Here is a 121896-nt window from a genome sequence, read left to right on the forward strand (position 1 = left end):
ACATAGGCACATACACAAAAAATCTTAAATAGATATGTAGCTATACTAGCAATATGAAAAAATATTTAAATTTTAAAAAACAAATAAGGGGACTGGATTCAGGTAAAGAAAATGAATTAAAATATCATTAAAAATTACAGAGGATGCAACACAGAAACAAACAAAAAATGGAAAGCATGACAAAGAAGCGAGGCATCAGAGAGGATCTGGCTGTGCTAGTGAACCAGCCCCTGGAGGGAGGCAGAGGATCGTGAGTTAAAGGTTAGCCTGGGCTGCAAGTCAAGTCTGAGGCTAGCTTGGGATACATGAGTCTCTACCTTTGAAAACTAAAGAACAATAAAACAAACAAGAAAAGAAGCAATGAAGATCTAATACAATACAGAAAATAACAAGAGCTACAGAATAAGAAACAGAAAAAACAGGAAGAGCTAATATTTGAGGTGATGTTATCAAGTGAGTTTGAAGAATTTATTAGAAAAGACAAATCCTTGGAGTGGAGGATTAAACAGAGTTCTAAACCAAATAAACTAAAGCAAATAACACACCTACACACTTAGCAGCTGAAGCCCAAAATGTCAAAGATAAAGAGATAAATAAATAAATAAATAAATAAGTAAATAGCTGCCTGCGAGGAAGCTGGCGGGCATGGTGCGTGAAATAAACCTGACACAGAAGTAAAGCTACAGCTTGCTGTCCCTCATATGTGGCATCTAAACACTGGACTCATAGCTGCAGGGCACAGAGTGGTGATTGGTGAGGGACATGGGGAAGTGAGAGAAATGTGATGTCCATTAAAGGGGGCAGAAGTCCATGTCAGGGTGAAAACACCTGGAGACCTGTCACACAGCATGGTGACGTCAGTTAGTACCAGCATACTATGGCCCTGTGGACCCGAGACCTGTCAAAACAGTAGACAGTAAAGAAAGATTCACCACACACAACTGATATCTATGTGAGGCTGTATCTACATTTTGGTCGATTATCTTTAAATAAGATTAGAAAATTAAAAAACAAAGTAACATAAAACACTCCTACAAATGAATGCCCCTCAAGCAGCTGACCCTTGTCACAAACACTAGCTTCCAGAAGCAGCACAATCAAGTACTTCCTCTCAGTGCTAAGGATAAGTAACATTCAGCTTTGTGGACACTGTGCATCCTGCGTGGCAGATTTCCGCTGTTGTAACAAAGTCCCTGAGACGGTCAGCTTACAGGAACAAACTTAGTTGAACTGAGTTCAGTCCATTGCTGGCTGGCCTGTGGCTGTCAAGCCTGTAGTAAGGCTGTACGTCAAGGTGGGGGTGGGACATGGTGTGGAGCAGAGCACAGGGAGAGCAAGAGAAGGAAGGAACTGGGTGCCCCATGTTCCCAATGACCTAACTTCTGTCCGCTAAGCCCTACCTCCTAAAGGTCCCCACTTCCAGAGAGCACCAGAATCACTAAGGTCAACCCTTCCACACACGATCTGGGAACACAGATGGAAACCATAGCATATTAAACTGTCGTTCTAGAATAAAAGGCCCTCCTCCTTCTGGAGCAAGGGTCTTGCTGTGACCTGAGGTAGCCTTGAGTTCTCTTTGTAGCCCAGGTTTGCCTTGAATTAACAACCTTTCTACCTCCCTTTCGCAAATGCTAGGATTCCAGGCATCTGTTACTGTGCTGGTAAGTCTTAAACTTCCAAAGAAATTACTTTCTATCCATCTCTGTCCTGTCAAATGTATCAGAACATTTTCTCTGATGCTCAGTCCCACTTCTTTCTTATCCTATAGAGGCCTGAACTACAAAACAAAGCACAATCCCAGCCCCTGGGTTCTGACTTATCATATGCATGCCATGTTCTGGAATGGGGACAGTCATGAAGTTTAGAGGGCAAAGTGAGCTGTAGAAAGGCAATGCTGTGTTCAGGTCAGTGAGCTCTTCCCGCAGACAGAAACTGCATCACACACGGTAGCTGCGACAGATGCTCGCTCTCCAAGAGCTGAATGTTGGTCAAGCAACGCAGTAACCGAGCACATCTCCCAAGATGCTTCTGCCTGTGTAGCTTCTAAACCTCATTTTTCCATAATCCTGGAAGTCCTGTGACCTCTCTGAGACCCTGTGACAAATAGCTTTCAGATTTCAACTTTCAAGAGCATGATGTTATAGCTTTCCCCTTGTTGTGATAAAAAACCTATGAAAGATAATTTAAGGAGAAAATATTTGGGCTTATGCTTGCAGTGTCTCTCCCCGGTCCTCTGCCATGGCCACTTGGTTCTGTTGCTTTGGGGCCTGTAGTGGGGAAGAACCAGGAGCCCATAATAGAGCTGCTCCCCTCTTACCACCTGAAGCTAACAGCACAGGTACAGCCCACACTCTTCAAGGCTGTGTCCTTAGTGGCATTCTTTGTCCAAATGGCCCCACCTCTCCAGTGTCTGCTGCCTTTCTGTGTTACATGCAGCTGTGAACACACTGCAGGCTTAATCCATCATAAGATCTGAGCGCTCATGACCTAGTATTACCTGGAGACATTGCTGCCCAGAGGACCAAACCTCCACCACAAGTCAGTCTTCGGGGCCAGCGCACCGAAGGGGTGTGTGTGTGTGTGTCCCACAGCAAAACCACTGGTAACAACAGATTTGTTTCCCAAGTGGAAGCAGCCTATAAATTTTCAAGAAAATGCATCTGGAGTTGCCTTCTTTCATGGGTTTTGAAGGCATTGAAGAACAGGATGGCATTGCTGGATGAGAAGGCACTGGTACCCATGGCACAAAGGTTTAGCAGCATTCCTTCTGACTGATTGGATTTCTGAGGTCATGGGAGCAGGAGAACTGGGCTCCTCTGTACTCCCTGTGTGCCCATGAGTCTGTTCTGGGATCCGAGCTGCCCAGCATAGCTGAAATACTAAACAACTGATTCCAAGCGTGAGAGCAGTTGGCACCAGGTTGAAGTCCCTGAAGTCCCTGCTCTCTTGAAAACAATGAGCCAATGCCACAGCACATCCTTGAAGAACCACAGAAGCTAGTTAGTGCCAATATCCATTTTTGAGTAGCACAGAGAGAAAGGAAAACAACAATTTTTGCAGTAGGGGCTAATGGAACCCTATACTGGTAGGCAAGACTATGGCCCTCCCCCAAATGCCCACCTTTCAACGTCTAGGTCCTGAGTGCATGTTCAGGATGAGGGGAGTTATATTCATAAATTGATTTAAGATTTGGAGTATCCTGGATTACCCAGGGGGGTGGAATACAAGCACATGACCCTGAAAACTAGTGAGGGAAGATCTCAGAAAGAGTCCAAGGGAAATGTGGTCCCAGAAGCAGCTCAGACGCAATGCTGCTGGCTTCAAAACTGGAGAAAGGAAGTCAAGAGCGATGCATGTGGCCTCTGGAAGCTCTCAAGCCCAGCAGAAGACAGCGTCTCATGCATGGCAGACTTTGCAGCCCTGACGAGCAATTTTGTTGTGTAAGCCACTAAGACTATGGTAATTTGTTATAGCAGTAATTTAAAACTAATTCAAGTGCCTTCAAAATTGCAAGAGAAAATGATTTTAATCCATTACCTAAATTCAGACACACTACTGAATAAGTATGAATTTAAGCCCATTTTCAGACAAATAAGGTCTAAAAAATATGAGCTTCTAAGCACCTTTTTTGGGGAAGATCTAGCCTTTCAAAATAAGGCAACAGACCAAGACAGAGGACCCTAGAAGCTGCTAGGCTTACCCGGTAGCAGGTAGCAAGGCAGCCCTTAAGAGCAGATGAGGGTATAGAGAATAAGCCTGTCAGGGTGGGGACTTGAAGATGCCATGGGAGGTCTGACGGCACAACATAGGCCAGGGAGAGACTTGGCATAACTCTTATGAAGCTCACATCACACAGTGGGATTTTAACATTGTGAAAGATTGGGGGAGAGTTAGCCACAGTGGCACAGAAGTCAGGGGCAGAGGCAAACTTCAACTCCAAGTGAGGAGGCTGCACTGAGAAGAAAAAGATGATTGCCTATCCTTGTCGTCCTGACAGTGAGCTCTCCTTGCCTATGAAAAACAGTTTTACTAATTCTTTGAGAATTTCATATCTCCCTACACCTCCCTCTAACTTTTTCTGTAAACCATCGAATCCAGTTTGTAGTTCCCAGGTACTCCCCGATACGGGGCCATGCCTGGAGCAGGATCCACCAAGGGCTCACTCTCCCTCACCAGCTGTCAGTCCCAACAACTTCTCAGCTAGGGGTGGGACTCCCTGACTCCCTCCCCCTCCTCACGGGGATTCTGTCCGGCCAGGTCCTGCACAGGGCTTGTGCAGAATTTCATCTGAACAGCTGCCCCACTGAGCCTGGGAAAACCCTGTTCCTACGCAGCCCTCTGCCACCTCCGCCTCTCCCAACCTCTCAGGCTTCTCTTCTGAGGAGATCCCTGGGCTTTAGGAGAAAGGGCGAGGTTGATCTAAATATTGTAATGATCCAGATATGGGTGTAACCTGATTGGAAAGAACAGGGTAGAAAAGTGAAGGCCTGGGCTGTTGGGGGAGGAGGCTGCTTGTTGGTTCCCAGCCACACGGCTAGCTTAGACCTGAAATAATCACACAGAAACTATATTAATTAAATCACTGCTTGGCCCATTAGCTCTAGCTTCTTATTGGCTAACTCTTACATTTTAATTTAACCCATTTCTATTAATTGGTGTATTGCCACGTGGCAGTGGCTTACCGGGCAAAGTTTCAGCATGTCTGTCTCCTGCAGCTCCATGGCATCTCCCTGGCTCCGCCCTCTTTCTCCCAGCATACAGCCTAGCTTTCCCTGCCTAGTTCTGTTCGTCCCTGCCTAGTTCTGTTCGTCCCTGCCATAGGCTCAAAGCAGTTCTTTATTCATTAACCAATAAAAGCAACACATAGACAGAAGGACCTCCCACACCACTGGGCCTCTGGCTCTCCATTTTCATCGGCTTGCTGTTTGGGCCTTTTATTGGTGGGTGGGTTTAATGGTGTGCAAGCCGCAGGGTCCTAACTAGATTTATTGCAGTCCTTGGTCTACAGCACACTCTAAGCAGGAGTCCAGTGTGATCTGCTCTTGGCTATCTGGTAAGTGATTTAATTAATTACTTTTAATACTATGATACCCTACTACCCTAAACCAGAGCAAAAACCTGTAGAAGAACCCGTATCTAACACTGTGGTCCATGTCCTGTCCTGACATCAGCTCTTCACCCCAACTGTGATACTCAATGTCATGAGTCTCGTGTCTCTAGTGCCTTTACTGTCTCCTCATATGCAAATGGAGCATCTTAATTCTTGACCAGTCTGACAATGATCCCTGCTGGACTGGAAGCAGGCGTATTGTAGAGGTTGTTGAAACGAACCACTTTGCCCCTTCATAGCTGTCTGTGAGACTGTTTCCAACAACCCAGGAAGAGACTCAGCCCAGGCTTTTCTCATATTAAATACCACTGCTTTGCACCATTTTTCCTCTCTTCCCTAACCACTGCTTGAAATTGTCCCCAGAGGGTACATGGCGATGCTAAAGATGTTAATGACTGGTCTCTGATAGTATGAGTCTGCTATCTTCAGGCTCACTCTGAGACAGGCCTGCATCCTCAGTGAGCCTTCTTCTCAGATTCCTGGGGGCCAGGCAGCCATGGTGGACTCTGCATCAGTTACTTGGTTACTTTGCTTGTTGTTGTTGCCAGATGCTTGAGGAAGGGTTTGTTTGGCTTCATGGTTTCAGGATACAGCCCACCATGCAGAGAAGGCAGGGTGGCATATCACTCCATATGGTGGTGAGAGGGGCTTGCTCATATCTCAGCGGACCGGGAAGCAGAGAAGCGGATGCTGGCCCTCCACTAGCTTCCCCTTTCTTCTCTTTAATTGGTCCAGCCCACCCTCCCCCGCCCACACAATGGATTACACTGCTCACCTCAGAGTGAGTTTTCCTTCCACGGTAAATTCTCTCTGAAAGACCCTCACAGACACACCGAGAGACCCAGGATGGTTATTGACCTTGGCAGCTTGCCGGAGTCTTATGGGTTCCGGCAGCATGGGGACTCTTGCCAGGTCTGTGACCTAGAGGCAGCCATGCCATGCTGCCTGACCCCTGACCCCTGACCCCTGATCCGTGGAGGCTTTAGCCTCACTCAAGTATTTCCCAAACCATGTAAATCAAGCCCTAGTTTTTAGGGATGCTAACATATTTTGCCCCCCCCCCAGATAAAACCTTGCCATTAAAACACTGGGGAATATGAGATCAAAATAAAAACACAGGCTTCTTTGCTATACTTTCACAGAACTTGACCTCCTAGATGGTGATACTTTTCAGTTTAGACTGTTGTCTTCAGAAAGTTATCTACGTTTGCTGGGCCTCCGTTTCTTCTCTGAGACACAGAAATACTGATGCCCAGCCCATAGAATGCAGGGAGCGAGCAACCATGAGCTTAAAGTCCCTGCCAACCGCTGCCTGAGAAAGCATCCACACATCCAAGTTCCTATCTCTTTTGTCTTTGGCTTTTCTTTTCTAGGTCATCAGGTCCCCGTCATTGACCTCTGCCTTTAAAACTGACCGTAACAGTCACATGAGATGGCACCAGGGTGTTTCTCTATAGTGGAACCCCAGGCCTAGTACAGCGTCAGTCACAGCACGCCCAGGGGAGGCAGTCTACTGGTGCTGTCACTGGGAGCAGGCTCCTGCAGCAGCTCTGTGTCCTTCTCAGTTACCAGAGACAAACGTTGCTTGGGGTCCAAGCGTACATCACAGATGTGTCACCCCCAAAGAGGGCAGGGCAGCTCCTGCCAAAGAGTCAGAGTCTCTCTACTCTCTCCGCTGTCTCTGGGCCCAGACTTCCTAAGCTAAAGGTCTGCGCTTTGCATTGAGAATCTCCTTGGACTCTTCATGTAATCCATGCCGATCCCTGTTTTTAAGGCCACCAACTGTTGTGACACGGTCACCCATCCAAGAAACACAGCCAGCACACGGAGGAGAGATTTTACTGAGCCTAGAGAGATTTACAATGAAGCACACTTTACAGCAGATTGGAAAAACTCAGGCTTCACAAAGACAGCGCTCACGATTACCAGGCACATTTGCTCAGAAGCACGCAGGGACCGAGGACAGGGAGCAGATGGGTGCCAACAGGGGACCCAGACCTCAGGGCTGACTCTGCGACGTGGCGCTAGCTCTAACTGCCCGCAGGGAGGTGTGACTAAACACTGTAAGTCACTGCAATCTGTCCTCTCCTGACTCTCTAAAGCTCACAGTTACTAGCTGACATCACAGGGATCAGGACAGACACGGAAGCTGTAGCCCCCTAACCCACTTTAAATTTAGAAGTCTTTTGCTGCCCTCCCCAAGTCATTTAAAAAAAACTGTATATATATATAATCTTGTAAATTTTCTAGCATTCTCATGAATAGACTAGTTTAAAAAATTCCCCTCACTCACTACAGGGAAGCAGCTACAACCAAGTTGTGCTTCAGTTAGCAACTGAGAGATCTAAATGAGTCTTGGATGAGACCCTCCTCCCTCAGACCTCAGTCCCCCACTCAGCGCCACAAAGGTGGAGCTTTCGCTTGTCTCTGAGACCTCTCTGAAATGAGACAAGAATCTGAACTAAGCACAGATGCCACAAAGCTGCCCTGAGCCTGGAGGGGTGGGTAGATTCTGTCCCACCCGACACGTCACTCTCTGGGTGACGCTGAGAGCCACTGAGAACACATGCAAGATGAGAAAACTGGCTCTCTGGAATGAGATTTCTCTGACAAATGGGCCCTTAAGGAATAGAGCCGCTTTAAGAAGCCTGTAGGTTTTGGAAAATGACACACGAATTTTTCAGGTGCTGTTGACAAGGAATCTTGTTTCAGGAATTGGTGTGAAAAAAATCTCATCTTTCAGACAACAAAGAGAAATGTCCTGTCTAGACGGCTCGGGCAGACGAGGTGTCAAAGCACAATTATTCCAGCTCATTGGAAAGCAGGTTCCCTCACTGCCCGTGAAAGCAGAACCCTCTCTCATTTCCGGGGGCTGGGGAAGGGGTCGTACCTCCCAGCTCCTTGTACCGCTCCTTTTGATGACTACCGCCTAGGGGAGGGCCAGGCCCACCCACCATTGGCTGCAAGATGGAGCCAGCCTTTAGCTTGCCCTCCCCACTTCTCTTCGGTTATACTGAGGGACCGCACTCATCATGGGGGATTCAGGAGTACTGTGACGTACCTCCATTTCTTGCTAATTATTACAATCTAAATGGACACATGGAATTCAGAATTTTAAAGCTACAAACATGTACACACACACAGAGGTCAAAGTTACAAATTCACGGCACACTAATAGGCATTTTTACAGATTGATGGGCTAACAGGGTGATCTTAATTCATTTCTGTACTTTTCGAACATTTTTTCCTGAAAATAGTAATGATAAATAATTTCTCTTTATTTTAAGAAGCCAAAATGGGTCCTGTCTGGTCATGGATAGAGTCACAGCCATTGAAGATGTGTGATTACGCTTGGTCCACTGACTTCTGAAAGCTTTTGTGCCGTTCTTTCTGGCTAGTGAAGCTGTTTTCTGGGCACGTGGTCGCCTGTGGGTGTTCAGTAGTGGCAGGGCAAGCTGGCAGGTGCCGGGCGCCTGGGGGTGGACTGAGTCAGCTCCCGTTGGAGCTGAGGGGGCTCTCAAAGATCTGGGCACAACACCTGTGGCACCTTCTAGGTGGTTTGCACATCAGATTGCAGGGGAGTAGGGGGGCACTGGACAGGTTTCTAAGAACCCAAGCATCTCACTGCTTCTGTAGGACTTTCCGACACCGAGTATCAAGTCAGTTGTGAGAGGACAGAGCCCTTCCCCACCTCATCCTCCTTCCCCTAACTCATGGCCACAATGGGCTCCACGGAGGACAGATCTGTCTTCTCAGACTGGATCTGGGTAGAGGGCAGGAGGTGACTGGCTAGCGGAGCCCTCCGACCCTGGCTCTTTTCTGTCCATGCCACCCTGAAGGAAGGAACTGGGGAGGGCAGTCTCTCTTCCTGAGGCTTGGGTGGCCTCTGGCACATGCTCAGCAGGGCCTTGAGCTCCACCCGGAAGTTCTCATTGAGCCAGCAGTAGATGAAGGGGTTGTAGCAAGTGCTGCTCATGGCAAACCAGTGGAAGGCAAAGTAGAGGGCGTTGTTGGTGTGGATGGCCTTGCTGGAGAGCAGGAGGACGTAGCAGTTGAGGGGGAACCAGCAGAGGGCAAAGAGGACCACCACGAGCACCAGCATCTTCACGGTTGTCTTCTTCTTGCGCCGCAGGGCCAGGTACTGCTCTGTGGTCACGTCGCCAATGGTGTTGCACAGCCACAGCTTCTTGGCCACACGGGCATAGGCCACCGAGATGATGAAGAGGGGGAGGAGGTAGAGCAGGATGAAGGTGGCCAGGTCCAGGTACTTCCAGAAGAGGTCAGCCGGCTCTGGGAAGTCTGGCAGGCAGAGGGAGCGCACAATGTCCTCGCTGGACCAAGAGGGAGGGAAAGCGTAAGACTGGGTTGGGGCAGACTGTGAGTGGGGAAGCCAGTATTTCCACTTTGTCCCTACCCCGGGCTGAGCACATCTGCTACAGATGTTTTGACACTGTGGTCTAATCATCCCGTCATGCTTCGGTCTCCCCACAAAGTAGGGCCTTTAATAGAGGTAGGAAGACTCCAGACTCCATGTTTCCTGAACCTAGCATCATGCCTTGCACACAGTGGGCCCCGCAGAATGAATGAATGAATGAATCAATCAATCAATCAATGGATGCAGAAGGCAGGAAGGCAGGAAGGAAGGGAGGGAGGGAGGGAGGGAGGGAGGGAGGGAGGGAGGGAGGGAGGGAGGGAACAGTGTTTCTGCACAGAAAGTCAGCTCTTTCTTGAGGAAATCTTAGAGTCCCCTTTGTACTCAGTTCTCATCCCAAAGGGAAACCCATGAATCTTTAAAACAGATGGAGGTAGGGAGACAATGTGGGAAGCAGGCCTCTAGCGTCTCTGTGACTTCTTAGTTTTTCACATAGGCTAGGAAGAAACTGAAGGAGGGGGCAGCTGATTCCCAGGGAACTAGCTGAGTCCAATCAAAGCCCCACCCCACCCCACCCCACCCCACTCCACCCCACCCCACCCCTGAGCTCACGGTCTGCTCCTATGAACTGCAGGGGTGTGGTGTGGAGGTAGTGAGTTAGGTGTTCAACTCAGATCTCAAATGCTAGCTCCCTTCCACTGAGTCTGCATGGAGGAAGTAGAACGTAGTTTTTAGAAAGTGTGGGAAAGAAGGAGTTTCTGGTGAGGACCAAGCTGGGTCTTGGCAGAGACACTTGTCTCAGAATCCTGCCTATGCCTCCTGGTGGCAGAGGGAGACCATCTCTGCCTGTGTGAGCCCGTGCCTCCTGATGACAGAGTGGAGACCCATCTCTGTCTGTGTGAACCAATGCCTCCTGGTGACAGAGTGGAAACCATCTCTGCCTGTGTGAACCAGTGCCTCCTGGTGGCAGAAGCTGATAACAGCTGCCTTCTCCTCACAAACAGGCTAAAGAGTAAGGCAGAGCTAAAGTTGAAAAGAGCACAGGGAAAACAACAGAGAGACTAGGCATGGGCTGAGAGATGGTAAGAACGATTCAGTGAGGCCATAGGCAGTGAGGAGGTGTACCTACAGCTACCAGGAAGAGTCATATCCAAGGGGGTTCCGGCTGACTCCCCGTGACTGTGGTCTAGGTCCATTCTGGAGAAGGTCAGTAGGTTACAACCTCCCCTGAGCCCCAGGCTGCTCCCACTGACACGTCTCACCTGTACTTGAAGGTAAACAGTTTCTGGCAGATGGCATGTGGCAGGGAGAAGAAGGTGGCCATGACCCAGATGACAGCAATATAGATGACACCCTTGGTGATGGAGATCCGAGGCTTCAGGGGATGCATGATGACCTGGAACACAAGCAAAGGGTGTCTCCACTGAAGTGGGAAGCAGGTAAGAATCCAGGCGGCCCCTGAGCTGCCTCGGCAGCTGAGCATCGAAGGGAGCACACCCTGACCTCAGCTCAGCTCCAGGAGGTCCCGTGGACTCTGTGACTGCTGGCAGTCCCAGGGCCTCTTGTGAGTGAGGAGAGCATGGTAGGGGTGAGAGGAGAGTACAAACCTGGTAGAAGGGACTTCAGGCTCAGCCCCACCTCCTGGAGATCAGTGGTTCCAGACCCTGGATGATATTGCAGGTTCTGACCATGAGGGGTAATCTCTTGTCACCCACTGCAGAAGTGGATTTGACAGCACCTATTAAAGCCATTACTAAATTCCAACACAGACTGGCTTCCATGCATCTTGGAACTGATATTGTGTGGCAGCCAATCAACTCTTCTAAGAGGCTTAAATAAAAATAGACGTTAACAGCGTTTCCATTTGTGATTGGGCCCTGTGGCAGAGGTACCCCAGTGCTCTGATGGAATTAGTAGGGGTTGACTAGAGGTAGCTGTGTGCAGACTTTTCTCAGCTGACTTTGATGCCTTTGTACTGCATGAAGATTTGATTCTAACATGATCATGGCATTTTGGAAATAGACATATCTCAAATTTGGACAGTCCATGTCTCTTCTGATGTGCAAACCTCTTCAAGAACATCCTTATAAAGCTGTCATCCAGAGGCACTTAGATGTGGCTGGTGACATGAGACACTGTGGGCCATTTATTCCTCTGAGACAATCATTTTTCACAGCGTACGATGCTTTTAGTGTGGGTCTTTGAAATCATTTTTCTGTTGGCCCTTATGCTTCTCAGACCATCTCAAAGCAAACCCTGATTATCCTCTGTCCTAAAGATACTTGCCTCGTGAATCTGCTTAAATTATCACAGAGCAGGACAGTCTAGCGGTCAGAGCATGGCTTGGAGCCAGACAGATGTTGATTCTCATTTTAGCTTTGTCATATGATCATGGGAAAGTTGTGTGTGTGCATTTAACATGAAGAAGAAGAAGGAAGAGGGGGAGGAAAAGTAGAAGAGGCAGCAAAAAATAATTTGATGGTTGAGGTCACCACGACAGGAGGAACAGCATTAGGAAGGCTGAGAACCACCGAATAGTCAGCAATATGTGCTCATGAATCGCAGAGTTAACAAGTATCTGGCCCTTCCTAAATGGATGTCCTTAGGTCCTCTTTGAGTGCCTACCACCCGTGGGTATTACCCCACATGCTCACTCCTGTGCTACTACATCCTACCTGCTCCTGCCATCGGGACACCCTGGCTTGTGTTCCTCCTACACAGTCTGGGCCAGAGACTCCATCTCCCACTTGAAAGCTTTCTCCGACCTGTAGTTGCTTGCTTCTTCCTTTCCATCTGTAATTTTCTGGGTTTGATTTTCTACCACCAAAATAATTCATTAAATTTAGAGATGGGAAATGCCAGCAGTGAGTCTTCACTTTGACAACAAAGGGGAAATAACCTTTTGCAACTACCAAAGGGTTTAGTATCCCTTGTGTCCTTGCCGGAATTGATCAACAAGGAGACAAGTGCACAGGCTGACAGCTGGGCTGAATGAGTCACTATCGTGAGAGCCTTCCCTACAGACACCAGGCAGGCACAGTCAGAGGGGGAGGATGGTGCCAGAAGTGGGTGCCCTCACCTGGTGACGGTCCACAGCAATGGCTGTCAGTGTCAGTGCTGAGACATGCAGAGAACAGTACTGGGCAAAGCGGCTGACATGGCACATTCCCTTCCCAAACACCCATGTGCTGTTTACAAAGCGAACCTGTGGATAGAATACAGACATCAGGGGTGGGCAGGGTGGATACAGGCAGCAGGGGTGGATAGGGTGGATACAGGCAGCAGGGGTGGGCAGGACGGTTACAGATGTCAGGGGAGGACAGGGTGGATACAGGCATCAGGGGTGGACAGGGTGGATACAGGCATCAGGGGTGGACAGGGTGGATACAGGCATCAGGGGTGGACAGGGTGGATACAGGCATCAGGGGTGGACAGGGTGGATACAGACATCAGGGGTGGACAGGATGGATACAGACATCAGGGATGGACAGGGTGGATACAGGCATCAGGGGTGGACAGGGTGGATACAGGCATCAGGGGTGGACAGGATGGATACAGACATCAGGGATGGACAGGGTGGATACAGGCATCAGGGGTGGACAGGGTGGATACAGGCAGCAGGGGTGGGCAGGATGGATACAGGCATCAGGGGTGGACAGGGTGGATACAGACATCAGGGGTGGACAGGATTCATACAGACATCAGGGGTGGACAGGATGGATACAGACATCAGGGATGGACAGGATTCATACAGACATAAGGGGCAGACAGGATGAGTACAGATGTCAGGGGTGGACAGGATGGGTACAGTTGTCGGAGTGGACAGGGTGGATACAGACATTGGGGTGAACAGGGTGGATACAGGCATCAGGGATGGACAGGATGGTTACAGATGTCAGGGGTGGACAGGGTGGATAAGACAGGTGTCAGGGATAGACAGAGTGGATAGAATACAGATATTGAGGTGGACAGGATGGGTACAGACGTCAGGGACGGACAGGATTCATACAAACATCAGGGGTGGACAGGATGGATAGGATACAGATGTCAGGGGTGGACAGGTTGGGTAGGATACAGATGTCAGGGATGGACAGGATGGATAGAATGCAGGCATCAAGGATGGACAGATTAGCTGCAGATGCCAGGATGGATAGACCTTAACTGATACCCAGCTCGAATTCTCAGTGGTTTCTGAAGAGCATCTCTTCAGGAGGCCTCTTAGCTCTCCCAGTCAAGGAATCTTCCAGCTACTGTGCCGTAGCACACAGCACATGGCTTTCCCCAGTATAACCCATTCTTGGTCATTGAGTTCACCAAACCCCAATCATGGCCCTGGACCATCAGGATCAGAAGAGCTTGGGGAAAGTGCGGGCTCGGGAGGCTAACCTTTCCACAACTATTCATTGCTGTGCAACCTTAGCCGATAAACTCTGTTAACCTCAGTTTTCCCTTTTGCAAAAAAAATGGTTTCAGAATACGTACCTGAAAGGCTTATTGCAAAATCTGTAAAGATGGGAGAAATTGCCCAGCAAATTGTTAGGAGGTGATTATGAGAAATTGGAAGCTGACATTTTGAAGTGTAATAAAATTCTTGGCTGAATGGAAGCTGGCCTAACAGAGAAACATCTCCAAAAAGTCACAATATAGCATTTTGACTGTGCTTAGAAGGGGTGTGTGCATGCGCACATGTGTGTGTGTATGTGTGTAAAGGATCCAACACAGAGTAACACAGTGTGCAAGCGATCCACCACTAAGCTACATTCAGCCTCATGTGCCTGACGATCTTGCAGCTGACCACCTGAGCGGAGACACTGGAAAGGTGAAGGTTAGGGTGGGGAGAAACGGGACCCTGGGGGGAGACAAAGTCCTTCTTCTGCAGCATGCAAGGCTGTGTGCTCACTCAGGCTTGGAGCAGCTCCTGTGAGGAGGAATGTCTTGTCCAGGAGAGATGGAGCATCAGTTCTGACCAAGGCACACCTGATCTGGGAGGAGACTGAATGTAGAGTGTACCCAATAGAGGGTCAGACACAGCACAAATGGGTCACTCAGTGGGAGTGGAGTGGGCAAGGGAAGAGATCGACATCAGAGACAGGCATTCTCTCACGACTTGGATTGACAGAGTGTACCACTTGCTGCGGTCACCTTAGTGGACTGGTAGGTGTAAGGCAGATCCGAGAATGGGCCAGCCTTGACAGATACACAGGTATGCATCTAATTGGTATCTGAGGAGCATCCTCTCCGGAGGCTTCTTAGCCCTCCCAGCCAAGGAATATTGCAGGCACTGTGCTGAAGTATGGGCCACTGGGCTTTCCCCAGCATAGCTGATTCGTTCCCACTCTGGGGTCTCCGAGTATTCTCTCCTGCACCTGTGAAGCAGGCTCATGCTTTCTCATATGGTTATGAAAATCATGCCTGGTAGCAAGCAGGTGTAGAGTGTGTACAACACGCCATACTTAGCCAGCACCTCAGCCTCTGAACTGCCGTTCTGACTACACAGGACTACATAGGTGAGTGAGGACTCACACACGTGGAGCCTAGGACAGCGGCCAACAACTCTGGATCCGGGTCTGTTGGGAAATGAGGAGTAGAGTCGAGTTTGGCTACCTCTCCTCAGAGAGACAGAAGGCCCAAGGCTTTGCCCTATGCCCTGGAGGAGCCATTGAGGTTACAAAGCAGGCCATCTTCAGCCCCTCTGCCTCCCACCCACAATGAGCAAGTGAGCAAACCTAAACTTCCGGTGGGACACCACCCCTTCCCAGCTCCCAGAAACTCCCCGCTCTTGACCTTGCCCCCATGGATTCAGGCGGAACACGGCTGCTGGCAGGTGGGACTCATCCAGACGAAGACAGATGCTTCAGGAGGCCCCAGGCCTGACACACTTAGCCCAGCCTCTCTTTCTGGCCCACCCCACCTTCCCCGGCCCACTCTGATGTGTCTTTGGTTCCTGCACCTCCACCTTCACTCAGTCACTCGGCGTTCTCGCAGCACAAGGTGCGCTTCGGTGGCTCCTCCTTCCGGCTTTTCCTGCTCCCTCTGCACTGTGTGTGCCGGTCATTCATTTCCACCCAGGAGACCGGGCTCTTGTACAGCTGTTGAATTGTCACAGCCTTTGCAGAGTCTCCTTTGACCTCTGCTGAATCAGGATGAAGGCCCACCTCCTCCAGACCCCACTGCACTGTCTGCATGCCTCTATCTTGGGAATTACAAGCAAATGTTTATTATTGTCTCCGTATCAGAGAACCAGTCTTCATGCTGGCTGCAGTAAAACAGGGGCTGGGAAGAGGGGCCCAGGAGGAGGTTACTGTCACCAAGCAGTCAAAGGCGATGCTTCCCTCCAGTGAGAAGGCAGAGGGATTTGAAGATCCCAGTTCTCACCACCTGTATGCACAGAGCAACACTCTGGACGCTCAACAGGAGCTTGGACTGGGGAGGTTCCGTGGGTCAGGTCCAAAGCCTGGCTGCTCTATTTTGTCATGTAGGAAGGGCAGAGTCCCTTCTCACAGGAGGCCCCTGGGTCATTCAGCTCTCGGCTGTCATTGCTTCTTTGTCCCTTCATGTCTATGTATATCCAACTCTGCAGCCCGCCTCTGAACAACAGCGACGAGTCCCTGGAATCTTGCAGCTCTCATCCGAGACCCACCCCAGCTTGCCCTTTCTCTGATAAGAAGGCAAGGGAGGAACCACAGAGAGCCAAGATGCAGGGTTTCTAAGGATCAGCAAGGCACAGAGCATTATTGGGATGCCTTCATGTCCTTGGTCAGTGCCTAGGGGACCCTGAGTGGCCACCAATCAAGTGACTGGTTAGTATAGGCTGAAGGAAGTTGGTGTCTTGGAGCAGTGGAAGCAGAACATGAGTCAGGAGCCCCCACTCCCACTGGCGACTTAGTGCACACACCAGAGAACGTGAGTGAAAGGAATCAGTTCTCCTGGCTCTGCAGGTGGCCGAGGACAAGACCTGGGTTTCTGTGCCTTAGTTTCCTTATCATATTATGCCAATATGCTCTCAGAGGGGAGAGTGGGAGAGAGAATGGGAATGTTTTGAAGATAGAAAATTTGGAAGGACATCGCATGGACCAGTGGCTGCAAAGATCCATCATTTTCTGTCTTCATTTATATGTGAGGAGATAGATAGATAGATAGATAGATAGATAGATAGATGATAGATAGATAGATAGATAGATATTCTGCTGCTTGGCTAATAACCCTAATCACACATTATTCCATACACTGAAAGGGACGCAGCTCTGCTGTAGAGATGAGCTGTCTGTCACTGGGATTGCTCAGCCACACCCTCACTATTTCAAACCGTCCATAAACTCCCTAGTCACTAAGGGACAGAGCAGCACCTCTGCTGAAGAGCAGAGGCTCAGAGAGGGAGCCATTTGCTTACCCTGTGCAAATGTCCCACACCCCAGGCTCCAGGCCACCTCCATGCTATTCCCTCCCATAACAAGTGTCCAACAGGGCCTCCCCGTCAAGCCACCAACGGAACACAGATGAACCCCCCAGCATCCAGAAAGATGCTTTGGACTCCATCAACAATCAACAGCTGCTGTTCAGACAACCCACCCAGCAGCACTGGGAATGGGTAGGAGGCAGGCTCTGCACAGACTGACTTGAGGGACAAGAAGTGACCTAATAGCCTCTGCTAACATTTCAGGGACCCGATTTACTGTTTGCTCATTTCCAAATGCCTGTGACCAGGGAAGTCACACAGTGAATGGGCAATCCTTTAGAGCCAGCTGCAGACACTCAGCTCATCGAATCAGTGCTAACAGCTGCAGAAACTCTGGCCTGGAAAGGAAGAGGGAAAAGAAAGAAGGGGAGACAGAGGAGAAAGGAATATTGAGGAGTGACAAGAAAGAAAGGACTCTCAAAGATTAGGACATGAAGACAAAACAAAATAGGTGACAGAGGCTAGGAGGTGGAAGGAGGAGGGTGAGGACTTGGAGGTGGTGAGGACCTGGAAGAGACAGAGAGATAGGAGGAGAGAGAGGAGAGAGAATAGACCCATGCGTCAGGAAAAGAGAAGCCCGAGAGGGCCTATCCTTACCAAAGTGAATGGCGTGTTGAGCAACGTGATCATGATGTCTGCCACTGCCAGGTTGACGATGAAGAGGCTGGTGGCAGAATGCATGCGCTGGTTCTTGAAGATGACATGACAGACTAGGACATTGCCGAAGAGCGAGAAGACGATGATGAACGAGTAAGCCACGATGAGAAGGGCTTTCACCGTGGGGTTCTGGGACTCGGCCCCGTAGCGTCTCCTGCCCACGAAGTTCTGCCAGTCGGAGAAAGTGTAGTTGGTCCAGAAGTGCGAAGCATTGGTCCCGGTCAGGGATGCCTCCATACTCGGATGCTCAGTGACGACCGGCGGCTGCTCGGTGCCTAGCACCGAGGACAGGAGAAAGAGCAGCAGGACAGGAGGGAACATCATGCCCAGCCACTGCGGTTCTGGACGCAAGGGTTAGACTCCCCGCCGGCTCGGTGCGTGAAGGCTGGGCGCGGGGCTCTCAGCACACCGGGCTACAGGGGTGCGCAAGGCAGAAGGAACTAGGGCGCGATGGGGCGCGCAGCACAGAAGGAGCCCCGACCTCGGAGAAACCTGGACCACGCCGGGTCCCGACTGGAAAGGCCACCGAGATCCGCAGGGAGTCGGGACCCCAGAGGGAACTCCGGAATGCAGAGGGACTCGGATCCTGCTGACTGCCAGCCGCCTCTGTCACCCCAGCCCTCGGTGGCGCTAGCCCGTTCTCGCAGCACTTTTATACCTCTGCTCCCGCAGCGGCCAGTGCGCCTCCGCCTATAGGGCTGTGCAGCGTCTCTTCGCTCCCGTGACGCGCTCAGCTCCAGCCGCCTCTCTCCAGGCTTGCGGCACCGCAGTCCCCAGCGCAGCCTGCGCCAGCCCCTGAGCACTGCAGCCCGGACTCGGACCGCCCTCCCTCACGCTCGCCAGCTTTCTTTCTGTACAGTAAATCAGAGAACAGGTGTAAGCAGCCTTGGGAACTATTTGGGGTCACACTGCAAGGCCAGGTTTGTACAGTCCAAAGATCCACCACGTTGGTTTCCACCTGATCTGTAATCTTGGCACATTCCCAATACTGAGGTTGTTCCTGAACTAGGTGGATCCTGGGATGCAGCAAATCCTGAAGTAGACCTGGAATATTTCCTCTCTAGCTAAACCTTAGACTCACTGCGGGCCTAGTCAAGGCCTGTTGGGAATGTGACATGCTGATGTCTTTAAAGGAAACTTCAAACACTTCTTGATACACCCAAGAAGCAGAAGGAATAGCGTTTGGCTCTGTGTCCACTCCTCTGGAAAATAGTTGCTTCGCTACTGTAAAGTTCCGGAAGCTGCCCTCTCTCAACCACCCTCCCGCTTCTCCGGTGAGACTTTTTAAATTTTGTTTAAAATAATTATAGTTAGCACACAAAGTAGCAGTTCGCTGTGTGGTTCGTGTGGGTATACATTGTTATACTTCAGTCCTATTCTTTTCCTGGCTTCTCACCTCTTTCCAGTCCCCTTCCTCTGGCAAAATACTTCTTCCCGCTTTTAGGCTACACATGCTTTGATTGGCTCTCTTGTTCCTCACTGTCCCTCCACAAGCTACCCAAACTTGATAGACAACCCTCAGTTCCTCTTTCTGTCAGTGAACCCCTGGAGATTTTATAGTGTTGTCTAACTCTGGTGAGCAACCTTCAGGTTGAGACTGGAATACAGCTGTCTCCAACACAGGCGCCCTCGGGGTTTTCACTTGGACCTGAAAAGCAGGCCCCTCCCACCAAGACTTCAGCCTCTTTTGGGTGGATCTTTTCCAGGGGCAGTGAGGGTTACCCTGTGCACTCACTGTGGCTGCAGGGACACAGACCAAACTCTCTTGCTGAAAAGCAATTTGAAATGGGTCTATTAAATGTCACCATCGTAAAATACAAGACGCACTTCCCTGGGTTGGAAAGAGTCACTTAGGAGCCAGTGGCAGCAGAGGCAGAAGTGGCAGAATGGAGTTCTCCATGGGAACCATGCGCTCCCAGACATGGAGGAGATCAGCACTGTGATACAGGTGACTGCAGCGACGATGAGAGGGCAGGCACCCAGACTTAAGAGTGTGCTAGGACAGGGACAATTTCCTTGAGAGTGATCGCAACAAGTATAGAACGTGACATGATCTGATCGCATTTTGTAAAGGGCACTTCAGCAAGTGGGGCATGCGTGTGAAAGGCTGTGGCTTGAAGCAAGTCTGGAAGTTGTCCAAGTGAACTGGGAGTGGAGTCGTCATTTGGCCCCCAAGGTGCTGGCAGGGGGACGAAAAAGGATGACAGATTGAGGGAGGAATCAGGATGACTGTCAGATTTTCGATTTGGTTGAAGCCCAACACAAAACCCATCAAGGAGGGGTAGAAAGATGGCTTAGTGGTTAAGAGCACTGGCTGCTTTTCCAGAGGATTTGAGTTCAATTCCCAGCAACCACATGGTAGCGCACATCACCTATAGTGGGACTCAATGCCCTCTTCCGGCACAAAGTTGAACATGCAGATAGAGTACCCATATACATAAATTGATAAATAAATCTTTAAAGAAAAAATAGTAAAGATGTTTAAAAAAATAAAGACGCCTCCTTTGATCTCAGGCTTCCTTGGAATTTTAGCCCACATTTCTCCATTATTTTATCAGAAAGTTCCAGAAAATGTCCTCATTTTCACACTGCATTCACCTTTTAAGCCACGGCATATGGGAGTAGCATGGTGAGAAGAGGGGTCTCCCAGCTCTGCTGATGAAGCTTGTAGGTCCTACAGGGTTAGCAGGTTAGAACAGAGGGATTGTGTATTTGATCACAAGGGAAAGCATCAGACAGAGTAAGTAACAAATGCTTGGTCAAGGGCGTTTGAGAAGCAGAAGGCCCTGGGTAAGTCAGTTTTGGTGCTGGGAGACAGAAGCTGCACTCTTGTGCTCCAGAGAGATAGGACATATTGAGGATGCCAAGAGCAGGCGTGCAGTCCAAGCCATTTCCTCTTCCTTAAGTAGAGAGTCTGCACACAGCTAGGCGGGGCCTCGGAGCACTCCAGGGTCCCTAGCACAGCAGCACACTTTACCCTGGCCTTTACCAAAGTGAGAGCTTCCCTCGCCTAACTCCACACCAAGGCTGAGTTATTCCGTCTTTCTTCAAAGGCTTATTTGCTAATCTGTAAATTACCATAACATTGAGATTAGGGGGAGACAGGAACTGTTCTTACGGAAGGAGCCAACTCTGTGCATTCTGAAAAAAGAAAGTCGAGGGTGTGTGTGTGTGTGTGTGTGTGTGTGTGTGTGTGTGTGTGTGCAGTCAGAATGTGAAAAGGGCCCTTAGACTGCTTTGTCTCTAGTCATAATTACGCAATCAAACATGCCCAAGTGCAGAGTCTAGGGTTTATTTCAAGCTGTCTTGAAGAGTCATAGCCATCACTTTGCACGCATGTTTCAACAAAAACTTATATGACACCATACAATGGTTCAAAGAGGTGTTTCTAAATTATAACAATAAAAACGTTAGAAAGTGAAAATGATAAAAAAAATTTTTAAAAAAATGGTTTCTGGAGAATCACATTGTGGTGGTTTGAATAAGAATGGCCCCCAATTCAAAATATATTTGAATAGCTGGTCATCAGGGAGTGGTACTACTTGAGAGGGATTAGGAGGTGTGTCCTTGTTGGAATAGGTATGGCACTGTTGAAGGAAGAATGTTGCTAAGGGTGGGCTTTGAGGTTTCAAAAGCCCAAGCCAACCCCAGTGTCTCTCTCTTCCTGCTGTTTGCAGGCCCAGATGTAGAACTCTCAGCTCCTGTTCCAGAACCACATCCCCACCACGATGGCAATGAACTAAATGTCTGAAACTGTAAACATGCACCAAGTAAATGCTCCCCTTTGTATGAATTACTGTGCTCATAGTGTCTCTTCCCAGCAATATAACCTGAAGACTAAAGCTGGTATTAGGAGTGGGGCTGGCCGGCTTGCTGTGACAAGCTTGGCCATGCTGCTTGTTGGTAGAATGTGGACTTTAGGAAAGCTATTGGAAGCTTTAAGCAGAGCTAAAAGGGCCATACTAGTAGGAGTGTGGAAGATAGTGGTGCTGAGAGAAATGTGGACTATGATGATCCACATAACTCAAGGGGTTCCAGAGAATACTAGGAAGTGGTTTACAGACTATTCTTATAATATTTTGTCAAAGAAAATGGCTGTTTCTCTCTCTTGTCCTAAAAATCTTCCTGAGTCTAAACTGAGACGTTTGGGGTTATTGATATTGGCAGAGGAGATTTCAAGACAGCCTAGCATTGGCTCTGTCATGTGGTTATTAGTGATCTCTTATGCAGATGTATAATGATAAGGAGCAAGCCGAGCAAGGAAAAATACAAAATACGCAGTTTGGGGAGAAAAGGAGTACCAAGAAATGTAATAGCGCTAAGTCTAGAGCTCAAAGAGGTAAAGTTTAAAGAAAAGCCTGATACCAAATGGAATAAAGAGAGCGGTAACCTCAGGGCAAGACTCCACCCAGTTGGTTTCCCACTTCCAAAAGGAATTTTAAAAAGCTTAAACACTGAGGGAAATGATTAACAACAGAAAACTTATGCTGATGAAATTCACAGAGTGGGGGGCCACATTCCAGCCCCAGCAAGCACCAGAACTTGTCAGCTTCGGACTTGTAGTTCTGGCTTTAGAATCAAGAATACAAGGAAGGAGCCGGGGTGGTGGTGGCGCACGCCTTTAATCCCAGCACTCGGGAGGCAGAGGCAGGCGGATCTCTGTGAGGTCGAGACCAGCCTGGTCTACAAGAGCTAGTTCCAGGACAGGCTCCAAAACCACAGAGAAACCCTGTCTCGAAAAACCAAAAAAAAAAAAAATACAAGGAAGGGACTGTGGAATCTCCCTTTGAGGCTAAGGAAAGCTACTGAGGCCAGGCATCTGTCAGGGGTGCCCCTGCACAAAGGCCTAGAGAGGCTGTTGCCTGAAGCTGGGAAAGTGAAGCCTGGATTGTGTTGGAGACTCCAGGATGTTGGAGATGCCAGAGCTGTGAAGGCCTGCCAAGGAGAGCTGCTAGCAGGGAGCAGAACCAGCCCAGGAGAGAGAAGCGTGCTGTATCCAGCACAGTTGAAAGGAGTTAGAGACTTAAAGATCTCTTTGGCATCAGATATGAGATGCAGACGTTGGAGTTTGCATGACTGGTTTTCAGTCTTGTTTTTGTTCATTATTCCCTCACTATGCTCCCTTTTGGAATGGTAATATATATTCTATACCATTGTATGTCAAAGTATGTGATTTTTTTATTTTGACTTTATTGGGAGTTACAGTTAAGAGATTGCCATGAGCCTCACAGGAGACTTTGAACTTCAAACTTTTAAACAGTGTTGAGACAGTTATAGACTAAGGGGACTTCTGAAGTTGGACTGAATATATTTTTGCATAACGATATGGTTATAAGCCTATGGGGAACAGGGGGCAGAATGTGGTAGTTTGAATAAGAATGGCTATCATAGGCTCATATGTTTGAATGCTTCGTCATCAGAAGTGATACTACTTGAGAGGGATTAGGAGGTGGGGCTTGTTGGAGTAGATGTGGAGTAGGTGTGGCCTTGTTGGAGGAAGTATGTCACTGAGGGAGGCTTGAGGGTTTTAAAAGCCCATGTCAGATCCAGTGACTCTTTCCTCCTGATGTAGAACTCTCAGCTATTTTCCAACACCATGCCTGCCTTCACACCACCATGCTCCCTGTCATAATAACAATAGACTAAATCTCTGAAATTGTAAGCAAGCCCCAATTGAATGCTTTCCTTTATAAGAATTGCATAGTGTCTTTTCACTGACTAAGACACACATCAATACCCCCAAGGATATCATGATGCCTCTTCAACATCAAGGCCTTACTAAAAAACTCAGGTTTAAACTAATAACACTATTTCCAGATCCATCCCATATCAATTGGTGGCAGAGGAAAGAACAAACAATCAGCATGGTTCCAGGTGTGTGACAGTGACTTGGTTTGTCTATGTTGATGGATTAGAATCCACTAGAGGGACAAAATCATCATGGTGTCTGTGTCTGTGTACATATGTGTGGATATGAAAGGATATGTCTTAGGTACTTGTCTATTGCTGTGATAAAACATTATGGCCAAGGCAATTTATGTAAGAAACTTTTAATTTGGCTTCATTTCAGAGGGTTAGAGTCCATGATGGTGGAGCAATAGCTGGAGCTGACATCTTGATACACAGCCACAAGGCAGAGAAACACATTTCAAAGCCTGCCCCCAGTGATACACCCATTTCTTCCCAAACAGTTCCACCAACTGGAGACTAATTATTCAAATATATGAGTCTATAGGAATCATTCACACCCAAACCACCACAGGAGACTTACTGTATTGGCTCCCATGACTAGAGGTGAAGCAAGAACCCGAATAGCTGATTAGTCCAAGAAGCTAGAAGCCTCAAAATACAGGAACCAATAGTATAGCTCAGTATAAAGCTGAAGACCTAGGACGGTCTGAAGACGTACTGTCTGGAGTCTGCAGTGAAAGGCTGAAGGAGTCTGATGGCTGTGAACCAGACACACCCACCCAGGAAGAGTCGAGTTACACCTGCTGCCTGAGATCTTATTATGGTTCTATCCATCTGGGTGGTCCAGCCTAATGAATGGCCCAACTCACATGCAGGCCTTTCCACATCAGGTCAGTGGCCATCTCAGTCTTCCCTGGAAACGCCACCACAGACACACTCACCAGTGTGCATCTTCCGATCCAATCAAGCTGACAATCATGATTACCCACCACAGGTGATAACATTCTTGAAAAGGAACCAAATAAGCCTGAAATACCAAGTTCTGCTGATTAAATGCTCAAATATATGCAAAAAAGTTAAATAACCCCCTGACAAGCAAGACACCGGGGCAAGATTATAAGAGTATACCTAGCATATGGAAAAGGAGCTAGACCTAAGGCCTGCCTATAGTTTGTGAATCCAAATTGAACTGGTTGTGGTTAGAACATTTCACTTGGGGTGAGTCTTAGTTGGCATGGAGATTGCTCCACAGACCAAACTGGTCTCACACGTGTGGGGGATGCTTCTACCTCTGCCTCCTGAGTGTTATAATTACATATGTGTGCCATCACACTCAGCATTAATCTGTGATATAGTAATATATAAAACGTTGTAGGTGTATGAATGGTGCATGTGGGAGGGGGTTCAGGGTGCCGTGGCATATGTGTACAGGGCAAAGGACAACCCTGAAGAGTTGGTTCCATCCTTCCACCTTTTCTTGGGTCCTAGGGATAGAACTCAAATCACCAGGGTTGCATGACAGGCATCTTTACACACTCAGCCACCTCACAAGCCCACTCTCCACTTCTATGTGTAAGTTTTATAAATGGTGGCATGACTCTGGGCCAACTTCCATCAAACTACCTACTCGGTAAAGGAGCATAAGCTGTATACATCCGCAGCATGGGCTGGTAGTTTCCAGGGTACCATCATCCATGATCTGTAGTAGGAGCCTGCTTGTTCATTCCCAGCTGTTCAGCCCCAAAATAATCATACAGAAACCATATTATTTGCAATACTGTTTGGCCAATAGCTTAAGCATATTTCTGGCTAACTCATAAATTAATCCATCTCTATTAATCTGTGTATCACCACGAGACTGTGGCTTACTGTGTAAAATTCTGGTGTCTGTCTCTGGCGGGGCTACATGGTGTCTCACTAACTCTGTCTTCTTTCTCCCAGCATTTAGCTTAGTTTTCCCCACCTAGCGAAGTTTTGCCTTGCTATAGGTCCAAAGCATTTCTTATTAATCAATGGTAATCACAGAATACAGAGGAGAATCCCACATGATTGACTTCTCTTGATTCAAACTTTTCTTTGGGTAACCCCAGGCACCTCTATTGATTTAGCATTCCACCACTCACCAAGACTCAAAACCTGTATCTCATTGGCCATCTCTGCAAAGCCCAGACCTGTATTTCACACTGATGGCTGACTGGCCATTTTCCCCTGAAATACTTGTTCTCTTAGCAAGAAGCTGCAAACTAGACTCATCCACTCCATCCTTCCCTTACTTTCTAATAACTCTCTCTTCTCCAATCTAACAGAGTGAGAATTTAGGGTGAACGGCGTCTCATCTGTTTCCTCATGTACTTGAAAATGCTGTTTCTACCCCATGACCATTGCCTCTGACACTCAAGAGACAGAAACAACCTTGTTCATTTTGCATGTGTGCAAGCGTGTGTGCATATTTGTATACATATGAGCACATGTATGGGGGCCAGAAGACAACCTTAGGTGTCAATTCTTCTGGCTCTGTTCACCTTGGCTTTTGAGACAGGACCATCTTTCTCTGGGACCCGGAACTCACCAAATGGGCTACTTGGACAAGTCTCCAGGTCTCCTGTGGTGAGAATCAAACCAACCTTTCTATGTGAGTTCTGGGGCGCTCACGTCCCCACACTTCCATGAGCACTTTACCAACTGAGTCATCTCTGTGACCCAATCCCTCTCTTCTTCAAGACCAGTTCTAATGTGGCCTCTTCACTGAAGCCCCTTTCCCACCAGATCCGAAGGATAGTAGGGGAGGGCCCCCAATCACCCTGTATGATAATGCTAACACAAGATCTCGTCTCTTAGTTCCTTTCCTTGTTGTTATCTTGCTGTTGCTACACATCTGTCTTCCCACTACACAGTTAGTTTCCTCAGGACAAGAACTGCCTTATTCCTAATACCACCTTCAGTGCAGAACTCGGGTGGAGCATATCCTGAGGCAGGGTGGGTACCAGGATGCAAACTATCATTTCTGATACTTCATCTGTCATGAAGGATCCTGTACATTAAGGACTCAGCGGTTAAGAGAACTTGCTGCCTATGTAAGAGGAGCAGAATTCAAATCAAGCACCTATAAAAGCTATGGATGTCTGGCACCCCAGAATGGGGGGATGGAGACAGGAGGATGGCTGGGAAGCTGGGAATTACTGGCTGCCAGCTTAGCCAAAACAAACAAACTATCAAACAAGAAGTTAACCATGGGGGGCTGAAGAGATGGCTCAGTGGTTAAGATCATTGCCTGCCCTTCCAAAGGTCCTAAGTTCAATTCCCAGCAACCACATGGTGGCTTACAACCATCTGTAATGGAGTCTGGTGCCCTCTTCTGGCCTTCAGGCATACACACAGACAGAATATTTTATACATAATAAATAAATAAATAAGTATTTTTTTAAAGAAAGAAGTTAACCATGAGTTCCAGGTTCAGTGAAAGACACTGCTTCAAAGGAGTAAGGTAGAATGGCAGAGGACGTCTGGCTTCCTGTTGAAGCCTCCATGATTATGTATGAATGTGCGCATATGCCATATACACGTACACTCCATACGTGCATACACCACATGCACATACCTCACAATACATCATAAACACACACACACACTTGTACATAAAAAAGTTAAGAGCTCATAAACTTCCACTTTCGATAAATGACAATTTTCAGATTCTGTTGCTAGCTAATGCTGGGCATGTCTTCACTAGATCTTGGATGGAGCAAAGACACAGTCCCTCTAAGGCCATGGAACTGGGGTTGCAGGGAATTAGAAATTTCAAGCTGACTGAATATTTTTTCAGCATACGCTTTAATTTTATGCTAATTGCCATTGAGCTATTTTTCTGCTTCAGTTATTCCTGCTGTGTGCTTTGTTTCAAATAAAACCTTCTGAGTGTGAAAGAGGATAATTAACCAGGATTTTTAAGCTACTTGAGTAATATTGCGTTTTTCAGAGGAAGAATAGCGATTAAAGTGTTTTTAAAAATGCCAAATCAAAATTTTGTTAAAGCTCTTTCTAGGTGGGGCTAGGATGAGTCAGTGGGTAAAGTCACTTGCTATCAATTCCAAGACCTATGTTCAGCCAGGGGTTCTATTCCTACAAGTTGTTATCTGACCTTCCTGTGGCGCTCTCTCTCTTTCTCTCTCTCTCCCTCTCCCTCTCCCTCTCCCTCTCTCTCTCTCTCTCTCTCTCTCACACACACACACACACACACACGGAACAAATGTAATTTTAAAAATAAAACGTTTTAAGAAGATGTTCTAGAAATCACCGTGGATTGGGAGATGAGCAGACATCCCCTGAAGATGAAGCTATAACTGTCATTCGAACGTTGCTTTTGAAAAAATGCTTTAATAAGACTTTTAAAAACTACCATTTGGGGGCATTAATTCTGAGTTCCAGGAAGCAAAACTTGTCTTTTTTTCACATTCATTTTTATAAGACTCATGCTATGACAAAGACTAATTCCAACAATTAGAACCCTGCTCGCAGGCAGTGGACTGGCAGTGGCCACTATGGGCTTGGAGTCTAATGACCGTGGTTCAGAGTTAGGAAAGGCTCACCACGCAGCAAACGTGCAGATCAGAATGTGAGTCAGATTTTGGCCCACCAGACAGACTGTTCCAAAAATTCACTTGACATTTTGAAATACTATGATTAAGGGTAGAGTAATGAAATATAATTTAAATTATGTGAGAAAAACAACAATACCATTTATATGACACCTAGTAGCTTAATTGCTAAATAAAAATTCTGAACATCAAGTGAGTTCCACAAAGCTCCTGGACCTCGGGCTGGGCTCACCCCACCCTCTGGGACCCGGCTGGACTTACCCTGCCCTCTCCTCCTGGACCCGGCTGGGCTCACCCTGCCCTCTCCTACTGGACCGCGGGTTGGGCTCACCCTGCCCTCTCCTCCTGGATCCAGCTGGGCTCACCCTGCCCTCTCCTCCGGGACCCGGCTGGGCTCACCCTGCCCTCTCCTCCTGGATCCAGCTGGGCTCACCCTGCCCTCTCCTCCTGGACCGCGGGCTGGGCTCACCCTGCCCTCTCCTCCTGGACCGCGGGCTGGGCTCACCCTGCCCTCTCCTCCTGGACCGCGGGCTGGGCTCACCCTGCCCTCTCCTCCACACCAGCCTTGTAACATAGTGTAGCAGCTGGCTCTATGTGGCTTCTCTCACAGCTTTCTTAAGGGCAGGCACCCGCTCCTGCCTTTTATACCATAACTTGGCTTGATGCCCGGCACGGAGTCAGCTCTCACTAAACACTTAATGTAAGAATACAAGAAAACACAGATGCCGTTAAAAGAAAAGCAAGCAAAGTGTCCAGAGAAACCCAGCAGAGCCGCTAACTTCACTCTCCCTCCTTGAGAGCAGACGGTGTTCGGCAGGAAGTACTGGAATAGACTAGAATCTTCTCTGCAAGCCTCTGTTGTCTGTATACTAAAAGCCTCTTTTTCCTACATATAAATGGAATTTATGAAGAAAATAAAACCCAAGAAATACCACCAAAGTTCATAAAACAATCCCAGGGCTGGAGAGATGGCCCAGTGTCTGAGAGCATGGCTGCACTGGGGAAGTCAAATCCACTCTCCAGCATCCATTCCTCTGTAACTCAGCTCCAGGGGACAGTGATGCCCCCTTGTGTCCTCCCCAGGCACCTGCACTCGGGCGCATACTTTATTTCTTTAAGTCACCACAGTCTTATCACTAATATCTGGTGCTCTTTTCATGTTCTTTTTTTTACATATACTAGAAATGTAATTTTATCAGTTTTCTACCAGAGTTAAATTATTCTTAAGCATTCTCCCCATTATCAAGTTTTTCTCAAAGGTTTTAATTACAAAATTAAAAGAAATTAAAATTTTCTTTTAAATGGCTGGATAAGCAGGCAGTGCACACCTCTAATCCCAGCACTTGGGAGGTAGAGGCAGGTGTATCTTTGTGAGTTCAAGGCCAGTCTGGTCTACAGGGCTAGCTCCAGGACAGCCAAGGCTACTCAGGGAAACCCTGTGTCAAAAAAAAAAAATGGCTAGACAGTATTTTTATCTTATGAAATACTGCAGCATAATGTAGTTGTCACTATAATGAATAATCACTGGTAATGTTTCTATATATCTCTCTAGACTGGTTATATGAAGACATACATTTTTCTTCCAGTTTCATTGATTCTAGATTAGAGGATGAGATAAAGTCCAAAACACAGAATTCTAGGTAAGGGAGATGAAATGTTCTACGGCTATGATAACTTGTTCAGTTGTCTGGTAGGAGGATATATATTTCCTTTCATACTCCCAGCAGTAGCAGTGTAGGAAGGGGGAGGCTGCCCACCCATAAAATAACCACACAGAAACTGTATTAATTAAATCACTGCTTGACCCGTTAGCTCTAGCATCTTATTGATTAACTCTTACATATTTAACCCATCTCCATTATTTTATTATGAGACTCATGGCCTACTGGCAAGGTTTCAGCATGTCTGTCTCTGGTAGCGGCTCCATGGCTTCTCCTTTGACTCTGCCTTCTTTCTCCCAGCATTCAATTTAGTTTTCCCTGCCTACCTAAGTTTTGCCCTATCACAGGCTCAAGACAGTTTCTTTATTAACCAATGGTATTCACAGCATAGAGAGGGGAATCCCACGTCATAGCAGGAGAGAATGCCTCATTCACTTACCCTACCCAATACTTCATCATTGCCTGATTCAGCAAAATGCATTGTAACAGGATGCTTTTATTGATTCCAGGCTCTAAAATCCTTCCTCACCCATAAGCTGATGGTGAGATAGCTAGTCAGTGAGACCTGGGTGTTCGCCTTCCGGTAATTAGAGTTGTGTGATTCATCCAAGTCAGTTTTGGAGTGCTACTTCCCCTTAGTCAATAAAAATAACTACCTTAGTGAGCTTTGTGGTGATCTAGGGCAGGCCTGGCTCAGAGGAAAAACACAGAAAGGGTTTTAGTTGTTTAGACTAAAAGCTGAGGCTCACTGATGGGTATTTTCCTAGTGCTTGGGGGCACAGCTGGTATTCAATACTGAAGAACAAAACTGTACATTCATTTTTCTTAGTCACAGTTTCTATTGCTGTGAAGAGACACCATTGACCATGGCAACTCTTATAAAAGAAAACATTTTATTAGGGCTGGCTTATACTTCAGAGGTGTAATTCATAATCATCATAGTGGAATACGATGGCATTTAGGCAGACTTGGTGCTACAGAAGGAGCTCAGAGCTCTGCATGATTCTCAGGCAACAGGAAGTAAACTATTACATTGGGCATAGCTTGAACATAGAAGACCTCAAAGCCCAGCCTACAGTGACTGACATACTTCCTCCAATGAGGCTATACCTACTCCAACGAAGCACACCTCCAAATACTGCCACTCACTTCGGGGGTCATTTTCTTTCAAACTACCACATTCATGCTATGGTTTGCATCTGAAATGCCTCCCAGAAGAAGCTCCTGTGTGGAAGGCACACAGTAATGCAACATGTGACCCAAGGTGAGTTTCTAGGAATTGGGAGAGATCCATCTTCATCAATGGAATAACCACTGGTGACTTCAGATCTTCATGGGAGATGGTAGAAATTCTAAGAGGTGGGGCCTGGTTACAGGAGGCAGGACCCTGAGGGACAGGCCCCTGGAGGATATATTTTGTCCCTAGCCTTTTCAGTCACCATGAAATGAGAATTTCCCTATCACACAAATGTCCATGTTTTGCCTCTAAAGAGGCCTAAAACTATGGAGCCAATGGGCCATGGGCTCTGAAACTATGAGGGAAAATAAACTTTTCTTCCTTCATATTTTGTCAGTGGTGGGATGCTCACAGACAAGCAAAGCTGATGTGCTAAAGTTGAATTTCACTGCTGACAAAGTCCTAGGCTGGTTAGCTATTTGCATTTCTAGCTATTTGCATTTCCAGTCTTGTTTCACCTTCATACCCTTTTGTTATTCAGCCAAGCAATGTGACAAGTTGTTACTAAGTCTTTGAATACAACCTCAAACCAAGACTAATACTTCATATCCAAGAGTTTGATCTAAAGGAATGAGGTAGCCCTCTACAAACACACACATTTACTGTTAATCCCAAAGATAGGAGGGAAAGGAGCACTGACCCAAACCATCATGACCAAACTAATTTGAGCAAGCGATTAATTAAAGCAAGCCTTTAATTCATGTGCACAGGTTTCCTCGCCCTAAGGTGGGGTTCAAGAGGTCAGCACTGGATATGAGGAAGACAAGGTTTTTATAGCTCAGGGATAAAGGGGTTTCCAATGGAAGATTTGGTGGGCAAAACAAGTGAGGTTACAGGAGCAGAATCACAATAATTAGTTAGTCCTAATGATCTCCTGAAACAAAGACATAGGTGCAAGATGGGCATAACAAGGTAGTCATAACAACAGGTAGTCATAGCAACCTTTTGAAACAAAGGTATGATTGCAAAATGGTTATAAACAACTTTTTGAAACAAAGACATGTTTGCCATTTCTGGAACAGGCAGTTCAGAACCATTTGTGGTTAAGGTTACAGGTGGGAGATAGGCCAATTCTTGAGAAACAGAGGTTTAACATATACAGGAACGAACCTAGTTTGTCTTTACTTGAAGATGGCTTTTAAGCCTAAGATGGAGACAGGCTGGTTCTTCAGAATCCTACATGCTTCTAGCTCTTTTTAGGTCATGTAGAATATCACACATTTTTAATATTTAGGGGAAAACCAATAAATGTAATTTCAGGAGAACAAATCACAGAAACATCCTGTGGAAAAATTGCCATTAAATACATTTTTAGTGGACAGGCACATGAAGTAATCTCAAGAATTTCTCAGACCTTACCAATTACATACTCTAAACCAGCTGGACACTGCTTACATCTTCAACACTTGTGAGAACTCGAAGAGATAACCAGTGGTTCCAGTTCAGTGTTTAATATGAAGCCCATATCATCTGAAACACCTCTCTCCAAGTCACAGCCCTCTCCTTATTCACCTTAAATGGGCCAGGCTCTGCCTTTAGACAGGACTCAAAGGAGCTTTGATTTTCTTTTCTGTTCAAATCTACTTTTGGATTTGAGGCTAATGTTTTCTGTTATAAGTCATGATAGGTTATGGTACAAACCTCAGTGGACTGGAGGAAGTGCAGCCATATGGGAAGAATGGAACTGGTGTGGTAGCTTACATCTGTAGCGAAGTTTTTGGTCTAAGGCTGGCCTGGGCTGCACCATGAGACTTTGTTCCAAAAGTGGGATGGGGATATGGAAAAAGCTAGCTGAGGAGCAGCATGCATCTGAGTCCTGACTACGCAAACAATGTGACCATCAGCCTCAAGTTCTTGCCCTTATGCTTCTTCTGCCATGATGGACTGTAGATACTCTCAAAAATGGGTCACACTAAACCCTTCCATCTTCAAGATGCCTTGAGTCAGGTATTTGATCAGAGATAAAAGTAACTGATATATCAAAGTCTCAAAAGAACAGGGGAGGATGCAATGTTCACACAGCTGGAGGGAGGGAAGGACAGCAATGCTTCACACAGCTGGAAGGGAGGGAGGATGCAACGCTTCACACAGCTGGAGGAGAGGACAGCAATGCTTCACACAGCTGGAGGGAGGGAAGGACAGCAATGCTTCACACAGCTGGAGAGAGGGAGGATGCAATGCTTCACACAGCTGGAGGGAGGGAAGAACAGCAATGCTTCACACAGCTGGAGGGAGGGAAGAACAGCAACGCTTCGCACAGCTGGAGGGAGGGAAGAACAGCAATGCTTCACACAGCTGGAGGGAGGGAAGAACAGCAATGCTTCACACAGCTGGAGGGAGGGAAGAACAGCAATGCTTCGCACAGCTGGAGGGAGGGAAGAACAGCAATGCTTCACACAGCTGGAGGGAAGGACAGCAATGCTTCACACAGCTGGAAGGGAAGGAAGATGCAGTGCTTCACACAGCTGGAGGGAGGGAAGAACAGCAATGCTTCACACAGCTGGAGGGAGGGAAGAACAGCAATGCTTCACACAGCTGGAGGGGAGGACAGCAATGCTTCACACAGCTGGAGGGAGGGAAGATGCAACGCTTCACACAGCTGGAGGGGGGAGAATGCAATGTTTCACACAGCTGGAGGGAGGGAAGCCCGACAAGATGTGGCTATGAGAAACTACAGAATTCTCTCACCTGGGCTGTGTTGCTAACAAGCAAATGAACATTCGCTGGTCATGGGCCAGGCATGACCAGGCAGCGTTTCAGAGGGAAATGGATAGAGCCCAGTCGGGAAGGAACACTGCTAAGCCCACATTGTCAGTTTTAGCCCTGGAAACACACTATCTTCTCTGTCAAAAAAGATGTCTCGTAAACCCTGGGAACAAAACCAAGGCTTAAATTAAGCCAACTGCAATTGTCAATAGCTATGAACCATAATAAAACTGAAATACATGAGATTTTGTTAAAACCTTGTATTAGGTCACAGTAGTACAGTAATTATTAAATGTATTTGAAAATGTAGTGTCTAGAAGTCCCAAAGTAGCTTTTAAGAATAAAAACAAAAGTAGCAAAGAGTAGTCTTTCAGTTAAGCACTCATTATAAAACCACATCAGTTAAATGTAATTAATTTCCAACAGCCTGTGAAGAAGGAATAGCATTTCCAAGCATCAGTGTATATAGGCACTCAATAATAACTGAGACAGGACAGCAGCACACAGGAAAGTGTGGCCCTCTCAACACACGGTGCCGGTGAGCCATCTCTATGTGGAATAGAATGAATGAAACAAGATCCCTACTTCACACCATACATAAAAACCAATTCCCAGTTAAACAACAGAATGTAAAAAGCAAACTTTAGATAGACTCCTAGAAGGCAAATAAAAGAATCATGGCTTTATGGTAGGGAGTGTCTCCTAAAATAGAATGTAAGAACATTAATCATTAATAAACTAAAATGCAACTATGAAGTTAAATTGTAAAGAAGTAGGAACAAGAGATAAATCTGATTATATTAAACATGAATTATTAGGGGCTGCTGAGATGGGTCGCCAGGTAACAAGCCTGGGTTCAATGTCCAGGACTCTCACTTAGGAGAACCAATTCCTGAAAGTTGTGCTCGGCCTTCTGTGCACATAGGGATAGGCCAGGGCTTTCTGAAAAGGCTCTCAGAGCATAGCCCGAGATATTCCCATGAACTCATAAATGTGATTATAAGAAAATGTAATACTTTAAAACATGTTTGGCATCTTTAGCCATCAAGGAAATACAAACTTAAAGGGCTTTCTGATTCCATCTCAACCAGTCACAACGGCCACTACCAAGACAAGAAGCGTGGACGAGCCTGTGGGAAAGGGAGCCCTCACTCAGGGCTGGCGGAGTGCGGACTGCGGCACTGTAGCGCTCAGCCGACGACTCTCAAGAACTGAAATCCAATTATTACATGGCCAGCTGTGGTCCAGAGCCTCCTGAACATTCGTGTCCATTGATCCACAGTCTCAGTAACCAGGGAAGAAATCAGCCCGGGGTCTATCAGCAGATGAACAGATAACAAAATATTTTATCAGCTGTAATTTTTTCAGCCGTAAAGAAAAATGATTATGACATTTATAGAAAAATGATGTAACTGGGAACTACTGTTGAGTGAAATAGGTCAGAAAGACAGCTGCATTTTCTCTCATGTTGAAGCTATATTGAAAGGTGTGGGGCACGGGCATATTTCGTGTCTGTTTATACATGTGTGTATGCATGTGTGTAGACCATGCATAGACAAGATATTAGAAGGGAGGAAGAAATCTTTAGGGAAGAGAAATCGGGCAATGGAATACACATGTTAAGAAGGTGTTAGGGACTAAACAGGGAAGGAGGGGAACAGTGGGGAAGAACAAATGAGAACGCAGGCTAACAACATATATGAAATGCCATGGTGAAATTCCTTACCCTGCAATCTAGAAAAAACAATAAACTATAGAGTAAGCAGAGTGTGGAGCTCAGGGACAGAGCAGCTGCATGGCGCGCACGGCCTAGGGTCCGCGCTGAAGAGAAGCGGCCGACACTGATGACACCTTCACTCCTTTAGAGTCAAGTGAGGTGGGGGCTGACATACAGACTCACTGAAACATACACCCTTGCAATTGGCAACTCTGTGAGGGGAATTCAAGAGACATCAAAAGCTCTTGGACTACTGCCATTTCAAAAAATAAATATGAAAAATCAGGAAAACATAAGATTATCAACAATATTAATACACTTTTATATCAAATGGAAACTAAAATCTCCCCTAAATGGACAAAAATATGACTGAGCAAACTCCTGAGAAAAGCAGAAATGGGCCAGACACTTAGCATGCTCACTCGTGAGAATCAAGACACGGCTGTACCGAGAGCTGTTCGCCACTGTTGGATAGGTTAGGAACTAAGAACATTGTTAAAGACTGGGAGGCGAAGGGCACACACAGCCGCACACAGCTGCTGTAGCCTCTGTAATGGGAATTCGGCAATATGGGGCAAAACAGTACCTGCATTTATTCTTCGATTAAGGGACCGAACTTCTAAGAACTTTCGCTAAAGAAGTAACTTCAAAACCTGTGGATACGCTAACACAACACTAACATTTATAATGATAAGAATCAGAGCTATCAAAAAGCACAAACCGAGGACAATAAAATAAACTAGTGGTATTTAAAACTAAGTGTATAGCCAAAGCTATAAAAGTAAGGAAGATCTGTATAAGATAAGAAGCAATTTCCAGGGCATAATACTCAGACCAAAAAAAGGTTTCAGTTATAGCAAAAATCTTCTGTGTACCAAAGGAAAAAAGATAAAATGACTCTAATTATTTTGGAAAAAATACAGAAAAGGCAAACTATAATGGAGCTAGTTAATGACAGGTCACAGGTCGGCAGAAAGGGGTGAGGAAGACCTGAGTATATATTCAGTGGTTCGGAAGTTGAGAAGTATGCTAATGTTTTATAAAGCCAAAAAAATAAAATGAAACCCTAGAGAGAAGTACACTGTGAGGGAGCCACTGGGGGCAGCCGCTGTGAGCGGTGTGCACACTGTAGAGCCCATGCCACTGTCACACAGAGGAGAAAGCCTTGCTTCCTGAGAGAACCCCAATGGAGGGGACCGGAAAGTAAGTGGAGAGCTACAACCGACTCCGCAAAGATCAAAGTCCACACACATGGATCTACCTGTAGATAAATCATACACGCACCTGTGTAAGAATATATCTGTAACACTCACATAGATAAATAAGAAATTTAAATTAAACTTCAATGAGGGATTAAGTCCATTATTCTCACCAACTTTTTATAAAATAAATATTTCAAAAAATTTTAGGGGGCTAAAGTATAACTCAGTGGTAGTCTGTAGCAGACCCTGAGTTCCAACCTGAACAAAACCACAGTATTAATGTTTTAAAACTATTGTGTGGCGAGGCTGGAGAGATGGCTCAGAGGTTAAGAGCATTGCCTGCTCTTCCAAAGGTCCTGAGTTCAATTCCCAGCAACCACATGGTGGCTCACAACCATCTGTAATGGGGTCTGGTGCCCTCTTCTGGCATATACACAGACAGAATATTGTATACATAATAAATAAATAAATAATAAATAAATATTTTTTAAAAAATTAAAAAAAAACTATCGTGTGGGATTAAGCACAGTGCAAAGCTTAGGGATCAACATGAGAAGCCACTGGAGTTTCCAGGGGTGAGGGGCACACTAATTTGTTTCAGGTAAGCACTTAGTGTAGAAGACACGCTTGAATCATATTCAAGAGAGGAGCAGCTGTGAGTCTCATCCTACTAGCTACGCCCGTCCTTGTTTGTATTTCCTGACTCTAGGAAACGTGCTGAGTCAGGTATCTGCCGCCTGCACTTCTAACGAATTCGCAAGGAGGGGACACTAAAGACTGTGCCATGGGAAATACTCCCTTTCAAATAGGCTGGAGCAAGTGTGAAAGCAAACAGGCCCTGTGACAGTTAAGTTGTATTATTGCTGCACAGGAGCTGACAGAACAAAGCGTGGTCTGGGCCACCCCATGGGAGAAGTGACGCCCCACTGTGGCTACCTGACTGCAGTGCCCAGGGCCCTTCAGAAACTGCCTTCACCTCTGACCCTCAGGTGCCACACGTCACACCCTTTCATTTGACACACACTGGACAGCAGCCCTGAAATCACCTGCTGGAAATAGTGTGGCTCGTCCTTAAAGCATGTGGAAAAACCAGGACTCCAGGGTGAGCCGTAGCTTGGCAGGAAGTCTCTAGAACATCTGACTGAAAGATGGGTGCATGTGACAAGGAGTCAGAACCAAGTGCCTAACGCCGACAGGTGGTAGCTGAAGTGAAACATACATTTTGTTGTGATTTCAATGTCTGCACAACAGAGAGTGTAATGAGATCTAGTAAGCCGCAAGGACACTCCTAACAGCAACAGCCAGTTATGCGCCCGACTTCACAAAGAGCAAACTAAAATTGTGGAAGTATCAGGTCCAACACACATTAAGTTCAATATGACTGAAAGGAAGACAAGCAAGGGTGAAATGTGGGTACTTTTCATTCAATAAAAATAAATCTTTATTGTATAATTCTTTTTGTAATTTTTGTTTGTTTTTCCAGACAGGATTTCTTGGTATAACAACCCTGACTGTCCGAGAACTCTCTCTGTAGACCAGGCTGGCCTTGTACTCACAGAGATCCACCTGCCTTGTCCCTTCCCAAGTGCTGGGATTAAAGGCATGCACCATCACCACCCAGCTTCTTTTGTAATATTTTAATGTTACTCTTAAAGGCCTCAAAACACAACCTGTACTTAAATGTCTGACAGATACAAAAAAAGGCTCAATTTAGAGGAAATGTTCTTTCTAAATAGTCTACCTTAGAAACTTCTTTATCATGCCAGGAAACCATTTTTACTCAATTTTTCCAGTGAAGGATTTTTTTTCCCTTTATGAAGGCATCCATTCTTCTTAAACCTTTACATATAATTATCAAATGAGCCATTCTATGTAATGGGTGGAAACAGGTAAAATCCAGCCTGCACACACAATCAAGGATAATCACAGCTTTACTGCATAGACTCCCAATCACTGCAAAACTCGGAGATTCGCTGTGGAAACACCTAAGTGCACTGACAGCAGAAGCACCCCCTGCAGCTGAAGTGCTCTGCCCTGCAGCCCCGCTTCCCACCGGCTCGGGCAGCAGTTCCTCCAAGGTCTCACTTCATAGTTTAAGGCACAATTTTTCTATAATTTTCTCATCAGCAATTTTAAAAGTTCATGAAAATAAGTTTTCTATGTTTCTGAACTGAACCTTACCTGCCTAGAGGTTTGACTTGTCAGTAGCTAGAGGCACTGTGCACTCTCCACAGGTACCCACAGGAAACACTGCGAGGGAGAGATGGACTCTTTGGTTAGCATGAAGGACACAGGTCTTCCTTCATCGAGTGCCTATCGCATCCTACAAGAGCAAATGGAGTACTCAAAAATCATCTGGAAGTCTGTTGGGAGCCAGGCGGTTCTAAGATGGCCTCAAAGGGCGTAGCAAGCCTTGCTGCATGTCCTTGCCCAGGGGCAGACTTGGCAAGGTCAAGGCTGGGGCTGGGACTAGGTCCCTGAAGGAATCAAGGTTTCAGTTCCTGGGAACTTATCTTTTCCCTCTGAAGAGGGAGGAGTATCCACTCCAAGGCTGCTGCTCCACAGTCTGAGGCACCTGAGCTAGCCTGTGCTCCCCTCGTGCAACTTGGCTTCATTAGCTTCTTGCTGATTCAGCTCATCGTATGATAGGCTTTGAGCAAACTGGACAGAAGATGCACTTCTTAATAAACTTGCTTGCCATAAAGACACAGCTTTGCAAGACTTCCTGAGTCCAACTGTCCTATCACCTTTATTTTCTGAACCCCTTTGTACTTAATATACTGCTAGGGTGTGATACATGCTGCTATATGAACAGTGTCCAGGATTCTACCTACCGGGGCCTCACTTCCCCTAGCAGCTTTCAACATCATTTCACACCCTAACCAATTTTGTCAATAGCAGAAAGCCTCACTAAACTTGTCTGCAGGAAGTTTCATGAGCAAATCCTCATGGTCACTCACCTAGAAACATCTCACTGGCACAGGAGACAAGCCAGCAGCTGCCCACTCAGTGTGAGGCAGTACCACCTCCCCATTAGTGGCCCCCACACAGCCCCACACTCCTCTCCACTCAAATCCCGGAATACCTTGCATTTAAAGCGATGGAGATGTAGGATCTCACAGGCCAGGCCTTTGGCTGTGAAGGCTCTGCTGGCAATCCCAGCAGGACCCACATGTTCTCAGGGAGTGCTTGAACACACTAGCCTTATGAAACTAAAAGGACCAGCAGCGGTCTTTAGCGTGTGGATGAGGGAATGAGACTATTTAACTCAACTCTGAAGGGGAAATGTTTTTATTTCCTTCCTAAAACAAATATGAATATATAAACTTGACATAAGCTGTTTCAGTTTTTGAATTGTCTATTAGGAGATGTTTTGTAGCAACCAAAGCCACAATAAGGCATTGCCAGTGAGACAGCCTGGCACTGGCACTGGGCGGCTGTATTTCAGTATGTCAGCCTGACCCAACCACAAAGGTCAGCTGGATGTCCTGCCTTAAAAAAAGCTTTTCAGTATTTTTAAGACAGAACATTCTCTAACCCTCTTCTACCTGATGGGTACATGAGAGAGGAGGAAAACAGCACAGATCAACACTGCTCAATGGGAACAGAACCTGAATCTGCGCTACAGTGTGAATTAGAAATAAATGTACTTAACAAAGACCTTATACCAACCATTGAAACACAAAGCCCTCTAGCCCGATTCTTAGTGGCTGATCCTCTAGTGCAGAATTCCACACGCGGTGACAAACACGGACTTAGGCTGCTCCATAAAAGGCCTTGCTTCAGAGATCCAAGAAATAGTTAGGACACGAAGGGGCCAGGTCTGTGAGCTCTCTCATCAACTCTGCTAGCTGTGGCACAGTCTTTGATCATGAGGCAGCACAGAAGAATGGAAGGTTTGTCTCCAATCTGCACTCCAGAAGAACATCTTAGCAAAACTCTTACAAGCAGTAAACAGTTCTGTCAGCAAGTTAAGTTTCTGGTCACGGCAACACATCCCCAGATAGCGCTAGCAGCCAGATTAAAGACGACAGAGAGCAACATCTCCTTACCACTGAGCTAGGAAATGCCTTAATGGACTCCCATTGAGGAAGCAATTTAAAGTATAAACCCGATACACTAGCTTCCCGGTCAGCAGACTTTTCAGACTCCTTGTGGTTAAAGCATCTTCAGCTGTAGTGACGGCATGCAGGGCTTTGATTTCTTCCTGGATCATGATGTTCATGTTCCACTGAAAACATTATCTGCGGTTTCTTCTCAGAAAACTACTGCTCATGAAAGGGTCATCATCATCGTCCTGAAATGACACAAATGTTATGCTATGCCAGCGACCATTCATTCTCTGTTGAGCCAAGAGAGAAATTCTTATAATGCAAAATAGCATCAGGGAATCACATTTATTTCACCTATTTCCTCTGACACTGTAAAATGTAAATGCTCAAGCCAATTCTCTGTGCATTATAATAAAAATCTACCGGCTCTTGTGTGAGAAGGCATGTATCTATAAAACACAGTACATACAGTTCTCCCAGTCACAAACCTTAATAAAGGCAAACAAGGTATAGGAACCAGGGCAGACACTATTCAAGTCATTTCTATTCCATCCGTAAAGTTTTCTCATGCACATGATTTTGTTCTTACTGTTATGTGTATGCATATGCAAACACATGCATGGTTGCGTCCTGTCAGGACAACTTCATGGAACTGGGTTTCTCCACCCACCCTTTGTGGGCTCCAGGGCTCACTCTCAGCTGCCAGGCTTGAGCAGCAGCAGCTCCGTCCACTGAATATCTTGCTGGCCTCAATTACACTCATCACCATGTTTGCCTTCTTGGATATTCAACCAAGAAACAAGGAAGTCCCAGGGAAAAGCCCCAAGTCTGAAGGACCATGATTCCTGTTTCCTGTCACCTACTTCGTGACAGAGTACACTGCTTTCAGCCCAATGGAGAAAAGAGCTGAGCAAAACGGTCTTTCTACTTTTGCAGGAAAAAGTATGTGATATATTTCCGGTGTTCCCAGGCCAATAGGACATAGGCTACAAGCATGGTAAGAATAAATATAAATATCAAACATTAACTAAGAATTTAATGAGAATGAAAACACCTGGAAAGATGGAGTTGGAAAGATGGCTCAGAGGTTGAGAGCACTGGCTGTTCTTTCAGAGGTACTAAGTTCATTTCTCAACAACCACATGGTGGCTCAGAACCATCTAGAAAGAGACTTAGTGCCCTCTTCTGTCATGCAGACATACATGCATGCAGAATAGTGCATACATAATAAATAAATCAATCTTAAAAACAAGGAAAGAACTAGCTGGATCTGGCGGCACAGATGTGCCATCCCAGCTGCTAAGGAGGCTGAGGTGGGAGGGTCACATGTTCAAGGCCTGTCTAAGCTACAGAGAGAGTTCAAAGCCTTGGTAACTGTGTGAGGCTCTGTCTCAAGGGAAAGAGAAAAAAATGCTAGAGTTATAGCTCAGTGGTTGAGAGCTTGCCTAGCATATGCCAGACCCAGGGTTCAAATCCAGTCATAAGGCAAAAACAACTAGCAAGCCTTATATAAAGCCTGATTATATAATCTGATGAAAGATATCAGTAGATGGATTGTACTCTATAGCTATGTATTCGAAAGATAAGTGTTTATAAATTTGTTTCCATTAGAATGTTAGTAAAAGCAAATGGTTATTTAGTATTAGACTTATGACCTTAACAAATCCATGTCTTATGAAGTTCTCTAGTGAGAAACGGATGCCTTGAGAATCACAAATTTAACTGTTTTGCTGATTCACTTTCTCTACTATCAAAGGCAGGCCTTGTTAAAGACACAGAAATGAAAGCTGGCAACGTGCCTCCAGTTCTTCTCCGTAGTTAGATGCAAAAGAATACACATACATTTTCTTTTCTTCTGTGTGTATTCTTGTGCTCAAAAGCATCTGCTCATAAGCCCTGGAGTTCACACATCCCCACAGCCCAGGACTGGGATTACAGGCACGTAAGTGTCGGAATCAGGTCTCAGGTCCTTGTGCCTGGGCAGCAGGCCAGGGGGCCGTCCTCTCACCCTTGGCATACTCACTTCCAACTGCTACCCACGGACAGCAGATGTGTGTCTGCTTCATAGGAAGTCTGAACTCACAGCTGAGACACAAGGAACACGACAGCAGCAGCAGAGCGGATGCTTGGAACACAAAGTCAAGGCACACACATACATCATGGACGAACACTAAGAGCGGTTTGCAAGTGGGATATAGCAACCACACAAAATTCACTGGGAAGTCCATGACACAGGGATGTACAGCAGACACAGTCATAGAAGAGAGAGCACAGTAGTGAATGCCAGGGGCTGGGGACAGAAGTAAGGACACTGGGACGTGTTTAAGGGAACACACGGTTTTGCAAAAAAAAAGTTCTTAAGGTCTGTTTTACAACACAAATCTATTTAATACTATCAAGCTTCATTTAAAATGGCTAAGATGTGATTTTTATGTGTTCTCACTAAATTATATTTTAAATTATATTTAAAAAAAAACTAAATGAAAGTGAAGAGGCTCAACAAAAACATCTTCTACAAAGCCTGCAGAGGTTCAGTGGCAGCTGTGTGGGAACGGGAAAGGCCAGGGTCTGTGTTTCACAGCTATGCCCCTCTGCATTAAATATCAGACGAACACAGGAGAGGCACGTGCACTTCCTCCCACTCCTTGTGGGTTAAAGCCGTGAGAGCTGGGTAGAGACCAACACTGTCCTTGCTGAGTACCTGTGCAGAGGTAGCATCTGTCCAGGGTATGAAGCACGGTGGGCGCAGGGCATTTCACCAGCGTAACCTGAAAAGCCCTACACCAGCATCACCCCACTCTCCAAACACGAACAGCAGAAGCTAAAAGAAAAAACCACCCAGCTCTGATCCATTAATGGGACAAATGAGAGCAGAGAGAACTTTGTGCTTTATAGGTAATTACACCGACGGCCACTTATGATTTCCAGCATGACAGGTCCCGGCTACCATAGCTATCACGGAGTCTAAAAATAGAACCTGCAATGTTTAGTGAGTGCCCGCCATTTACGTCTCTACACGGTTAAGGTAAGAAAATGCCAATGACATGACTATTACCTCATCTGATTCAAAGTCAACCCCCTTGGCAGTCTGGCTCTGGGACATCCGTTTGCTGGATGTTGTGCCTGGCCACCTGAGGAAGAGAGAAATACCAAGTGTGAATGAGAACATTAGAAAACTGCACTCCTAGTTACATGTTCAAGCCCACAGCAACCGCCGAGTACAAACACGACACGCTCCCTTCCCTCTGATGTCTATAGTAATTGTATCTGTGAGCGCTAAGGGAGGATACACTACATTTAAGAACTGTGTGTGTTTGCATCCTACAAGCTCTGTTTCTCTGAGAACAGCACTGTTTCTCTACAGTAAACATTGTTTAATAAAGAAACAAAACCTTAATGGTAAGAAAACCAATTCCTAGGTATGTTACCCCCTTTGCACCTAAATTTCCTCATCTGTCAAATCGGGAAATGTTTATTTTCTTAAAGAGCTATACGCTTACCACCAGCCCACGGTCTGACATGTTACACCACCCAGGCGCTGACGCACGTCACTGCTGTGGGACCAGCTCCCCTCCACAGCTGCAGTGCGACATGTTCCCTCCACAGCCACATAGAGGATCTCGGGACAAGCCCACCACTCCACAGAGTGTCTCCACCTCAGCCCACGACACTTGCTCTTTTCCAGAAGCACTCACAATCAAGGGGCTGAATCACAACTGTCACACAAAATTATGAACTAATTCAATCATCCTTAATGCAGCTGTAGGTGTTTAATCCCTTTCAGGACAATTTAAGTCACCTAAGTCTGCAGCCTTATCAAAATCTGCAATGTACCATCAGACCTAACAGAATGTGAAAACAGTAAGTGTTAAAATACAAAAGAAGAAGGGGCTACAGATTATTTTCTTTAAAAAAAAAAATACATGATGTATGTGCACCAAGTACACACAGTGCCCAGAAGCCACAGGGATCCTCTTGGAAGTAAAGTTACGAATGACTCAAGAGCGAGCCAGCATGTGGATACGAGGCTGTCGGCAAGGGCGCCAAGGACACTCAACTGTTGAGCTATCTTTCTAGCCCCTTAATCATCTTAAGTAGAAATTTTTATTTATTAATTAAGTTTTAACTAAACAGTATTTGCCCAAAATGTTAATACATGAAAAAACAGCAATGTTTCAAAATAGTTTAATAAATATTCCAAGTGAGTCAATCAGGGACTCCAGAACTGAGTAAGTCTGTATCAGCCACTTAAGTATGCTAGAGTAAGTTCATGCCAAGTAGGTCTATGTCAGCACATAGGTATTCAGAATAGGTCCAGACACATCAATAATACAGAGGAAGTCCTGCCAGACACATAACACTCCAGAGTGAGTCCAGTCAAACACACAAGTATTCCAGAGTAATTCCGCAACACCAGCATGAGCACTAGAAGTCCAGCCAGACACAAAAGTACTCCAGAGGAAGTCCAGACATAGAAGAACTTTAGAGCAGTGGTTCTCAACCTTCCTTCTTTAATATAGTTCCTCATGTGTGGTGACCTCCAACCAATAAATCTCTCATTGTTATGTCATAACTATAATTATGCTACTGTTATTAATCATAATATAAATATTTGATACGAACCCAAAGATGTTGTGATTCACAGGTTGAGAACCACTACTCTATGGCAGTGTAGCCAGGCATACAAGTACTCTAGAGGAAGTCCAGTCAGACACATAGTACTCTAGAGGAAGTCCAGTCAGACACATAGTACTCTAGAGGAAGTCCAGTCAGACACATAGTACTCTAGAGGAAGTCCAGTCAGACACATAGTACTCTAGAGTAAGTCCAGTCAGACACAAAGTACTCTAGAGGAAGTCCAGTCAGACACATAGTACTCTAGAGGAAGTCCAGTCAGACACAGAAGTACTCTAGAGGAAGTCCAGTCAGACACATAGTACTCTAGAGGAAGTCCAGTCAGACACATAGTACTCTAGAGTAAGTCCAGTCAGACACAAAGTACTCTAGAGGAAGTCCAGTCAGACACATAGTACTCTAGAGGAAGTCCAGTCAGACACATAGTACTCTAGAGGAAGTCCAGTCAGACACATAGTACTCTAGAGGAAGTCCAGTCAGACACATAGTACTCTAGAGGAAGTCCAGTCAGACACAGAAGTACTCTAGAGGAAGTCCAGTCAGACACAAAGTACTCTAGAGGAAGTCCAGTCAAACACATAGTACTCTAGAGGAAGTCCAGTCAGACACATAGTACTCTAGAGGAAGTCCAGTCAGACACATAGTACTCTAGAGGAAGTCCAGTCAGACACATAGTACTCTAGAGGAAGTCCAGTCGGACACATAGTACTCTAGAGGAAGTCCAGTCGGACACAGAAGTACTCTAGAGGAAGTCCAGTCAGACACATAGTACTCTAGAGGAAGTCCAGTCAGACACATAGTACTCTAGAGGAAGTCCAGTCAGACACATAGTACTCTAGAGGAAGTCCAGTCGGACACATAGTACTCTAGAGGAAGTCTAGTCAGACACATAGTACTCTAGAGGAAGTCCAGTCAGACACATAGTACTCTAGAGGAAGTCCAGTCGGACACATAGTACTCTAGAGGAAGTCCAGTCGGACACATAGTACTCTAGAGGAAGTCCAGTCAGACACAGAAGTACTCTAGAGGAAGTCCAGTCAGACAAATAGTACTCTAGAGGAAGTCCAGTCAGACACATAGTACTCTAGAGGAAGTCCAGTCAGACACATAGTACTCTAGAGGAAGTCCAGTCAGACACATAGTACTCTAGAGGAAGTCCAGTCAGACACAGAAGTACTCTAGAGGAAGTCCAGTCAGACACAGAAGTACTCTAGAGGAAGTCCAGTCAGACACATAGTACTCTAGAGGAAGTCCAGTCAGACACATAGTACTCTAGAGGAAGTCCAGTCAGACACAGAAGTACTCTAGAGGAAGTCCAGTCAGACACAGAAGTACTCTAGAGGAAGTCCAGTCAGACACATAGTACTCTAGAGGAAGTCCAGTCAGACACATAGTACTCTAGAGGAAGTCCAGTCAGACACATAGTACTCTAGAGTTAGTCCAGTCAGACACATAGTACTCTAGAGGAAGTCCAGTCGGACACATAGTACTCTAGAGGAAGTCCAGTCAGACACATAGTACTCTAGAGGAAGTCCAGTCGGACACATAGTACTCTAGAGGAAGTCCAGTCGGACACATAGTACTCTAGAGGAAGTCCAGTCGGACACATAGTACTCTAGAGGAAGTCCAGTCGGACACATAGTACTCTAGAGGAAGTCCAGTCGGACACATAGTACTCTAGAGGAAGTCTAGTCAGACACAGAAGTACTCTAGAGGAAGTCCAGTCAGACACAAAGTACTCCAAAGTTCCTACTACAGTCTTCACATGTTTGGCACAGCCCTGTGTACAGAAAAATTTATATAGTGAAAAACAAAGCCAAAATCTAGAATTAACAAAAGCATTCTCTATTACCGAGGAGACAATCTTTCAAGAAGAAAAGAGCTGGGTAATACAGACAAGGGGACATGAATCACAGGCTGTTTTTCAGAAGAAATATAGCAATGCTGAATCATTCTATTTTTCATTTCTACATACTTTGCTAGATGAAAAGAATAATATTCATCCTCTCTGGCATAGAAATATGTATTGCCATAGAACTCTGGATCGTTGTTGCTTTTTTTTTTTGAAGGAGGTAGGTCCCAGGCTTACCTTTGATCAGCCTTGGAACTGGTAGGAAAAATGTCATCTTCATCAGACTCATCCACCTCAATAGTCTACAGAAGGGAGCAAACAAAGCAACAGGTTCATCCCAACATCTGAATTAAGTAATGGAATATGAAGACACATATGTAGATATGTGTACAGGCATACTACATAAACACTCACAATTACTACAAACTCAGCCATGTGTGCAGCTCAGCGGTAGAGCAACTGTCTAGCCATGGAGTCTGATCTCCAGGTCTGGGAGAAAAAGGTAAGCCCAGGCTGACTTCCACCAAGATCCCTCTCCCTTCACGAAAGGTATTCACTGCTCCAAGCCTAATCTCTTCTGGCAGTTACCGAGCCAGGGCCCCTAAAGGACACAGGATGCTGAATTACATGCACCCCTGCCCAGCAGCCTTCTTCCTAGGTTCTGAAAACTGATGGACCTTCAGTGTTTCAGCTCTAAGCTTTTCCTAAGTAGCCCAGGCTAATTTCAAACGTGCAAACTTCTGGTTTCTGTCTGTTGAGTGCCAAGATTACTGATTTGTGCGACCAAGTCCTCCTTTCAGCTCCAACCTTAAGTAAGGCATCAGATCAGGAAGTAGCACATAGGTAGGTATTGAGTGTTAAGAGCCAACAAAGCTGCACGTCATCCTATCATGTTCTATGTTTTGTGTTATTGTGACACTTGACAGGCATGTGCTGTGCTTTCCTCTAACTAAAGTCAGATGAGGAAGGAGCCCAGGACCACACTCCAGAAGAGCAGCATGCAGTGTCGAGAGCTCTGCTACACCCCGTGCAGTGCACAGGAAGTGCCTTCATCAAGCACAACTGCCTGGCATAGGAAGAAGAGTCCTTGCCTGGGTCATAGGATACATGGACAGTGAGACAGCCATCAGACCCATTCTGAATTCTCTTCCAGAATCCCAGGGGGCAGCAAGGCCATGTTAAATGTGTAACAGGACACAAGGATCCCAACAGTTTGGTCTTTAGCCCACACTGCTATGAAAAGAGCATCTCCATGCCAGGAACACACCTCTGTGTCAGGGTTTAAAAGTCGGGCCTTTTGGTCAGCACTGCTGCCCTTGAAAATGCTACCATACCACAGAACTAATGGACTTCTAATAATGTGAACCACTGGACATTGTTGTTGGCTCTAAAAGAGCCTAAATAATAATCATGCTCTCCCCAGAGTTGACTTCACACTTTGTTCCCATTAGGAAGTCCATAACTCAGAAACAGATTATTAAAATCAAATCTCTAGCAGTTTTCTTACCTCTGAGTAATTCTTAGTGGCAATGTTTCTGGAAGGCTGCTGTCGAGTAGATTTGAAAGCTAGCATAAAAAAGATGAAATGCCTGTTACATAGTTCTTAAATAACTCAAAAGCTCTACTCACTTTTCAACTGGAGGACTTTAAAGCCCTATCTAATAAAACCTGGAATAATCGATGAGAAAACCATTTCTACATTCTGGAATCTGAAAAGCTGTGAGACTGTATACACTTGAAGCACCCAGAGCCCACCTATTCATCTCCCATCTTCCCAGCATGTTCTAATATAGTAACAAGCAGAATGCGCCCACACGCTTGCATTAGGAATGCTGTATAAGCACACCTGGACACTGAAGTCTTGTCCCTCAGTCAAGTGGCCTACACCAGCCCTCCCACCCTGCCAGCCTCACAGCTGTGCAGGCTCCAGAGGCTCTCACTCCTCCCCTGTGGCTACACTGGGCACAAGAGAACACACCAGAGGGGAATTCTACAAATCATGTAAAATCACTGATAAAAACTTTCCTTATACCCTTACATTTTGCTTTATAGAAACCGGAGGTCTGGCTAATCTGTCTCCTTGTCACGTGACATAGAAACACTAGTCCAGCACCTGGCTGAGGTTTGTTGTCTCCTCAGCACCATCACATGCTAACACCAACCACAGTTTCAAGACAACCTCCACTCTAAGAGGGCAAAGGCAGACATTAAAAAGCCAAGGATTCCTTTGAGCAGGGTCTTTCTACACAGCCCAACGTCATTACTGCTCAAGCTTCCCACCTCACATTCCTGTCGGATCCTGTGCTGTCTGAGAGGAAGGTGAAAGGCAGACACCCAGGTTCCATCTGCTCTCTCATTCACACACCCCCATCCTACTTTCTAAAATGGAAAAATAGGGCAATGAACAGAAAGCCGGCGAGCACAGTGATTTCAGAGAATGCTCTGTCAGTACTTACTAACAGTCCCTAAATCCTGAGGTCCTGAAATCAAGAAATCTTTCTTTGGATTCCTAGTGGACAGCAAAATGACGACGGAATGCTTATGAAGCCAGGTAGCGTTTATCAGAAGACACACTGCTTTGTAATGAAGGCCATGGGCTTTGGTAATTCAGGGGTCTGGTTTGGGAGCTGGGCCCATTCTGACTATCTAGCTAGCAACCACTGCCAAGTTACTTGGCTTATCCAAGTCTTAATTTCCTCACCTGGAAAACAGTGCCAATATTTCATGCAGAAAACCGCTTAAAGGATAAAAAGTGCTTATGCAAATTGCTTTGGCAAGTGCCTGCAGGAAGCAGCACCCATCCACAGAGCTTTTAGCATGAAAATGAGTGGCTCAGGGCAGTAAATCACACAGAAAGGCAGTGGCCATCCTCTGCTGACTAACTTCAGTGGAGAAACATCTTGCTGTCAATTCTTATTTATAGCATGTAATCTTTTCCCAACAGTAAACAATCGTGTGTTCTATAGAGCTCACCTAATTTCACCTGCCCATTGCGCTGTCTACCGTGGACATCTAGAAGTACGATTTCAATGATGGATCTCCCTGGGTGCTGACAGTCAGCACCTCCAGGTAAAAACACCATATGCATGTATGTATGTAACAATCCATGGAAAAAGGATTTGAAAGAACATGAAGAGGTATAGGGGAGGGTTTGGAGAGAGGAAAGGAAATGATACAATTATAACAAAAAATAAAAGAAATAACTGAAAAGACCATGAAAGATAGAAATATGAAGGGAAAAACCCCTCACCAACTTAATGCAATAAAAACGTCCTGTGTATCTATGCTAAAATATCAGTCATGTCTAGAGAACAAAGGAGACTGATGGGAACGAGGACGTGACAAGGGGGTGGAGGGTGGGGATATGCTGATCACCCAGACAGGAGTTCCAGAGCACAGCAGAGTAGCTGAGGAGATGACAGCTAAAGCTTTTCTAGACACAATGAAACACCTCTATGAGCTCAGAGAATACTAAACAGGATAGAGAAGAACACCATATTTAGATTTCATCTGGCAAAACTGCACAAGACCAGAGACCTGAGGGAAGAGGACACTTTAGCTTAACTAACAGCCAACACCCTAACAACAGCGGAAACGGCAAGAGTCTGTAATTAATTAAGCTAGCACACACACTCAAGCACTCTTTGTATGTCCCTGTTTCCTTTTTTATAACAGTAACAAATTTTGTAAGAGCCTACTGATGCAGCCGGCATTGGGATCTAATTGTTTTATCAGACAGATTTATTACCACAGCTTAGTCCCTCATGCAGACTGAGGAAGGTCCCAGCCATTCCATCAGGTAGCTAATTTCTGCCACACGCTTCTCTCATCCTGGCCCACCCTCGCTGCCCTCATTTCTCTGTATCTGGGAATCTCTCTGTCAGAAGATAAGTGAAGTTATACTGCAGAAGTTAGCAATTCCTTTAAAAAGTTAGGAAGCGCCAGTAACTCTGATGTATGGAAAGATTTCTCAGTTTTTCGTTTTGCTTTCTCAGTAGTTTGGAGATCTATAGGGTTTGGCACATGCAAGGCCACAGCTCTTCTGCAAAGCTGCGTCTGCAGCCCTAAGAAACATCTCTGCGGAGTGATTTACTGACTGCAGGGAATGCAATACATGTGAGAGTTACTAGTGAGGCACCTCTTGCCTTTCCAGGCTGGGACTCCAATGTGTCCCTACTGCCTGTACTCACCGTCTAGAATGGACATATTCCTGGTCGTTGAGCATCTGCCTCGCGTAGCCGTCTCCAGCCCAGTGTCTGCAAGCAGAATCACAAGGTCAGTAACAGTCCCTTGGCAGCTACGTGAGCACATGCAGGAAGAAAAGTTCAGTAACCTAAACAGAAAGCCAGCAGTGTAGGGGAAAGAGACCTAGAGTCTAAGGATCAGATTTCAGACTATGCTCGGTCACACTGGTCCTCCATTACGGCTTGAGGACACACTCTAAACGTAAAAATGATGATGATGATGATGATGATGATAATAATAATAATAACAATAGAAGACAGATTCTTCAGAGCTCTTTCTGCTTGCTTGTTTGTTTTTGAGATGGGTCTCTCTGTGTAGCCCTAGCTGTCTTGGAACTCACTCTGTAGACCAGGCTGACCTCAAACTCACAGAGATCCACCTGCCTCCGCCTGTCAAACACTAGGATTAAAGGTGTGCACCACCACACCCAGCTCTTCAGAGCTTTTATATGATGCCACAATTTATGTTACCAGCTCATGTTCTCACAGATAAAATATTTTTTTAAAAAATTTCTTTTATATTTATGTATTTATATATATATAAATGTGCTTATGTAAGTTTGTGTACGCAGGATCCTGTAGAGCAGAAAAGGGATAGGATCCCCTGGAACTGTAGTTACAGATAGTTGTGAACTGCCATGCAGGTGTTGGGAACTGAACCCAGGTCATCTAGAAAAGCAGCCAGTGCTCTGAGTCCCTGAGCCATCTCTCCAGTACTGTCCTTATTCCATAAGGACAACTAAGAACTGCTTCTAGTGGCAGCTTTATGGGCCACACCAGAAGTGCCTGGGTAGCTATGTTCTGTCACCTGGCCCATCCCAGAGCAACAGTGCCAGCGACGGCAGCTCTGCTGTGACTGCCCTTACACATAAGGGGTTGAGAGCAGCCTTCACTTTCAAACAAGCTCATGGAGACTATGAGCATGTAGGCATTGTGTCTTCTGATGCCGCGATATTTTTATATATCTTCATGATCTGGAGCTGTGATTTTCCTTCCTTCGTTCACATCTGTGAGCGAATACACACAGGGAAGTGCAAGGTAAGTTTGAGTCACAGCTTACAAACAACTGAAACCCTGCGTCCATGTGGCAGTCACCGTTCACCTAAGTCAAGGGTGCATGTCACAGCTACCTATGACACATCATAAAAAGAAGTCAGCAAAGAATTGTTTTAGAAACAAAAGCTCCTAATTCAATTCAGACCAAAGGACACAAATTGCAACTTTTCTTCTAGCTTTGCAAATCTCAGGTGTTGAGAGGCAAAGATGAGTGCTGACCTCGGCCCCTCTGAGACCTTCCTCTTGGCGCAGTGCTCTGCCCTCTGCCTCCTCTGCGCCCGCGGCCTCGGCCCCGGCCTCTGCTGGGCACTGCTGACAGGCTGTCATCCGAGTCATTTGCTGTCGTCTGTTCCATTATATCGAAACTCTGGTCATCGGCGCTGAAGGCTGAGGCAGAGTTCTCTGACTGCGATCTGAGGGCCCGGGCCCTGCTCATGGCCTGTGCAGCGGGGACAGCACATCAGTGCACATCTGTAGACGCAGCATCCTACCCCCCACTTGTGCAGTCACATGGACAATCACCAACCCACTCATACTGTATGCCAGACAAGTGTAAAAGGGCTGGTCTACCAGTCAAGTTCCTGAACTACAACCTGCAGGAGACCTCGTATAAGGGTCACCAAGAAACTCAGTTTTGTGGTCAGCACTTTCAGAACCAGCAGTGCTGAAGATTGCTCCTTACCCTACACAAGGTTTATAAAAGAGACAGACACGAGCTTCTTTTTTACAACGAGCTCAGAAGAAGAGAGGGAGGAGGAGGAGGAGAAGGAAGAGCAGGAGGAGGAGGAGGAAGAGGAGGAGGAAGAGGAGGAGGAGGAGGAGGAGGAAGAAGAAGAAGAAGAAGAAGAAGAAGAAGAAGAAGAAGAAGAAGAAGAAGAAGAAGAAGAAGAAGAAGAAGAAGAAGCTTTTAAAATATCTCTTATCTCTGAGCAATGACATTTTAGGATTCATTTATTTTCTTTCTTATTTTTGAGTAACATTTTCCCTAAAATAATACCTTTATACTCAGAAAAACATGAATAAGTAACCTTGAGAAAATTATTTGAAAACACCATCCAGAAGCTAGAAAGATGGCTCAGAGGTTAAGTGTGCTAGCTGCTGTTGAGGACCTGGGTTAGATTCTCAGCACCCACAAGGTAATTCACAACTGTCATTAGCTCCATTTTCAGGTAGCAAAACTCCCTCTTGTGGCTTACCTGGATACCAGACAAGATTGTGAGTCACAGACATACATGCAGGCCAAACTCCCATACACAAAGTTAAAAAGACAAACAAAATACCACCATCCAGACACCAAGAAAGTTTAACAGGTGAGCCAGTCAAATTTCCAAACAACACTATAGTGATGTTTTATTTATGCTTCAACAAATAAACTTGCCTAAAGATTAGAAGGGCAAAGCTAACCCACTAGAGGTCAGACAGTAGTGGCACACACCTTTAATTTGGGAGACAGAGGCAGGTGGCACTCTGTGAGTTCAAGGCCACCCTGGGCTATACAGGATCAACGCTAAAATAAATCCAGGTGGTGGTGGCTGACAGACACCTTTAATCCTAGTACTAGGGAGTCACACCTTTAATCCCAGCACTAGATGAAATATAAAATGGGAGGAGAGAGAGGTTCAGGCTGCTTAGTCTGCTAAGTCTGTGGTTGTAGAGGCAAGACTTCTCTTGGCTGCTTTGCTTTTCTGGTTTTTGGGTTGAACCCCAATATCTGACTCTGGGCTTTTATTATTTATGCTACAGAACAGAACTCATTGGTATTTCAGCAGTGCTGAAGCACAGAACAAGTGCCCAGTTCTCCCAAAGCCAGCCCAACAGGATGCAGACACAGCACTGAACATATAAAGAGAAAACAACAGAACCGTGCTTATGAAAACAGCAGAGTCCAGGAATACCTGCAAGATTGGCCATATAACTAGCAGGATTTACAGAATCAGTAGGACTGCCAACATAGGGCATACATTAATACAACTCACATGAACAGAGGGCAAAGAGGAGGCCTCTTATTCTCCTCCCTAGATGCCAAAGGGCTTTAACTTTCCACTAGTGCTGATTTAAGCCAACAGTCTTCAGAACAGGTGAATATTTATTCTACATGTCAAAAAGTACTAACTACAAAAGGGGAAGAAGAAGAAGAGAGAGAGAGAAAAGAGGAGAGGAGAGGGAGTTACCCTCCACCCCACTATAAGCAGGTTCTCCATATGAATACTCTAAAAACATTAAAAAACTGCTCACTGGGGATTTAGGTCAGTGGTATAGCACTTGCCTAGCATGTGTGAGGACCCAGGTTCAATACTCAGCTCCAGGAAAGGGGGTGGGGAATGCTCACTGTTAAGAAAGGAAGCATGAATCAAACACAGTATCAAGAAAGAAGGCCTTGCTCCTGAGATGCGCAAATACCAAATCTATAGTAAGACAACATGAGAGGGCCCCAGGGAACATACACTCAAGGATATCAGTGATTAGAAGGCAAGCTAGTACCACACCTCTAAAGTAGCAGCGATTGCCAACAGCATCTAAAAGCCTGAAGTCTGACTGTGATGCTTATTTTTGAGTGACGACCTATCTTTTCCAAATTTTCTTTCTTTTTCTAAATACCATCTTTATTTTCATTTTCTTAAATATTACAGTCAGTGTTCTAGTTTACCATTTTTGTGCAACAGCTTGGAATTTACTGACTCTAGGATTTATTTTTCAGCTCAAACTCGACCCATTTTGTACCCTCAAGTCCCTGGGGTCCCCTGTTCTGCTCCATTCCTGACTAAATAGCACAGTACGGCACACAGATGAAATACTACATTGTCCATTTGAATTGGCTCTTTCCCACTCAGTGTGCATTCAGACTTCATGCATATTGAACATGTGTTAGACTGTAATGATATGCTAATGTTCCCTTGCAGGAGGATATATATCCATGGGCTATTGATAGACACCTGGCTGTGTCTAACTTGGCTACTGTCAATCATACTCTAAAAGCACTGGCATATGAGCATCCACTTGATATTCTACTTCCGATCCCTTGGCTGTATACTTAAGCTGGACTGTACGAGGACCAGACAGTAATCCTGAGTCTCCTCTCTCTCAGGAGAGGTCACATTGCTCTCTTCCCCAGGGGCATCAGGTCCTCCTACCAGGAAGTACAGGGTTCCAAGCTTTTCACATAGGTGCCAACCCACACACCTGTTCTTTCCTGTATGTACCCCATTCTCTGTCCCTGGGCTTTATTCTTGCTTCTCTAATGTGTGTGCCATGGTTCTGCATCATGAATACTTGGAATCCTAAGTGCTGATGGAGCACTTGAAAACCTTTAAAAAGATGTATCCAAGGCTTTTATCCATTTTCAAGTTGCTGTTATTGTTGAATTTTTAGAAGCCTTTTTAACGCAATGTAGACACCAACTCCTTGAATGTAAATTCATAAGTATTTCCTCCCACCCCATGAATCCTCCGATCACTCTGGATGGGGCTCAGCATCACCTTTTGAAAGGGTGTACCCATCACGTCTAAATTCAGACAGGACCTAAGATTTTATAAGCCAGAGAATCAAGGACTGTGTGCAGACTAAGAATAGCCTTATATTTTTAAAGGATTGCAGTGTGTAGGATGGAGATCATGGCAGCCTTAAACCTGATCTTTACTGGTCCTGGTCATGTATTTCCAAGTCAGCTTGTACCTACAGAAATACCTGAGTTTTTCCCTCTTGAACAAGAAGCTCTACAGGATGTATTTTTTTCCCTCTAAATGAAAGAACTTCCATTTGTCTGTTAAAATAACTGAAGCATGGTACCACAATTCATATTTTGAGCTCAGAGATTCTGACAAAGCTGTGAATTACATCTTGAGAAAGTGTCAACTCTATTACTCAAGTCCTAAGTAGGATGCTGAGGCTGAAAACCCTGTGAGAACCCTACAGAATTCTGGAAGTGCTTACTGCTGTGGTTTAATATGCTTTTCAGATTTCATCCACAAAGTCACACATCGACAGTGTGGTCATTGTATCATGAGGTCAGGCCCTCGTGAACCGATTCTACTCCTGGGATTGATGGGTTCATAAACTACACAGGAAGTGGCTGCTAGGAAAGAGCCAGCACACTGACTGCCTGTGCCGTACCATCTGACACAGAGCACTACAGGAAGACTCTCATTACATGCTGGTTCCAGCCTGCCCAGCTTCCGGTACAATGAGCTCAAAATTTCTATCCTTTCTAAACTATCTGGTCTCAGGCATTTTGATACAGTAACTGGAAACAGACTAAAAAGCCCAGGAAATCTTGTTACCTGTAAATGTTGTAAAAATATAGCTAAGTTTTAAGTTTATTCCTCTGAAGGACTCCCATTTGACATGTTACATTCCCATATAAAGATTCACAATCCCTTTTATTTACTGATTTTTGGTGGCGAAAGGGATGAATCCCACACCCTAACACGTGTTAGGCAGGTACTCAACTACCGACCTACGCCCTCAGCCTCAGCTCTTATAAGAAACTAAGGTTAGTGGCTTCAATCCCAAAGGACTCAATGTAAAAAGTATTTTTATTATATGTTCAGTTAAAAGGGCTAACCAAAATTAGTCAGATGATCTACGAACTTTTCTAAGAATCTTTCTAGCACGTTCTTTTCTATTTTAAAAGCACCTTGTAAGATGAATGTTGGAAGCTGTGAACCCCAGATCCTGAATTTCTGGTAAACAACTTGTAATGCTTGCAGCTGCTCTGAGCATGAGACCCTCAGGAGTTCCTGATGGCAGGGAAGTGGTTTCTGGTGGGTTTGGTTGGGGTGTGGCTATCAGTTAAGGATCCCTATATAAGCTGCTGCTGGACACAATAAAGGGGCATTCCTGTTTCAAGGATGGCCCGTGTCTCTGTCTGTGTGTCCTTGTGTGTTTAAATCTCCAGCCCCTTGCCTGAGGCTCGCGAATGGTCCTGTAGTGCAGGCTTCGCAATACAGGCGTAGTACCGTAGTACACATAGTCCAGGCGGGCGCTACAGATGAATACAAATGAGATAAATCTAAGTGAACCAACCCTAATCAGTCGTTTTTTCCCTTAAATTTCAGAACACAGCCCACAAAAGCACAGCAGGTGCATGTAGGCACATGACTCACGCTGGTTTTGATGGGCTCAGAAGTTTTCTGGTTTCAGCTATTCAGTGGCTATGAATAATCTTATGGAACCCTGAAAAGACACTGGCTGGCACCAAGTCAAGACTTCGAGGCAAAAACATGTTCAAATTCCAGTACCACCATATGACCCCGAGTCCAGTCTCAGTGTCCTCAATTTGTAAAATAGGACCTGATAGTGCAAGCACAGAAGCTATCAAAATAATTTAATAAATACCTTCTCCACACACCTCACCTACTGCTCAGGAAACTCTTGGGGTCACACACCAGACCTCTTTCATACGTGTACTCCTAGTAAAACGCATGATGTTCGCCACAACAGCTTCAGAAACTGCCAACTGAAAGTAATCTAGATAAAACCTCAGGAGTCACACGTGAGACAATCACAAAACGACAGTAACACACACACCCAGAAAACAAGAATGTGCATTTTAATCACGACTTCAGCAAGCAAGCAGAGGACCGGAGCTTCAATATGCAGTTTCAAATCTTCCCTTCCTCACATCTAGGAGACTAAGGATTTCAGCATTCTAACTCAGAAATAATTCTAGATGTTATTTTCATTACTGAGGACTCTCTGTGAGTCTGCCCCACCACATTTACAACTATATTTCAACAAGACGGGAGGCAGAACAGCAATAACAGCCATACGCTTACAGTCACTCACAAGAGCTGGGCTCAAATTAACCACTGTCCATATACACCCACTGGCTCTTCTGGTTCACAAACCAAACTACGGACACAGCACACTATAGCCGAAAAATTACCTCTCGAACTTCATCGTCTTCTTCATTGGTATTTCTCTGTCTGCTCTCTCTGAAACGCCGGACCTAGACCACAATAAAGAAAGTCAGACACCATGTACGTTCTCACGGTAGAGCCACCCAGAGTACTGGTGGCAGAAGAACAGAGTCATAGTAATGTGATGGTTTTGTGGTCTGTGCCACCAAAAGACTGAAGCATTCATTAGAACTCTACTGGGAGAGCAGCACAGGGAATGGGTGCTTTGCCTGGGAGATCTGTTCACCATACACAGGGAAAAGACAGCAAGGAGAGGAAAAGGCTTGGGAGAGATTTGTAAAACGTCACCACCAAAGCCAAGAAGCTGGATGAAATTAGAAGGTGGGTAGGTAGATGTAGGGGCCCAAGGACTGAGCCCTGGAGAGTCCAGCTTAAGAGGATGGAGAGATGAAAGTTACCAGGAAAGAAAATTCTCCATTAAGGACGGAAGAAAGCAGGCCTCAGGTATGGAATCATGTAAGACCTGTAAGTTTAAAATGTCTCAGGAGCAGACAAAACATCACAGGAGACCTTGACGAGGGCAGCTTTACTTCACTAGAACCTTGGTTCAAAACCAGCATGGGAGCCAGGCATGGTGGCACACATCTTTAATCTCAGCACTTAGGAGGAGGCAGAAGCAAGTGGATACCTATGAATTCTAGGCCAGTCTGGTCTACATAGTGAGTTCTAGGACAGCCAAGGCCACATAGAGAGACCCTGTCTTTAGGGAAAAAAAAGAGAGAGAGAGAATAAGGCATAGTGCTCTGGGTACCAAAACACTGTTATTCACAGATAACACAGAAGGAGAAGGCAAACTAGGGGGCAATGAGGCAAATGCCAGATGCGTTTTAATCCTCACAACCGTGGAGATTCTGTTATTCATCCATTTTACAGTTAAGGCACAAAGAGCCTAGAGAATGCAAGGGCCAGCACACGAATGATAAGGCTTTTGACTCTGAGCACAGACAATGTGGTCCAGAGGCCATGCTCTTGGCTACCATGACACAGAGACACACACGGTGCAGCTAAGGAGCCAGTGTCACTGAAGACAAAACGACAACTCCAGCACATTCCAATGTGCGGCTCTGCATCCTTACAGTCCTGTAACATTATACTGAAAATACTTTTCCACATCTTTCAAACACACTTTTTGTTTGTTTGAGACAGGGTCTATGCAGCCTAGGCTGGACTGAAAATCATCATGTACTGAGGATGACCTCCAACTCCTGATCTTCTTACATCCACCTTCTAAACACTGGGGTTATGAGCATGCGTAGACCTCACCAAAATCCTAATAATTATTAGCTATAAAAACGTCTAGGTTGTCTACATGACAGTGCTCAATGAAACTGAGTTTCCCAACTATTGCGCACTGAGGACAGCACTAGCAGGACCTACTCTGTGCACTAGTTTTTATCTGACTGCTGTCTTAGGACACACCCTGGGGCTGCACTAAGGAAAGGACCTCTTCAGACCCCGCAGTGCCCACAGCCGTGCTGCTTGCATGAAGCTCCTCCAGCTTTCTTAAGTCAAATTTGACAAATAAAATTCATGTAATATTAATGGCCTTGGTTAACTGTGATTAAATACTGTGGTCTCAAGCTTGCTACACATTTATACTTCCTTGTGAATTCCCTTTTCATGTCTTTTGTTCATGGCTCTACTGAAATGTTTAATATTTTCTAAAGCTCACATTTTATTTGAGTCTTTTAATATTATATTGAAAGTGTTAGTCTTTTCTTTTGTACATTCATAAATATTTTCTCCACATTCATACCCTTTAATTTTGCTTTTTGACACGCCAACATTTAAATTTCAATGTAGTCCAATGGAAGCTTTTTCTCTGTCGCTCCTTGATATGCAGAGGGAAAACATGCTCCAGGTAAGACTCAAAACTCAATCAAAACGAATGAAAAACACGAGACAGCAGCAATTCTTATGCTGCAAGCGTCACTCTGCAGTGCTCTCAGGAGCTCAGAAAGACGCTTTCTCAGGACAGAACAACCTTTACTCAGCACCCGCCACATGTAAACTCCTCCGGGTGCTGCTAGACACTGTCTAACTTACTCCTCATTTTATCTCCTCAATTTTATAGATGAGGAAACCAAACTAATCAGACTTAAACAGTCAATCAAAACCAAACAAAACACATCGGCAGCTCACCTCTTCGTCAATCTTGTCTTCCAGAGCATCGATGTGGCGTTCCTTCAGAAAGCGCTGTGTTTTCTCCAGCTGGTACTTCACTAATTCTTCAATCGCATCCTTCTCTTCCTTATCCACAAACTCCTGAACTGCTTCCCCCATCCCTCTTTCTGTCAGCAGTGAGAGCTGAACATTCTGCAGGAGGAAACACACGCTGTTAGGTGCACAAGTGCTGTGTTCCTCAGCCAGGAACTCCCCAAGAAGGAAAACACAGTCTCTTATGGAAAAGGAAGTGCTGGGGTCAGCAGGCAGCACTTAGCCAAGGGCCAGAAAAATGGGGAGGAGTCAAAGAGAGTTGTAACTTCAGGGGTCTGAAAGGCTGTGACAGTCCCCAGAAAAAGCCATGAAGGATGACTAGAAATGAGGTGAGGCTTTGGGGGAGGGGAGATAACGGTTGTAAAAATTTTGCCATCTCACTCTAGGCCTTGTGACTGTTTTATGGTGAAGAAGTCTGAGGCTACAGAAGGTATTGAGGCTCCTCATCACCCGCTATAAACTATGGAGATTGCTGGGGGTGCTCCAGGCAGAAGAAGGAGGCCCAGCTGGAAAATGGACCGAGATGCAACACTGCTGGCTATGTGCATGGACAAAGGAGACCCAGCCAGGATATTTGAGAACTGCAAGAAACTGAGGAAGGTTAAGAAACAGACTCTCTCTACATGGCCCTCCGACACCTGGTTTTCAGGCCAGAGAGACCAGTGACATTTCTGACCTACACAGTTGCCAGGTAGCAGATTTGTGTGTGGAGTTTTTTGTTTTGTTTTGTTTGTTTTGTTTTTTGAGACAGGGTTTCTCTGTAGCTTTGGAGCCTGTCCTGGAACTAGCTCTTGTAGACCAGGCTGGCCTAGAACTCACAGAGATCCGCCTGCCTCTGCCTCCCAAGTGCTGGGATTAAAGGCTTACAACCACCGCTGCCCGGCTCAGATTTGTGTTTTTTAAAATAAATGCAACTAAAAAAGTCCAAGTAGTTTTACTAGCATATGGTTGTTTAGGTTTTTAAAAAAAGTAACTAAATTAAAAATTACATTCAAACATAAGCTAAAATCTCAGATCAAGACTTAAAACAAAGACAAGGAAGCCACACACCAGTGAGTCCTTGCAATGACAGCAGCAGTGTCCAGAGAACACTCTGGTGTACTGGCTACTGCAGAGCCACCGGGGAGTCACTTCACATACGAACTACGCACACACTAAAGTCTGCTGTTGGCTGTTCTTAAAGCCTAAGCGGTAAGGAACTACCTTCTCTGCGGTCTGGAAATACTGCTTCACCAAGTCTTCTACGCGGAGTGTCGTTCCTTCTGAAGCAGGTTTTGTGATGAGCTTCCCAAAGTTGATCTCCTCACCTACAGAAAGGGGCCAGGAAGAAACAGTGCTCTTCATAACACACTAAAACAGCTAGGCTCTCACCAACACTTCGGGGGCGCCACATAAATTTTGAAGCAAAAAAAGGGCCTCAAATTTGCTAATAGCCTTACTGTCATTTGGAGTTCATTTCTTTTTCCACATGGTCCATATGCATTTTTCCCATCTTTAAGGACCACTGCCACTTTAAGGCTACTGCCACTGTTCTAAGACTGTCCTCAGACCCCACATAACCCTTTCAGGAAGTACGAGTCAAAACACACCCCAAGAACAGAGATATTACTCGCTTCTTCCACCAATGACAGAAAAGTGGTAGGCAGAGCTTCCCGGGCCCACAATAAAGCACAGCAGTACCCAAAAGAGCCACTGGTGTCACCACCACCCACCCACCCGTTTCAGCGACAGTGCCTCTTACAGACTGGTAAGATACTCTCAGCCCTGAGCACCTGTCAGCACTCTGTGAGAACAGTAACAGGGAGTATGATTAATGCACTTCTGCTGACTTCCTGCCAGGGCAGTCAACAGAACGCAGCAGAAATACAGCATGCCACTGATGGTAGAGACACCGCCAGTTCACGGCATCTCCTGCCGCGGGACAAACACCCCTGTAAGCTCCAAGGACACTAACGCTACCTCCTTTAATTGCCATGACTGCTCTGCACTGGCCAGACCCTGTGTGAAGGCCATTACAGAACAATTCCAGCTTTGGAAAGGAGCAGTCTCAACAGTGGAGAATTATTAATTTATACAGTGTCACATACGTAATAAGTGGCCAAAATAGGAGACTTTCCGTTAAGACATATCCAGGTGGCATCATAGCTACCAAACAACTCAAATTTAAATTAAAAGTATACCCAGGCCATTCTACTGGGGATAAAACTCAAACAGGGTGAGGTTCTTGTCAAGGAATCAATAAGAAGTGACAAATGAAAATTCACATCCAGAACCCAGCTCTTGCCCGTTCCTTTCCGAGCCCTACAGCAGCATGATAAGGCCTACACGTCAATATCTGAAAGATGGCTTCAGGCTGAAGTCACAGCATTTATAAATTACTTTTTAAAAAATTTTGCTGATTTTTTTTTCTCAATGTGTATGAACGTTTGTGTGAATTTATACTATGTACCATGCATTAGCAGTGCTTGGAGGCCAGATGAGGACACTGGATCTCCTGGAACTGAAGTTATAGACAATTGTGAGTCACCGTGTGGGTGCTGGGAATTGAACCTGTGTCCTCTAGAAGAACAGCCAGTGCTCTTAACCACCGTGTCGTCTCTCCCAATCCGTCATTCTTATTTTCTTTCGCTGCTGGAAATCTTACTAGTTATAAAGGTGGGGCCTCTATAAAGAGCACGGCTGATATTTCTTATGAAATAGCATTATTTAGTTGATGATTTTGTTTTATAGTTAACAGGACACTAAGTGTCTATAAAATTTAACTGGAAATGAACTACTCAATCATCAAAAATACCAAACTACAGGACACTTTTGACTTCAAGTCTGGTCTTCCTGAAGCACTGCATACACTAAGTCAAAAGTTGAATGCATGTTCTGTTCTGTCAACCCATGGCAGGAAAGATGTGCTGGGATCGGCAGATGCCTGGCACCTGTGAGTGCCGTGACTAGCACCACAGCTGAAAGGCTGTGTTTGCAAACAAAGCCTTCCTCCCAGCCTTCATTCATCCCCACTGCTTTACAGACTGAACACAGCTGGGTGGGCAGTGCAAGTCTGCAGACCCAGCAGCACTCAGGACGCTGGGGCAGGATCTAGAGTGTGAAGCCACACTGGGCTACAGAGCAAGACCTTGTCTCCAGAAGGAAATAAAACAAATAATCAGAAAATACCCCAAATGCTTATTTTGAGAAGATAAAATATTTCCTTACCATTTTTTGTCTAACACTACAAATACTAAAATGTCTACTACTATCTTCATTTATTTTACCAAAGACTGATTTACACAAATCCTGCTAAAGCATTCTTTAAGTAAGCAGCTTACCTGTCTTTCCCTTTTGTTCCTTGTGCCTGAAAAAGTGGATGACATCTTTGGGGTTAGCAACCCGATCTACAAACTTCTGGCTAAAGCGAAGAACATTGAAAGGTTCAAAGCCTCCACTGTAGTCCACCTGGAAAGACAGGAAACAGTGCCAATTTTTGAGAAATACAGGGTTTTTTGACATCTAAAGTATTTATATCAATCTAAAAGCTCAATGCTTTGACATTTGCAAACTCATGTTCTATGTTTAATGATCATGATGATGTTAAACCATTTGTCCTATTGACAGACTAACACCAGAAGGTGAGGTTTACACAAACACACTTCCTGTTCAAGAGAATAGAGCAATGCCATCCCGACGCTGAAATGTTCTCTATCTCCTGTGACAGCCTAGGTGCACAGCATGGGTACTATTTGAAAACAAAGGTGGGACTTCCAATGTTCTCTGCTTTAGCCAGAAGTTTGTGGATGGGGTGCCCAGAGTGGAGCAAAGGAGCCAAGCAAGAACAGATCAGAAAGATCATTTAGGAAATGACAGCAACTAGGAATAAAGTAGCAAACCTACCAAACTCACCTGAGATGGGATCGAGCCTCAGGCTTTCCCACTTCTGCCTCTGCTGGTGCCGACTCTACGCTAAGCATTTAACTTACTACTTTTCAGAGAAGTATGTGAAGTCTGTGTTTCTATGAAAACTGGTATGGTTTAATTAGCACAAGGACCTACCCGTAGTCGGATGAGAGGCTTCTCTGGCTGTAGAGAATTCCCCAGCCGCTCCCGCTCAGCATTTTCAAGCATTTCTTCAATCTCAAAATAAAAACGGCAAGTGTTCAATTTTGTGTAAATTGGCTAATATAGTTTATATTACTGCTGCTGACTGACCAGCCTAACTCCATCTTACAGATGAAAGCCATTCTGTTATAAGGTCAGAACAAGTTCATTATTATTTGCTGCAAAATTCAAGTTGTCCATGCTTTAACCTGTTTCTGGAATTTGCCACGCTTCCCACCCTATGGAGTTGACTCATACCTTGAATGTACCCTGATTAAGATCAGATGTTCTGCCAAATAATTTTAAAATATTCCACCAAGTTCCTACATAACCAAACCTCTGGAAATCCTCTATCCCTTGAAAAACCCCTCCTATTTGGGGGACTATATAAACCCTACCCTTCTGTGTTCAATTCTGATTTTCAAACCCCACTTTAGGGAGATAGCCCTATCTGGCAGAAAGTAAATCTTGCTTAATTTGGCCAAGGAATCTGGGTAACGGTCTTTATTCCCGTGGGTGGGATAGCAGCACAGAATTCTGCACAGCAGTTCCACAGCCGCCTTGACTTCCCATCTCACCGACATCTTTTAAACACACCTTGTGGTGCCAACACCATCCCTTAATATTTTTCTTTAAAAACATTCTCAGCAATTTTTCCATCTCTAATGTAACTCCTTCACAAGAAAATCTATAACACTGATTCTGTTCCAATTTCTAATCATGTTTCAACACGGGTTCCCTTGCCTTAACTTTAAACCAAATAAATCAAGGTTTCCAGTGGTATCATATAGGCTCTGCAGAAAGCTTGGAATGTTTACTTGGAAAAGTTCAAGTAAACAAGATGAGTGTTTCCAATATCTGAAGTTGCCTCATGCTATACCAGGTCAAGCTTATAAAATCTCAGAGATCCAAAAGCAAAAACACTTGTCCTACATTGCTCCAGAGAGCACGAAGGTGCAAGAGGGTAATTTTAATTCCAACACATCTTCCTAACGGCTGCAGCTGGTTGTCAGCCTTAGCTCTTCTCCGAGTCTGAGATTTTCTAATGCTGCCCTGCTCTCCCTGCCTTCACCTGCCACACCCTGGGATTACAGGCTTGCAGCACCTTGCTCGGCTCCTCAGCAAGAATATCTGGTGCTGCTGCCATAGCACACACAGACACAGGGACTTGAAAAGTGGTAGCACAACCAAGAACGTGGCATTGAATGTCTTACAATCTACAGTCAGCTGTGCTGGTGACTACGCTACTGGACACAGAGACCTTCAAGAAGATCTGCTCGGCCGAGTCTCAGTTCAGCGAGCATGCACGGAGCACCCACCAGACAGACAGCAGCACAGAAAAGCTGGGAAGATGGGCATGGTGGCACAAGTGGGTCCCCACATTCCAGAGGCTCAAAGACTAAGAGTTTGAGTTATCGGAGTGAGCTCCAGGCTAGCTTAAAAACAGAACAAGGCTGTCTCAAAAGACAACAAAACTTAACAAGTGGCTCTGTCCTCACAGTGTGACGATAACAATGTAACTATGGTCCATATCAGAATGCCCAGGATGCGCACGGCTTGATTTCCTGCTGCTAGCAACCACTCTCCTCTCTGGATTCTTATAACTCTCCTTAAGGGTGGGGCATGCTGGAAACCTGGCACCTGAGAGGGACAGGCAGGAAGTTCACAGCAGAACCACGTTCCAGAATACCCAGGCCTCATGCCAAGAACCTGTCTCAAAGAAAAGCAAAGAAAAACGACAGGAAAAACTTGGAATTTAGGAGGAGGGGTTGCAGTGCAGCTCAACCAGAGGTGAGTTAAACCCTCAGAGAACATTTCACAACCTTTTATCACAACTGTAGAGAAAGGGATTGTGATTTTATATCAACTTGACATGGTTAGAATAATCTGAAAAGAGGGAACCTCAAACAGAAAAGCCTACACTCCTACTCAGCCGAGTCTGAGAAGCCAGTCACCGTGGAACCTGCACACACTAAAGCTTTTCAGGCCACACTCAAGCCACACACGCTGCTCCTCCAGCTGTGACACTGGCCAGTTGCCTAATCGGAGGTACCAGGCTAGCCTACTCAATGGTAGAAACAACTGCATAAAGAATACCATCTGCATAGCCCTGAAGTCAATTCCTGAAAATAACAAGGAAGAGGGGAAAACAAAGGAAGAAAGAGCAAATGGGAGACAGAGCCTAACCACACACAGCACTGTGAATAGATTAATAACAACCTTCGACACAGCACACAGCAGCAGTCGGTACGGATCATGACCATCATTATCTCCATTTCCGACCTTACACAAGACTACAAAGTAAAGCCAAAGCTGACAGAATATGGACTGAGCATGTCAGCATGTGAGGCTAGCAAGCTGCCCGTTTACATGTGATAAAATGTGCAGCCCAACTACAGCAGGGCACCCAGAACCTCCACAGAGGCTGAGAAAGGGAGGCTGAGTTTTATTTGAAGTAGTTTTCAGGGTGGAAGGTGTGCAATGGAGATGAGAGGCGTGGGACCGTAGCATCCTCCAGCTCCAAAGTCAGGGTCTTCACAAGGACGAAAGTGAGGAAACTGGATGTGTATGCTCAAAAGAAGTTCTGGGAGGGGTAATTAGCTTCTCTATAACTAACACCCTTCTATGTTAAAAAAAAAAAAAAAAGTCTTTGCAACTAAATATTCAGCCCCAAAAATCCATTTGTACTTCCCTCTCTAAGGCCCGGGAACACTGATAAAGAGGTGCAGAGACCTGTGAGGGCCAGAAGATAAGAATGGCTGCAAGACCTCACCTGTGGGCACAACACTGCAATCAAGAACTCACTGCAGTCACATCTGGCTGCACAAGACCAACTACTGGATACCGAAGGGTTCTGGAGAAGGGGCAGTCATCTTCAATCATGTACTCACTGATGCCGGGCCCACCGGGCACCAAGGTAAGGAAGCCGGCCCCGTTTAAACTCAGTGACTCACAAAACAGACACAAAAATGGAAAAGATGTCTTCGTGGGGGAGAGGGGGACTTCAACGGTGCAAGGGAGAGAAGGGGACGTTATATACATATATGAACTTGTCAAAGAACAAATTTAATCTAAATAATTACACTTAAGAAACAAGAAGACTTTGGCCTCATTTCCCAAGCGCCAGTGGTGTTACAGCTTCATAGGTCCCTCTGCTCTGCCCAGCGATTTCTCAGACAACACAGACCTCACAGCTGTGCTCAGAAAGTTACCTTCTCCAAGCAGAAGCTCTGGATGGCTTGGGTCACTTTAGGGTTGTCAGGGTTGAACAGGCTTGGGTGGTTGGCCAGAACCACATCCTCCATGAAGAACTGCCGAACTGTGCGGAGAGGCAGCTTCTGCATGTTCATCTTCCTCCCTTTAACGCGCAGCAAGCCCACGTGTCTATACAGAGGAACCAAGAGCTCAGACATAGACATCCTCAGGAAGATGGATGCACCAAAGCTAGCAACCAGGTTTGGGGCACATGCCTGTGATCCCAGAACCCAGGGGACTGAGACAGGAAGATAACAGGTTAGAGGCTAGCTGTGATCCCTTCACAGAAGAAAGGCTCCATTTTTCACTTAGTAATTATAAAAAAATACTCTTAAAAATACATGTTTCTGTTAATTTAATTTTTTATAGTAGAAAACGGCAAACATTCTTATTTATAAGAATAAAATATACTCTTCCATCATCTCCTGTCTGAGCAGATACAACTTCATAATGAAACAAACCTGACAAAAGTATAATAAAATGCTAACCAGATCATGACAGAGCCACAGGGAAAACCACAAGTACACACTCCACTGCCATGCTCCTTATACCACATTACCATAACCATCAGAATCTCAGCGGAACCACTGGGTGAGACCTTCTACAGAAGCTCAGTTTAAGTTGTTGGCATTTTGTGAACTTACAGAAAAAACCATTTCCCCATTTTATTGTGGGTAAAGAAACGCATGCACAGCAAATTTAGAACTCTGGTAGGGAGCCCATTTTACCCAATTCTTGGATTCTACTGTGAGGCATTTTATTAAATTAATTAAAGTATCTACCGAGCTACCTATTTTTTAGATGTCAAGGTGAACTACAGATATCTGTACTACTTCTCTTAAAGCAGCAAGAGCTTGTTTGTTTGATTTTTTTCACTTTTTTATTTACCTAGGAATAAATGAGACGAGGTGGGGGGGACCTTCAAAACCAAGAAAACAGTGCAACTACAATACCCAACCTTCACACACAAAGTGCCCTTCAGGGGAAGAGAGACGGCTCAGTGAGTTAAGCACTTGTCTGCAAGCCTGAGATCTGAGTTTGATCCTCGAACCCAAGCCAAATGGAAGAGAACTGGTTCCATGACATATGTGCATCCTCACACCTCCCTCCATCTCTCACACACAGAGTAATGAATGAAATCTAAAAATTAAGCAAGCTATTCTCTGCTGTCAAACCATGGGTGTGGGGTAACCAACCTACAGCACGGATTTCTTAAGGACTGACTTGGAATATGAAAGTACTCACTTCTTCGCAGCTTCTCCAGGGGAAAGGGAAGTCACCACTGAGCTTCCAGGCTGAGACACATAGAAGAGCTGCTGCTCATTTTTGGTTGGGCCAATTTTACACTCGTGTTCATGGCCCCAGATAACGAGGTCAATGAAGTCATCCAAAAACTGCTCTGGGATGAAGTTGGTACTCCCGTGTTTACTCCTACACCAAGATTTAAGAGCAGAACATAAGTTCACAGCAGTAAGGGAGCATTTCATCTTAGGTCTACACAGATCTACATATATCTTGTCAGAAACTGCCCAAGGGATGGGTATTCTATTGAATTTCAGAGCACAGGTTTATAAATTTGTAGGATATGATCAAACCAGAGGCCTGACTGGAAGCACGAGGAAGCCAGGTCTGCACTGGAAAAAGACGGCGGAGTTTACAGAGAGAATATTCTACTTTGGGCAAGTCAGGAAAACCAGCTCTGTTTACCGCAAACCCACAAGTGGTCCTGACTGCACACCCCATGAAGCAGACAAATTTTAAAAACTGAGTTAAATCTAAACTTGTGATAAAGAACACACTCCTAAGTGTGTTCAGTGATGCTTAACTTCTACTGGCTATAGAAAGAAGGAATAGGGACCAGAGAGATAGCTTAGTGGTTAAGAGCACTGGCTGCTCTTCCAGAGGACCCAGGTCCAATTCCCAGCACACACATGGCAGCTCACGACTGTCTGTAAATCCAGTTCCAGGGGATCTGATGCCAATGTACATAAAATAAAGTTAAATAAATTTTTTAAAAAGGAAGGAATGCGGTGGTTATTTTAGCAGAAGACACTGAAGTGCAATGACCTTATCTGAAAGCTGTGCTTTTAGAATGAGCAGGCCTCTGTGAGGAAGGGTCCACCTGAGAGAACAGAGCGCCCTGCAGGGAAGAGCAGACAGTGAAGGTGCTACAAAGAGAACAGCAAGGGAAACTGCAGCTACACTCAGGGAAGATGGAAAGCAAAGCTAAGAAAGCCGTGGGCCTTTGTGTTTCGTATGTCTTTGTGTGAGTCAAGTATGCAGCGTGTGAGGAAAAGCAGGACACACGCAAACATAGCACAATGCCATGGTGCCTTCATAGAGCACACAACCCAGCCTGTGAGAGACTGCAAAGTCTCCTGCTAGCTTCAGTATCCCTCCTTCTGCAGCAAGAACCGAGCTGGTCACTACAAAGTGGAAATAAGTCAAATACAAAGGGTGCCTAGCACACGCCCAGCTGAGCAATCCTGTTTCCCAGATGTAGCAGCAGCAAATGTGTCTAAGAATGAAAAGGGGAGAAACGAATCACACCCAGTGGTGAGAAAGAAGGCAGGAAGGAAGCAGGGCAACTCTGGGAACCTGGCATCCCGACTAGCTGTGGCAGGCCACGGACTGAAGTCCACGGACACTGTACTCTAGAGGGAAATGTGCTCCTCAGAGACACAGGTGTGCACTTTAGCTAAGCAACAGAAACAAAATGTGTTCAGAGGTGGAGCACTTGCTGAGCAATGTGAGGCTGGGTTGGATCCTCAGACAGACACATGCATGCACTTATAATCTGGGCTTCTTTCAGGAAAAAAGTCACGAATATGCAAAAGACAAGACACAAATGGACTACGCGGCTCTGGATTAGATTGGAATCAGCATGAATTTGTGGTTGTGTTTCTGTGCGCACACATACAGTTGTTTACATGTGTTACTATTATTAACTCTGTTCAACTGAGATGGCCGAGAGGTTCAGCATCAACAAGCACACCTAGAGCTCACACAAATCCTAGCTCTAAACACTGCCAACAAAAGCAGTCAGAATTCCTTGGTGAAGTGGTTGAGGGAGGGCAGGAAAATACAACATTGAATTACAGCATCTTGTGACGTCAAGAACCTAAAGCTATGCTCAACAAATAAACTAATAAACAAAAACAGATAGCTGCCCTCTCTCTTGCTCTTCCTCTCCCTCCTTTCCCCCTGCTCCAAGTCCTTGATATAAAAACATAAATAGGAAAATAAATGAGGGAGGGTCTGGTCTTTCCTACAAGGAATCCCAATGATCAAATATGGCAAGAATAGAGGTCAACAAACAGCACAAGTCTTACACCACAGTGCTAACTACTAGATACAATCACCCTGCGGGCGAGTCAGTCCATAACAGTACCATGGGAAACAAGGTATTCATATGGTCAGAAAGCATCTTCCCCCAACACTAACTTCAAAAGAGAAAGTGGGAACTGCATTGAGGAGCAAGCTGTTGTCTTCTTGATCACACGTGAGTATCACCATCTTCTGCAGTGAGCTGTCACACAACCCTCAGCAGGGCTTTCCCCCTTTTTAAGGCTTAATCTTTTGGAATAATGGCTTTTCCTCCACCTTTCCCTGTGCAGTGCAGGGTGAGGCAGAAAAGGGAATGCTCGGCAGTGGTGTAAAGGTTCAAGGAACCCTCACATACCAAAACACACTTGAGACCGTTTCAGACTCCTAAATCTACCTCCTGAAGCCTTGCACTGACCCAGCACTCAACCTAAATGCGCTCAAATACACTGGAGTCTTCTTCAGAGACTTCCCAGCTCTGTCTCTCTCCCCTTCCAGCTTCCTGCACTCACTCCTACCACCTCACCTTACTTTTACACTGTAGCGATCACAGGACAAACCACGCTTCCTCTGGTTTCTCTTCCTCCCGATCCATCGTGGACTCTACCAACAGAATAAACTACCTACAACCATTAGCAAAAGACAACTGATCTAGGCTAGGTGTGGTGGTGCACGCCTTTAATCACAACACTCAGGAGGCAGAGGCAAGAGGATCTATCTCAGAGAGTTGGAGGCCAGCCTGGTCTACAGAGCGAGCGCCAGGACAGCCAGAGCTGTTATACAGAGACACCCTGCCTTGTAAAAACAAAAAACAAACAAAGCAAACAGCCGCTCTAGCTATGTTTCTGGAAAGGCATTCACACACACTGAGATGTCTAGAGAAAGTACTCACTGCATCAAACTTTATAAAGCAAAAAATGTGAAATAAAATGTTCACTGACAGAAGAAAACTACAACTACAGATTAGTAACAGAAAGGGTGAAATTCAGTAATGTAATATTAAACACTTACTCACTGTCCGTGACACACAGCGATTCCTAATATACTAAGTATCTTCTATGGAATGATTAATTCACAACCCAAACAATGTTTCCTAAGGGATATGAGGAAGCAGATGGGATGCTACAGGAATGACACTGGTCCACACTTCGCTGCACCAGTGTCTGTTATGGTCACTCTTGTGTCTCCCCTATTCGGGGCACACACTCTTTCCTGGTTATTAATCCTCATGAACTGGCTTCAGCCTGAAGTCGCACAAAGCAGTGTGACTCCTCCTGAACCCACGCTGGTGATGGTGAAGCAGTCAGGCCTGTACTAAAGTCCTGCACAAACAGATTCTGAGAACCTCAGTGCTTTATTTCAGAGTACCTTTACCTGTTCTGATGAATCACAAATAAGTTAAACCACGAGTTCTCGTCTTCCTTCGGTCTCAGCATGGTCACTTTTTTATTGACAAACATCCGATAGAGCCTTTCGTCTGGAATGGACCCTGGGGAGGACACAACACTATTTCAAACGTGTTTTCCTACTGTGGACTTCAATGATGAACAGGCTTTTCTTCTAAATTATGCATTTCTCACAGGACTACATTTCTCTGTTCAGATGTGTATCTGAATTCTGGAATCGCATGTATAAATGGCATTACTAACAAGTGCCCCAAGTTCACGGACAACAGCACTCATTCGCAGTCAAAGAACACTTTCTACTTTGGAATTAGGGTAATATGTACAGAAAGATGAATGAATTTCCTATGCTTACATTCCCACCAGGACGTCTAGCGACACCATGTGCCTTCCCTTCACTATGAATGTAAAGTAAACATGATTTTCAGCTATGATATACCACACAGCATGCACAGAAATGAACACTAAAAGGGATGAGATTTTCTAAAACATGTTTTAAAGTGTAATACTATTATATATACTGAGTTTGTGCTTTTTAATAATTTAATAATTTTAAGTAATCCTTCCCATACGCAGAAATTTGTCTTGGTCTGGGTAGAAGACACCAAGAAAACAGGTAAGAAAACAGTACTAAGTTGTCATCATTATGTTAAGAGGAAAGGCCAAGACATGAACACAGAGAATAACTGTGGAGCTGGAGAGAGTTAACCAAGGCTGCTAGTTCACATTAACCAGAGAAACAGAGCCAGTGACTGGACGCACAGAGACATCTGATGTACAGAGGAGACGGAGTGGACACAGGTCAGGCAAGCCCAGCAACAAGGCTGTGCTGGCAGTAACAGCTGCACGTAAAAGCACTACATGTTGGTAAAACCTGAAGACACAGGCTGAGGGAAGGGTGACTGCTGAGTATGTTGTCAGTGCGAGGGAATGGGGACCCCACTTCTGCTCCAACACCCACAGGTGCATCACTAAAGGGAGAAGGTGGAGGTAGGACTCTGAGAACTTGAGCACAAAGCTCTTCTTTAGGTTTAGGATGGAGCAGACACCAGTTAAGGAGGACAGAATAGGATGGCTAACTCGGGGGAAAATGGATCACTGAAGGGGCTGCCCCAGATAACAGTGAAGACACAGTTCAATGTAAGAGCAAGCCACTTTTCTGGAGATACAATGCCCAATACTGCAGACATGAAAACTGCTAATGGTTTTTTCAAATTGTCTATCCTCTCCGTGTTCTATCTCAGATTCAGACATAAAGCACAAGAAATGGAATTTACACATTATTTCTAGCTTCAAAAATACTTGAGATACAGGGGCTGGTGAAACGGATCAGCAGTTAAGAGCACTGACTGCTCTTCCAGAAGACCCGGGGCTCAATTCCCAGCAGCCAACATGGCAGCTCACAACTGTTTGTAACTCCAGTTCCAGAGACTCTAGCACCATTATGCCAATGCATATAAAATGAAATAAATTTTAAAAAATAAAAACGTATTTAAAATATAAAATATACAGAAACTTTTAAATGTGTTCCTTGAAAACAGAGTTTAGTTTTTCATTCATGTATAATAAAGTCTAGCAAAAAAGGCGTTCCTATAGAACACTAAAGAAAAGGAAAACAGAAGCCAGGAGTAGTCGTGCACATTTTCAATCCCAGCACTCAGGAGGCACAGGCAGGTAGATCTCTGAGTCTGAGACCAGCCTGGTCTACAGAGTGATTCCAGGACAGCTAGCGCTACATAGTGAGACCCTGCCTTGAAGAAACCAAAACAAACAAAAAGACAAATTAAAAAGAAAAAAAAAAGAAATGGAAAACAATGAAATTAACAAAGCAAAGTGTGTGTGTGTGTCTGAGAGAGAGAGAGAGAGAGAGAGAGAGAGAGAGAGAGAGAGAGAGAGAAAGAGTATTGAGCATGCCCATGAGATGTGCAGGCTGAGACAGAGGTCAACCTTGAGTGTCATTCTTCAGGTGCCATCCACCTTACTTTGAGGACAGAGCCTCCAACTGGTCTATAGTTTCCTGATCTGGAACTTTCGGCTGCCCAGTGAGCCGAAAGGATTTTCCCTTCTTCACTTTCCCAGTGCTTGGATTACAAGCACATAATAGCACACCCAGGGTAAAGCAGATTTCTGAATCTGCTTTAATAATAAGATGTCAGTTGTAGAATAGAAGCATATGTGAGCCACTAATGCATGAGATATATAAATAATTTTCTACCAGTCATATTGAAACAAAATAGCAAAATTAATTTTAATGTATATAATCTGTTACTACTGGGTCTTCCTATCTCTTATGTCTAGTGTATTACAACTCAGAGTAGCCAGATTTCAGTCTCACAAACCAAAAAGGCCAGTGCCACTGTACTAGACAGGATGCTCTGACCTCTCGTAGACTTTGATGATACCAAAATGCAGTTCTGCTAAAGAGCATGCCCTTCTATCATCCAGCTTTATAAAAAAAGAGTCCAAAACAATAAATAGGACGGAAGCAGAGATTTTGTTTGTTTGTTGTTGTTTTCTGCCAAAACTGCCATTAAGTATAAATAGCTACTGGTCCTTAGAAATACCAAAACTATTTTCACCAGAGCATTCCACTATCTTTTAGAGGTACCAATAAAGAATAATCACAATTGTCTGACTTCTCCCCCTCTGGAAGTCCCTTGGGTCCACACCAGCTCTGAAACTGTATTTGCCGACTGTTCACAATTATCGACTGAAGGGGACAATGGAATCCCATCTGACCTAAGGCCATCACCTACCTAGGCCGTACAGAGCGAGTTTCGTGCTTCCTTTCTGCAGCAGAACTGGACTAATGTCAATCTTCTCCACAGACATTGACCGTCCAAAGTGATTCACAAACCCAGCACAGCTTAAAATATCGAGGGCACAGAGGGCATCTGCCTATACAAAAGTTTCAAAGAGCATTGAGTTTGACCACAGAAAAGGATGGTCTGGGTGAGAACCATCCTACCAGTCTACGGTCTGAGGAGCACCACACTCCCACATCAAAAGCACACTCTGTAGACTACAGGATAAGTGTGTCTTACTGATCAAAGTGCTTTCAGATTTAGGGTTTTCTTGACTTTAGAATGTTTGTGCAGATCTTACACCAGGTGAAAATTCCAAGGTGAAAATCCAAAATCTAAAATGATCTAAAACCAAAAACCTCTGCATCTCAACTTTGAGGTTTTCTTTTTGTGGCACTTTTAGCTTAATACTTTTTGAATTAAGGACACTCAACCCTTAATTACAAAAACAAATTGCAGCAATGTCCTCTGAAAACAAAGTCCCAATGTTAAGCAGCTGCTATTCTTCCAGCCACAGACCACCAACAGCAGCTGAAAGCGTACAGCAGAGGCAACGCTAGTGTCTCATCGGTATCATGATCCCAAATCAGCTGTGAATCAAATCAGCCTTGGAATCAAATGAAGTTTTGTTTTTTGGGAAGTACATATATGACCATAGACTAATGACTTCTAGTGACAGGAGAAAACACAAAGGTATTTTGGATTGGGATGGCCAGTCTTTCATATCAAGCAGGGAATAAAATAATTGAATCTAGATTTAAAATACTAAAGAAAAAGATCATTTTTTACAGTGAGAATCCAGGAGATCAAGGATGCTGAGGAGCTCTAGGTAGGTAGCCACCCCTACTCCCATCTAGGCACTGTTAGCAAAATCCGAAGAAACAAAAGCAAGGCCCCAGCAGGCCCTGGATCAGTGGCTACGATTCCAGCTACTTATAGGCTGAGACGGGATCACAAAGTCAAGGCCAGCTTGGGTAACTTATGAGATCTTGTCTCGAAAAACAGTAAAAAGAGGGCTGGGGATGGTAGAGTTGCCACCTGGCATGTGTCAGGCCCTGGTTTCCACCCTCAGTACTGCAAAGAGAAAAACAGTACGGCTCTCTCCTACAGCAATTCTTACTCCAATTCAAAATCAAACAAAGAAGTCTAAAAACATACACAATAATAAACTGACTTCATTGCTCAATCTGACTGCAAATTATTAGGGAAAAAAGGGATGATGCTTTGCACTAATCCAATGTCATTCTGAAGATTCCAACAAAGTGTATAGTTACCCCTGTAGGATCATCATGGTTGCCATGGATACTAAACACCGGAATGGAAATGTTGAGATTGCCATCTTGATAGTTCACCCATGGAAACCTCAAAAGAAAACAAAGTGAAAGTCTCTGTAAGGGATAAAGCAGTTTCCCTAAAACATTCCTTCCAAGCAGTTACGCACTAGGCAACTACAAACACTTATCTGCAGACAATCCTAGTCGGTGTGCTAGATTAAAAAGTTTGAAAGTATAAAGTGTACGAATATCTAAGAACAGACAGCTGATAACTGGGAAGCTAACAGGCCTCTAAAATGTCTAACCGTTTGTATAAGGCTTCTCCTGATAGGTTGGAGGAGGGGAGAAAACAATCCGGGCTCATATAGCTGCTCAGGGTTTTGGAATCCAAAACAACAAGAACATAGCCTATCACCAGCTCCACTGTCTCCCCAGTTGCAATTTAGTCCCTGCCCATCCCTTCCCCCAGCCATCAGGCTCCTCTTCTCTGTGACAATAGGGTGAACCACTTCTATTATGGCTCTCAAAAATTTTATCTACGTATAAAAAAGTACATTTTTCCTTCTTACATGGTAGGACAATATGGCTTTCTGTCCCTGCTTAACCTACTTTGAACTCTTTCTACAGAAATCTTGTATGCAAAGAACTCCCTTCAGTTTTTGCCAGCTGCATGGCTTACTGCCCATAGCTGAAGCAGGTCCTCACACTTAGACTCTGTCTGGTCTTATTTTTGAAGTGATACACAGGGAATGTGCACCAGGGATTGTTCCTCAACCTCAGCCACATGGTTATCATCAACCCTTTCAGTCTACACCAGCGGGTCTGAGCTCTGCCATAGTTCTAATTAGCCAAGGATCTTTTAAGAAAGATCATCACCCATACCACACTCCAAGAGACTCAGCAGTTGGCATGGACACTGGAATGAGTACCTGGGAGTCCTAGGTAACTGCAATGTGCACTGAGGACCGAGAACTGTCTGCCTATCCAGTGTCCATGAGAAAACTCTTCAGCCAGTTCATCTGATGCCTTAGAAATGAGACAGCCACTCTCGGACAGGCATTAGCGCTGTTCCCATTTCTGTGCAGTATGTATACTCTCTGTCTACATTTTATAAACTAATGGACTTTCTTAATCAACAGAAGGAAATATTCGTTTAAAAATCGGCCTTAATTTCTGTTGAGTTGCAAGTATTCTTCCTTCGTGAACTATGACATTTAAGTTTGCTCTGAAATTCTTTTGGTGTAAATATATTTATTTTTAAGAAGACAAATGTATCAATCTCTTTTTTTCTATCTCCTGTGATTTTTACATGACATCTCAAATAAATTCAAACCACAAACGGTATGAATTGTATGAAAGAGTGGGTAGGTAGTTGATTAGTGGGAAGTTAACAGGTCTCTAAGGTTTAAAATCTTTGTAGAAGTCAATCTTTACAGCAAGGAAAGAGATGCTTTTACAAAGTCCTCTACCTAAAGACTTTCTTACATACTTAATAATTCCTCATTAAACTTTCACTGAATAACAGGTATGTCCCCAAGTGTGAGCTCTCACCTCCATCGAAAACTGCCTGTCTTTTACACGAGGCTCTTTCTGGAGTTCCTAGTCTGTGCCACCTCTCTGCCAGTTCATGAGTCACATGTTTAATTACTTATAACCTGATCAGGCTACTCGATCTTTGCTTATTTCAGAATTTCCCTTCTGTGTCTGTCCATTTTTCCCATATGACATAAGAAAACTGGAACAGGAAAGTAACCAGAATGCAATGGAAAGAGATGAAGTAAAGTTAGTGTTCATATCAAAATAGAGAGTAAAAGATGAAAGCATTGAGGAAAAGAAAATGGGAAACTATTGTTTGAAAAAGTAACAGAGTCTGGCAGGGGTGGCGTAGGCCTTTAATCCCAGCACTCAGGAGGAGAGGCAGGCAGATCTCTGAGTTCAAGACCAACCAGCTTGTTTACAGAGTGAGTTCCAGGACAGGCTCCAGACAGGCTCCTGTCTCGGAAAAAAAAAAAAAAAGAAAAAAAAAAAGAAAAGTAACAGAATTTCTGAAAATAAGACAGGTGGGGGGGGCACACACTTTGAATCCCCAGCACTTGGGAAGCAGAGGAAGTCAGATCTCTGTGAGTTCAAATCCAGCCTGGTCTACATAGTGAGATCCAGGCCAGCCAAAAGTATATAGTGAGACCCTGTCTCAAACGGGGGGGGGGGGGGATGAATTTCCTGAAATTACTAAAAAAAAACAATTCTTAGATTAAAACAGAGGAGGAAGGACTGGGGACACGGCTCAGCAGCAAAGTGAGCCTGGCATGGGAGGTCGTGGACCAACCCCAGCACCACTGCAGGAACAAGTGGACAGTAAAGCATATGATGAAACCCAAGCAGATAAAGAATTCAACCCGCAGCTAATGGCTGAGGTAACAAATGCCTCAGTCCCCCGAGTGCTTTCCTCAGGCTGAAGACTACTCTAGGCAGTTTTCTCGCTAGCTCAATCTCCATAACTTATGTACCTAGCACGAGTAAGGAAACGACATAGTCGTGTGACCATTAAATGGCAAAGCCATGCTCTAAACTGACACCATCCAGAATTTATGCTCTTTGGGAACTGGGAAGACAGGCCAGACAGTGCCTGGGTTGATGCATGCCCACACAATCCTCCTGCCTGTCTCCAAGGTGATGAAATTATGTGCGATCATAACCACATCCAAGGAACCCATGTTCTTAACCACATGCTTCACTGGCTTCCCAACAATTAAACTAACAACAGATTCAACAGCAGTATAAATCAATTAATTCATAAGTAGGAACTCATCACTCACCTATGTCTAAAGAGAAACGACTTCAGGCTGGGCAATGGTGGCACACGCCTTTAATCCCAGCAATCGGGAGGCAGAGGCAGGTGGATCTGTGAGTTCGAGGCCAGCCTGGTCTATAAGACCTAGTTCCATGACAGGCCTCAAAGCTACAGAAACACTGTCTCGAAAAGCCAAAAAAAAAAAAAAAAAAGGAGGTAGAGAGAGAGAGAGAGAGAGAGAGAGAGAGAGAGAGAGAGAGAGAGAAATGACTTCAGACTTCAGAGAGCAGGTGGTCATGCATGGTAGTGCACACCTGTAATCATAGCTAGCAGAGACAATGAGGCAAGAAATCATAAGTCTGAGGCCAACAGGGATATGTAGAAAGAAGCTATGGAAAATAAAGGGGCTACGGAAGGAGCTCAGTGACAAATACCCGTGAATACTTGGACATTCCTCTCTCTAGAGGTAGATTTTAACCCTCTCCCATCAAGTATGGGCTGGCTTAGGGACCCACTCCTAATCAAGGGCAATGGAAAGAAAAACAGCTTTGCATCGGAGAAACCTGAAGACATCTTAGCCTAATGACCAAGGTCAACAACATCAGTGAAGTCTTGGAGAGGTCACGTACATCTAACACAAGGCTATCAGAAAAGCCCTTCACTTCAGTGATAGTCTTCCCTAGCCCACAATCCCTGTCCAAAAGAAACAAGAGAGACAAGCAAATGAGAGGTGGTCTACAAACACTAGCCAGTCGGTACCAGGGCCATCAAAGACAAGGAAAGAAGACAATCTAGCACCATGGTGACAAAGAACACATTTCACTAAAATATACTGTGGTGTCCGAAAAGAAGACAATGGCTTGGGCTGGGGACATAGCTCAGAGGTAGAGTATTTGCTTAATACACACAAGGCCTGGCGTTCCAGCCCCAACGTAGGCAGGTTAAAAAAAAAAAAGATATCTTTACTATATAATGTTGTAGATTAATATAAGGCCTACATCAAAACTGTATCTGGCCACAACAACAAACCATAAGCACAGCCAAAAGAAAATGACTGAGGAAAAGCCTAAGCCTTTTATTAAGCCAAAAAAATGGCTTAGTAGCTAGCATATATAAGTAACTTTCACAAATCATGTCAAAAAAGATTAAAAAAAAAAAACCACTACCGGGCAGTGGTGGCACACACCTTAAAATAAATTTCAGCACCTGGAACTCTTCAAGTTCAAGGCCAGCCTGATCTACAAAACAAGTTTAGGACAGCCTGTGCTATTCCAGAGAAACTTGTCTGGGAGGGAGGAAGGGAGGAGGGAAGGAGAAAAAAAGGGAGGAGGGAGGGAGGAAGGGAGGGAGGGAGGGAGGGAGGGAGGGAGGGAGGGAGGGAGGGAGGGAGGGAAGGAGGGAGGGAGGGAAAGAAGGAGGGAGGGAGAGAACCAAGTTTTAAAGTAGACAAAAACAAAAGCAAACAAACTCCAGAAGAAAACAAAGAGGATGAGAGATCTAAGATAAAATGAGGTCCAACATTAGTTCCAAAATACAAATCGCCAGGCGGTGGTGGCACACGCCTTTAATCCCAGCACTCCGGAGGCAGAGGCAGGCAGATCTCTGTGAGTTTGAGGCCAGCCTGGTCTACAAGAGTTAGTTCCAGGACAGGCTCCAAAGCTACACAGAGAAACCCTGCCTCAAAAAAAAAAAGAAAGAAAGAAAGAAAGAAAGAAAGACAAATTAATGATATACAGAAAATTCAAAGAACTGCATTTGCTATGAAAACTTGCTAGAATAATGGCAAAAGAGCTAATTAATAGATAATGTGTTGGTTTCCTCAACATGACACAATCTAGAGTCACCCGGGAAGTCTCAGTGAAGGACTGTCTACTGGCCTACGAGCATGAACAAGGAAACGTTCTTGTTCATGGTAACTGATAAGGGAAGCCAGACCACTCTGACTAGCTGAGCAGTAAGCACGCATGTATTCATTCTCTCTCTGCTCTTGATTGTGGAAGTTCCTGCCTTGGTGTTCCCAGAACGGTTGGCTGTAACCTGGAATTGTAAGTCAAATAAACCCTTTTCTAGTTTCTTTGTGGGGTATTCTGTCACAGCAATAAGAAAGAGAACACAGACTTATCTATTACACAGAAACCATGCCCAAGGAAACCTTTCCTCAAACGTAAGTGTACTTACCTACTGAAACCAAAGTTGACTGATTGGTCACTGATGATCTCAAACTGCACGGGCCGATCACCCATACAATACTTCCTAAGCAACTCCAAGCAGCTGTGCAGGGTTTTCCTCGAGGGCTTGTTTTCATGGAAAAGATCACCACCTAACAAAATAAAATCCACCTAATCAACAGAAAACGATGTTATAATTGGTAAGTTTAAGGTAAAAATTGTTTAAAGCACAGAAGAGATAGAAAAACAGATTTCATAGCCTGATGTGGTCACTTAAGGCCTCTCCTTTCAGAGAACAGCCTTGGCAACATAACTGCTCGATTTTTAAAAACGGGAGAGAACAGCCTAGTGGTGTAGTCTGGCCTGCCATAGATGACACCCATGGTTCAATCACAGCACAAAGACATGGAGATAAACAGAAAGGAACAAAGATTGCTAGCTTTTAATAATTCAAAAGAATTATTAAAGAAACAGATCTCTATGGCTGCACTAGTCAAAGGAACTTTATTAAATCAGATTCAGGTTCAGGTTTAATGAGAGACTCTCAAAAAATAGGGTGGAAAGAACTGAGAAAGACATCCAACATCAACTGCTGGCCTCTGCATGCAAACATGAACACATATACCAACATGCAATGTGCCTTGGCACGTGTGAGCACACACACCTCCCAAGCCTTTCTCCTACCCTCCACCCCCCCCCCACACACACAGAGCTTTAAAATATCAAAGAATGTCAGGCAGTGGTGGCTCGTGCCTCTAATCCCAGCACTCACGAGGCAGATCTGAGTTCAAGGCCAGCCTCTGGTCTACGGAATAAATTCCAGGACAGCCAGGCCTAAGTAGAGAAACCCTGTCTTGAGGGGTGGGAGAGGTGGGGAATCAAGGAACAAAGAAACAAAATAAAAATAGCTGGATGACAAGGGTCCATGTACAATAAAACTTAAAAGTCAAGAATTTAGATTTTAAAATAAATAGTAAATACAAAAAAAAAATCTGAAAGACAAATATAATACACACTTGGACAGGCCTCCAGAAGTTTCTCTCACCTCAGGGAAAGAATCAGCTAAAACCAGCACATTCATCCAATTTCTAAGAGTCCCACAGCTGCCTATATCCTTTCAAGGTGCAAATTACAGAGTTTGAATCCACTGGGGAAGACCAAAGACTTAATCTAAACTTAGATTAAAATTCAATGAATTTCTTACTGCTAGCAGGACGACTGACGACCTTAGAACCAAACTGAGAGCATGTCACAGCATAAAAGGTTAGAGGAAGGGCACCTAATGGTGAGCATTACATCACCTCTCTTCAGTGGACCTAAAGGTGAGCATTACATCACCACCTCCCTTCAGTGGACTTACAGGTGAGCATTACATCACCTCTCTTCAGTGGACTTAAAGGTGAGCATTACATCACCACCTCTCTTCAGTGGACTTAAAGGTGGGCATTACATCACCTCTCTTCAGTGGACTTAAAGGCAGGCATTACATCTCCTCTCTGCACCAGGCTCCAAAGCTGCTTGGAACAACTGCTTTCCTCCCCTTCACTGTCTCTCACTCCCATCACACAGGACAGAGGACACTGCTTTGCCCCCTTTTCCAGCAGTGAGTGGCTTACAAAAGCCGGAGCAAGTACGCGATTTCTCGGCAGGAACACTGCTCTTTCACTCTTATGTCCCAACTGGAGCATCATTCTGGGGAGGACACAGGCACTAGGAGCCCCTGGGAATTTTAGGGCAAAGATCAACAGCCAGGGGTGACTGGTACAGAGTTCAGCTTTCTTAGGTATTACTAAGCAACAGAAAGACTTCACTGTCACAGAATCTCTCCCATAGGGGAACACAAGTAAGCAATGGGTAAACAACTTAATCATTCTACATGAGATCATTACAAAAAAGCAGCATAATGTCACGGAGTGCTCGGAGGTATAAAGGAAAGCCTCTTCAAAAAGGTAAAATATGGTGACAAGTGTCTATAAGTCAGCATTTAGGAGGGGGAGGACCAGAATTTCAAGGTTGCCCTTAGCTACATTATGAATTCAAAGGCAATATCAGCTATGAGATCACCTCAATAAACCCCCATCCTACTCCTCCCCAAAAAATTAAAATGTGAAGTGAGAAGTCAACCCTAATCCAGGTGGTAAATCACAAAAGTTGACCTATAAGGTCCCAGAGAAGAACACACTGGTGTGGACCAGGCAGGGCAACCAAAGATCCTGAACCCTGGGAGGACCAGTGTCAAGTAACAAAGATCCAGACACTTAGGAGGAACCTGCAGCATTCGTTGTAAGGATCCAGAGCCCTGGAGGGGCCAAGGTCAAGGTACAGCCTTATATGTGAGTGTGAATCTAGATTCAGAGAAAGACTGTTAAGATTTTGAGGACAGTGACAGGATCTACTTATGGTATCAAGTTTGCTTTGGCTATGATGCTGACAACACAGGAGGCAAAGTGTGAAGTAGAAAGACCCCTAGGAACTACTGCACTGCAGGACAACTGAAACAAAAGCTACACGGGTACTGTTATGGGCCTACCAGGACAGCAGAGGGTGGTAGACAGTCAGGGGCTGAAGGGAAACTGCTTGGCAGGCAGGGCACCCTCCTGGACTCTGGGAACACTCCCCCCTCCAATATCCACCTCTATCCTGGTGTTATGTCGGAGTTCAACACCCTCCCACATGACAGACTCCCCTTCAGTAAGGTGGTTTAAGAAATGCCACCATCATCCACCCAGGTTCAACAGATTTGATTCATTTCCAAACCCTGCAAATTAACATATGTACACCTTCTCTTGGTAACTTCTCGCATATTGACTTTGTCTTTTCCAGTTTTTAAAAGCATTAAATGCTCTCCAGTGTCAGCTGCCAGAAGACATTCCACTGCACAGAACAAGAGTCCGACATTTGCAGCTCCCCTCATCAATACAGTTCAAATGCTCAGTTCTAGCCTTTCGGCAATTTTTTTTAAAAATAAAGTTCTCATTCATGTAGTTTAAGCTGGTCTCAAAGTCACTGTAGTAACTGAGAATGACCTTGAACTTCCTGCTCAAGCCTCTCAGTGTTGGGATTAAGATGTGCCACCACATTCAAGCTTTCTATGCTGCTGGGCATCAAACCCAGAGCCTTGTGCATGGTACACAGCACTCTACCAACTGAGTTACAGGCTCAGCTCTCTTCAGTGCACACATGGCCCACAAGCGAGCCAAACCAGTCACCTAACATACTCCATGCTATCTTATACCTGTGCCTTCATTTCTGCTTCACACTGAAAGGCCATTCTGTGAACCTAGAATTAAAGGCTGCTTCTCCTTCAACACACATTAAATGTCACCTTCTTGACTAAGTTCATGTGACTAGTCTCATCTAAACTCCAATCTCCTCTACCTCTGAAGTCTTAGGAAATGGCGCTTCTACGGGCATCTTTCCACAAATAATGTTGTACTTGAATGTTTGGGATATTTGCCTCAAATTCCGGTTGGTTATATGTTCTTTGAACACTAACAGCCATCTTTTTATTAAAGGTAGGAATCACGACAGGTTGGTGCATCGTTAAATACCCCTTGTTTCTAAATTTGAAGGTTATTTGTCAAGGCAATTTCTGCTCAAATTATGAACACAAAGTACTCAAATTTTTAAGTATATTGACATTTAGCCAGAAAATTTGAGTGTATGAAGTTTTGCAATCAACTCTAACTTAACAGAAAAGAGGCTGTTACTCAAGGAAGTACAGAAGAGCACACACAAATGTAACCCAAGCTCACTTCATTTTCCAGGGCAAGTCTTAAAATTTCATCAAACGTCACAAACGTGTCATTTCCTCTAACTGCATCCTTCTCCATAAACCCAAGGTGGATATCAGTGGCAACCAGGATTTTAAATGTGTCTTCATCGTCACTGTATGAAAAAACAAAATCCAATGCTATGCATTAAAAGAATAGTCAAGCAAATGGAGACCTAAACATAAAATAATAACTAATAGCAACTATAAAGCAAATCATTTTCTAGCATCAGACTTGGCATGAAAGTTTGCAGTACTCAACAGATCTTTAACGTCATGGCTCTCCGTTTCAATTAAACACAGAGCAAAGGTGAGTGACATTTGTAGGTGTCTCTGAAAATTCATAGCCTTGATACAAACAGTTTTATACATTCTCAGATCTGTTCCCCACTTTGCTAAACAAAATCCCAAAAGGCTTTGCTCCCTTGCTATTATATGACTGTACACTTTTCTGAAAAAAATCATTTAAAAGTCTTCCTCTACATTTAGGAGCAGATTTTATACGCATATAGTAAGTAGTTGCTTACATTCCAAACCCTGAAAATATCTGCCTGACTCTGCTCTTTACAGAGTTTTCCAATAATAAATTTGACCAAGTCACAAAACAGAGCTGTTCAAATCCAAATGAAATTTGATAAAGGTGTTTCCATGTGAACCAGTAGCTTAACTGTTATTAACACTCACTAAACTTAGCATTAAGTTTAGTTCTTTACGATACTTTCATAGTTAAGATGTAATCTCAGTCCCCACAGGGGAAAAGGCAGGCAAAGTCACTATCTCTGGAAAACAAGAAGGCCAGACACAGAGATAACCCACTCACCACACTAGCAGGAGAATCAAAACTAGAGGGCATAAAAAAGTCAGGCTCTCTTCGCTGGACCACTAGGAATTCAAAATGTATTCTGTACACAATTGCACAACCCAGAAGCTCCATCAGCTGCACGCATGGGGTCCTGGATGCCCCACAAACTTCTCAGCTCACAGCTACACCCTTCCAGAGTGTGTGTATTTTCACATAAATTCTCTCAGATCTCAAAGGAGCATTATCATTCTAGCTAAGCAAACAAAAAAACCAAACAAGGCGAGTCCAAGAAATTGCTGACCTTCCCAACACCACACAGCTAGTTCTGATGGAGAACTTGAAACCAGAATGGAAGATTCCACCCATGTTCAAGCACCCTCACACACACATACCTAACTTCTAGAGTTCTTTTATTGATTTCCATTTCATTCAGATTCATTCTAATTTACTCAATATTAAAGCAACTTCCTCTAAAAGATTATTTATAGACTTAACAGTTTAAAACAAATCAGAAGTGAGTTTTCTTGCATGGCCATACAATTGCTCAACACACTCCTCTTCAGCTCCCGACCACCTCTCTGCTAAGAAGCATAGATGACCAGCTTTTAAGCACGTCAGGCATGTTTTTAGTGGCATTCTATTCACTATCAAGTTTTGTTGCTGTTTTTGTTAAAGTGTCCAGTTTTCTCTTAAGATCATCACCGTCAATGAGTCAGTCTTACAGTGGATCTGTGGGGCTCATTTTTACGGTAGAGCTCTTCTGGGGCCAGGTTCCTCTCCAAGTACACTGGGGGTCTGTGTTCAGGTATGTCAGAGAAGTCACCCGATCCAAATTCTAAAGATAAATATCAAAACACACACTTTATAAAGGTTGCACATATTTCACCAACGGGAGTTCAGTTGCAGGATAGGCTTCTTAACAAGCACTGGCAATTTTGAGAAAGACTAGTTTTCATCTTACCGTAAATGTTTCACGACCTAAGGGTAAGTCACATCCTCGAATGAGGCCCTAACTGCACTATTATGACTACTTCTCTCCTGCCTTCCTCATGAGATTGGTGGGTAGTAAATCCCTGGACAGAGAGGATCAGACGTAATTCTTTCCGTGCGTACATTTAAGCTACACTACCTAGGGTTTTGGAGAAGAGGCCACCACATACACTCAACATTAACAGGGCTTTAATGGGGTAGCCCACATTTAAAGCCAGAATAAATAACCAAGCACGTGGTCTGCGTGGAACGACTCTCAGAACCAAGGTGACAGAGTGGTGACTGCGAAGGCGGCGCTGCCACCGCGGACAACCCTCCACCCGAGGCACTCCGGGTCGGAACGCAGAGCCCGCACCCCTCCCGGTCCACCCGGCCCACCCGGCCCTTCTTCCTCAACGGGCCCAGGCGCTAGGGGCTTCCGCCGTGACCCCCCAAGCAAAAAAAGTGAGGCCTAGGTTACCCCAACCTGGACTCGTCAGAGCCCACCGGCGAGACCACAGATCATCTCCAGCTCGGGGGCGGGAAACAGAGCGGGAGTGTCCAGAACAAGAACACCGCGAGCAGAATCCTGAATTAGGCGCGGGACAGCAGCTGCCGTACTTCTCGCGAGATTCACTGGTGACGCCGGCGTCACGTGTCCTCCTTGCTCTCTCATTGACTACAGAATGGCTCCGCCCCTGCACGGAGCCAATCATCGTCAGCGGAGGGGCGAACCCGGAAGCGATGCTCTCGGCGAGGTTCTCGGTGGAAGGTGAGCGTCCGGAGCGGCGGGGCGGGCGACCGTGGGTGGCGGGTCACGTCGTTGGTAACGCCGAGGCAGCCTCTCCGGTATGGGCATCGGAAGCCCTCCCGCTAGACCGGAGAGAGGCCTTTCTTCCCCTGACGATCGCCCCAGGATCCCCGGTCACCACTTGTGCCTTACTTTGTGTGTTGAGAGAACCGTGAAGAGAGTGGAGTAAAAATAATGTGGAGCGTTGAACTAAATCAGACCCCAGAAGGTCCTGATGCTGATGCAGGGCAACTTGTCTTAAACTGTCAGAGTCTCACCGCAGTCCTCTGAAATGGGACGTGAGGCTCCATCTCACTGAGATGAGAATTGGAACAGTTCGTATCTCTCTAAAATGGAGTGTTGCCTTTAAGTTAGGGAACGCCCTATTTCTCCATAATGGTGTGCATAAAGTTTTATGCCTTAAATCAGGAGATACATCTGGGTTTTATTTTTAAATATACCAAGACAGTTATATGTAGCTTACATCTGGAACGGTAAAGTCAGAGTTAATATGAGTTTTCATAACGAAAGGTGTGGGAAGGGGGCTGAGATCTGTGCTGTGTTTTGGTATTGACATGTTAAGCGTTTAATGAATTGACGTGACATAGTAATTTTAGAAAATAGTTTTAAGATGAAAGGAAACCTTGAAAACTGCAAGAAAATAGTTCTGATCGCTGTCTTAAAAAATGACAGACCGATCAGACCTTAGAAACGTCAGTGGGATTTTTATATTTTACAATACAGGTGCTATAGGCCCTAGGACGTTGCTGGTCATGATTTTGTTGCTCTTGTCACTAGTAATGAAGCTTACTAGGGCAACAGAATGGTGAACACATGAAATTAAGTAGAAAAACACCATAAGGAGTATGTTTAACTGATAAGTTCTTAGAAGCCATTCAAAGCAAAGTTAAATGATAAGTCTTAAATTTAATGATACAAATAGTTCTTAACACAGGTTACATACAAACGGCACAAAAACCTGAGCCGAAGATGGCCTATTCTTCAAAGGTTGATGGCAGAACAATGTAAGACATAGCACCTAAAAGAATAGACAAGAGAAATATAATCGGCTCAACAGAGAATGAAAGTTGTAACATTTGAAAATAGCAATGAAAAATGGCAAAATTCAAAAAATATTGTTAAGAAACTGATAAATGGTTTTCAACGTAACTTCTCGTTTTCTTAATTGAGTCTTACATTCTGGTTAACTCTTCAAGCTGATGTCAGTTTATAAAGTAATATGGCAGGCTACCGGAGTAAACATCTCTGCCCACAGAAAAACTTTAATCTTTTAGTACTGGGTGAATCACAACCCTTCTGTGTACTGAATGTACCTATACTCCATCTGTCTTAACATACCTAAATTAATAGATTAAAATTAAGATAGTTATTACCATTTACATAATAAAGGAAAACATTTTTTATAAAAGATAAAAACTATAAATGATCATAGAGAACAGAAACCTCTGAAGTCCAGTAGTTAATAAATCTAATGGGTTTTAGGAAAGAACACCAAAGGCACTATGGCAATTTATTTGTTTTGTTTGCAAAGTTGGTATCCTGTTGATGATGCCTAGTTACCAATGTCTGACATTGTTGTGTTTGTATTTTCAGATTGGAACGACCAAACAATGCAGATGTAATCTGTCTCTAGAAAGACTGTCCCCTAGTGCTTGAAATGCTTTTTTAGAATAGTAGCAAAAATGGAAAAAGAAAAAGTAAGGGATGATGAAACACCAGACCCAGAAAACTCTTTGGACTTTTCTGAACAGTTTAATCAGCTCGAACTGTTGGAAACCCATGGACACCTGATTCCCACTGGTACTCAGAGTCTCTGGGTAGGCGATTCTGATGAAGAGGAGGAGCAAGAAGAAAAACACGAAGAATGGTATCAATTGCAAGAGAAAAAAATGGAAAAAGATCCAAGCAAATTGCTTCTTTGGGCTGCTGAAAAAAATCGGGTAAAAAAAAGAAACCATTATATAGTTGGAAAAGCATTTGGTTTGGAGCCCAGATACCTGGTCCTGACCTCTGTATCTCTGGGCATATTCCATCATTTCTGGTCCTTTTAATTTCTTGTCTTTAAAAATGGGAGCTTAATACTTGTCTCATTTATGTAGGACTGTCAAATAAAATAGTATATATGAAAATGTACGCCACATTATAAACCGACTAGATGTCGGGAGGTTTGGGGGTAATTATAAACAACCCTCTAATTAAATCATTAGGATCACTCCACAGGTGTGGTAAGATGGAAATTAACTTAGATGACCGGTCCATCAAGTGTCTAACTGCTCTATTTACTCCTCACAAAGTCCTACGAGGAAAGCCAGGCAGATTTGTCATCCAAATGTAGTACCCAAAAATCAATTCTTCCCGCTTGACCCATTTGTGCTTAGTTTACTAAGTCCTCCCATGTGTGTCGGTAAACTGAAAACTGAGAGGGTTTTACACTTTATGATTCTTTTCAATCCCAAAGCACAATGTATTCTGTCAGAGGTCCTTGATGCCTAGCAACATGACATGTCTCTGAGCTTGTCTGGAGGAATTGAGCTCTTTAGTCTCTAGGTTGCTTTAGCATCACTTTATTCTACTGTTAAAAGGGGTTTTTTTGTTTGTTTTTTGGTTCCTATGCCATGTAGATTGATACAGGTGAAATAGAAAATACAGTTAAACCCTTTGTTCACCTAGGGTCAAAGCACTGGACAATAAGCATTTATTAGAGTGGGTTAAATGTGTGGTGTGATATTCAGAAAATCAGATTCTTGAGATGCACCAGAGTGTGATGGGCTGTAACTTGTTCAACGTTAATCAGTTACTGTCTCCTCCTTTAGGGAGAATCTTGAAGTCTAAAGCCACTGGATGATGTAATTGCCTTTGTCGATTGTTTTGCTTTGAGTTGGACTTTTTAAAAGTTCTCTTCCTTTTTTCCTTAGCTTGCTACGGTGCAGAGGCTACTTTCTGAGAAGGCCACTGAAGTGAACACTAGGGATGAAGATGAGTACACCCCTCTTCACCGAGCAGCCTACAGTGGACACTTAGATATTGTTCGTGAGCTGGTGGCTCAGGGGGCAGATGTTCATGCAGTGACTGTGGATGGCTGGACACCACTACACAGTGCTTGTAAGTGGAATAACACCAGGGTGGCCTCCTTCTTACTTCAGCACGATGCAGACATCAATGCCCAAACAAAAGGCCTCTTGACCCCTTTACACCTTGCTGCTGGGAATAGAGACAGCAGGGACACCCTGGAACTCCTCCTGATGAATCGCTACATCAAACCAGGGCTGAAAAACAACTCACAAGAAACCGCTTCCGACATTGCCAGGAGGACAAGCGTCTATCACTACCTCTTTAAAATCGTGGAAGACTGTACCAACTCTTCACCTCCGTCTTAATGGCTCTAGTCATTTTCTTAAGCTTCAAAGTACCAGTGCCTCCTATGTATGAGATGTAAAATATCCCCATATACAGAGAGCAGATGTCTCACTACAGAAATTTTGTTGGATTTCACAGTTTTCTTTCAAGTGACCTGCCTGACCTTGGTGTCAAAGTGTATTTGAGAGGTGTTTGGATGCAGCTGTGGTGAATGACACAGACATTGTGATTTTTATCAGAGGTAATTTTAACTGGACATGGGTAATAGAGAAGCTAAGGATATTTTTTGGTGCTGATCCAAGAGAAAAGTATTTTTAAATATCCCATCCCCTGGGTCTTTGTTCAGTGTTCAGCATATTGACTTGTATTTTTATAAGCTAAGATAACTCAAAATTTTCATCTTCAACATACTGGTGCAGTTCCGCTGTCTTCTCTGCATCTCCAGTTGCTTTCATTCTTAACAAGAAACACTAACAAATTCGTGACTTACATCTTTGTAAGTTCAAAAAATAGTGAAACATTTAGGTGTATTGTAAGATGTAGCCATTCTGAGGAAAGCAGTTAGGGAGATGTTTAATCCTTGAATGTTTTACACTGCCTCCCCCACCACATTCCTCATAATCCTGTGGACAGTCCTACCTCACCCTGGTCAACCCATGTGACCCTTATTGTTATGGCCAGTCAGTGTCACTTTGACATGCACAAAACTGTACCTTGGTCCAAGAGATTAAAACTGCCCTCCAAAGGGTTCACCCGCCTCTCTCCCTGCTGGTTTGGGCACTACTTACCTAGACTCAGTGAGTTCCAGGAAATGTCCACCACTACCCCTCAGCCCTCATTTTCTACAAGCCATGACAAAGGCAAAGGCACACAGAATCGTAACAGTGAGGAGTGATTATCATATGGGACCAGAACAACAAGTGGCTCAGGCTTTCTTACAAAAACCAAACAATAAGAGACAAAATATGGGTAGTGACACAGCATAACTAGAAACAGTAGAAACTGACAGTGCAGAAGGTGTGAATTCTTCTTTAACTGGCACAGAACTTCACTGGATCTGTGGCACCTTTGTTCAAGTTCAAGCTGCATTAACTTTTCTCTTCCTGGTGCCTGCAACAGTTTGTGATGGACACCCTAGCCCCTCTGTATTCCCAAAGGGTCTTCTCACCACGAGAACTCAAGTCCAAGGGAAAGACCACGAGGGGCTCATTGTCAGTGTCAGCTTAGACTCACCCAGGAGTTGGCCTCTAGCGTGTCTGGAAGGGAATTAATAGAAAAGTTTAGCTGAAGAGAGACTGCGTGTCCAGATGTGTGTGGCACCGTCACATGGGCTCAAGTCCCAGATTAAATAAAAAGGAGAAAGCAAGCTAAGAACCAGTGTTTGTGTCTGCTTTCTCACTGGGTACAGTGACAGCTACTTCACACACACTGCCTTGCCTTCCCTACCACAGTGACTGCCTCTTACACTGTAACACTCAAGTATTTGGTCACAGCGAGAAGAAAAACAGCTGTCCTTTCCAATGTCATTTTTAAATGTCGACCTAATTTCATCTTTTGGGCCAACCCATATAAGTCAGTCGACTGAGATTCAATAGTGGTTTAATCGGGTGTGTGGAGCTGAAGGGAGGAGTCGTGTGAAGAGCATGGCTGCTCTTCCAGAAAATCCAGATTCAGTGTCCAGCACCCACACAGAGACTCAACAACCATCTGTAACTCCAGTTTAGGGATTCAAAACCCTGTGCTGGTTTCCGTGGGTATTGCATGTACCATGTGGTGCACAGACATGCAGACAAAACACTCATATATATAATTATCTTTTAAGTATGTGTATATATAACAATTTATTAGAACAATATTAGCTTATCTCTTGAAAACTAATAAATGAATTATATGACAGTCTCAGAAATTAGGATAACTTCAAAAGATCTGGGGCTTAAATGTGCCCTTTTTCTTAAGTGTTCTGATGCAAGGGCTTTGGAAGGAAGTGGAAGGCAGCTTTCTTTTAAGTCTGTCTGAGAAAGTGATAGAAAGTGACAGAATGAACACATCTCAGTAGACTGTTGAGCAAGGTTGCATAGTTACCTGACAGTCAAGGAGCCTTCGACACTAGGATTATTTAGAAATGGGCTATGTATCTGCCTTTGTGTTGCCTTACTGTGTAAATATGGGGCCAAAGAAGCCTCTGTATTTAAAATGTTTAACGTTGGCTTTTTTTAATATATGTATTAATTATGTATACAATATTCTGTCTGTGTGTGTGCCTGCAGGCCAGACGAGGACACCAGACCTCATTACAGATGGTTGTGAGCCACCATGTGGTTGCTGGGAATTGAACTCAAGATCTTTGGAAGAGCAGACAGTGCTCTTAACCTCTGAGCCATCTCTCCAGCCCTAACGACGGCTTTTTAAGCTAGAGTTCTGTGTGACCCAACTGGCTGTCGAGCCAGGGATGACAAACTGGGCCTGCCTCCACACTTTCCTTATACCTAATAGGGGCTGGCCTGACTGCTCTTGACAGAGAGCAGTGGCATACAGACGTCCATTCTGCTTGTTATATGCTTAAAAGAGAAGTCACATTGTTATTATTCAGTGGAAAGAATTCATAGGCCCACAGCAAAACTAGCTGAGGTTGCCTGACCAAGGCTGACAGTTCCAGAGAGCCTTCCAGCCCACAGCCTAGTAGAGTGATGTGATTTGTGGAGTTCTTTACCTAGAGGTCTGAGGGCATTACTTGTAGGTGATGGTATCCCACTACCATGGTAAAGAGGACCAGAAGCAGCCTACAGGCTGCCTGAGACAGCTCTCTTATCAAAATCAAAGATTGGCAATCACTCATGCACATGAGGAGAGATGATTGATAGTCTGACAGGTAGGTTACAGACTATGGGCACCCTACCTGAAGTGGCTCTAGGAAATGTGGAGCTGGCAATTCTGTAATATGATCCCCCCAACTCATCCGCGGTGCCTTTAGGGGATCTGCAGGATTCCTAGATGAATGTGTATGACAGAATACCTCCTCTAAATCAACTTGAGATCTGGTAAAGCTCAGCAGACACAAAAGATTCAGTATGGACAATTGGCGATTTTAATTCCTGAAAACTTTTTTAAAACCTCAAAATTTTACCTCTGAGAACCTAAGTAGGGCATCGAAGTCAATGCTATTTGCATAGAAACATAAGCCTCATAAGTAGTTTTAAGATTTCTTTCCCTAAAAGTCATAATAAACTAAAGAAAATGGCATTAATTTTTAAGAAAATATATATGCAAACCAACACATCTAAAATCTCATTTCAACATGAGGTGCATATTTAAAACCTGATAACTCAGTTGATTAGGGCTTTGCCACCTAAGTCTGGTTCCTGGGACAGATCGGTGACAGGAGAAAACTGACCCCCACGGGCCGTTCTTTGTCCCCCACTTATGCACATGCCAGCACACACATGAATGAATGGATGAAGAGATACAAATGCTATTTTTAAATTGAGATACTTTGCTTTTCATCGTACATTTTCAAAGTATGGTGTGTTTTATAGCACATCTTGATTCACACTAGCCACACGTGAGTGCTGGCTGCTGCGTGGAACAGACAGGTCTAGGTGCCCGCCAATCCCGAGAGCAATGGCGGCTTGTCACCCCACAGGGGTCACATGTCAGATACTTATGATTCATAACAGTAGCAAAATTACTGTTCTAAAGTAGCAATAAAATAATTTTCTGATTGGGGTCATCACAACGTGAGGGTCACTCATACACACAAAGGGTCACAGCACTGGGGAGGTGGCGAACCACTGCCCTGGTAGCTTTGCAGGTTGTAAATGGACAAACCTGAGATTCAGCCCTGGTGCCACTTATATGTGACTTCAGGTCTCCCTTTACCTGTTGAGATGTCACAAGGAATGCATGCTTATTCATGACATTGTAGTTCCTGCTGCCACTATTTCAGGAAAACATGTCCTTCCCATCCTGGGCATTTGTACCCTTGGAGACTGACAGTAGTTGTTCTTTCTTGCTATAGTTTTCTCTCATACATTTCCAGTATGAATTATATTAGCAACATAGAGCTTTTCTCAATAATTCAAGCAACTGGACATTTAAAAAATTCTACCCCAGTTTCAAAGGTTCCAGCTATGTATCAAAGGTTTCTTCAACAGAAAAATTGGAATAAGCAAAATAAGAAAAAATTAAAGGAAATAATTACAGGGACTGGAGAGAAATGAGATTCTGAGAGAAAATGCACCTATGGGAAAATGTCAGGTCTTAAATGGGTTATATGGCTCATTCTGCTTACATCTTCCTGAAGCACCCCAAATTAGTTGCCTCATTTCCCCCCCTTTTTTAGGATGGGTTCCTGTTAATACTGAGCAAATGAGGAAAAAAATCCATAAAAGCATTCATTTCTGGTTCATCATCTTACCCATTGAAGATTCGGGTTCTTTTAGCGTCCTCATTGTGGACCTAATGACGCGGCCGCTTCCTCCAGTCCATCTCATCACTGCAGCAAGTTTTGTAGGTTCGAACCCGGCTTACTGAAAGGACTAGCTCTCACCGTCCAAAAGCAAGCTGCTTTCTCATTTGTTTTTCTTTCCTTCCTTTGTAAGAACAACGGGCTGCCTCAGCATTTCATCTGAGAGGCACTGTAGCTGAAACTGGAAACAATGGAGAATTATATTGAGCTCAGGAAGGACCCGGACCCTTTGAGATGCTATGAGCTCCAATTTCACACACAGCTACCCTAACGGGAGTGTTTTATAACAAAAACAGAGGGTCTGGGGAGGTGCTTCAGAGGGCACCCACATCCCGTGCAAGCAAAAGGAGCCGAATTTGGAGCCCCAGAATCCGCATAAAAGTAGCACAATGGCACACACCTGTCACCCCACACTAGTAAGGCAGGGTCAGCAGGGGCCCGGAGCCCTCCGTGGCCAGTCTAGCAGGGGCCCAGAGCTCACCGTGGCCAGTCTAGCAGGGGCCCTGGCTCACCGTGGCCAGACTAGCAGAAAAGCTGTCTATAGGTTAAGTGAGACACTGCCTCAAAAAATAAGGTAGAGCATGATACAAGAATATATCCAAACTTGACTAATTGGACAAGGTCACATGCACGCACACATAAAATAAAAAAAGAGACCTTTCTTTCCTCAGTTGCTTTTTGTCAGGATATTTTGTCATGGCAACAGAAATAAACTTAGGACAACCATTATATACTTTAAAAATTAGTAATCATTTCTTATATTTCATTGCTGAACTCATTTAAATACATTCAAACACAAAGCTAAAATATATAGGAAAAGAGACCTGCCCAGTATGAGGTGTTATTTGGGAGAAAATATTCCCTACTCCTAATTTTGGTATCTGGAAAATTTAAGTCAAATGAGTTTAGTTTTAGAAAATTCTAATTTCTGTGGTTCAGTGGAGATCATATGATTTTTAATAGTTTGCACGATGGAAATGCAAATTTTACTATATAGCTGAATAAAGTTGCAATGAATTCCAAAAAAAGAAAGCTAGAGTATTAACTGGCTGTAAGTATATGTTACTAGTTAGTCTGCTAGTACACAGAATGGAATCTATACCCTTTAACATCATCTTACAGTCGGTTGAAGACATAGAAAATCAGGAAAAGTGCATTTACTTCTAAAGGTTTAGTAGGTATATTTTAAGATTTAATTTTATTTCACAATTGCATATGTGTGTGTGTGAAGGTAAGTGCCCAAAGAGCCAGAAGAAGCCAGAAGAATGTGTCAGATCCCCTGGAGATTTGGCAGTTGTGTCCTGCTGACTGAGGTGAGTGCTGGGGACAGAGCAGCATACATTCTAAACACCCGAGCCCTCTCTCCCGGAACCTAGACTTTAAATATGTATGCCTTGGAACCACATGTGAAATATGCATTTTATGTAGGTCACAAATGTGTTAATTTTATCTCTTCTCTACTTCCGTGTAAAATTCCATGCTATTTATCTTCTATGTAAAAAAATCCCCTTTTGTCGTAGTTGTTATGAGAAGAACATTTATCATAAGGCTTGTAACTGTTTGCTCAATTTGGAAAATAACCAGGCCAGCTTAAAGACAAACAATTATATTTTTAATTGTTAGAAGGGGAAACTCATGCCACAAGAATGGGAAGTCTGAGTTCCGCTGTGTCCCGCGGGAATCACCCAGAGAGAGCGCACCTGGTCCACCCTAGTTTTCTTCCTGGGCTCCAGGTAGCCACGCCTTAACTAGGTTCCACTTCTTAAAGGTGATTGGTTAACAGAGCTTCCCCCCATCAAAGGCTAGCCCTCTTAAAATATCAAGTGCATGAACAGAACAGCATCTCTACCCACAGGCACAGTACTGCCCTGTAGACATCCTGAATGCAGACATTTTCATAACCCAGTGAACATCTCTCCTCCCCATTCCTCTCTATGTCCCACCCTGGAAACTGCAATCCTACCCCGCACCAATGTAATGAGCTTACTTGTTTTAACCACCTCACATAAGTACAAGTACACAATAAGAAGCAATTTTCACTTTGTGGCATAGAAACACAAAGAAGTAAAAATCATTACAGTGAAAAACAGCTGGTGACTTACCGACCTGGTTTCAAGATTAGTAACAGAATGGCAGTGGGGTATTAGTGGGAGGCAGCCACCGATGGAATAAAGTCGGAATACATCCAGATGAGTTAACAAGTTGACTTTTTTCCTTCAAATGACTATTTCTCGGGGTTGGGGGCAGTAGAAGAACTCACTTGTAGACAGCAGGACAAATCCTGATTTGCCTAGCGACATGGTCAACAGTTGGGTTGCAGAATGGCTGGACAGGAATCTCAAGTCTGGTTGGAACTTTCTACCTGTTGATGATGGTGGTATTTAGGCAGGCTTGACTTTTGCTTCCACAGTCCTTTGAGCAGGATATAAGTCTTGCACAGAAAGCATATTGTAATTACATTTGTTTCTTTAAATGGTTTTGTGAGACAGACCCTCCTATAGGCCAGGTTGGTTTGACCGCATGGTCGTCTGCTTCTGCCCACAGAGAGGGCTGGAATTACAGGTATGGGCCACCAACCCCATTTTCAGTGAGGATGATTTCTGCAGGTAGACATCCAAGAATGACTAATTTTGTCCTTTTATTTTTTTTTTTATAGCAAGTAGGATACATGATGACCTCTTTCAAGTTCTAAAATGTGTATTTTCTTGGAGGCTTTTTGGGATCTTGTAAGTTACCAAATAACTGCATTTTACCAATTCACTGGAGTTTTAAAATACCAGACAAAAAAAAAAAGCACTTCTAAGGAGAAGTGTCCCCATTAACAGACAGATGAGGACATTAAGACAATTGTCCTCCAAATTTAATCCACTTGGAAACATTCAATAAATTTGATATGATGGCTGCTTACTTTAGAAGGAGTATTGGCGGAGTCTGAAACTAACTTAAGACTGTAGGAACTGAGCTGAGACACTGAAGCAAGTATAGGATATACTTCTCTGAAGAAACGCAAAAGCAGGAAGTCCCCCCATTACTTCGTTAGTGTTCAGAACCTAAGCAAACAGGTAAGAGCTCTTGAGATTTGTTGTAAAACTAAAGAATTAAACATACAATGTTAAATATATCCACCTAGATTTATACTTAATACTACTGTCATGTGATTTAATATATTAACTTTGATAATACAATAGCTTTTTTTTTTTGGCTGTGCTATTAGATTAGGTCTTTGGTTTTGTCTCCACCTAGTGGACATTTTGGTCTTTTTCATTAAACTACAAAGAGGATAAACCAAGTACCCCATTTTTACAGCTAAAATAACATATTGTATACTTTTTTAACCAATAATCTATACACAAAAAAATTTGAAGTGGCATACACATTTTGTGATTGGAAATTTTAAGAGATAAAGCCATAGAAGAGAAAAGAAATAAGCTACCTAAATTAATGCAGCTACTGCAACCAAAATTTACCTCCAGGTTTTTGATGTTGGGGAAAAGAGGAAACAAGAATTGTGTGATTCCTTATTATTTAATCAAATAAATGACATTGTTTTTTATGAGTAAAATTTCAAACAAGCTTTTGTTTTATAATTAAAATATAAAATTATATATAAAATATAAAAGGCTTAATTGTTAGCTTGTGGAGATATACCATACACACAACAAAGTTTAGAAACCTTGACAAAATGTACAAACCTTGTAGCTACCCTCAGATCAAGGTGCAGAATACAGCTGGGGTCCCTAAAACCTGCTTTACACCCCTCAGTGTTTCCTTAAAGCTAGCCACTATTTTTACCTCATTGTCTTTATTTTTACTACACCATTGAATAATTTACAATGTCCAACATCATATCTGTGGAATTCTCCCACGTTTCTACATAAAGGAGTTTGTGCTTTTTCCTTGTGAACACATGATTAACAAACAGGTCACCTTGTTTCTGATTCCTTTACGAGTCTTTGGGGCTCTGGTGAATGGTGTCGCTGGGAGCACTCTACTGTGTGGCTTTGGTGCCCTGCTCCACAGTTTAGTACATGTCTGATGTCTGTGATATTAGAACATTCCTCTTTAGTAAAAGCAGGAAAAATAGCTCTTCAAATTAGTCACATAAATTTACACTTTCATTTTTGACAGACTCTCACTGTGCTGCCCCAGCTGGTCACAAACACTCCTGCCTAAACCTCCCTGGCCAGCTGAGGCGGCACTCAACTTTAAAGGATGAGAGCCCAGCTGCCATGTGCCCTCCAACCGTTGCCACTGCTCCGGAAACTGTTTCCTGTTTGTTGGTTTAGCAACCAGGCTAGCGTGGGGGAGGTAACAGATCCTTGCCGCTTCCATTGCTTGGCCTGGTGACAAATGTGGGGAGACAGTGTCTCAGTGTCCGTCAGCTGTTGGGATCTCTTCTGTTGTGTGTTCATTTGTCTGTCTTCCCCCCATGCTCTACTGAGTTCCATACCCTACTCACACTGATCTGTGAGACTTCTTTATAGGTCCTGATTATTTAATAGCTAATGTGTTTTGAAAATGTTCTCCCAGTCTGTGACTTAACCCCTACATTCTTTTTTTAATTAATTAATTAATTTATTTATTATTAAAGATTTCTGCCTCCTCCTCTCCACCGCCTCCCATATCTCTCCCCCTCCCCCAATCAAGTCCCACTCCCTCATCAGCCTGAAGAGCAGTCTGGGTTGCCTGCCTTGTGGGAAGTCCAGGGGGACCTCCCACCTCCTTCCAGGTCTAGTAAGGTGAGCACCCAAACTGCCTAGGCTCCCACAAAGCCAGTACGTGTAGTAGGATCAAAACACAGTGTCATTGTTCTTGACTTCTCAGCAGTCCTCATTGTCTGCTATGTTCAGCGAGTCCGGTTTTATCCCAGGCTTTTTCAGACCCAGTCCAGTGACTTTAATCAAGAGATTATCTTAATTTTTATGTTCTCTAACTTAATGTTTTCTTTTGATTTATGCCTTTTATTGCTTACATAGGAAATTGTTCCCAACACCCAGGTCGTGACCATGTTCAATGGATACCACCTAGAAGCCTTGGCCTTCCTTTTATGACTACGACCATCTAATCTGCTGCCTGTGTTTACTATACGCCAGAAGTCAAGGTTCAGGGTTTTCTTCCAGAGGCACATCCAATTTATATAACACCCGTGCCCAGAAGGTTCTTCTCTCTCAGTAGCACCCCACACCCACACCCACTTTTGTTTATATCTGGTGCTAGTACATGATTAAGTCAGTTTCGAGACTATTCTAAATCCCACCAATGTGGTTTAATGGTTACAAACACGAAATTAACAACCAAGAATAAAAGCGGGGGCTGGGCATTGGTGGCACACAAACTCAGGAGGCAGAGGCAAGTGAATGTCTGGGCGCAAGAAATGGCTGGTGTGAGGGGCTGGAGAGATGGCTCAGCGCTTAAGAGCATTGCCTGCTCTTCCAGAGGTCCTGAGTTCAATTCCCAGCAACCACATGGTGGCTCACAACCATCTGTAATGAGGTCTGGTGCCCTCTTCTGGCCTTCAGGCATACACACATTGTATACATAATAAATAAATAAATATTTTAAAAAAAAGGAAATTTAAAGATCGAAGACGGGGCGTGGTGGCACACGGCCTTAACCACAGCGCTTGGGAAGGTGGACCTCTTTTGAGTTCAAGGTCAACCTAGTCTACAAAGAGAGTTCCAAGATGGCTAGGGCTACACAGCGAATCCCTGTCACAAACAAACAAAGAAGAAAACAACAACAAAAACCGGAAGAATAAAAGTGGTTGCAACTGAGATTCAGTGAAGACAGACATATTGGGGTGGGGGGTGGAGGCGGAGCCGGGGGCCGGTGGAGTGTATCCTGAATTTGTTAAAAGCCTTATCGAATTGTTTAACTTTCTAAAAAAGTAATGCAACTTTTTAATGACTTCAAAAAAAAAAAAACAAAAACAAAAAACGGAGATAACCGCTGCTTCAAACAAACTCTGTTTTCTGACTCATTTTCCCAATTCTGTAGGTTCGTCACCTGTAAAATCGGTGACTTTGTGCGCTGACATAGACAGTGGGTGTTGTTAATTATTAAATCTCTGGGGTCCCCCCGCCCGCAGCAAACTCCAGCGGGTCACAGCAGTGCCGGGCGCCAGCTCCAGGGTCCGGCACCCGAGCAAGCGGCCACAGCTTCTCACCAGCGGGAGGGCACACACGCGGCGTCCCCGCCGGCGGGTCCCGGTGGCTGCAGCGGTGGCGGTGGCGGTGGCGGCGGGTCAGACATATAAACACAGGAAATAGCTATATAAGAATTTATTAACAAGGAGAGAAAGAAATAAAGGGAAAGAGAGAGAGAGAGGGAGAGAGAGAGAGAGAGAGAGAGAGAGAGAGAGAGAGAGAGAGAGAGAGAGAGAGAGAGAGAGAGAGAGAGAGGAGAGAGAGAGAGACAAAAGCCCCGTGTGAGAGGAAAAGCAGAAAGAGAGCGATGTCAGGGCGGGGTCAGGAGTTAAAAGGAGTGGGCGTGACTAGGGCAGGGACCAAATGAACAACAGTGGGTATCGAAGTCGTAAACTACAGTCAGTTGTTTAGTACTTACAGCTCCTAAATTGTGAATTTATAGCAGGGAATCACCGGTCCCGGGCCTGTGGTCCATCCCAGCACACAGACCTTCCCTGTCCCAGCTGGTGACCAATTCTTGGGGCTTTGGAGCAGACTTTGCTGAGTCATACCCCAGTTTTGTGGCCTTGGACACTTTCCCAAAACTTTGTGACTCTCGGTTTCCCAGTCACACAACGGAAGCACCTCTCTTGAGAAGCTGGGTCCTTTGAGTGGGTCTGTATCTAAGGAGTCGCAGCGCCTGACTGCACGCGGTGTGTCACCGTCACTCGGGTCCTAGGAGAAGTTAGCAGAGCCCTGGAGGCCCGGAGCATCCGCGGTCACTATGGCAACCTCAGACGCCTCGCGTTCCAGAGCAGCCGGTGGCGGAGTTGAGAGGCCTGGTGGGCCTGGGCCCGAGAGACCCCAGTGGCATGAGGAGGCAGGAGGCGCTGGTGGGGACGGCAGGGACGGCAGCGGAGGCGGGCCGCGAAGGGGAGCAGCCTAGGCCCCCAGGGCTGGGTCGTACTGGCGGCCCCCAAGAGCCTCGCCAACCATGTAAGTTCAGCTCCAGTTTCAGGCTGTGGCCGTGGGGCCCTGGGGCTGTGGGGCTGTGGGGATCAGTGACAAGGCTGAGGACCCCAGGGAGGAACTGGATGGAGACCTGAAGATTTCTAGGGAAGGGGTGGAGAGCCGCTGTTTGGCAAAGACAGAGATAAAGACACTGGCAGAAAGCACCCCTGATCTCTTCAGGCCAAGGGTGTAGAAGGAAGTCTTTTCCCCTTCATCGCCGACTCCTGAACCCAAGCACTGGATATCACCTTCACCTGAGATGGTTCATGAAGGCATTGATTTTTAAAGGGACCGTGAGCGCCCTAACACAGCTGTCAGGAATGATGGGTGAAAACAGGGCCAAGGAGGAATGCGAGCAGCTTCCCAAGTGCTGCTCAGAGCCTCTTTGATTGCCTCTCTGGTGAGGGAGCCTCCTCCAGATGCTCTATCTAATCCCTAGAGGCAATCAAGGAGGGGGGTGTCATTCCCCAGGTTCCATCCAAGTTTTATTGCTGATCTGGAAGTTTTTCTGCAGGACAGGCTAGACTGGCTGAGCGACTGGCTGACTGGCTGGCCAGTGAGCTCCAGGGATCAATATGCATACCGCACACCAGGCTTTTCTTAACATAAAACATAAACAGTTATTCTCACCCGCAGGTAACTATGAGAAAAAGAAACACAAGTAAGATGCTTAGGTTAAAAAAAAAATCAGTATCAACTGTAGTTAGAAGTCAACAAGCCTGCCAAACCTTACTCCAAAACAAAGCCCAGAGCTACAGAGGTCTCTGCAGCCCTTCCCCCCTGCCCTGCTGTCCTGCACATGACAGCTTGTTAACCAAATCAGTGGAGCAGCTCAGGCACAGTGTGTGGACTTCTCTGCCTTTTTCTTCTTTTCTCTGTCTCCTGTCCCTCTCCCTCCCACCTGCCCTTTCTCCTTCCACAGTTTGCTCTGTGGATTCCCTGACTGCCACACCGCAGTCTGCCAAGGGGCAGGCAGTTCTCTCTGTGCTACGGTATCGACTTAGCCTCCTTCCCTGTCAAGCCATTTCCTGTGAAGGTCATGATTATTCAGAGAAAGTCTAAAACAGGATAAAGTAAGGCTGCTTTCTACTTCCCTTTAGGAAACAAGAATAAGAACCCAGACGTGTCTGGTTGTACCTTTTCTGAGTCTTCACCATCAGAAGTGGGGCAGGGTTACTACCCAAAGAGCTTGTCACCTTTGGGCCAGTCTGCACTCAGGACAAGTACACTTCTGCTCTCTGTTGGTAAACTGGGAACAAGAGGAGATGCCTGCCATATCTTTGTGAGATTAACATCAAATCTTAAATATCTAAAGACTTGGCTTGAGTTCTCCATGGCTCCTTGAGTTGTGTCAGGAAGCCCTTGTTCTCTGGTGGTTGAAAGGCTGTGTGGACAGACAGGTATGCAGCAGCTGTTCTACCTCAGCACACCTCTGCTGCCCATCCCTTACCCCAAACTCGGCTCTAATATTCCAACGGGTATAAGAGAAGGATTTCTGCCTTTATGTATTGATGGCTGGCTTTAAGAGACAGATATTAAGGCACCATTAAACAATAATTGTATGCAAATATGCAAATGAAACAATAAATGAAACAAATGAGGAGAGAAAGGCTACTAGGCAAAAAAGAAAGAAAGAAAGAAAGAAAGAAAGAAAGAAAGAAAGAAAGAAAGAGACAGTCCTAGGCTGCAGAGCAGAGACTGCTTCTCCAGGAACTGAATGCAGTAAAGCAAAAGGGGCAGTTACTTCAGCAAAAACTCAGGAGAGAGACTGGTCAGGGAGAGGGGACATGCAAAGGTGGGGTCAGGTGGCAATGGGGCGCTGAGCACAGAGAAGCCAACAGTGAAGTCAGTCTGAAGACACATCCCAGGTGCTTTTAGGATTCTCTGGAGAGAGCAGAAAGAATGCCACAAGGCACCGGGGACAAAGGCCAGTCCTGGGCTAGGGCAGCAGTGAGAGATGGTGCTGGCTTTAGAGGCCACAGAAAATCCTGGACCTTAATCTGTGGTTAATGTCTATGGATCTAATCTCTTGTTTATTTTCAGATTAATTTTATTATTTGTTAGTGTGTGTGTGTGTGTGTGTGTGTGTATGTGTGTGTGTGAGAGAGAGAGAGAGAGAGAGAAAGAGAGAGAGAGAGAGAGAGAGAGAGAGAGAGAGAGACCGCAGTGTCCAGAAAAGGGCATTGGGTCCTCGGGAGCTGGAGTTCCAGGCTGCTGTAAGCCTCCCTGTTGGTGTCAGAAACAGAATTCCAGCTCTCTGCAGGAGCAGCAAGCACTTGGTTGATGAGTCATCAGTTGTAATCTTAGGGAAGGAAAGCTAGGGATGCCACGGAGGTGAGACTGGGGAGGGTGGCCTAAACACTTGCTGTGCAAGCGTGGGAAGACTGAAATCTGAGTGTGCTCTCACCTCCACATACATGCTGGAGCATATTGATGTTATACACACACATGCGTGCACACACACACATGTATGCATGTGCATGCGCATGCACACAAACACACACACACACACACACATACATCTATACTGTTCTTGTTTTTTAGGGTTTTTTTTTTTTTTTTTGGTTTTTCGAGACAGGGTTTCTCTGTGGTTTTGGTTCCTGTCCTGGAACTAGCTCTTGTAGACCAGGCTGGTCTCGAACTCACAGAGATCCGCCTGCCTCTGCCTCCCAAGTGCTGGGATTAAAGGCGTGTGCCACCACTGCCCAGCTCACACATCTGTACTGTAAGATCCAGACACAGATCTGTCTTACCCTTTGCTCTGTCCTCATCTGATGGAGGAGGGTCATCTGTCTATGTGTTACTTTCATTGGTTAATAAAGAAACTGCCTTGGCTTTTTGATAGGGCAGGATTTAGATAGGTGGAGTAGACAGAATAGAATGCTGGGAGGAAGAAGGCAATGAGGCAGTCGCCACGATTCTCCAACCCGAGATGGACGTAGGCTAGAATCTTTTCCGGTAAGCCACCACCTCATGGTGCTACACCGATTATGAGAAATGGGTTAAGCAAGATATGAGAATTTGCCATTAAGAGGCTGGAACTAATGTGCCAGGCAGTGTTTAAATGAATACAATTTGTGTGTTGTTATTTCGGGTGTAAAGCTAGCCGTGTGAGAGCCAGGACGAAAAGCAGGCCTGCTCGCCTCATCACTACACTCATCCCCAAAGGAAATGTCAGGAACAGAGTAGTCTTTAACCTGCAGTCACATGGTGGTGCATGCCTGTAATTGCAACACCAGGAGGCTGAGGCAAGATGGTCTCAGGTTCTACAGCAGGCTGGGAAACACAGGAGGACTTTGTCCCAAAACAAAGCCAACATCCAGCCCCAGACCCTTTCCTTATTGATAATTGAAAGTTCACGGAGGTCATGAGGATGTTTCATATATTTCCTCATCATACCTAAGAGAGAGCCCTGAAGCTTACTCTACACCTTCAAGAATTACATGGAAGTATGAAGTCCTCCAAAGCAGAAGTTGTGACAAAAGAGATCATCTCAAGAAAGAGTCTGCAGGGCAAGCTGTCTGCTGTCTCTAAGGGATGGCAGGCCAGTTTTCAGAAAGTTACTCATATAGGAATAAGTGCTGGAAGGCTGGGCAGGGTTGGTGATAAGTCAATTGTGAATACCTTTCCAGGGAAGACATTTTTATACTGCGAGCCCCATAAGAGAATCAAGGAGGTTTTGGAAGAAGAACTTTCCATCAAGAGGGATGAGTGCCACGTGAAAAGCCCACCTGCAGGTAATCTTAGCTACAAAAAAGTATGTCTGATAAATGACTATGAGTTTGTTTATTTGATGGCAGGGTGGTTAATTTATTTGTGATGAAATGATAACTTACATCAAGAGAAGAATGTTCCTGGGAATCATAAAACTTTTTTTGGAACAGAGTAGTCTTTAACCTGCAGTCACATGGTGGTGCATGCCTGTAATTGCAACACCAGGAGGCTGAGGCAATATTTGCCTTTGTCCAAATATAGCACTATGTAGTGGAAAGTGAATTAGATCTTCAATACATGTTTTGCTGTCCATACTTGTGAATGGCGTTCTTTCTAATTAATAGTAAGTAAGTAGAACGTTTGCACAAGCCTGGGACACACAGTAACACTTCAGATCATCAACACTGATCTGCAGGGGGAACAGGGGTTCCCAAATGTTACATTGTTTCACTTACCCAGGAGCGTGTTAAAGCAGCTTCCTGGCGGGAAAGCCTTGAGTTCCCAGGTGATTGGCATTACTCCTCAGAGACCCTCCCTGCCAACACTGTTCGGGCAGTGTGAGCCACTGAACTAGGTCAGATCTCTCAGGGATCTCATTTTAGAAAAACATAGTTCATGAATGACGCAACTGGTCACTGATAGCTCTCGGGATAGTTCATGTGATGCCCACACTTCCTCACAGGCATCATTCTCAGATGACTGGCACCTCGTGTCTATGATTCCCTTTCAGCCAGGATCACTGAGAGACTGTTTCCAGCCTTTCAAATAATCAGGCTTTCATTACATTGTTAATGGGGCCCTGAATTTGCTAGAGAAAATACCTAGGTCAGCAAGGTGGGGTAAAGCACCTGCTGTGAAAGAAAGCCTATTGACCTTGGAAGTTCAGTCCCTGGAACCCACAATCCCTAAAGTTCCTGCATGGTCCTGGTGTACAAAACCCTGACAAAAGTGACGTCAGCGGAGGAGGCTTACATAACTCTCAGTTCTGAGTCAGTTCACAGTGAGGACATCAAGGCAGGAACTTGAAGCAGCTAGACACATCCACAGTCAAGAGCAGAGAGAAAGCGCATGCATGCATGCCCACTCTCAGCTTGCCCTCTGTGGTTTAGTTTAGGACCCTAAGCCCAGGGGATGATGTTTCCCAGTGTGTGGCTGGGGCTTAGCATAATCAAGTCTATCTTCCACCAACATAAAATCAGGTTAACCTGATTTTAACAATCCCTCATTGAGACTCTTCTAGGCGATTCTAGGTTGTGTAGAGTTGACAATTAGAGCTAATCATTACACTATATAAAGGTGGAGAGAGAACCAACTCCTCAAAGCTGTCCTGTGCTCCGCATGCTGCAGACATACACCCACCATACACACACACCATACCAATAAAAAGTAAAATAAATGAAAGAATCATGAACCTCGGACTCCAGGGTTCGGAGACCTGGTTGTCTTCTGGGTGGACTGTTTTGGGAGATGGGGCCCAGTCCCTTTAGGAGTTTCTAAGAAGAGATGCTGGCAACCTCAAGGCGTATCATCCAGACTCCAGCCCATTTACGTTTCTAAGTAGCCATAGTGTTTACTTTGGGACTGACTGTATCACCAATGACACAGCGCATCTTCAAGAAAAGCTTGGCGTCTACTCTCCACGCTGTGAATAGATGTAGAACGACCTGCCCAGCCTATGTGCACTATGTTCTTGGTGATTAAGCAACTTTTTCCCGAGTTATAATAGTTTGGATTCAGCTTCATTGTTTTTAAGGACCACATAGAAGCTAAATAACATATTTGCCATTCTCTGATGAGGAACAAGTGTTGTATCTTTCTTACTGAGTGCATTTGACTGTGAGACAGCCTAAGAGAAAAGAAAATAAATATTCATTTTTCTCAGTATTTTCAAATATTCACTTAGCATTCTGCTGTCTGGGTTGCATTTTTATAGCACCCAACAGAGGGCACCCAAAGGGATTACTTTAACTAGAAAACTTTCTGAATGTTTTAAAGGGCGCCTCCAGGATAGGGAACTAGCACCCAGAGAGGGTGACAAACTCTTCCTGCCTGGCAGCAGTGTGGGCAGCCCCTAACTAGCCACTGGGCCTTCTAGCAGGGAGTGCAGGGTCACTGGTCTTTAAATTTCCGACAACGGCTGTAGCTACTGCTTCCCAAAGACACACATCGTCACAGCAGCCCAGATTCTGCATCCAGCTTCTATATGCAGTAGGAGCTCTCTGTGGATGCTAAGAGTGAGTGCACGGGGCAGGTTGCCTTGAGCTGGTACTCATCCTTTGGTCCTCCTCCTCCATGTTGTCAGTACACTGTGGTCCCAGAGAGTTTGGAAACATTTCCAGATAGCAGATAACTTCTGACGGCCAAGGCCTGTGGCTCCTCACGATGTAGCTGCTTAGTGGTATGTGGCACATGCGTCTCCTTTTTTCCTCTGAAAGCTTCAAGATGGCCTCGAGGACAACAAACCCCACTCCCCTGGCTCTGCTTCTTTCTCTTTGGCCACCTTTTCTCCCTAACTTACTGCCTCCAAAATATGAACAACTCACCCACCCACATTCCTTTTTTTCAAGGTAGGTTCTCTTTATGTAATTCTGGCTGTTCTGGAACTCTCTGTGTAGCCCAGGCCTGGCCTCAAGCTCACTGAGATCCTCCTGCCGCTGCCTCTTGTGTGAGCCACTTCTCTCATCATTCCGGTCTTTTTCTCCGTCTATTACATATGACCCTACAATGATAACCACCCCAAAATGTACCATTTCTAGCTTTTCTCTTTCCCTTCTCATACCTTGGCACCTGAATGACTTTGCAAATGGATGTCTGGTTGCGCTGGTGGGATAGTGGTGAGCGTGACTGTCTTCCAGGTCTGATTGACCTCCCTGAGTTAACACACCCCAAAGAGAGCTCTCATTTTGTACGCAGACATCTTTTTAACCCACGCTTCAGGGGCTTCCCACATCAAGAAATATCTCACAGTCCACCTACCTGATTAGGGCAGCATTTAGAAGCCAGGTCCTCAAGCTCCATTCCAGACAGCCGGCTGAGTCTGCTCACTCTAGTGTGAAAGAACCCCAAGTTTCCCCATCTGTGCCCTTCACGCCTCCATCTTCCTCCTCCCCGTCTCAAGCTCAGCAACAGCATTTGTAGCTACTTCCACTGTGGTCTCCTCAGTCTGTTTTCCAAGAAGAAGCATGTCACGTACACACTCAAACCTCTACAGTGTCTTTTTACTGTTTAAAATTAAATTCTAGGGCTGGAGAGATGGCTCAAAGGGTAAGAGCATTGCCTGCTCTTCCAAAGGTCCTGAGTTCAATTTCCAGCAACCACATGGTGGCTCACAACCATCTGTAATGGGGTCTGGTGCCCTTTTCTGGCCTTCAGGCATATACACAGACAGAATATTGTATACATAATAAATAAATAAATAAATAAATAAATAAATTAAATTCTATCAATTGGGAGGTAGAGGCAGGAGGATCAGCAGGTGAAGGGCATCTTTGGCTATATCACAAGTTCAAGGCCAACCTGGACTACAGAATACCCATCTCAAAAAGCTGAAACAAGCAAACACTGGAGTAAATCACATTCTCCTGCTCACGGGGCCCTGAGAGATTTTTAGAAGGTCTAGATTTATGCAGTGAGTGGCAGACTCAGACTCCAAATTCAAGTCTGACTCCAAACCCATTGTCTTTCTACTCAGGATGGTGTCTCTGGTGACACACAGTCAAGCCCAGCAGGGATTGGGCCATTCTCACTGACTGAGAGTTCCATGTTTAATGTGCCTGATGGTTCTTCTCCAGACTCCATGATGCTAAGCTATTCTGGCTTTCTCCCTGGAACACCTTGCTGTTGTTCCTTAAGAACTCTTGCTCCCCACTTTGCCCAACCTTTGAGTTATCCACGATGATGCCCACCATCTTCGAATCTTGTCCCATTAGCATTAACTCTCTCTGAGTTCCTCCACCGCGATCTTACTAGAACACACCTGACCTTCGTGTCTCTAGGACACACCTGACCTTCATGTCTCTAGGCTCACTGTATCCTGAGTGTCTCTTAAACACTTAACCCCACCCCACCTGACCATTTTACCCCTCCCCCTGCATCAGTATTCACCAAATGACAGGGCCGCTCCAAAATCCCCTCTCTCTGCAGGCAGCCATAACTTATATCTAACAAGGCTTAGTTTGGATTAAGATCTCAAATCATTGAACATATGCCAAGTTTACCCTTCAAATATTCTATTTTTCTCTGTAGCATATACTTTATCAGTACCAGTTGTCAACATTAAAAAAGTCAGGCCCATGCATGTAATCCAAATACTTTATTTTATTGATATTTATTGAGCTCTACATTTTTTTCTCTGCTCCCCTCCCTGCCTCTCCTCTCCCCCTTTCAATCCTCCCCCAAGGTCCCCATGCTCCCAATTTACTCAGGAGATCTTGTCTTTTCTACTTTCTATTTCCCATGTAGATTAGATCTATGTGAGTCTCTCTCAGTGTCCACATTGTTGTCTAAGTTCTCTGGGATTGTGGTTTGTAGGCTGGCTTTTTTTTTTTGCTTCATGTTTAGAAACCACCTATGAGTGAGTACATGTGATAATTGTCTTTCTGTGTCTGGGTTACCTAACTCAAAATAATGTTTTCTAGCTCCATTCATTTTCCTGCAAAATTCAAGCTGTCATTATTTTTTTCTGCTGTGTAATACTCCATTGTGTAAATGTATCACATTTTTCTTATCCATTCTTCGATCGAGGGGCATTTAGGTTGTTTCCAGATTCTGGCTATGACAAACAAAAACTGCCATGAACATAGTTAAGCACATGTTCTTGTGGCACGATTGAGCATCCTTTGGATATATATACCCAAAAGTGGTTTTACTGGGTCTTGAGGAGGGTTGTTTCCTAATTTTCTGAGAAATCGCCACACTGACATCCAAAGGGGTTGTATCAGCTTGCATTCCCACCAGCAATGCAGAAGTGTTCCCTTTTCCCCACAACCTCTCCAGCATAAGTTGTCATCAGTGTTTTTGATCTTGGCCATTCTTACAGGTGTAAGATGGAATCTCAGAGTTGTTTTGATTTGCATTTCTCTGATGACTAAGGATGTTGAACATTTCCTTAAGTGTCTTTTAGCCATTTTAGATTCCTCTGTTGAGAGTTCTCTGTTTAGGTCTGTACTCCATTTTTTTTATTGGATTATGTGATCTTTTGGTGTCCAATTTCTTGAGTTCTTTGTATATTTTGGAGATCAGACCTCTGTCTGATGTGGGGTTAGTAAAGATCTTTTCCCATTCTGTGGGCTGTTGTTTTGTCTTGTTGACCGTGTCCTTTGCTTTACAGAAGCTTTTCAGTTTCAAGAGGTCCCATTTATTTGTTTCTCTCAGTGTCTGTGCTACTGGGGTTATATTTAGGAAGTGGTTCCCTGTGCCAATGCGTTCAAGTGTATTTCCCACTTTCTCTTCTATGAGGTTCAGTGTGGCTGGCTTTATGTTGAGGTCTTTGATCCATTTGGACTTGAGTTTTGTGCATGGTGATAGGTATGGGTCTATTTTCATTTTTCTACATGTTGATATCCAGTTACGCCAGCACCACTTGTTAAATATGCTTTCTTTTTTCCATTTGATATTTTTTGCTTCTTTATCAAATATCAGGTGTTCGAAGATGTGTGGATTGATATCCGGGTCTTCTATTCAGTTCCATTGGTCCTCCGGTCCATTCTTATGCCAATACCAGGCTGTTTTCAGTACTGTAGCTCTGTAGTAGTTTGAAGTCAGGGATTGTGATGCCTCCAGAAGTTCTTTTATTGCACAGGATTTTTTTGGGCTATTCTGGGTTTTTTGCTTTTCCAAATAAAGTTGAGTACCATTCTTTCGAGGTCTTTGAAGAATTTTGCTGGGATTTTGATGGGCATTGCGTTGAATCTGTAGATTGCTTTTGGTAAGATTGCCATTTTTACTATGTTAATTCTGCCTACCCAAGAGCATGGAAGGTCTTTCCACTTTCTGGTGTCTTTTTCAATTTCTTTCTTCAAAGATTTAAAGTTCTTGTCATACAAGCCTTCCACTTGTTTGGTTAGAGTTATTCCGAGACATTTATGCTATTTGTGGCTATTGTGAAGGGTGTTGATTCTCTGATTTCTTCCCCAGCCCTTTTATCATCTGTGTACAGGAGGGCTACTGATTTTTTTTTTTTTGAGTTAATCTTGTATCCTGCTACATTGCTGAAAGTGTTTATGAGTTGTAGAAGTTCCTTGGTAGAATTTTTCGGATCACTTATGTAAAATATCATATCATCAGCAAACAGTGAGAGTTTGACTTCTTCTTTTCCAATTTGTATCCCCTTGATCTCCCTTTGGTGTCTTATTGCTCTAGCTAGGACTTCAAGAACTATATTGAATAGATATGGAGAGAGTGGACAACCTTGTCTTGTTACTGATTTTAGTGGAATCGCTGGGGGTTTCTCTCTATTTAGTTTGATGTTGTCTATTGGCTTGCTGTATATTGCCTTAATTATGTTTAGGTATGTTCCTTGTATCCCTGCTCTCTCCAAGACCTTTATCATAAAGGGATGTTGTCAACTGCTTTTTCAGCATCTAATGAGATGATCATGTGGTTTTTATTTTTCAGCTTGTTTATATGGTGGATTATGTTGACAGATTTTCATATGTTGAACCATCCCTGCATCTCTGGGATGAAGCTGACTTGGTGGATGATGGTTCTGGTGTGTTCTTGGATTTGATTTGCTAGTATTTTTGCATCAATGTTCATGAGTGAGATTGGTCTGTAATTCTCTTTCTTAGTATTGTCTTTCTGTGGTTTGGATATCAGGGTAATTGTAGCCTCATAAAAAAGAGTTTGACAATGTTCCCTCTGTTTCTATTGTGTGGAATAATTTGAGGAATATTGGTATTAGTTCTTCTTTGAAAGTCTTGTAGAATCCTGAGCTGAAACCATCTGGTCCTGGACTGTTTTTGGTTGGGAGACTTTTGATGACTGTTTCTATTTCTTCATCAATTATAGGTATGTTTAATTTGCTTATCTTGTCTTGATTTAATTTTGGTAAGTGATATTTATCTATAGAGCTGTCTATTTCCTTTAAGTTTTCCAATTTTGTGGAGTACAGGTTTTCAAAATATGACCTGATGATTCTCTGTATTTCCTCTGTGTCTGTTGTTATGTCCCCCTTTTCATTTCTGATTTTGTTAATTTGGATATTCAGCGCTTGAGATTCTCTCTTCTATTTCTTGTATTCTGTTGTTCATGCTTGCATTTGTGGTTCCTGATCTTTTTCTCATGATTTCTGTTTCTAAATTCCTTCAGCTTGTGTTTTCTTTATTTTTTCCTATCTCAGTTTTCAAGTCCTGAATAGTTTCTTTTATATGTTTGAGTTCTTTTTCTTGGTTTTCTTTAAGTGATTTGCTGATATCTTCCAATTTTTTGTTTGATTTTTCCTCCATTTCCTTAAGGGAATTTCTCATTTCATCTTTAAGAATTTCAAACATTCTCTTGAGATTATTTTTTAGATCATTTTCTTCTGGTTCATCCATATTTGGTTCAGGTCTTGCTTTTGTAGGGTCTTTAGGTTTTACCAATATTGTGTTGCTCTTTGTGGTGTAGCATGTGTGTGTAGCACCTTTACTACTCATCTTTTCCTCTAATAGGTGTGGTTGGGGCTGTCTGAGATTCTGTGGAATAATCTTCTAGGTGTGAGTGAATCCAAAGCTCAGATGGTTGTTCCTCGTGGTACAGTCAGTGTCACAGTTCTAGTTACCCCGTTGGTTATTCCTGTTCCTGGAGGTAGCTCAGTGCTCCTGTGCTGTAGTCTGCTCCCTTGGAGTTTGCTGTCTCAGGCCTACTTTGGCCTAGGCTGCTTGCTTTGATCTGTTGCTGTAAATCTTGGTCTGGATCTCCTCCTGCAGAAGTCCCTGGCTTGGAGTTGGACCTGTTGTGGTGGAGATCACTGACTCTGGATCTGGTCGCTGGCTCAGTCCTGATCTGTCCATGTCCTGGGACTGGGCTTGCTCCTGGTGGAGCTTGTTCTAATCCAAATACTTGAGTGGAAGCCATGCTAATCAAGGAGTTCAAAGTCATTCTGGGCTACACAGAGGGTTTGAGGCCAGCTTGTGTTATATTAGACACAGTATATATTTTATTGTCTTAAGCAACCAGAAAAGGTGGGCTGGAGAGATGGCTCAGCTGATAAGAGCATTGACTTCTCTTCCTGAAGACCAGGATTCAATTCTCAATACCAACATGGCAGCTCACAACTGTCTGTTACTCCTGTTCCAGGGAATCTGGACCCTGTAGGCAAAATTACATATGAAGTAAAAATAAATATTTTTTAAAAAAAACAGAAGAAAAAGAACTAAAAAGGGGGCTGGGGATACAACTCAGTCATAGAGAACGTGCCTAAAATACACAAGGTCCTGCCTGGGTTTGATCCTCTGTCCCCCAAAGTCCTGTCAGATCTGTGTATCTACAATGTATACAATGTAACCCCTTGGGTTATTACATACCAGCTGGCAGGCCAAGGGCCTAGAAGTCACTGAGCAGAAATTACAGTCACTTGAAGTTTTGCTTTCCTGGTCAAAGCTCTGAACATGTTTACACAGGGAAGCATGGCTCCACCGCCTTCCAGGCCCTCCCACTCATCACTCAGGCCACACAGCCAAGAGGATCAAAAACACACTTTTAAAGATAAGTTTAACTTCCCCGTAAAATCAACCTGGAGACTGGCTAGATTCTCTAGGGGTTATGGAAAGCATGTGTGTTCTTATAATGTTTAAATTTAGGATAAAAATGCACAGAAAAAGGTCTCTGAATTGGAATGATCAAGGACCCAAGGAAAGAAAAGATCTCTAGGAGGTTCTAGGACAGGATTTGGGTCTCTAGTGCCTGCTGCTCTTTTCCCTTCCTATCTGGTATACCAACTCTGAGGCCTTCCTGGCTCCGCCCCAGCCTTGTCATTCTGCTACCTTCTTAAAGGTGCCTGCATGCCTGGAACACAGAGAGGTCACTTCCCCCAAGAGGGGAGCTGCCTCTCAGGCCTTCAGTGCTTTGTTCTTCTCTAGTATTTCAGCTCTGGTAACCTCTTCACCCAAGTGTCTCATCAAATAGACAACAGTGTTGTCAATAGCTTCTCTCTCAGCCCTCATCATTGAAAGCAGTGAGCACTTATGTACAACCGTATTTCACTTTGAGGTTTTAACTACTTCTTAGCATCTGTGTATATATTCTGAGTGTTTTCTGTTCAGCTGTAACCTTCAGCGCTCCTCTAGGTGGATCAGGAAGACCAGAGCCAAAGCTGGCAGGTGAACACTTTGACATCCAGTTCGCTGCGGCTGTCTGCAGAAGCCTGGCGCTAGAGCCTACACTGCTTTCTACCTGCTAGGGCTTGGCCGCTGCATAGGGCAAATCTCCAGCTGTTTTATTGACCTCTCTACAGGCTGTCTTCACCTGCATTTGGGAGCAGCAGCTGGAAGGAGCAGCTCTCTCTAGACAGGACAGAAGAGGAAACTGGCTTGAGAGGGAGGAGAGATTTAGGTTAGATGCGAAGAACCGTTTTAGTTTCGTAAGATCTCAACAGGAGGTGATTGTGCAATCTTCCTTTAAGGACCTAGAGAAAGGATGACACACTCATCTTGATTGGCGGCTTCAGCTACACACACACACACACACACACACACACACACACACACACACACCCTGCTAACTGATGTAGCACTCAGCTTGGCAAGCCATTCCGCTGCAGCCCTGGAGTCTGAGGTCTGAGTTCACCCTCAGACAGCAAAGTCACTGTCCTTGTGAAGACGATAGCAACGTTGATTGAACACAAAGCACTCTGTCCATTTCATCCACAACCGAGAGGAGCCTTCCAAGGTGGGATTATCAGGCCCACTTCAGATCTAAGGAACTAGACACAGTGGGTTAAAACAATTTGCCCAGGGCTTACGGCTGGTGATGGGCGAGCTGGGCCTGAAGCCCCACTCTGTTCTGAGCCCAGAGATTGCGCTCCTTCCTAGGCATTACTTACAGCAGAATCTTTTATGGAGGGACCAAGTGTCGTGAGAGTGTCCGTGAGACTGCTCTGGGCGGGAAGCCCTGGGTCTGTGAAGAGTATTCAGCAATACAATTCACATGCTCAAAATCAGACCAAGAAGCCATAGCAGCTGACCTGAGCTCACTAACTCAGTCAGCGTGGGTTGCGCCTTCCTCTGTAGTTAAATTGTCTTGCTCAGGGTTGCTGTCGCTGTGATAAATTCCATGACCAAAGCAACCTGAGGAGGAAAGGGATATCTATCTAACTCTCAGGTCACACTTCATCAGCAGGGGACGGCAGGGCTGGGGGGGGGGGGCTTGCTGGCTTACTCAGTGTGCTTTCCCATAACCCCCAGCGCCACCTGCTCAAGTTTGGCACCACCCACAGTGAGCTGGGCCCTCCCTCACCTATCACCAATCAAGAAAATTCCCCCGCAGGCCAACCTAGTGTTGGCATCTTCTCGGCTGAGGTTCCACTTCCCAGATGACAGGCTGTGTCACACTGACATAGAAGCAGCCAGCACAGAGGTTAAGGAAATCCCTAAACAGACAATTTAGGATGCATTCAAGCACAAAGCACTGATAACGATTCGGCGTGTGCTGACGCACAGACATCCTCCTGCCACCTGCCAGGTGACAGCGCAGACCCCATTTCCCAGGGACTCAACACTCAAACAGCAGGAGCCAGTGAGCGGCCATGGGATTTTAAGACACACCTGGAACTTTAAGACACACCTGGCTCATGGCTTTTAAGAGATTCTTCAGTCTTGTAAATAATTTTCTTTTCTTTTTCTTTCTTTTTTTGGTTTCTCAAGTGGGTTTCTCTGTGTAGCCCTGGCTGTTCCTAGAACTTGCTCTGTAGATCAACCTGGCCTCAAACTCACAGAGATCTGCCTGCCTCTACCTCCCCAGTGCTGGGATTAAAGACGTGCCCCACTGCTTGGCTGTGAATGGTTTCCTCATCTGTGGAAATATTTCTTCTTATTGAAGGAATTAAATTAGAATCAGATGTGAAAAACCGAATAATATGCAGAATTTGTTTTATTTATTTTTGATTCTTTTCTTTTGCCATATATATTACTGTATTGAGTTTTTATGTCTTTGTGGAGACTCGAGCTTAACAGTATATTGTGGTTTAATTCCACGCAGTAATAGATGGATGCATGAACTGTATTAAAGATTAAAAAGATGAGAAAGTCCTAGGGTGGCTTGATTAAGTCAAATATACCTTTACCAGATGAATTGGAAGCATAATCATCAAGGAAAAGACTTTTGAAATGCTTCGTGCTGGGAAGGGAATGTCCCGCTCACTCTCACTGCCTTGTTTTTAACCTGTTCACAGTGGCCCTGGATGGAATTTGGAGCATCAAGAGAAACCTGCCTGTGGGAGGCATGATGCCAGGACAGCAGAGCAGAAACAGTTCACTCCCCCAAGCCAAATACTACTCGAGGCATGGAGGGCTGAGAAGTAAGACCCTGTACCCTGGACTCCCACAGGCGCCCTAACAAGTGGCCCAAGGCTAAGAACCTCAGCTGAGTCGGCCTCCCCAGCTTGCTTCTGTCAGGTCACACTTTGTCATCCTGGGACTCAAGCAGTCCGGCTAAGCAGCACACCTCTACAGATACCAGAGAGTTCACACCTAGGCTTACACGTCTATTTTCTTTACTTCTTTTGCACAAGAGATTCTTGTGCACAGCCAGACCCTCAGGGAGGAATCATACGCTTTCCTTTCTTCTAAATGTGATGAAGGGAAGGTGAGGGCAAGTCTCCTGTCTGCATCCCTTAGTGTCTCCTTATTCTTGGCACATGTCAACTGTGGTGTGCTCTTCAGAAGACAAGCCGTGCTCATCCTTACTTTCCTAGTGTCCGTGTGTCACGTATCTGCAGCAGAGTATGGAAGAGACAGGGCTCTTGACACGGGGGCAATGCACAGCTAGTGTGGGGACCACGGAGCTGGCACACGAGTTCTGAACATCTGTCTACACTTGGGAGGGGACCCCGGGTGAAATAGCAGCACATAGAAGCCAAGCATGGAGTCCTTTTCTCCCTTTCTTTTCCTTCTTTTCTTTTCTTTCTTTTAAAAGATATTTTAGAGGTGTGTGTGTGTGTGTGTGTGTGTGTGTGTGTGTGTGTGTGTGTGTGCGCTAAGTGCCCACAGAGGTCAGAGGTCAAACACAATTAGTTGTTTTGGAGCTTGAGTTAAAGGCATTTTATGATGTAGTTATTGGGATCCAGACTTTGGTCCTAGATTAGACTAGTGCACATTCTGAGTTGGCCCCAGTGTCTGTGCTCTTAACTAGGATAGAAATTGTCCCAGAAAATGCTCTAAACACCATTGTTTCAGATTCCTAGCATTTTATTTAAGCATTACACCAACCGTAAGGAATAGACACAATCTACCTTTCAGATGAGGACACCGAGGCACAGAAAGGCTGAAGAATTTACCCAGTCTACTTAGCTATTAAGTGGAAGTGCTTGCTTTGAATCCAGGAAGCTCATCTCCAGAGCCTGTGCCCTCCACCATAAAGTGCTTCTGTGCCCAGAGCCCAGACACTGGGATATCTACTGATCCTAAGTGACGTGTGGGCACAGCACAAGTGCCACAAAAGCGGAGGCTGGGGAAGGACTTGTGGGACATGAACGATGCAGGTGCTGAGAACTGAGACATAAGATTAATGGACGGAAATCAAGGGAGAGAGCCACGGAACATGGAGTGGCAATAATAAAGCAGTTGCCATTGCTTACCACACACGGGGCAGGACAACAAGCAGTTCCCATGGCTGTGCAGCTCACATGTGAGGCAGGACAGCAGGCACTTCCCATGGCTGTGCAGCTCACATGTGGAGCAGGACAGCAGGCACCATAGCTATACAGCCCACGTGATCAAAAGTTGAGGATAATAAGCTCCATCTCCCTGGTAAAAAAGTTGGTGATAGAAAGGACATGGTGATGCCTGCTCTGAGAGCTAGTGGAGTGGAAATCACCAGCCTATGCCCCTCTGACTTCCAAGACTGTGCTGTAACCACTGGCCATCCTTACAGAGATCTGGTCACTGGACGGCAGGGTGGAACCATCAAATCACACAGTTGTGGTTAGCCAGGCTCAAATGCCAGGGCTGTGGCAAGGCAGTATTAGATTCTGAGAGGTGAGTCCATTTACAACCTGCAGAAAAATCAATGCATTTAAGCAACCTGATTTAACCTTTAATCCCTGGAGCTCCCTGGCCAGCCAGCCCAGCAAAATCAATGGGCTCCAGGTTCAGGGAGAGACCCTGTCTCAAAGAATAAGGTGGGGTGATATGGGATTCCCCTCTGTATACTATGAATATGTTCTATTACTACTGGTTATTAAAGAAGCTGTTTTGGCCAATGGCTTAGTAGAGTAAAGCTAAGCAGGAAATCTGAACAGAGGTATAGAGAGAAAGTAGGAGGAGTCAGGGAGATGCCAGGTAGCAGGTGAGTGGGCCTCAGGGGCTGAATCATGGTTTCCTGGTTATAAGAACGCATGTGGCTTTCCCATTCTGCCCTGCATGTGAACCACTATGAGAATTCAGTCTACCCAAACTTAGATTAGATGGGGTTGGAATTAAAGATCATCTCCCCAAGTAAACCCATTTGCTCACATGTTCTTTTCCTCACTCTAGGGTAAGATGGACACATCCCTCCACGGAGATGGACCTGGCATTCTCCTAATGTCCAAAGACAGAAGAATCTCGAGCTTGTTTATCAATTTAAGATGTATGGAAAAAAAGTTTCTTACTCTGTAATACCAATATATAAATCAGTCCAAAGCCATAAAATACTATTGGGAAAATGTGCTAAGAAAAATACACTCATTTTTAGATTTCACAGTTGCGATGTATTAGGCGTCTGTTCAGCGTATTCTATTAAATGAATCAAACAAAGGCACAGCTCTTCTTCATTTCAAATTAAACATTATAAAACTGAAACTTTACCTATAGTGTAATGGTTAACCTGGTTCCTGTTTGGTATAGAAGTGATCCGGACATGGGTGACACGGAGCAGAGCACACAGTGCCTCCTGAGTAGTTAATGAATGACCAATCAAAGAGCTTAGGCCAAAGACAGTTATTTCTTACAGTTCAGTAGAGGGTATTGTTTCTTTAGAATCTGCTTACTAAATGGTAAGGAGCCAGACTACCTATCTATTACAGATAAATGAATAAATTATATATATATATATATATATATATATTCTTATGAGTTTAAAAAGAGAAAAGAAGAAAACCCTTCCATTCATTTCATAGAGGCACACACTCTGCATGGAAAATGGAAGATAAATGTGAAGCGGGGCAGGAGAGAAGGAGAGATAGCTCAGCCGTCTTACAGACAACCCAACACTCCCACAGTGGCTCATAACTGAATTCCAGTTCCAGAGAATCTGACACCCTCTTCTGGCCTCTGAGGCCACTACAAGCATGCGATACACAAACATACATGCAGGCATAACATCTACACACATAAAGTAAAATTAAATCTAAAAAACTAAAATAAATGTAAGCTGGGTGGTGATGACACGTGCCTTTAATCCCATAAAGAACTGCAAAGGAGGCCTGGGCTGTAGCTCAGGAGGTAGAGTCCTTGTCTTGCATGTCTGACGCCTTGGTTTTGTGGAACAGTGCTTGAGAGCTGGAGGCAGGAGAGCCAGAAGTTGAAGGTCACCCTTGCCTACATAGTGGGTTTGAGGACAGCATGAGCTACATGAGATTAACCCAAACCACAACAGCACAAACACAAAGGAAAATGTAATTGAGCTGTCAGCTTATGAGCAGCACGCTGATATGTCTTATTCCTTTTCTTCTATGCTTATTTCCTTACTTGTCTGACGTCATTCTGTGCAGCAGTGATTCTCAGCCTGTGGGTCATGACTCCTATGGGGATCGAATGACCCTTCCCCAGGGGTCACACATCAGGTAGCCTGCATGCCAGATACCTACATTATGATTCATTACAGTAGCAAATTTACAGTTATGAAGTAGCAACAAAGATAATTTTATGGTTGGAAGTCATCACAACAGGGGGAACTGTACCAAAGGGCTGCAGAGTTCGGAAGGTTGAGAGTCATGGCACTAGAGCATGACGTTGATTATCCTTAACAATGCAGCAATGCTCAACTTCCAACTTGTTTATGCATCGTGAATAACTGCACAAGAACGTGTATAAGGCTGGATGTGGTTATTGCAGCCTGTAATCTTAGGACTTGGGGGCTAAGGCAGGAGGGCTGCCAAGAACTGCAGGCTTGCTTAGGTTCCGTGGTGAGCTCTAGCCCAGTGCAGCTTCTGAGGGAGACCTCTCAAAATGACAGCGCATTGTACTTCATTTACTCATGTGTTAGACTGTTTGC

At 44.8% G+C, this 121896-nt stretch overlaps 4 protein-coding genes across 8 annotated transcripts; 2 read left to right on the forward strand and 2 right to left on the reverse strand.

Moving 5' to 3' along the window:
- Positions 1 to 8204: 8204 nt before the first annotated feature.
- Positions 8205 to 18370, reverse strand: Gpr83 (G protein-coupled receptor 83). Its single transcript, XM_075966787.1, has 4 exons — positions 17536 to 18370; positions 12562 to 12687; positions 10745 to 10878; positions 8205 to 9441 (listed from the first exon to the last, which is right to left on the reverse strand). The coding sequence occupies exons 1-4, from the start codon at positions 17917 to 17919 to the stop codon at positions 8817 to 8819; spliced, it is 1269 nt and encodes a 422-aa protein (XP_075822902.1). The 5' UTR covers positions 17920 to 18370; the 3' UTR covers positions 8205 to 8816.
- A 19452-nt stretch (positions 18371 to 37822) lies between these two features.
- Mre11 (MRE11 double strand break repair nuclease) lies at positions 37823 to 87656 on the reverse strand. Of its 3 annotated transcripts, none has more exons than XM_075966790.1 (20): positions 87511 to 87656; positions 86777 to 86889; positions 85236 to 85368; positions 81491 to 81632; positions 76522 to 76609; positions 75200 to 75341; positions 72415 to 72529; positions 68962 to 69147; positions 67674 to 67845; positions 64417 to 64497; positions 63696 to 63822; positions 61579 to 61682; positions 60301 to 60474; positions 58125 to 58187; positions 52460 to 52679; positions 51131 to 51196; positions 48448 to 48506; positions 47178 to 47242; positions 43509 to 43584; positions 37823 to 40698 (listed from the first exon to the last, which is right to left on the reverse strand). In XM_075966790.1, the coding sequence occupies exons 4-20, from the start codon at positions 81553 to 81555 to the stop codon at positions 40642 to 40644; spliced, it is 1860 nt and encodes a 619-aa protein (XP_075822905.1). In that variant the 5' UTR covers positions 81556 to 81632; positions 85236 to 85368; positions 86777 to 86889; positions 87511 to 87656; the 3' UTR covers positions 37823 to 40641. The 3 variants fall into 3 exon arrangements, with proteins under 3 accessions (XP_075822905.1, XP_075822903.1, XP_075822904.1); XM_075966788.1 differs by having other exon boundaries at positions 81491 to 81651; positions 87511 to 87651; XM_075966789.1 differs by having other exon boundaries at positions 81491 to 81651; positions 87505 to 87649.
- Positions 87657 to 87753: 97 nt separating this feature from the next.
- Positions 87754 to 92950, forward strand: Ankrd49 (ankyrin repeat domain 49). Of its 3 annotated transcripts, none has more exons than XM_075966791.1 (3): positions 87754 to 87795; positions 89428 to 89774; positions 90750 to 92950. In XM_075966791.1, exons 2-3 carry the CDS (start codon positions 89517 to 89519, stop codon positions 91209 to 91211), a joined length of 720 nt encoding a protein of 239 aa, XP_075822906.1. In that variant the 5' UTR covers positions 87754 to 87795; positions 89428 to 89516; the 3' UTR covers positions 91212 to 92950. The 3 variants fall into 3 exon arrangements, with proteins under 3 accessions (XP_075822906.1, XP_075822908.1, XP_075822907.1); XM_075966793.1 differs by lacking the exon at positions 87754 to 87795 and adding an exon at positions 87826 to 87872; XM_075966792.1 differs by lacking the exon at positions 87754 to 87795 and adding an exon at positions 87881 to 88148.
- Positions 92951 to 102562: 9612 nt separating this feature from the next.
- Positions 102563 to 120432, forward strand: C3H11orf97 (chromosome 3 C11orf97 homolog). The gene is made up of 4 exons (XM_075968004.1): positions 102563 to 102777; positions 106425 to 106529; positions 117875 to 118000; positions 120177 to 120432. Exons 1-4 carry the CDS (start codon positions 102654 to 102656, stop codon positions 120179 to 120181), a joined length of 360 nt encoding a protein of 119 aa, XP_075824119.1. The 5' UTR covers positions 102563 to 102653; the 3' UTR covers positions 120182 to 120432.
- The last annotated feature ends 1464 nt before the right edge of the window (positions 120433 to 121896 follow it).

Source organism: Microtus pennsylvanicus, chromosome 3 (genome assembly GCF_037038515.1).
Source record: "Microtus pennsylvanicus isolate mMicPen1 chromosome 3, mMicPen1.hap1, whole genome shotgun sequence".
NCBI classification, from domain to species: Eukaryota; Metazoa; Chordata; class Mammalia; order Rodentia; family Cricetidae; genus Microtus; species Microtus pennsylvanicus.

Coding starts and splice junctions, on each gene's coding strand:
- Gpr83 (XM_075966787.1), bottom strand. CDS start 17,919: ATGATGTTCCCTCCTGTCCTGCTGCTCTTTCTCCTGTCCTCGGTGCTA. Junction 12,688..17,535: donor TCAACACGCCATTCACTTTG/GTAAGGATAGGC, acceptor TTCTATCCACAG/GTTCGCTTTGTAAACAGCAC. Junction 9,442..10,744: donor CTGTTTACCTTCAAGTACAG/GTGAGACGTGTC, acceptor CTCTTGGTCCAG/CGAGGACATTGTGCGCTCCC.
- Mre11 (XM_075966788.1), bottom strand. CDS start 86,796: ATGAGCCCCACAGATCCACT. Junction 76,610..81,490: donor GTCAACTTTGGTTTCAGTAG/GTAAGTACACTT, acceptor TTTTCTTTTGAG/GTTTCCATGGGTGAACTATC. Junction 48,507..51,130: donor GAATATGTCCATTCTAGACG/GTGAGTACAGGC, acceptor TTTTTATGCTAG/CTTTCAAATCTACTCGACAG.
- Ankrd49 (XM_075966791.1), top strand. CDS start 89,517: ATGGAAAAAGAAAAAGTAAGGGATGATGAAACACCAGACCCAGAAAAC. Junction 89,775..90,749: donor GGGCTGCTGAAAAAAATCGG/GTAAAAAAAAGA, acceptor TTTTTTCCTTAG/CTTGCTACGGTGCAGAGGCT.
- C3H11orf97 (XM_075968004.1), top strand. CDS start 102,654: ATGAGGAGGCAGGAGGCGCTGGTGGGGACGGCAGGGACGGCAGCGGAG. Junction 102,778..106,424: donor CCAAGAGCCTCGCCAACCAT/GTAAGTTCAGCT, acceptor ATACCTTTCCAG/GGAAGACATTTTTATACTGC. Junction 106,530..117,874: donor CGTGAAAAGCCCACCTGCAG/GTAATCTTAGCT, acceptor ACCTGTTCACAG/TGGCCCTGGATGGAATTTGG.